At 41.9% G+C, this 113,699-nt stretch overlaps 4 protein-coding genes across 10 annotated transcripts; 2 read left to right on the plus strand and 2 right to left on the minus strand.

The window, feature by feature from the left end:
- Window positions 1-8,306: 8,306 nt before the first annotated feature.
- On the minus strand, window positions 8,307-40,114 carry micu1 (mitochondrial calcium uptake 1). 4 transcript variants are annotated; one of them, XM_029449263.1, is made up of 14 exons: window positions 39,943-40,113; window positions 35,770-35,934; window positions 34,521-34,713; window positions 32,526-32,688; window positions 29,294-29,337; window positions 25,488-25,499; window positions 19,202-19,207; window positions 18,319-18,433; window positions 16,818-16,900; window positions 16,465-16,665; window positions 14,247-14,384; window positions 12,726-12,834; window positions 9,356-9,445; window positions 8,307-9,176 (listed from the first exon to the last, which is right to left on the minus strand). In XM_029449263.1, exons 2-14 carry the CDS (start codon window positions 35,931-35,933, stop codon window positions 9,016-9,018), a joined length of 1,479 nt encoding a protein of 492 aa, XP_029305123.1. In that variant the 5' UTR covers window position 35,934; window positions 39,943-40,113; the 3' UTR covers window positions 8,307-9,015. The 4 variants fall into 4 exon arrangements, with proteins under 4 accessions (XP_029305123.1, XP_029305125.1, XP_029305124.1 ...); XM_029449265.1 differs by lacking the exon at window positions 25,488-25,499 and having other exon boundaries at window positions 39,943-40,114; XM_029449264.1 differs by lacking the exon at window positions 19,202-19,207 and having other exon boundaries at window positions 39,943-40,114.
- A 6,299-nt stretch (window positions 40,115-46,413) lies between these two features.
- On the plus strand, window positions 46,414-96,873 carry mcu (mitochondrial calcium uniporter). Of its 4 annotated transcripts, none has more exons than XM_029449760.1 (9): window positions 46,414-46,576; window positions 69,722-69,835; window positions 87,828-87,891; window positions 90,015-90,185; window positions 90,533-90,637; window positions 90,738-90,898; window positions 91,369-91,572; window positions 92,774-92,890; window positions 93,082-96,873. In XM_029449760.1, exons 1-9 carry the CDS (start codon window positions 46,460-46,462, stop codon window positions 93,160-93,162), a joined length of 1,134 nt encoding a protein of 377 aa, XP_029305620.1. In that variant the 5' UTR covers window positions 46,414-46,459; the 3' UTR covers window positions 93,163-96,873. The 4 variants fall into 4 exon arrangements, with proteins under 4 accessions (XP_029305620.1, XP_029305621.1, XP_029305622.1 ...); XM_029449761.1 differs by having other exon boundaries at window positions 69,725-69,835; XM_029449762.1 differs by lacking the exon at window positions 46,414-46,576 and adding an exon at window positions 46,594-46,742.
- A 1,546-nt stretch (window positions 96,874-98,419) lies between these two features.
- Window positions 98,420-107,202, plus strand: oit3 (oncoprotein induced transcript 3). Its single transcript, XM_029450359.1, is given in 10 exon segments — window positions 98,420-98,521; window positions 100,643-100,917; window positions 100,919-101,018; window positions 101,134-101,244; window positions 102,546-102,668; window positions 102,754-102,876; window positions 103,734-103,894; window positions 104,052-104,464; window positions 105,743-105,842; window positions 106,019-107,202. Coding segments are annotated over 10 exon segments (1,641 nt in total). The 5' UTR covers window positions 98,420-98,445; the 3' UTR covers window positions 106,178-107,202.
- A 171-nt stretch (window positions 107,203-107,373) lies between these two features.
- Window positions 107,374-109,129, minus strand: pla2g12b (phospholipase A2, group XIIB). Its single transcript, XM_029450377.1, has 3 exons — window positions 109,100-109,129; window positions 107,625-107,790; window positions 107,374-107,492 (listed from the first exon to the last, which is right to left on the minus strand). The coding sequence occupies exons 1-3, from the start codon at window positions 109,127-109,129 to the stop codon at window positions 107,374-107,376; spliced, it is 315 nt and encodes a 104-aa protein (XP_029306237.1).
- Window positions 109,130-113,699: the final 4,570 nt, after the last annotated feature.

The following is a 113,699-nucleotide window of genomic DNA, read 5'->3' on the forward strand; positions in this document are numbered from 1 at the left end:
TATATGTGTGATCTGTATGTATATATGATGTATGTCTATAGATATAGAAGAGAGATAGAGATGGAGAGATGGAGGATGAGAGAGAGAGAGAGAGAGAGAGAGAGGGAGATAGGGAGGGAGAGAGAGAGAGAGAGACTAGAGAGGGAGAGGGGAGGGAGGAGAGGAGATAGAGAGAGACAGAGAGGAAGAGAGAGAGAGAGAGATAGAGAGAGAGAGACACATAGAGAGAGAGAGAGAGAGAGGAGAGAGAGAGATAGAGGAGACATAGAGAGATAGAGGACAGAGATAGAGAATTACAGAGAGAGAGACAGACATACAAGAGAGACAGGAAGAGACACACATGAGACACAGAGAGAGATAGAGATAGAGAGAGGAAATGAGAGAGAGACAGAGAGAGACGGTATAGAGATAGAGAGAGAGAGAGAGAGAGAGTAGAAAGAGAGAGACGTAGAGAGAGAGAGATATAGATATAGAGATAGGAGAGAGATAGATAGAGAGAGAGAGATAGAGAGAGAGAGAGAGGGAGATAGAGATAGAGAGAGAGAGAAGATCTCAGAGAGAGATCTAGAGAGATTCGAGATATATGATAGTATAAGTATACTGTAGAGATAGAGAGAGAGATAAGAAGAGAGAAGAAAGAGAGAGGAGAGAGAAGAGAGGGACAGAGAGAGAAGACAAGAAATAGGTAAGAGAGAGAAACATAGAGATATAGAGACTAGAGAGAAGAGAGAGTACACAAATAGAGGGAGAGGATTACATAGAGAGAGACAGAAACAGAGAGATAGATAAGACATATATATAGAATATACACACTATATATATACACACATATATATAATATATATATGTAGGTATATAATGTATATATATATGTAGTATATATGTATATTTATATATATATACATATTATAACTATATATATATATATATATATATATATATAGCCATGTGTAAACATTGTAAACATTTAATTCCAAATGTACCAATCCTTTGGTATCCAGGAATCTTGGGAAGGAGGATATCAACACCTCTGCTTGGGGTCATTAACAAGCGTCTGACGGTGCTGAAAGGTTTCTCTCATCTTCTGAAAAATCAGGGAATTGTCTGTGGTATGGTTGAGCAAAGACATAACCCCTTGGCAAGCATCCCCATCCAGCTGTCTTTGTACATTAACAGCTCGTTGGACATTTGGGAGAAGTGTCCATAGGGCTATTTGGTGATGGTGCAGATCCTCGACAAATCTTTCGTTGGATTGCTTTCAAACGCCAAGAAATGTATCCTGTGCTGCCTGCAGCATCATGGAAGTGTTCCTGAAATAAAACTAAAAAATATTTTGGTCATAGCCCACATAGCCTTTCTTGGTATATGGATCCTTTATGGAACGGAACGGTGTCACTATCCCAAGAGCATACTCTTCTCTTATAGCTTTAGTGGAGATGTGCCCGAGAGGAGATATTCAATTCCTAATCAAAATTTGCACAATGGGCATGCAGTTATTTGGCACAAATGAAACAATATAAAAAAACACACTCATGATTTTCAATCATGCGAGCTACCAGTATGTTAACCATTTGTCTTCTTGTGGCATCTTTTAATGTTTCTATTGTTTGGTATTCCTGTAGTACTTCTTCACCACCAGACTTGCCTCAGTGCAGCTTCAATCAACTAATAAAGAAAACATGATAATACAAAACATAATGATAAACAGCTTTTCTAGAGAAAGTGTTAAGACACTACTCATCTCCAACCGAAGCGGTGACCTGCAGGGGCGGAGCTTAATCGTGTCTCTACAGAGTTGGTCTAACTCTGACATGATTAACACTGTGAAATAACTCCAACAATAAACACCATTTCAATCAGAAAATGTTAAAGTAACACTTCTTGAGTTGAAATCAACTCGGAAATGTTTAACCCTAAAATGTCAACTCTCCAGTTGTTGCTGTGCAGTTTAATGCTTGGATCCATACAGGATGACCACCATACCTGTCAACACTCACGTTTTCCCGGGATTATCCCGTATTTTTACTTCTATCCCGCTGTCCTCCCGTTTAAATATTTTCCAGAAATTATTCCATATTTTTAACCTTTCAAAAATAAAAATAGGCCTAATTTAAAAAGGTGTACAGTGGCCTCCGGTACAGCAGGTGGCAGTATTATGTTTAACTTGAAAAACGTTATCCGCCAGTAAACACACAGAAGAAGAAAACAGGAACAATAACACAGAAGAAGAAAGCATATGATGAGAGTCACAGTGAACGGGAGATAGATGGAGACGCAGCTGTACCTGCCAAACAAGTTCAAACTTTATGCAAGTAACTAGACAAATGGGAGGAGATCTTCCCTTATTTAATAAAAAGCAGAGTCGGGCAAACTCGTGTTTTTTGTAAAGTGTGTCATTCAGATTTTATGATTGCACACGACGGAAAAATCGTCCAAGCACAAGCACGCCAAGAGGCACAAAACATACACTGTCAATGACTTCATTTGTGACAAGAACTGTTTCAGAGGCAAACCAAGTGACCAAAGCTGAGGTAAAGATGTCGATGTAGATGTAGATGTAATGTAGCCTTCAGCTAGCCTTGAGACAGGCAAAGTCTGCAACCTATATTTACAACAAGTCCCTTGCAGATGCTAGGGACTCCCACACTGAATAAAATGTATATATGCAATTAAAATACATACATCTTATAAACATGTCTGTACAAGTAATACATACTTTAAATAAACATGTAGTTCCTGAACCCGTCCCTTATGTGTTTACATTTACATTATATGGGTTAGGGCTGGCTGGCTCAGAGCTGGTAATAAGTTATTTCTCTGGACATTGAGCAAGCACTCTTCTAACTTTAACCAAAGCCACTAGATGGCAGTCTGGTAGTTCTTTGCTCCAATACTGAGCCTCAGTTGAAAATGTGAAACTCACTGTACGCATGTGAACTGACATATCACTTGCCATAGGACTGAAAGGGATATTCCATCAATTTAGCATTGCACTTCCATACTATTGGGAGACATAGCGAGGCAGATTTGCGATGGATTGTTTAAAATGACAGTCGCTGAGTGCCAGACTTTCAGTCCTTTAAAATGGGTCAAGCTCCAAAAGGATGGACCCTACACTTACTATTATCCAAGCGATTGAATGATATCCCTGATGACATCACCCGGATTATTTTCCTTGACCGATCAGAGCATGATGCAGCTTTTTTCACTAACTGGTGTAGTAGTTGCCATGACGAGTAAACTTGTGTAAAATGGTGAGTGGTCTGCTTTTATACAACCCTTTTCCTAGTTTTAGCGACAACTCGTAGCACTTCACAAAACAAGCCAGCATTCACCCACACATTCATACACTGGTGGCAGAGGCCACTATACAAGGTGCGACCTGCTCATCAGGAGGATGCACATTCACACACAGACAAGTACAATCTACTTCCTGAGCCCCAGCTGCAAGTTAAAGGGCTGCATGATCCCTGACAGTCCATTAGCCCCCAAACGCTCTGTTTTGAAATGTCAGGCTTTCCAGTTTACCTTCCCATAATTTTCAGTTTAACTGGCAACTCTGACAATTTTCCCTATAAATACATATTGAAGCCTCTCCAGTTTCACGGAGCAATCTAACACAACATCTTAGAAGTGTTGACAGTCACACAAAGGAGCTCTGGCAGCTTTGTAAACCAGATCAGTCTGATGAATTGATCACCCTTGAGGCTAACCCTTTAATACCGGCCGTATCAAGTAACTCAATGTTCTTTATACAGTTGTTGCTTGTGTTTTATGAATCATGAAAAGCTTTCCAACATTCACTGGAAGAAAATAACACTGGAAACCTCCCATGTTCAGACTCCTCTCCGGGACCAAATTATCTTTTTTTTTCAAACAGCAGTATATTCATTTTGTTTGAGATAAAACTTCACTCATTAACAAACTTCTTTTAAGCTTTGATACTGTCACTCAGTTTTAATTGAGAGCTTTTATTACTGTTCCACAATCTTACCTCCTGAAACCATATCTATTATATATATTCATCACACTAATCATGCACTTTAAATCTCTGTCTCTGTCTCTGTCTCTCTGTCTCTCTGTCACACACACACACACACGATTGTATCAGAAAATGAAATGACTTGGTAGAAAAGTCTCTTGTGTTCACTGTGCACTTACTGCAGTATGTTGGATCTTCAGAGACGACATACAGTATATCTCAAAAGTGAGTACACCCTTTAGATTTTTGCAAATATTCTGTTATATCCTTTCAGGGGATAACATTATCCTACTGAAACTTTGATATAACTTAAAGTAGTCAGTGTGCTGCTTGAATAACAGTATAGATTTATTGTCCTTTGAAAATTACTCAGTACACAGCTGTTAATGTCTAAACAGCTGGCAACAAAAGTGAGTACACCCCATAGTGAACATGTCCTAATTGTGCCCAAAGTGTCAATATTTTTGTGTGACCACCATTGTTATCTAGCACTGCTTTAACTCTCCTGGGCATGGAATTCACCAGAGCTGCACAGGTTGCTTCTGGAATCTTCTTCCACTCCTCCACGACGACATCACGGAGCGCACGGATGTTGGACACCTTGCACTCCTCCACCTTCCTCTTGAGGATGCCCCACATGTGCTCAATTGGGTTTAGGTCTGGAGACATACTTGGCCAGTCCATCACCTTAACCTTCAGCTTCTTCAGCAAGGCCGTTGTCATCTTGGAGGTGTGTTTAGGGTCATTATCATGTTGGAAAACTGCCCTACGGCCCAGTTTCCGAAGAGAGGGGATCATGCTCTGCTGCAGGATGTCACAGTATATCTCAAAAGTGAGTACACCCTTTAGATTTTTGCAAATATTCTGTTATATCCTTTCAGGGGATAACATTATCCTACTGAAACTTTGATATAACTTAAAGTAGTCAGTGTGCTGCTTGAATAACAGTATAGATTTATTGTCCTTTGAAAATTACTCAGTACACAGCTGTTAATGTCTAAACAGCTGGCAACAAAAGTGAGTACACCCCATAGTGAACATGTCCTAATTGTGCCCAAAGTGTCAATATTTTGTGTGACCACCATTGTTATCTAGCACTGCTTTAACCCTCCTGGGCATGGAATTCACCAGAGCTGCACAGGTTGCTTCTGGAATCTTCTTCCACTCCTCCACGACGACATCACGGAGCGCACGGATGTTGGACACCTTGCACTCCTCCACCTTCCTCTTGAGGATGCCCCACATGTGCTCAATTGGGTTTAGGTCTGGAGACATACTTGGCCAGTCCATCACCTTAACCTTCAGCTTCTTCAGCAAGGCCGTTGTCATCTTGGAGGTGTGTTTAGGGTCATTATCATGTTGGAAAACTGCCCTACGGCCCAGTTTCCGAAGAGAGGGGATCATGCTCTGCTGCAGGATGTCACAGTATATATTGGAATTCATGTGTCCCTCAATGAAATGCAGCTCCCCAGTGCCGGCAGCACTCATGCAGCCCCAGACCATGATGCTGCCACCACCATGCTTGACTGTAGGCAAAACACATTTGTCTTGGTACTCCTCACCAGGGTGCCGCCACACACGCCGGACACCATCTGACCCAAACAGGTTTATTTTGGTCTCATCAGACCACAGGACATGGTTCCAGTAACTCATGTTCTTGGATTCATTGTCTTCAGCAAACTGTTTGCGGGCTTTCTTATGCATCGGTTTCAGAAGGGGCTTCTGTCTGGGGCGACGGCCATACAAACCGATTTGATGCAGTGTGCGGCGTATGGTCTGGGCACTGACAGGCTGACATCCCACTTCTGCAACCTCTGCAGCAATGCTGGAAGCACTCGCACGTCTATTTTTGGAAACCAACCTCTGGATATGACGCTGAGCACGTGGACTCAACTTCTTTGGTCGACCCTGGCGAGGCCTGTTCCGAGTGGAACCTGTCCTGGAAAACCGCTGTATGATCTTAGCCACTGTGCTGCAACTCATTTTCATGGTGTTGGCAATCTTCTTATAGCCAAGGCCATCTTTGTGAAGCGCAATAATCCTTTTTTTCAGCCGCTCAGAGAGTTCCTTGCCATGAGGTGCCATGTTGTCCAGCATTCAGAGAGAATTGTGCCCAAAACACCAAATTTAACAGCCCTGCTTATCATTTACACCTGAATCCTTGTAACACTAACGAGTCACATGACACCAGGGCGGGAAAACAACATCATTGGGCACAATTAGGACATGTTCACTATGGGGTGTACTCACTTTTGTTGCCAGCTGTTTAGACATTAACAGCTGTGTACTGAGTAATTTTCAAAGGACAATAAATCTATACTGTTATTCAAGCAGCACACTGACTACTTTATGTTATATCAAAGTTTCAGTAGGATAATGTTATCCCCTGAAAGGATATAACAGAATATTTGCAAAAATCTAAAGGGTGTACTCACTTTTGAGATATACTGTAACTCAAGTTTTAGCAACTTTAAATTACTTCCACTGTAGCCCTCCTTTGAAAACTTTATGGAGAAGCAGGTAAAGGGATCACACTTAAGATTAAGCTGACTGGATGAACTCTGTTCTTACAATGCTATAATAATAAATACTTTTTATTATCTTTGCATTCACTTATAAGACATGACAGATGGCACACGACATGGCCTACTGAAGCCTACACTCGGTGCATTCAGCGTGAAGAAAAAAAGTTTGATTCCTATGCTCACTGGCCGAACAGCAGATGTATTGTGCACACACGTTATGTATCTACACAGGAAATGTTGTGTACATTTCTGTGCCAACACTAAGTTGTTGACTTAGGAGGGAGGTCTGCAGTCACTCCAAATATAGACCCCTTTCCAAAGTCTGACAACAGTTATCCATTGGGTGTTGCTTCAGTGCTCACCAAGCAGGGAAACTTGACAGAGCGTGTGTGCTCAGGGGTTTACACGGCTGAGCTGTTGAGAAGGGGGGGCTGCGGTACTGCTACTGTACAGCTGTTACCGGGCAACTTTTCAGTGCAGATGGAACTGTTGACGAGAGACTCGATGCAGTTGGAGGCCATGTTGCTGGCAGTATGTTGTAATCTATGAAGACACGACGAGTTACAGGAGCCTTTAGGTTTCAAAGCAGAAATAAACTGTTTCTTTTACTTTGCTTACATTATAGCTGAAATCAAATAATCGATTATTAATTGAGAGGAAAAAAATCCCCATTTTATATAGTGGATTAATTGTCATTCATCAGGCACAATCACTGGTTGCAGCTGCGTTTCTTTGTTTAATATCTCTGTAACCTTTCTTGTTTGACGGTTGGTTGGATATAACAAACTATTTGACTGCTTTGTTCCCAATTGTCTAACACTGTACAGACTTAAATGATTAGTCAGTTAATAAAATAAGTAATCAACATATTAATAGACCATGACAGTTTGCTGCAGCCCTAGTTATGATTAATGAACTGCTGGAGGACTTCTGAGAAGGAGTTACCGTCTGTCTCCAAAGAAAACCATGCATCTCCAATTTGATGACTTGAATTTTTCTGAAAAAACAAAAAAAGCATTAGCTGCTCTATTATGGAATATCTTATGATATATACACAACGTTTAAAACCATATTGATTAGTTTAAAGAAAAGGATTTTCACAAATATGAAAACAAGGCTGTTCTGATGTTTTTGGAGACCCATGGTCTTCACAGGAAAAGCATCTTTATGTTTTAAAGTGAGCGTTAAAAGGTTGATACAGTGAAGCTATTCATTTTACGATCACTCGGGATTGTCACACAAGACTAAAACTCTGTGAGGAATACTGATGAGAGATCCTTCAACCTAATCTCCTGCCCACCAATCATCCCTGAGTACTACTTCTGTCCGTCAGTTGCTTTGTGTGCAGGAGAGCCAGCCAGCTCCTTTCAGACCGACGCACAGTGTGTGTACCAAGCGGCTGCAGGATAATATTTTAATGGGCAGCAGAGGCAGAGGGCTGCCCATCCTGTCCATCTCAATTAGACAAAACTGCTGACCGATCTCTTGCGCGCACACACACACACACACACACACACACACACACACACACACACACACATACACCAGCATCTTTTTCTTCCTCTGGCACACACTCAAATGCACTGCATACAATCAGCCGTGCAAGTTTTGCCCCGAAATGTTACGCCCAATTTTATTACACATGAAAAATGACATTCTTTGTGCTCCGTAGATTAGTCTCGCTAATCCCCGATTGCTCTTTTCTCTGAGTCAAAGAGTGAAATTGAGAACATGGCAGGACAACGATCCAATTTACGAGTCAAGCTGAACACAGTCGCTCATAAATAAAGCTTAATCACTTTTACATTATTAAAAACATCTTTAATAGAGCATTTCTTTTAACATCCATCTTATATAAAGTGTTTCAGTGGGAAATAATTAGAAGAATACAGACTTTGAACAGTACATTGTAGGGCAGGATGAGCAACAATGATCTTTTAAGGGACAAAATAGGGATGCAGCAGCTGGAGCTGGCAGACTGAAAGAAAAGGCGCTAACAAGATCACAGCCGTCTGCTTTCTGCCCTGCCAAAGAAATAACTAAGGGTCTGTTGTCGGTATAGAACAGACATACTGCGGCATTTATACCGCTGAAGGTCAAATAATAAGATATAATTGCAGATATAAAAGTGTTGTTTTTAGCGTTCGACTAAGGGTCACACAGTTACCTGCTGACAAGGCATTCATCTATATAGAATGTGGCAAAAAAAACAACTTACAAACCTTGTATATTTTAAAATATACAAATATCCATGATGCCTTGGACAGGCATGAGACAGAAGCCTTTCAGGACACGGTGCGCTGCAGCATGCTTCAGTCACTATATTGATAGTTTGAACTACAGCGACATGCGTTAATGGTTGATGATGCCCCTCAGAGCTGCAGTCCTAATGAGTTCATTGCATTAATTGTCTGTTGGAATTGTCTAGACCAGTTTGGTCTTTGATGCTACTGGTGTTGTTGCTTTATTCACACGTCGTCATCCTCTCCCACGTTGCCTCTCGTCTCTCTATGTCTTTGGTGTGGCAAAGTCCCAGGCGGTATCCTGGGCACACTTACACATGGCGCGCACCAGCCGAGTGAAGCCCATGTCCTTGGGTTTCTCCAGCCCACGCATTAGCCGCTGCTTCATAATGGCTATGAACTCCCTATTACTCAGCTCGCCGTTCCCTGAGGCAGACAGACAGGAGGAGAGGGAGGAGAGAAAGGGCAAGACAAGAGGACAAATGATGAAATAACGGACAGAGTCAGTAAGAGGAGGAGCCTGTGACTTCCATTTGTGAATGATTTCCACCCGTCCGTTGAGGAGTTATTTGCTTTTCATAAAATATAGTTAGCCGGGCACTTACCGTCGCAGTCGAACAGAGCGAACACCACATCACACACGTGGTCCGACAGCTCCACTTTGGCCACGGTGCGGGCCACCTGCTTCATGGTAACTGAGAGACGGAGGGAGGGAATCACAGATAGAGAGCTTCAACATTCGTGGAAGAGAGTAATAGAGGTGCGAGTCACACAAGCCAGCTCATAAATGGGCCCATGTGGAGGACATTGTGTGCGAGTCAAACTGCCTGCGATCGATAGCAGCCACGACTCCCATTCACCGGGGAGACTATCTGATCCAGAGAAAGAAAGGGGCTGAGAGGAGGAGCGGACAGCATCAGGACATCTATCTGAGAATGAGACGGGCTCGGAGGAATGAGGAAAAAGCCTCTGAGGTCATTTCAGAAAAACAAATGATGAAAACCTCCATAGTCTCCAGCAGAATGATTGATTATCAGACAAGTAGAGAAGCAAAGTAAAAGAGAGACAGGAGAATGAGAAGGAGGAGAGGGCGGGGAGGAATAGAATATCTGACAAAATCATCCTGCAAATGGCACGACAAAAAACATAAAAGAAAGAAGAAAAACAGCTGAATCACTTCACCAAGAATCTCATTAGTGGCCTTCTTTTCTACCTTCAACAATGTGCAGTTCCAGATAACACACCCACATATGAGACACTGTACTAAAAGGGTGTGAAATTATCAGATTTGAGAGCGAGATGAAAGACGTATAAAAAAAGAAATTCAGGATGTAAAATACAAGAGAAAAACACAAGAGCTCCTTAAAAGGGATTGTTCAGATCTTTTGAAGCGGTGCTGTTTGAGGTTCTCATCTATATGCTGTGTATTCCCTACAGTAGATGGCAGTCGGCACAGCCCCAGTTTGGAGAAACATACGGGAGTACCGTCACGGAATATAAGCAATACTGCTGTGACGGGGCCGCAGCTAAATGTAACTTCAGCCAACTAAACTTTTAAAACACTGAAGTCACACAAACAAACTAACCAATCGAGACAGAGGTAGACCAACAGTCTGGTGGCTTTAAGGAGAGCATTGAGAGCGGCTTCAGTTCCACGTTGGAAAGAGCGGTGAAAATATTCCAAATATAGCGTACACTTAAACTGATATTGATTTTTCTTTTGGAGGGGCCTTTCTCATAGGGGGCTACAATTGTTTTTGCTGCTGCCCCCGTCCACAGCAGCACACTGCTTAGCTTCTGTATCGGTACTCCTGTCCGTTTCTGCAAACCGGGGGCGTGCCGACCGCCATCTACTGCAAGACCCTGACTGTGGATAAGCGCCTCATTACGGCTGAACAATCAATCAGAATTTAATCAAATCACAAATATTGCGCCTGGAATATGGACTTGAGCAATGTCCAAACTGCAGGAGGCGCAATATTTGTTAAAAGGCAAAATGTGTCATAAAAAAGTATTGTGCTGCTGCAGAGATGTTTGCACCATGATCTGTTTAATATATTTTTCAATGAAAATTAGAATATTGATGCAAAAATGATCATTCCTCCAACATTGTGAATCACGTTGTAATATCCGTCAAAAATAATGGTTCAGCCCTAGACCTCATGCAACCCCACTTCAAAAGATATGAACTATCCCTTTAAGGCTTGAAGACGGTTTCACGGACAACAGGAGCAGAGATCATTTACACACACACACACACACACACACAATAGACCCTGCACTCCCTTAGAGCAGAAGCCGTTTCATCAGTGAGTCAGAACTAATGGATGTGCTGACAGAAAACATACAGAGGCCCAATGAAGGGCTGAATCACTGCAATGAATGACGAAAACATTGACTCATCATTAAACCATTTGCCATATTATAAAAGCTGCTGGTCCTCGCTGCCTCTCACATTAAATCGACTTTCATCGTTACGAGTGTGACAAATAAATTCTGTAGACATTAATGTGTTGAGGAAGATAAAGGAAATAACCTCAGTTTAATGACTGATGTGACATTTAATAATTGGTCTTTGCAGACACATTATTCAGGCGTGAGAATGCTGTCTGCCGAAGTCATAATCCTTCAGACTTTCAAGAAATCACAAATCTAAAACACATCTAGAAAACAAGACAACATTCTTTTCCTGCATTTTTTGACAGCAGATCAGTTTAACACTAACACAAAGGACTGATGGAAAAAGAAGGAGCAGCAACAGTGAGCTGAAGGACTGCACACCTCCAGCTCCTCAGCAAGGTAACCAACTTCTTACAGTATCCTGTGGAAAATGGCTGCTGCGCTGTGCGCCGTGTGAAATCAGATTGCTCATGGCGTGATGGAAAAAGGCAGATTATTGATTTCCTTCTTTATGTAAACGACGTACGTTTGTTGAGCTGCCCTGTAAACAGATACACCAGTCGCTCCTCTGTTGTATTTCTGACTAAGTATCTGCTCAATGACTGTTTGCTGGAGTATTATACTGCACTTACTGTTGCCATGGTAACTACAGGTGTTGCAAAATCAACCAGGACTGAAACCTTGAGGATGACGATGTGAACGTCCCGCTTTAGGGTTCTTCAAGTGTTGGTTAAGCTGTAGTTACCATCCTGGTGCTGACGGGCAGTCCCACCCCCACTCTCCCTCCCCCAGTGATGATGCCACCAAGTGTCAGTGGGCAACAATAAACAGCCTGCAAAGGGATCTGTCCAGAGGTCGAGTTATTACAGATGTTTTTAATAATGATGGAATAAATCTGTAGGCGGTCATTGTGACAGATTAGAACATGAAACGTAACTTTAATTAATTCTCAGCACGTCTCCTCTCCTCCTCCCTTCTCTGGGAGGAGCGGCGGCGCTGCTGGTGCAGAAGGAGCACACGCTGCGGGATTTCCTCCTGGGGAACAGAGTGCTTTCAGGATCGATAAATGAAATCCCACATTCAGAGAGTCTTGCCGAACCTCTGATCACTTCCCCCGGGAGAAATGTTCCTCGTCTCAAAACTTGGCTGAAGTGGAGCTGCTAATTCAGTCTCCGGTTTGGCAGAAAAGTCATCTGCCCGAGGCAAAGACACCAAGACTAATGTTGTAAAATTGCATTGTTCATGTTTGCCTATTTAGGCACAATGCTCAGTGTTTTTGGTGACCTCTGTAGGGAGAACACATTGATCTGTTTTGTGACCGCACGGTCGATGTTCTCTTGACAGACATTTTCGTGTGCTCTCCTGCGGGCCTAAAGGAAGAGTCGGTAGATAAATGGATAGATGGAGGAACAGATGAAAAATGGCTGAGCAAGAGAAGGAGATGTGGGAAGCCAATCTGGCTGGCGGAGTGTTAACAGCTCTGAGTGTCAGAGGATGAAAGTGACAACAGTTGAGTCTTAAGGAGAGTAATTAGGCGAGCAGAATGTCAGAGGAAAAGGGCAAATGTGAGTGTACCTTTATCTATGGAGGCTCCAGCCATGTGGTAGAAACTCAGGGCTGTGTCCACATCGTTCACGTTCTTTAGGAAAGTAAAGAAATTCTCCACCTCCTCAAACGTGATCCCCTGCGCAAGATGGGAAAATACACAAAATGAGAGGAACAGAAACAAATCATTCCTGACATTTAACCTGAGCCTTAAGAGCTCTACACTCATGTGAAAAATGAGCCAAAAATGATAATTACTTCTGCCTCTGCACCATGGCATTTTGGGAGTGTGACACATATGACAACTTCGGGCAGAAGCAGTCGGCACACATGGATGAACAGCGCGGCGCGGACAGACAGAGGAAACAGACGGTCTAAGACACACATGCACATACAAACAGACGCATATTCACACAGCTGTCACTCTGCTGATGAGGCCATTTGCAAAGAAAAGTAAGCAGCTGGTCTCCCGCAGTAAATAACCCTTAACTCATTCACATTACAGGTTATGCCAATGCAGTGAGACTGACAGCTGCATGGAAAAAAGACGGGATAAATAGCGAAAGAGAGAGACGCTTAATGCAGTTCAATTCCTTCGGGAGACACAACTCTGGCAGCACCAGCCTCGTCTTTGTGTCATGCCTGGGAGGAGCAGCAGCTTCCCTGCTTTCTGTTTTCTTTTCTCTGCTAAACACTGCATTTAATCATCAAATGTGTCTCATCATAGCTCATGTGATGCTCGCTATCTTTGGGGGAAAAAAAAAAAAAGTGATAGATTTTCTGCTGCAACACTTCTGGGGATACGATATGCAGGGGCGTCACTTCAGTCAACTGAGTGATGGGGCTTATTACAGGGAAACAGGCGCGAAATAACTGGAAATAGAAAAAGGATATGGGCATATACTGATGTTGGCTCTGAACCCTCTGCATCTTGAATATTTGTACATATCTCCTCCGTTTGGTCTGTCCCAGCTGGAGCCATTTCACTTGCTTAGAGCAAAGCGGTGGCGTTTGGTGAAAGAATGTCTAAGGAAAGGTCACAATTCCTTTTTGCAAGAAACCTACATCTGAAGCAAACTAATAAATAAGTCAAACTGATTAAGGCGTTATTTATTGATAGAAGAGCAACTGAGGAGGAGGACAAAGACTGAAGGCTTTATTAAGAAGCTCAGAGAGAAATGGAGTAATTATGTCCTCCTGGCCTGCTGAGTGCTCGCTGCTCTAGTCACCGCACACAGAGATAGTGGAAGGTAGAAGAGTCGGAGAGAGAGTCAGTGTTGGTCAGGTGGATAACGTCCGGCTCCGAATGGCCTGTCCTCCCCCAGTGATGAATTACCTCTCATCCAGTCCGTCTCACACACACTCGCAATGTCCCAGCACAATCTCCTTTCCCCCTCAGGCACACGCCGTCAGTCACGCATCCTCGCATTCTAGCAAACTACGTGAAAACACCCCACACCACCAAACCACCATACAGAATATAACCAGAGTACAAATCACCTCCCTCAGATTACAATGGAAGTGTGAATAAGTACACACAGAGATATCTACCTGTGCATCCTTAAACATCTTCTTCAAGCCCTTCTGCATCTGCTTGAGTTTACGAGACTGGACGCCACTGTAGGCCAGCAGCATACCCCCAAACTGTCTCTCGCTGATTCTGCCGTTCACAGGATCATTCCTCTCGAACTGCAGAGGGGTGAGAGAGAGAGAGAGACAGATGAAGACTTAGTGCTGTGCAGAGGCACAAACAAATTAATAGGAGGAGTGCATGGGGAGATGGGAAACAGTAAATACTGCTGTCAGGCTTCAAGTTGAATCATGCTTGGAGTTGGCATTGGTGACATAAAATCTGCATGCGCATTTTCTTTTTACAATGTTCCACTGGAGCTTAGTTTAACAGCGGGCCTTGGCTGTGTCAGGTCAATCCAGTCAGATTTATATCTGAGGCTGCTCGACAGCCCCGCGGCTCCCTCCCTCCTCTCTATCTGCAACGGGCCGACCTCTCAAAATGTTAATTTGTCGCACTTGTGAGCAGAAGCTCAGCCAAAAATAAGCCTGAAGTACAGATTTCAGGGGCGACATTAACATTCATGCACCTGCAGAGGATCTACCTTATCTGTCACATTACATGTGGTGATGAGCAGGTAGCGTACAGTGGGGGTTCTCCACTGAAAGCAGCTGCCTGCTGCTGCTGAAAACGACACTATGAGAGGTGGGAGAGTGAACCAAACCAGTGAAGTTCCGGGCAGGACACACTTAAAAGGTAACTTTGGGACAACAATTATTCAAATTGGTGGTGTATTGAGGGAGAACGCTGCAGAGGGCCGCCGCTAAACGAGCTACAACGTAATCATATCGGGAAATTCCGCATAGTCAATGCAGGTCCACTTAAAGTGCTTGTTTTTACCACTGACCGGCTCAGATTGTTATTATAAGTGTGTGACAACACATTGGAAAGGTCCCTACAGAGATCCGGTCTGTTTGTTGTCATGTGACAACGGTGGAAGCGTGAGTTAAAGTTGGAGAGAGTGGTGCTGGTGTTGTACAGAAAGTGTAGCTTAGTGTCATCTTAAAGATGTTCAATGACATGGCTGAAGATTAAGCTGATATCGATGTTGTTGCAATACGAGATTTAACAGAACAGATCAACTTAAAGTAGAAAAACCGTTAGATTCCTCTGTAGGGTCCTTTCACAATGTTGTCAGACACTTATAATAACAATCTGAGCTCAATCTCGTTTACCCTCAATTCTGGAGACATTTCAAAAATAGTTGTACCCATTAGTCACTGAGACACAAACACACGGGAAAACCCAAAGGACCGAAGTGAAGGACAGTAGCTCTGGTTGTTCTGACATTTCCATTATTATGCCTTGACATACTGGCTTGATAAAGACAGCGATTGTGTATTCCTGCGTTTTCAAAACGTATACATTTTGCTCTGACTGACACCAGACAGTATTTCCCGCTTTATTGGGAATTCATAAAGTTATCAAAACAAGAATAAGAGAAAGTGAGCACAACAAAACGCTAAAGCTGGTGAAATATGACCTAGGGTGAGGTGCAGGCTCAGCCAATGAAGACAGAGAGGGGTGAGCATGTGTGACCAAGATTTCAGGAATTGGATTAGATATGTTGATGTCAACCTTATCTGTGGAGTTATGATTTCCCTCTCTGAGCATCATTAAGACCTGAGATAGTGTTTTCTTTCTGGCAGATGCTCTCAGACTCCAGTCCTATTCTTGGAGCCTCAGATGATGGCGCCCATTTATGATTCAGTGTACCAGTCAGGCACTACCCACGCTAATTAAAACGATTAGAATAACCATATGCTCAACAACACTGATCAGTTGCCGTTACTGTAGAGGCAGGGGAGGAGATAGAAGTTGGCTCCTATACTTAACGGTCACAGCTGTGAGAGAGTGACACTGACCAGTGCTGACAGACACACAGAGCTTCTGACATCCTCTACCCTTTCTATTATGCATAACGTTCACAACACTCGCCTCCTAGCTTCTCCTCTGGCTTTTGAACACTTGTTGGTGTATTTGAACATTTACCGGGGGACTGAATGTAACAGAGGATCTTGTAAATATTACTGTCCCTGAGTCAGCTTTCAATTTTCATTGATAGCCCCTGAATAGGTGCAGCAGAGACTAAGATTTAAGATTAGGGAAAAGCCATAACATTCAAATTAATTAATTTCAACTGTACTCAATAGTACAGTAAAGAGGACTCTCTTCCTCCACTCTTTCCTCTCTCAATACCTCTAGTTTGAGCACATCATGCTGCAGTTTCCTCTGAAACTCCAGAAAGCTGCCGATGGTGAGTTTTCCCTTCAGGTCTTCTCCAAAGAAGTACGTGGTGAGAGCAGAGCTGCAGCCGGCTGTCTTCAGAGTGTTTCCTGTGGTGGAGCGGTCGCGGTGTCGCATGCCCATACTGGTCTGAGAGCGGATGATGCTCTGGACCTAGGGATGGAGAGGTCAACCGTGTAAACCAGGAGACAAGCACTTGGAAACATTTACTTTCTGTAATATATATATATATATATATATATATATTTATTAAGTGTGACTGCTGTATGTGTGCAAGACGTACTGCTGCTGTTCTGCAGTCCTACCTGTTCAAACTCCTCCAGATCCACCTCTCCATCGCCGTTCAGATCAAACATCTTGAAAGCAATCTCAAAGTTCCTCTGGGGAGCTGGATACAAAAACACATTCTGAAATCAATACAACACATTTTGGAAACGACACGTCACACTGGGGGAAAGATGAAAGCTGGGTTGATCCAGTGGTGCAACTGGGGGGCCCGTTAGAACAGCCATCAGACTGCACAATGATCACTTCTCAGAGCAGACCGTGCACAATGATCACTTCTCAGAGCAGACCGTGCACGGTCTATATGAGCTCATCTGGAACACAACCTTTGCATTAACGGTACTTGAATTGCAATTTGCAGCACTGTTTTTTACAATTTGTCCACACTTACAAATTACATTTACTAGACTTCTGCTATCAGCGCTCACTTCACTTTAATGTCCACATGACCAGGGGCCGTGAAATTTGTTTTCGGTACAGCAGAATAACGAGGCTCAGCTATAATGATAATGATAAAACAAACACAAAAGGGAAATGGTTGGACAACCGGTGCCTCGATTAAGAGTCTTAGACACAATCTGGCTTAAAGCACCTGTAATTAATGTGAACATATTGACGTTTACTTCCTCACGATACAATCTGGATACTTACAGAAGAAGCATATGGACCTCCGGAGAATTCTTATTGTGAATGCAATACACATTTTTACATATCAGATATATGGGCTATACATTCACATGCTATACTTAAAGTATATATAGACATGTTTTTGCTTTTATTTATCACTATGAAGTAAATGTTGAGTGCACAATGTAATGGCTATAGAGAAATTACACTGTCAGTGGTTTTGATTGGTTCCCTAGAAGCCTCGTTTTCACTATGCAATCCCGTCTGCCTCCGGGTGCGATGTCCCGGGGAAACGAAGGCTCGATATACGGCACACAAAAGAGGATCGCGCCGGAGTTGTGCCTATTCTTCTGAAGGTAATAACACGGAGGCTGACCCAAGATGGAAAACTCTTTTTTGCTCCAACATCGTCACAGCAGAGTAGATCGGTCCACTTGTTCATAAGAAACTATGTTGTTGTGCAGTTTGTTTGTAAACAAATGCAGCGTGTCGTTAGGATCTCTGAGGAAATATATATATAATATATAAATATATGTTATAATACTTTGTACTATTTTTGTGGCCGTTTAAATGGATTTAACCCAACCATAAGGCATGCTGCCCCGTCTGATTAAAAATTAGTTGTCCTTGAAAACGTCCCTCAAGACTTACTCCATATGGACAGATTATAATAAATTGTTGAGCTGGGGATATGACTAAGCATCGGAGAGGAAGGAGTTAGAGCTTAACTGCTGCAGTAAAAAGGCAGAGGGCAGAGAAGACAAAGAAGAGCTCTTCTTAGGATTTGATTTGTGATCAGTATGTAAGATTTTAAGGATGTGGGATTGAATGGGATAGGTGGAATAAGACACTTTAGATGTCTGTGCAGTCTGTAGAGTTCAACGATGTACTTACTGGACAGCACCGTGGTGAGGAAGATGTAGTCGGAGAAGGAGATGAGGCCACATTCTCCCAATGTGAAAAATATGCTGTCCTCATCTGCAAACTTCTCCCTCTCCTGGGCGATCTTCTGCTCATTTGGATCACCCCCAAAAAAGGAAGAAGTTATATTAAAAACATTTCCCATGATTCAGCAAAAGCCTTGCAGTTTTTACAGCTGTCCCAGGTGTGACTTTATGTGTGTGCAAGCAAGTGTGTGTGTCTGACAGTGAAGCTCAATCATAGACTGGCTATGCTCAAAACACAGAAACGTACACACATACTGTACTTACACACACACACACAAATCGTCCTGGTGCATAAGGAGGATTATAGAAAGACGGTTTATCACAATAACAGTCATGCAAATGCTGCATACACATGAAGCCGTACAGGCAAGTGAGGGTGGTAGTGACAAGCAATTAGTCTGTGGTCAATTCAAGTACAAAACATATTATCCACCAGAGGTGGTACTCACAGAGTGAAATTGACACAAAGAGAAGGAAAACATCACGAGAGACTGTAGCACAAACACACACTATTGATCAACCATATCTGTAACACAACCCAAATGTATTAATCATTAAAAACAAAGTGACTTTAGCTCTTTTTTTCACACGCACACACACACACACACACACACGTATACAAACGCACAATTAACATTTTTCTGTTAGCATGTGTATATTCACAGCATTGCATGAAAGAGTGACTAAACCACATGCACACTACACACTCAGTGAAAGAGACTTAAAAGACAGCGCCCGCGGGACGCTCCACCAAACAGAGTGGACAGACGGACAGAGCATGCTTAGGGAGGGGGAGGGGGCTGGGCCACGCTGAGCCCACGTGGAGTTACCTCCGTCTGTAAGAAGTCCAATTCAGAGGAGGAGGAAGGAGGAGAAACAACTGTTAGAGAACGGCCTCTGCTGTCTTTAGCAGGGCCTTGAACGACAAAGACATTCATGTGCATTCATATTGTTGCACACGGACACACACACAGAAAGCATCTTACTCCAAAATGAGATATTTTGGGGGGGGGGGAGGATCCCACTCAAATGAAGAATTCACTTATGACTCAATGTCTCTGCAGTCTGCGAGTGTGATGAAGCTCCACTGACAAGGCTTTTATAACAATCATGTTTTATTTGCATTGTCACCGGAGCGGTTTGCTAAGTGCACATTGCAAATTAAGTGCTAAGAAAAGGGACATAGGCTTACAATAATTGGGAGAAACATATCTGAATACTGACATTTGGTGGCATCCCCCTTTAAAGCGTAACATAACAAAATTCTTTCCCCATGAACCGACTCCCTTCTCATGATGAACAGACAGTAAAATGGCTGCTAAAGACAGCTGATACAAACGTATAGAATGCATCAGTGTCCCCAATGTGTGTCCATCTTGACTCTTGCATGTCAGTGATGCAAATATAGAAAAAAGTGGTTTCTACTGTAACATTTATTATTGATGGTATATACATTTACAGTATAAGGGGAGAAGGGAGTGGGAGAGAGAGAGGGAGGTGAGAGAGAGTTGTTTTTGGAGCAGTGCTAGTGGTGGAGAGACAGAGAGATAACACAAGGCAACATTTTCATTCTCATAAGCATTCAGGTGTTTGCATGTGTGTAAGTGTGACACAAGTATTTACATAAAGGAAGTATGTACATGTAGAAAGAAGAAAGAGTAAAGAGGGAAACTGAGGGTGAACAGGTTGGTATTGGGCCCTGGGTTTGGAACGATGACACACAGAGAAGGCCTTCTAGAGCAGAGGTGAGCTCGACCCGTCCTGATGTCAGCCTTCACAAGAGAAAGACACACACACAACCGCACAAGTGTGTATTTCAACGGGCACACGCATACTCACAGCCCACACAGACAGCTACACAACTACACACAAGAGAGATATAAACACACCGGGCCTAATTATAATGATCAGAAGGAAGGCACAGAGCACATTAGGCATAATAACTCTTCAGTGTCCTGACTCAAGGACAAAAATCACTCCTACAGAATTTCAAAATGGCATTCAAGAAAACCATCCACATATAACTGCCAAGGGAACCAAACAGCATATTCAGCTGATAAAGGGAGATATTTCAGAGTGTGTGTTTATTGGTTAGTATGCCCATGCACAAACACTGAGCTTTTAGTCCACCCTAATGCAGTCGGTTGTCCCCATCAGAAGAGAACACGATTCACTCTTTTAGGATTCCTCTCTACCGCTGCATACTTCACTGCTGAGCTGACAGCATAGCTTTCACTCTTGCCTTCTCCCCCATACACAATGTCATATCATGCTGTACATCTCTCCAACAATTGTATGATGTAACACTGGTGCACTCTTCCAAGCAGTGACACAGAGGTGGCGGTGTGTATATCAAACTGTGCAGCGGGTTTCCCTTAGCTTTTAAGCCTTTAACTATGGAGCTTGTGGCTCTGCTATAAAACCACTTCCCATATTCCCCGTCATCCTCCATCATTCTGTCACCGGTGCAAGCCTCAGCTTCCCACTGCAGTTGTGCACTGTTGGGTGCTCTGGCAACAAGCCATTCAACAGTACAAACAAGCATATACTATTTCAGATAAATGGTAAAAACATATTTTACCTACAAGAGATACCTGTTAGGTTACTTGATTCCCCAGACGCCGTCTCATCAGTTTAGTCTTTCATCAGTTTTGATTGATCTACCCAGAGGACATTAAGCCTATAAAATATGCGGCAGCAAATCACTAAAAGGATCTTAACTTCATTGGAGTCTGTATTTAACACCCATCTTAGATTTTTCCCAAAGCACTGAACTTCAAATGACTGTAAATCTTATTGCTGCAGCACTCCAGTTAATTAAAAGCTAACGCTTCATCTGTCAGCACGTGTCAGTTGAATGTTTATAAGCATGATTTCTTTTTAAATCTCTGCCTCGAGCCTAATCATGTGTTCATTCATGTCTGCATGTGTCAGCTACGCTATGGCCAAGTCCTTGTTCAGCCCACAGGGCTGTGTCCAGATGATGGGCTGAACAACCCAACTAGCCTGTGAGCCGAGGCAGAAGCATCGCTTCTGACAGAGCCGCTGGCTGAACGGCGCCGTTGGTAAAATGTACTGCCGTCATTTACACACAGATTGGGTTTAGGGTTTGGTCAGGGCTAATCTCTCCAGTGCACCAGGGGACGGAGCAGCCCGATAGCTGCCCTGGCCAAATTTAAAGTAGCACGAACTTAGAGAGTCCAACAAATGAGACCCATATATATCAAGCACAGCCAGAGGCATGCATGCAAAGGGGCTGTATCTCTTTCTGCTCATTTCACATCAGTGCCCAAGAAACACTTTCTAAGCACACCATGAAAAACTTGGACTGAAAAAGCTCTTAAGGATTGTCATATTTCATTAGTGAATCCAAAACTGATTGTATGCTTCAACATCTATAATCACCTTAGTTTCTCAACACTCTCAACAAATGATCAAAGCTTTAAGAAATGATCTCCAAATACAGAATATAAACAACTTTACATGATCAAACTTAACTTAGTTGCACTGTGGTGTTCAGTTATATCACAGCTGTGCTGATGAGAAGGCGTACATCTTTTACATCCAGCATCATCACGTTATAATAAAAGAAATCAGGCAGCTGTTGATGTGATTGAGAGGAGACGTACTGAAACACATTATACTGCAGTCTTTAAAAAATAGTCTTGAAATAAATCATGTGCCACCCGTCCATTTTCTGCTAGCTTCACTTCTGTTATTTATGCTGCTCCACCAGCACTTTGTGTGGCCATGCGTTCGGCTTAGGCGCTGAAGGCAGCTTAGACTTGGCCCAGTCTAATACCACTGTAACGGCTGCAGTGCTTTGTTATTGATTAGATGTGTGACCCTGTCCAACACTGCAGCTGCAGACACCCCGATAACAGGGGAGTGGAAAAGAGGGAAGCGGATGTTGAAAGAAGTGGATATAAACCACATAGTTTGTGTTCAAGCTTTAAAATGTTAATTATCACATAAAAGACACGGTGACTTTTCTCAGATAACGTCATATGACTCTTATATGACTCTCTGGACGGCCACGGCCAAAACAAAGAGATGAATTTATGAGTCCAGGCTGAGTCCTGCCACTGACGATGAAAAGCTCAAGCTGCAAAGAGCGGAAATCTGCCCCCACTCTTTTTGTCTATGCATTCATGTGTGTGGCGAGTCTTCTTGAGTGATGCCTATCCCAGAGCGACCTATCATCTTGTGTACAGGTGAGTCTCGCTAGAACTGGGTGTACTGGAGTGCTACACCAGTGGGTATATACTGATGCGTACAGTGTGACAGGCAGCATATAGTGAGTAAAAGAGAGACGGGGGCGAGACAAATGCATTAAAAATGGAACAGTGCCTTTATGTCGCTTTGTGTGATGGGGTAGCTCTTGGGTTACTGGCACTTTGACAGGTTCAATAACAGACGCAGGTTTTCAGAGGGAAAGGGAATTCGGAACGACCTGCTTTGAGGGTTAGGTCAACACGGGTCTCCGTCTGACATTTCTGAACGATGGCTGAAAGCTCTCAGTGTGTTAGTGCACTTGGCCTGTGCTGCAACACATACGACTAGTGCAGTCTCTATCCAAGCCCACAAGAAAACCATACACACGACACGATTCTATAATACTTCGTACTCTGCTTTGAACACCACATAAATCGAGCACATATATCCAAAATCCATCCTTGACCATCAGATGTCAAGAGTGAGTATTTTCTCCTTGTATATGATGATGAATCCTTGGGACCAAACCCCCACAGTCTGTAGAGAGCGGGTGGAGAGAACACTGATGTGTTAGCTTTCCACCTGTAATCCCAGGGGTAACTGCAGAGCAGGTGTACCGTTAATAACTCGTAATTATTCTGGGAGGGCAAATGAGAATAATGGAACCTGATGAGGAGCGCGCAATAAACAAATTTCAGTCGCTGAGGAACGGCAGCTTTCTCACAAGAGAGGAGGACGCAAATTGAACGACCAGGTGTACAGACAACCCAACCTCTTCCACTGAAGATTAGGAGCGGAGAAAGAGACAGAGAAAGATTTAGTGTGTGTGTTTGTGTGTTACGGTTCATAGAGACAAACAATGACAGAGAAGGCAAAGAAAGCCTGTGAGAATTGAAGACAGAAGTGTGAAAAGATGGAGAAAGAGAGTGGTGACAGTCCAAACTGCGGCCCCTGGGAGCTTCCTGTGAAATCGGAAAGAGGGGAACATGACAACAGTTTGTGTGACAAGAGGCTCGTTTCCATTGGCGCACTCCCTCTGAGTGACAGGTGTCCACTCCCAGTCGCAGCAGGTCAAGCGGCAGACGCTTTGGCTTTAGAGGGTCACAGCATGTAGGAACTTTTTGGATACATTTTAGATGTACGGATCAAGTCCTGCCTTCAGTGACTCAAAACCATGCTCTACAGAAATCATGCAGCACTGACATCCGGACAGTCCAGAAGATGGATTTGTGAAGGCTATCAAGCACATCAATACAGCCTCGATGTTAGCTAACAGTCAGAGCCATTTCCTGGGTCTAAAAACCACCCTGTGAGGCCACCATGCGCAGAGAGGGGGCGCCACCACCAGCTACTTTCTCTGTGATACACAGGCAAAGGCAATAGAGCAGTGCATGCTGGGGAAAAAGGCTACAGTGCCAAAGCATGTTGAAAGCTCGAGCTGATATTTCTTAAAAAGGGATGAAGGAAGAAAAGGTGTGTTTATAAAGCAAGACAGAGGGAGTGCAGGGGAACAGCACTGCTAGGATTTGGCATTGACCAATACAAGTTCCTTATCAATGAGTCATCTTAGCTGCTCTTTGTATCTCAGCTTTGCAAGGCGTGATTGTTACTCTTACAATTCGACTATAAATGTATATGAACTATACTTTGGGGCACTGACTGTATATATTTGTGTGAATTATGTAGCAGTACTGCAGTGTTTAATAATCCCTGTAGAGGCAAAGCATAAAGTCTTCACTTTCAATAATTCAGCAGGGAAGGCATGGCAGGCAGCTGCCTCTGACAAGCTATACAAAGGGCACCGGGGAGGTCTCCAACACAATGTCTAATAATACAGAGTTTGCTTACAAGTGCACACATGCACAATAGGGTGCGTGCCTACTTCAGTTTCTGACACTCCCCGTCATTATAAAAAGGTGCACAGGTTGTAACCTGCCCTGGACTTATCCTTGCGTTATCCAGACTGACAGACATTCAGACTTGCCTCAAAGTTAAATAATTGACTAGATAAGCTTATAGGTCAAGGCTCATTTATTTACACGTACCAACATAAATGTGTAGATCAGAAGCATTTGAATCACAAAATGTTTCCTCAGTGCGCTCTGGGGAAACATTTTGGAGCATCGCTGGAAACTAAGAGTTTCAAATGAACAAACTAACACACATTTATGCAAGTGATACAAGCCATTTAAGTGTCCTGGTATATGAAATTAAGTGTATTGCTGTGCTTATATCATGGCCACTTACCACAGGCAATAAGTTGAACCGTACTCAAATCATCAACCATCATGTTTAAAAATGGTTGACAATGAAACAGTGCTGGTGACATATATAATGTTAAAGGTTATCTGCAGGTTATTGTATTTTTGCACTGTGGTTAAAATGTTGACCTGCCAATCAGAAACGAGTACTTTCCATGGCCATGATATAATCTGCCTTATTATTTATTCCATCCTCATATTGTTTGACTTCCGCCATCAGGCTCTGCTCAACACAGACAGCGAATTTACCCTGAGAAAAAAGCTAAACAACATTTTATTACCAGTCTACTGATTTCTTGTTGGAAATGATCCACTGTAATGCACATTGTGGCTGCTGTCGTATACACGGTGGCTGTAAACATAACTGTGACTCTGGTTTCACACTTGCTGAAGCTGAGATGTGGTAAATACAGAAAAACTACTTACTTAGCTGTTCCCCTGGACTAACAACACTGAATAGCTATGCCCTCCGTGTTACTACAGAGCAGTGAGAGAGTGAGTAATACTAAGAAAGAAAACTATTCAGAGACAGAAGAGAAGGGGAACAAAGTATAAATGAGAAGAAGGGAGTAGGTAGAGAATACAAAGTGCAGTTTCTTTTCATTCGGTGCACACATGCTGCTCGGCACACACCCCATACCTGCCAGAAGTCCTGCAGAGAGGGAGGGGCAGAAAAGGGAAGGAGATGATGAGGGAGGGAGACCGAAGAAGAGAGGAGAAGGAGGAGGGGGGATGGGGAGTTTGTGGGTGGAGAATTGGGAGCAGTAGATGGAATGATTGGGGGAGGAGACAGAGGAAAGGTAGGGATTTTGGGAGAAGGGGAGTTGAGGATGATGGTTATTCACGAGGAAGGGAAGAGAGAGAAAATGGAGGGATTACTCATTATGTGAATGAGAGAGGATGGCTGATAAGCACAAAAGAATAATCAACAGTTAACAATGGCAAACGTCAAGTCACATCAACATTAGATTACGACAGCAGAAAGCATGATCAGGGTCGGAGAAGAAAACAGAGGGAGAAATGTATAATGAAACAATTGGTTGAGCAAACAAAGTGCCATTTTAAAAGACTTTTGGAATAACTGTGTTCCCATGGACAGGAAAATAAAAACAAAACAAGCCGGGTGGGTCAATATAGACAGCTGTTAAACAACCCTAGAGCATGTACTGTTTACATACAGTACCTGGAACAAATTAGTGTCAGCAGGAGGGGGTGGGGATCGGGAAAAGTGAGAGTTTTATAACACGTACACTTTGAAAAACACTCTTCCACTTAACTGCGGCCAAACTGCATGTATGTGACGCAGCTCTCAGTTGGCTTGGCTATTTTTAAATAAAACTATGGGAAGCGAGACACTGAGGTCTTTTAAGAGAGCTCTCATGTTACGCTCACACAATGCTGTACACTTCTCTGCCATCGACCTAAGCCTTCACTGCAGTTCATCACCCAACCCCCAGCTGAAATGCTCCCTGTTGTACTTCACCACACCCTCAGTCAACTTCATGATTTACACATCATGGATATAGCGCCTCTATACTTGCCTTAGCCATTTCATCTAGATTTAATTATATACAGCTCTATGTTTCATGTGGACTGCATTTCATGGCAGGAAAAGGTAATGGTTTATTCCTCCGCCAACTAGCTAGGGGGGGGCCCATTAAGCCAGTGAGGAGGAGGCACGTGTCTCTGGGTAAAGAGGGGCTGGGCTGAGCCAGGGAGGGAGGGAGGGGAGCTCTCGGGTCGCTCTGGCCATGGCAGGAAAATCTCAAGGGACAATAAAAGCTAAATACAGTAACTAGCCAAAAAGCCCAAACACGAGGCGGGCAGATAGGGACAACATTTACATAAGCAGACAAGGGCCATAAATGGAGAGTGTTCTATTTTGATTTTAGGTCACCACAGAATTTCACACTTACTTTGGATTAATGTATAGCCTGAGCACTTTGGTTTATATGCTTTCGATATACCGGCGAGTCAAAGTTCTGGGAACTTTCCACAGAAGATCAGGCTTAGTAAAAGCACTACTGTGTTGCAGAAGGCAGTAAAAGGGGAACGTTGTGACAAAGAGTTCTGTCTTTAGCCTCGCTGACTTGGTGCGGTTCATCTGCATGAAAGATGGAGATGAGGTACACACTAACTCATCATCATAGCAGCCTGGGGGCTGATGGATTTTCTAATGAGGTTAGAAACTACAATCGACACACATGATTAGCTAATACTAAATGAATGAGGATGGTTGGCTCCTGGGTGTGAGAGATGCTTTCTCGGGATCAGTGAGAGGGCAGTTATGGTCACAAATCAATATCAAGGAAAGCAGTAATGAAAATAAAGATTGCGGTGATTTATATCGATGGCCTCTATTTTCTGACTGAACAGAGAAGTGTCAGCATTTAGAGCACAGAGACTAGCTCCTGTTCAGGTCAGTCTGTGGCCTAATTAGGGGGCTAGCGTGTCCGAAGTTCACCTGTTGTTATCGTCTCTAAAGAGGTCATTATGCACTGTACTGGCCGACTTTGTACATGTCCCTCTTAATGACTAAGTGTGCAGCTGCTATGATAAAGAGCCAGGCTAGGTTGAAAACCATGTATTTCTTCATTACCCTTTCAATCCTTTTCTGAACTTTAGAGCAAGATATTAGAAAGCATATTTAGAAAGCAAGATAATGTGATCATAGTCTCAATCCCTGTGATTGGAATAATATTGTTTTTTATTCGCTCGACTATCTCTTTATATGTCAACTCTTACAATGCTGTAACCCCAATGACCCTGATGAGCATTTGTTTATTTTTATGACATCGAGTTATCACCTCAATTTATACCTCATTCCAGTTATTCATTTCAGCCTCAAAGATGAATGAATGTGGCAGTTCTTTGATTTATATTGCATTTCTTAAGTTATTCATATGAATTATTATTCAATATATATATATATATATATATATATATATATATATTGAATTATTATTCAATATATATATATATATATATATATATATATATATATATATATATATATATATAGAATTATTATTCAATATATATATATATTGAATTATTATTCAATATATATATATATTGAATTATAATTCAATATATATATATATATATATATATTGAATTATAATTCAATATATATATAATAATAATTCAATATATATATATTGAATAATAATTCAATATATATATATATATATATATATATATATATATATATATATATATATATATATATATATATATATATATATATATATATATATATATATATATATATATATATATATATATATATATATATATATATATATATATATATTGAATAATAATTCTATATATATATATATATATATATATATATTGAATAATAATTCTATATATATATATATATATATATATATTGAATAATAATTCTATATTATATATATGTTATTCACAGTACTATTACATTTAAAAAAGGACCGGGGTTCAGCAAAAGACATGTAGGAGAAACTAAAACAGAGGCTGCATAATATTTGATCAGCAACTTTAGAGAACTTACATGAAGGTAAACACAGAAAGTCTGTGCTGGTTCACAGATATTATCTTTGACTGTTATTTTCACTTCATTTCAGTTCCAACACTATTGTACTGAAGTAAGACCAAACTTTTGAAAACCGTACTTATAATTCCTTCTGTGGCATGAACTGATAAACCCCCCGACTGTATCCTGGGGGATTATAAAGTCTAATCATCAAGTGCAGACTTCATTTCGCTTAAAGTCTTCAGTATGAAATTAGGATCAATATTTAAGAGTTAAGAGACCGACCGATAACTTACTAAAAACAAAAGTATATGTTGACGGACAGCATTTTGAACAATGTTGAGCTTTTACTTAGAACTACTTTACTGAAGGAAAGTCCTCATGTTAACTGCGGGAGGGTGAGTAATAAGTGGAATATTGTTTCTGCAAAGACTCGATAATGTTTTTCAAATTACAAATTTCTGTTTTTTTAGGACACACTAGCACAATTCTTTTTACCTCTGTTGTACTGGGGTAGTTTCAGAAGTTTAGGCGGCCGATATCTTCAAACTTCAGCACATAAAAGTGAAGATACCCTGGGTAACTGGGGTAGGTGAGAAGAAATGTGTTCTTTTGTATTTTGGATAAACGGTTTCTTTAAGCCATTATTGACATTGACCAGTCTGGGGAATAAACCCCCTCTGGTACACTGGGGAAAGAAATAAGGCTCCAATAATATGTTATTAGCACAGCTTTCTGGGGAAATGCAAATCCTATTGAGTTTACAGTATATTTATAAAAATCAACAAACACTTACTTTAAACTTACATTTTTAACCAGGGCGGAAATATTTCTAAGACATAAGTATAAAAACTCTCTGCTGCCGACGTCCATGATTGCTAATGTGACACTTTATTCTCTTTAACAGCCAGACGCCCACTTCTTACCTTTCCATCAAAGCGCTTCACAACAAACTGATCCAGGCCTAGACCTGAAAAACAAACAAACAAACGGAGAGAATACAAACAGACGTACAGATTAGACAAATATTATAACAAACAAGATGCGAAGCAGACTAGTTACACAGGAGGAGCATCAAGATTTATGATGCAGATCAAATGTATTCACTTGGTGTCATTACTGAATCGTTCGTATTTAATGACATGTGCTCAAGATTAATAATGATCATTAACGCATCTCCACTTTGCATATTCTTTAGATTAAACAATCATCAGCATTCGGCTTCGACTCTTCTGATCATTAGTTAGAACAAAGTTCTCAACCAGCATAGCAAGACCGTCCGTGTTTATATTTATGTACATGGTTAGTTGAAGCGTGTATCTCAAGGTGTTTGGTTCATTGCCAACACAAAGAATAATGACTTCAGTCAACACACATGGATCAGCTGGAAATGAGTAGTCTTCACTTTGCACGGGTCTTTTCATTCTGTTATTTCTTTCTATGCATAACGCATCAATTCATTTAGTGGCTGAATACAACTCTGCTCACTGCAAGAATGATAAGAAATTTAATTTTCTCCACTTTTTACTAGACTTAAATCAAATATACTTCAAACATGAGTTATGAATTGTGCATGAAAAAGGCAATTCTACCTCAAAGCTAATGTAATTCAAACTAATAAACCTTGTTGGGATGACTGTTTTCTAAACTCTTGTGAGAGGCGGCAGTTCCAATCTGTTAAATGAAACACGCATTATAAAATAATGTTATGAAAATAGTCCAAGAATCGCAGAGGCTCTTGATATCACGCTGAAAGACTGGGAGCACACTGATCTGCTGAAGCAGTCTCATCAAATCAGATTAACTTTGAGGTCGATGGTTAGAATATAATCTCATTATTAAACTGACCTTGGCTTCATCAGCAATACAGAAAACCTCGTCACCTAAGACCTCTGAAAATAGCCTTGCACCTTCTTCTGCTGAGTCAATAATCCTTTAACCTCAGTTACCGCAAGAAACAGCGCGCACATTTCGAGTCCAACTACCAGGTAAACAAGGTATGTCAAATGCACCCGAAAAAGGCAGCCTTGCTTTGCTCAAATTTGAAAGGACTGTCAAATTCCAGGATGCTATGTGCAACATGTCCTTCTGAAGAGCCAGCCTCTGAAGTGGGACGGTTCACTTGTTCTATCCATCTATTAGGGGTGTGCAATACATGGATATGTTTTGATGCAATCTTGACCCAATATCAAATACCAATATAAGAGAAATGAATTGATTGTTTTAAATTTAAATGTCTGGAAGACAGTATTCAAACTGTTAAATCATATTTTAGATGCTTTTTGTGAGTTGATATAAATGTACCTCATTGTGTTAAATGGGCATGTGACATTGTCTTAAATTGATCGCAGGCCCCGGGATTGAATGGAATTAAAATTGTAACGTGGCAGACTTTGTGATCCCAGAAAATATCGTACCGTTGTCCAAAGAATCGATATAATATTGGATCGCGATGAAACCTTTCATTTACACCCCTACTATCGATGCATCTATATATTTACAGACCCTGTACAAATAGGAGGCTAAAATGATCATACAAGTTTTTTTATCATTACCACCAATCAGACCAATCAGCAACTGAGCGTTTATCATTATTCTTTAATGGACCAGAGAGTCTGTTGGTTAACTTCACTTGGTGGCTTTGAGAAGAGAGTGGCGTGGCTGCCTATAAACTGAATTGTAGCTTCTTTTGGCTTTTCCATCTGCTTTGCTGAACCTTCTCTTATCCAACAAAGCACGGCTCATTATAACTTCCTGTTTGGTAGGGCTAAAAGCAGGATGACGAAAGGAGGAGCTGGGGAATCAAAAAGTGGAGAGGAGCGGTACTGAGTCTAAGAATGGAAGGCCAATGGGGGCCAAGATAGGCTAAGTCTTGAACATGGTTAACAGATGGAAGTGCTGAGGTGAGCAGGAAAGGCAGCGCAGACGTGACGGGCCTCAGCTAAGTCCTTATTAAGTGCTAACTGCACACTTGCCTCCTTTACTGTGGATGAGTGTGCAGGATGTAATAGTCCCACACTGTACATTCAACTGCAAGTCTGTAATGGAGGTTAACATAGTCCCATACAATAAAATCTCTTGCAAATCTAAATTAATTTTATAGTCTTGAATAACCGGATAATGACAGATAAAGACGAGAGAGGAGCTGAATCATGTCTATGCCAAGTTAAGCTCCCTGCGTTCCCGACCCTCCTATGGCTAAAGATCAAATATGTCTCACTGGCTCCATGTGTGACGCCTGAGATCTGCTCTGGTTTGAACCTGTTAATTGATGCGCCAACTGCTGTGTTGTAAATCCCTCAACTCGGCGTGATCGGACGGACCTGTCACTTCCCCCCACTCCCCGCCTCTACTTGTGAAGACAGTCAGTGGGATCGTTATACTATGAACGTGTGCTAGGTGTCCCTGGATGATCCTGGCCCTCCTAATACTGGATGAGATGCAGAATCAGTATAAACCATAGACTGAATATGAAGATGGACGACATGACAGTTCCACAAAAGTGGAGCCAAAACATCTCGATCACTCCCTGGTGGCCCAGCATAGGTCATGAATCCCGCCCCCTCCATGTTAGCGGATGAGACAATGGGCCAAAATAAAAAGTCATGTCAAATACATTTTTTCCCCAATATTTATTGTGTTAATTTTTCTGATAACTGTGGGTTGAATTAGTTATTTGATGCTATAAAAAGGGAGTGAGACTGATGTAGGATTGAGAGCTGCTCTGATTAAAAGTAGTAGCGGAGTCGGAGGCTTAAGAATTGTACGACAGAGAAGATGTAACTAATGCCAACAAGCTGTGGCCATGCTCAGCTTGTGATTGGCTCGTGTGGGTCGGACCTCGATTCTGCGGCTCCAGCCTCCTGACTACTACTGCGCCGACTCTGGCACCAAATGACATCAAAATCTCAAAATGGCAACTGCCGTATCTGTGATACGTTGGCTTCACTTTGTACAGAGTGCAGACGTGTCGACTATCCAGACATACAGTCTATGGTATAACACATGTACTTACAGAATCCACAGAATCAGACTAAAATGACAACAACAACAAAAAGAGTGAAAAACATAGAAACTAAATAGAGCGTGCCAGTGGGTGTAAATAAGTCACTGATCAAAACTAAGCAAAGGCAGTGGAAGGAAAGAGAGGAGACTCACTCTCAGGCTGCTTCTCGTTGGGTGTGATGGAGCGTATGAAGTCCTGGGGCGTCATGTAAACCTCGGCGTCTCCGTGCTCGCCGATGACCTTCAGCGTGGCAAAGTAGCGAAAAATCTTGTCTGGGGTTGAGTAAGCTCTTATCCTGTTCTCATACTCCATCACCTGCCAACCAGACAAGAACCTCAATTAATGATGCAAGAGTTCACACATTAGGCAGGAGCCAGTCTAACATACCTAAACATCAATCAAATCAAAGACCCAGCTATAAGCCAATCCTGTGTGCGGCAACGTAAATGAGCTGAAGTAGAGTTTACCGAGTGTGAAGAGGGTGACCAGAATAAAGAAGCAGGTGGCATCAGGAAAACAAGTCGACAGTTCTGAGGGAGACGTATATTAACCTCCTGACTCAACCATCACATAATCCAAGCAGGAAATAGTGTTATCAGCATCAGTCAGACTGACAGGTTAACATGAAAGGAGACTGCAGAACAATCACAGCCACACAAAACTGTGACAAATGCACATAAGGCTAACAGCATGGCAGCGCTGACGTACCAAACAAGAAAATATTCAGCTCCGTTACACATTAGCCACGCCAACGTTTGCCTTGACAGTGCCATTTGCTTTTCAGCAGAAAGTTTCAAACAGATGCAGCATAACTGGGAAATACTCAGAGCGTTGTTTGTTTGGGAGCGGAGCTCAGCCACACTAACCAACAAAGATTGTTCTTTAATGTGACACTGAATGATTGTGTACACTGCACAAACTCCCTGTGGAAAAAGTCAAATGTTTTACAGCTTCAACTTTTTGAAGCTCAACTTACTTACAAAAAGAAAGACTTTAATCAAACTAGATTCTCTTCTTGAGACTGTAGCTTTGATTGTGTGCTTCTGTGTTGGTTGCCCCTCTTAAGCAGATCTTATTGCTCTACAGGGAAATCAACAGGAGCATGTCCCCCAGAAGAGGCAACCATCAATGTATGGATGAGAGGTTATAGGACAGTCGTGTGGAAATGCTGATGGAAAACCCAGGATACGCTGTCATCTCTCTGGATCTCATGTCCTCAGATTTACAGGCTACTGATCTCAGCATCACCCACACTGATGGAGACTCAAGCTCATTCATTTGAGCTTTCAGCCCTTTAATGCCCCGTCTTCTCTATTACAAAAGTTGCACATATACAACCAGGGGGGTGAAATTCAAGTCACACCCGTTATTTATTCCTTTTTCCCCCCTCAGATTTCTAAAGATTGTTGTGCAACATCAGAGACAAGTGGCAAATCACTGAATTTAAACACGCACATTAGAGTGAAGATTCCCTCTCGCTGCATAATTTTACATTTTAGAGTTATTTGAGCATTATTCAGACAGTCCCAATCATCTTCGGAAAACAATAAAGAAACAACATATGGAGAGACCAAAAACTCAAAACAAATGTTCTGAAGACATGTGTCGAGGGCAGTCTAAGTTTGAAGCAGTGATGCACATAGAGATAGAGATATAGCTGGCACAAACAAGCTATTTTTACCAACACACTAGTGAGTCCTGCGGTGCTGTGATTCACTAAAACGTTTGGCTCCCTAGACGTCTACTGTATATGCTTTCAGCTTTCAGGCTGCTGCTGAGGCAAGAGTGACTTCACAATTGCTACAACCTACACCCATATGTTGCATCCAATGTTCAAACTTCTTCCTCTTTCCTTCTCCCCTGGTCCACAAACGATAAAATACAGATCTACAAACTGTTTATTTGGCATCGTATCAAACGCCCTTTGTTCTTCTTCGACCGGTCCTTAGTCATCTGCTGCCTAATTAACAGTAATAAAACCTCTATGACATCAGCAATGCATGCCGATTACCTTTGTGTGTCTCCGTAAAATATTCTGCCAAAAATATACTGCGGTTTGCATTTTGGACATTGATTCGGAGGGCTTCGAGAGGTGAATTACATACTGGGCTTACTGAACAGCTGAATGTTCATCATTTATTGATTACCTTGCGGTCACGGAATCCAGAGCGTGGCTTCTTTTTTTTCCCCTCTCCACCTTCAATTGCTTCTTTGTCTCCACTGCTGGCCTCCACCGATTTCTCTGACTCCGTCTCAGAATCGGTATCCTTTACGAAGTCCAACCCATCTCCGCCAGGTTGCTCAGCGTGTCGAACGGAAGGCCCCGCCTCTGCATATGCTCTAGTTTTCAAGAAACAGATTAGAAAACAAATTAGCACCTGGGAGACATTTCCATGTCATTTACAAACAAGTTTTTATTGCAATACCTCCACATGTTTTGCTCTGTGACACGGCAGAATCAGGGAAGTGTGTAGCTGACTTTGTTAAGCAGTTAAGTAGCTATGATACTAAGCAGTTAAAAACGGACAGAGGGAATGAGAGATGTGCTGTATAGTGCTGCTTGCACAGAGGTCTACCAAGGCAAACTCTCACTTGACCATCTTTCTGACTAAATTGAAAATTGGAATAATAATAATAAATAGCTGGGACTGTCTGGGGTAGGCTGAATAATTCAGTTTAACGAGACACAAGGAGAATGAAGCCTGGGGTGAAGGCCTGGAACAGTCTCGTCCCATCAGTCTCAAATGCCCTGAGGCACCATCCATCACTCTGCCTCTTGCACAGTCATTCTGTCCCAATAGAGCTCTCACGTCAACGCTCTCTCCACCTTTGCCTTAACTAAACGCCAGCATCCTTAGTAATGGATAGCCTTAAAAATATGTTGTGACACTCTTGGGATGGTGGCTTGGCATGTCAACAGAAATGCAAGTAAGCATTTTCAACGGGGTGGTTTCCCTAACAGTTGTGTGTACTGTTAGGAATCAAATTTGGCATGGGCTCAAAAAAAACTGCTGTCAAATACTGCACCGCAAGCAAATCCTAGTTTATTCCATGTAGATCAAGGACTGCTCATTTAATGGGCACCACACCAGATACAGGAGCTTGCAAGTCACGGTGTGAAGAGAAGCAATTGTCTCGAGAAAGACACAAGACGATGCGCTGCAAAGAGTGGTGCGTTGTTCACGGGGACGACACATGAAATGCTCAAAAGACACATGAAAAATTAAAACCCACTCACACCCACATGTGTGATAATTACAAAGGTTTCATGGCAAGCCAGTGGCAATCAAAGACAAACTGCTCTCTAAAATATTTACACTAATATCAGAAGGCAATCATCATTTTCTCAGTACTACTCACAAGCACACAGCTGTATTAGTCTGGGCCCAGACTTACCTTTTCCAGAGCAGCCCAGTACTAGCAGACACACCAGTTACCCCAGCCAGGGCTGCCAGCATCAGCCTCCTCCGGCCAGACACTCGCACTGCCCCACTGTGATAGCGCCGGGTCAACTGCGTTAGCCCCACCGAAACTGCGGACAATGCCCGCAAGCGGAACATCCTGCAGAGAGAAAAGAATAAGGGTTGTGATGAAACAGTTGACACTCATAGCAAAAGGACTGTACTATACAACATTTACAAGATGTCCTACAATTTTGTTTTAGGGCATTTTGTCCAGCAAGTGTTGCAGTGAAGATCACCTTCTATATTAATGGCAAGGAAGAGGATAAAACAGTTTCAAACTACACAACGGATAAATCACCTGAACGCTACGTAGAAGCGCGCACACAGCTACCACTGTGCGAGGCACATTTCTTTTTTTAGTCATAAGCCATGGAAGTCTTAGGAAAGGATTTGGAGAATGTGACCAAGAAATTAATTAACACTCATCTCAAGAGGCAAAGCTTAGAACAAAAGCAGTTCACTCGTGGGATCTGTCTTCATACTGCACTGCAGGCATAACTGTACCTTCAACAGTCAATGCATAAATGTCCTGGAGCCCTCACACACCTCAATTAATAAACAACAGGACGCAAGGATAAAACTAATTGCCACTAGTGCAGTTAAGCTCCAGAACTTCATTTTCAACCCAAGTGTTGCTTCATTCATCTGTGTCATGGAAAGATGATCAACAATTAAGCAAGGGGCAACTGGTGTGTATCTGTAGCTCCCGTGTGTGCACAAAGGCTGGGACAGAGGAGTTCATCCCACTGAGGCCTGAAGCTGCCACCTGTCGATATCCTATTAACAATTCAGACACGGATTGTCAAACTGATTCGTTAGAAAGACAGACGAAGAAATGACATATGCTAATTGGAGTTTTCGGCAACCCATGGCAATTGGGGCTGAGGGGAACTGCAAGCATGCATGCATCGTTTCTCTGGAGCTGAAGACTGATGTTAAAAGAGCCAAAGATTTTATTGACATCAGGGAGATGAAAAGTCTATCCCGGGCAACTGTACAACTTAAATGCAAGTTGATGACACAAAAAACTCATCTTTAAGCACGTGGCACTGAACATGCTAATTTGTTTTAAATGGATACACTTCCAATATTCAATGAAATCTAGCTCGTGCTCCTATGTGGTCTAAATGCACTCATTTTAAGACGCTTTGGAGTCTGCCAAATGAGTGTAACATAATCTAATTAAGTACCAAACAACATGACAAATTAGTCTCATCTGTAAATGACTAAATGAAAATGATGAGAATTGAGGTAATTATTTCTGAATCATTTCTTAAATGCAGACATGATATGCCAGACAAGCCCAAATTTACAAGAAGCAGAGGGACAAACAAACAAAAACACAAAATTGTGTGACTCCAAGCTGCCAGCTGAGGACATGCCTATTTAGGCTACTATAATTAATGTCTTCCTGGGTCTTTGAGATATGTCAACCGAGATGAAATTAAATCATTTTCAAAAGTGAGAGTTGTCCATGATCTGTGAAATCCCCAGTTGGGGGCCCTGGAGCTTGTACAGAAAATAAATATGGATTTTTATTCTTTTTACAGCTGAGACACACCAATGCTCTTTCTTCTCATCAGCCTGTCAGAAATGTTTGCCAGGGAAGGGGACACTGGGAATGTGAAAGCTAACTTGAATGAAAAGCAGTGGCCACACTACACCCCCACAACTCCCTTATCTGTATCCAACTTGGCCGAGTATTGAAGAGGACATTGTTATTAAAGTATAGCAACCCACAACTTTTGGTGGAGACATCTCTGCAATAAAAAACGTACAAAAGCAGGGACAAGGACAATGGCTTAGGGAGATTTAGGGTCTACCTTATGCTATTACAACAGCAAAAAGCAAACAATAACGAGGCATAGATGCACGTGGGTTGGAGATCTTGATCATCCACTGAGGATTTAAGAAGGTGAAGAGTAACAGTCTATTTTGTAACAGCTGGGCCATGAACAGAAAAAATATCAACAGTGATGTTAAGCTTTCACAGATGGACATAATTTAGTTAATTTTGGTAGATTTGGTCAGACATTTTCAATCTGCTTCTCATCATCCACCTGTTCTTGTCTTTGTTCTACATCCATAAAGTAAGGTACAACATAATAAGTATAACACTTTGCCACATTTGGAACACAATCCAACAATTTCTATAATGATGTGTAGTTGTCAGGGTCTTGATAGTTTGTTTTCTGTCATTGTTATCAAGATAAATTTAGTTATTATACAAAACTGATCAGAATCATACATTAACTTCTACATCAAGTAAGACTATAGTTTACATCCAATGCTGCCTACTAATTACAATAAAGGATGGAAGCTTGTTCAGCATGTGTCTCTCAGGTTGCATCATTTCACAGTGAGCCAAGTGTTTAAAGACATTCATTTTCCTTATTTTAAAACCATCCTGTCCAGCTAGTCCCACAGCACAGTCCAGAATCACATTCAGCATTTTAAAATGAGGTGATATGGTCGCTCTTCTTGGTCATCAACATGTCTCCCACCTCAAGTTCAAGTTTATTGTCATAAACATTCATTTTAAAAAAAGACGTTGAACTGGTGGCTGAACAGTTTTGGACTTCCTAAAATCCACAATTATCTCCTTTGTTAGGGTTCTCAACATTTAGGGAGAGGTTGTTGGATAGGTACCCCTTCCTTTAGGCGTCCTTATTCTTCTCATTCATCAGTCCAACCACTGTGTTGTCACCTGCGACTTTACTGACAGTGATATATTGAGATGCCCACAAGAGAAACATAAGTATTTATGTTGTGTGAACACTGCTTGGTACTTGGATGATCGCATCCTATAAAAACAAAAAAAGGGACAGAAAAGGAGTGGGCAGTGGGACACCTCAACAGCCCGGGGCCCTAAGAATGATCAATTGATCTTAAACAATAGTAAACTTTGCAGTTCCAAGCTGCTAAACTTTGCAGCTTCCCTGTTGCTCAGGGATGTTTCCTGCCTCCATTGGATTATTGCCAGGAGCATAGACGAAGAAAAGTTTTTATGTATACCTTCTACCCTTCTCATTTGAAAAACTTCAGATTGCATAGATCTTTAGGCAAGTCTGTGACTGTGGTTAATTATGACAACTTTCTTAAATTAATCCCTTGGTATTCATCATTCATTCAATGTTTGGGATTATTATCGGAAGATTAATTAAAATGAAATCAAATGCCGTTGACATACAGACAACGGGCGATAATACTCAAAGGGTCATTTTGACAGTGTGGTGACTCACAGGAAAGCCATTTCTGCCCAACTGGAATATCAAGTGTAAAAAAACAGAAGTGGTGAGACTGGGCGTGACGTTGCTGCAGGTCATCAAAAGGGGTAGTAAACACAAACTGTCAAACCAACAGGAGTATTGTGCCTGGTAGCTCAGTTTGGTGACATCCCACTGGGGTCCAGAGACACCCGAGGGTTGAGCTCTGTGGTAATAACGTTCATTATTAGGAGAAGTTTACTTTTAGCAGAAGTTAGCACAGCAGTTGTCACTTACATAACCAACAATATTACGTTAACAAATATCTTCTCAGATGAGCACACAGGACGCAAACATTGCTTTTTCATGTGGGTGTGGCAGACATGATTATAATGATCTCCACCTGTGAGTCGGGGTCTAAGATATCAACATTTACCACGGCACAGTCATCAACAGCTAACGTTAATTGGCAAATATAAGGTTACAGCATACATACAACATAATATTTATAGTAATATTAGTGTTGTGTTTACCATGTCAAAACCAAAACCCCAAAGTTGTTTCCATGAAGCACAAGCACCCCAATGTTTTGTTATGTTTTTAGCCGTAAATTGACCTCGTTGACAACAGCCTGCAGTAATATAACACTATCCTGTTAGCTGTCTGCTAACCCGTAACATGTTCTCAACGCCAGTCCATGTTTGTATCACTTGTTAATGAGACATGCTGAGCTATCGAGTCCAGCAGCACCATCATTATATCGTAGGGCAGCTAACGCTGGCTAGCTAGCAAGCTAAGCGTGAACATTAGCATAAATGTCTACTATTAGCTTATGGAGATGCCATTTCGTCGGTTACACACAGCTTCGTTAGAGAGATAGCAGCGGCTCGGTTACTCACGTTAATGACAACAAACGTCAGTCAGTCCAAAATGCTAATGTCTTCAGCGTATCGTCTTCCCCTCTTGTGTCTGCAGAGATGGAGCGCAGCAGCAGAAACAGCAGTTCCGTGTTCACTAACAACCGTGCTCACAGCGGGGTGGAGCAACATGTACGCAGCCCGCCCCATGCAGTTCAGAGGGGCTCCGTCCCACCACTGCTGGATGCATTTACTGTGTGTGAAGTCCACAAAATCAAATGCTCATAACTCATGGCATCACATATGATATCAACTACATTGCATGCCCCTCTATTTAGCACAGTCTATCACCATACATGAGAGCTAAATACTCAAACTACAAGACATAGATGCCGATAGCATAAAGGGCTCTTACTCTATTACTAAAGGCGTATGAGTATTTGTTTTGTATTTTTCCAGATGAGCTCATTTTTATATGTGGAATATGATAAGTATGCTTTGATTAGAAACCGATGGTATACGTTCACATATAGATTATGTAGTACCTCAATATGGTTTGAATGATTACACCTTGACAGCTGAGGCAATTCTATTTCCCCCAAAAAATAATGAACTGGGAGATTAAGAGTCTTTACTGTATGACTGCATGCCTTGACAGAACTCCAATATAAAAATGTATCAAACTAAATGACTTGCCTCTTCGCAGTGTGCAAGTTCTAATTGTTGCCTTGAATACATATTTACTGCATAATGTGAAAGGTTGAGCTGATGAGTCTACTGGGGATGTGTCACAGAAGACTTGTCACATCCCATGAAAGCACAGGTCAAATTTCTGCTTCATGTGACAGCAAAACAATTTTAATCAGGGTTATGAATAAAGTAAAATGGAATACAATGCAAGACAGCATTGACTGTCCGATTGAGTCCAGACAGCAGCTGGTTCCTTTAAGAAATGCCAGGGATGTCAGAATAGTTTATATCCAGCTCTAGACATAAACACAAAAGTAATCAATTTGTCACTTCTTTTTTTAAATCTTATTCATACTTGCATCTTTAAACTCAAAAGCAGTTTAGGAAAAATTGCTCTGTGTAGAGGTCAAAATGTCTCCAATAGATCTCTGGCCTAATAGTTTTTCATTTAGTGTCATTGACAAAACAATTTGAGAATGCTCAGTTGCTACTGTGAAGTCGTATTCTCAACCTGATATGTATGTAGCCCTTATCTCTTGGCTAGGTGGAATGTGGATATGCCTGTACACACAAATAAATCACAGTTAACACATGCATGGTTACCAGTTAATGCACGTATCTGCAGTTTTAAAGGCAGGAGGAGGCATGTTGGAAAAAGCCATATACCATCTTTGCTCAGTGTGTATGGGACTACTCTTGTAGCATGCTGATTAACGACACATTTCTTTTAATGTCATCCCACTTTGGTAGATTAACTTCTCTTAAGCTACATAATGTAAATACACCCATCCTGCTTTACTTTGCTGTATCAGACCATCAAATATCCGTGACACTTTGTTGTGTGCGATGCATAAAGCCAGGAGGTTTAATGGTTTTAGATTGATTCAAGTTATAAATGAATTAAAACTGAGAAAAATGTTTCTTCTTCAAGGAATCATGATAAATGAAGAATATATGATTTAATGCATTTAGAAATGGGACACTGTCCTGACAAGTGGGGACAGAATCTGAGCATTCTGTCATTATATTGTTTAATCAATAAAACTATTACAATAACAAATGGACCTGTGGTGGAGAAGGTCAGGAGGCATCGGCAGGTTCCTGTAACTGTTTTCTGTGAGCTCATTTGCTATTTTGTAATTGTTTCAATACACATGAGTTACTGTTTTCAATAACGTTTTGGTGAAGAGTAGGTAATCATTGATTTGATATAACAGCGCTATGATATATCTCTGGTTACCTTCTTTATTACAAATGATTATCTATACTAATCTCTTTGTTATTTCCCACCAGCTTTTATTAAAGGTTCAATGTGACCAAATTTAAACTTAAAACATTAAAACAATTAACTAAGATTATCAACGGAATGTAAAGAGGAAACAGTGTTGACATTAGGTCAAATACAACTATGTGTTGTGTTGCAGAGATATTTAATGAAATCAGCATGCTAACTGGCTTGTTCCGCTCCGTCCAGTCTGTAATACCACTTGTTCCACTAGAGGTGATAGTGAGACACTGTAGCTCCAGTCTGCCCTCAGACCAGAGGGAGAAGAAGTACAGCTGTCTTACTCGCTTGTAAATATTACAGCCATGTTCCGTGTCCGTTTTATAGTTTGTTTATTTGATTACATTTAAAGTGGCAGAAATGAGAAAACCACGCGCACCACCTCGCTTCGTCCTCACAGCTACCAGGAGGCTGTTTTGCCGAGTGTATAGCTGTCGGCAGCCCTGGGAAACGGCGGAGCTTCAGTTAGCAGTTATCTTGAGCCCGACCTCTCTGCTCCGCCTGCGGGCTGCTCTCCTGGCTGCGCCTCCACCGGGAAGATGAGACGAATATGAGGGTTGTTTTCTAGTTTCTGCCACTTTGGATTTAGTCCAATAAACAAACTAACTGAACATTACACAAGCTACAGCCCCGGTTAACATTAGTGCTCAGTAAACAGATAGATAAGCACCGTCAAGAAGATAGCAGTGTTTGTGGACCGGCTATCAGAGTTTCAGCAGTTTGGTTGAATTTTGTGTATTCTTGCCCACTGACTGACTGACTGACAGGCATTACACAGAAGTAAATACAATACACAATATCAAGAATACATTGGAATACAATACATATAGCAAACTACTACAACTAAAATATGAACATTAAAGATTGTATGGACCCAGTTTAGAGGTGAAATACTGCCCCATATTTCTTTGGGGCAGGTGGCTCGGAATTACACATTGAACCTTTAAAGTGATTTCCAATACCTCCTCCTCCTCCTCCTCCTCCTCCTCCTCCTCCTCACTCTCTCTCTTCCTCCTTTTTTAATAAGGGAGGCTACTTAACTGTGCCTGCAGCTCTCCAGTGCAGGGTTCATTAATGCGAGCAATTTATCCCAAGAACCGCACAATATGTAATTGTCAACGATTGAAAATCATATTGAATTTAAATAGCTTTACCACAGTAATAACCTCAGTATGACCGAGGTGTTCAATGGCAGTGCATATGTTTCTAAGTCAAAGCCATTCATCTTGCTCACAAACGTTATGTCAATCTTTTATTATTCTCGTAAATATGCTTAACACAATGCAAATCAGTTCTTTAAATTGTCCGAAAGACATACCGGTTTGGATATTGTAACTTATCAGCACCCCAAACGGCCAGCCTTATGCAGGTTAACAGTACACCTATCACATTTAAACGTCATGCATGAATAATTAGCGTGAACAAGTGGAAAGGAATATGTGCCAAATAGCTCATGAGCAGATTGTTTTTAGATTTGTCACCATGTCCGGGGTGTCTGTTCATGGTGTCAGGTTCAATGTCCTTGGCTGTTAGAAGTTAGGAATCTGCTAACTCTCTTGTAAACCTTAAAAGAAAAGACATGCCTTTCTCATACTAAGTTTCCACTCTCTGACCCTGGTACTTCTGACACAATTCGGGTTGAAGGTTATGCATATAAGGTAACTGTTTACCCTGCAGCCTTCAAGTTGCATTGCAACAGTAATCTAAACAACAGCACTGCATGCCGATCACATTCATTCTGCTTTTGTGGCAGTGCAAAGGTGGAGCAGGAGATAAGATGGGCCTGCTGAAGAGCCTCTTCTGCTCAACTGTTTTAGTACATAATGACAGTGTTGCTACCACTGCGACTTGTGTTAGGTTTAAGAGGGTTTGTCACTCTTAAGTGCTATATTAAGAACACAAATGTGAATCCATGGGGGTGTGCTGGGTGTTGTGCACCCAAGAGAAGTCCCAGCTGAGCTGCTTTGTAGAATGAAAACTATGGTGAAACTTGATCCACAAGCAGTATCCTCTGTATAATGGCGAACGATGGCTCAGGTGAAGACCTGCAGACATAAGCAGGCTCCAGTTTCAGTATATTGCTGTGTAGTGTCTTTGAGCCGTCATATGTGTAAGAGTAAGCAGGAAAAGAAAGGCAGCATACACTGCCTAATTAGGTCTGTGTTTACATGATGTAGTATCTGATTGGTGGTGTGATGAAATCGAAATTACAAACCCACGCATGCTTTCTTTGGGCATTACCGTTTTTGTAGACCCATGGGAGGGGCTATTTTATGCTGCTTGGAGACACATTAGTCATGCACAGACACAAGCATGCATACAAACCTCTTCTTTTATTCAATTCATTCATCTCTGACCTTGTGAAATGGTTGTTTTTAGAAGCAGTTATATTTTATATTTCATAAACAATAGTCATGCAGTTGGTACTGTATGTGAACATATTTTGTGTAAAAGTAATTTTGTGTAATTACTTTTATTTTAATACTTTATTTTATTTACTTTTATTTAAATGTTTTAGTTTTTCCATGAATCATGTTAAATATGCTTTAAAAAAAGTAGTAAGATGAATAGATAGTATGTAGATGAGATAAGTCCAATAGCTGTAATCATTTAACATATTCTGTGTCTCACCTTTGTATAGCCTTTTTTAAAGAGCTGATAACACTGATGTAACATTCAAATGCAAAATCTCACATAACGTGAATGACTTCGTTTCATATTTTCGCCTTACTGCAGCTTCTTTCGTTAACGCTGCTGACACACCATGTGCACATATATACTATCCTGTGTACAGTTACTACAGTACTGTAAAGGTTTATGTAAACAAGTGCCTGGTAGTATTTGGCAGCACACAAAGATTCGCTTTGTGAATCGATGCAGCCTCGAGGCCTTGAGCAGGTGCTTGTCCATGGCTGAGAATTTGCATTTAAATTGCATCGCCCACACAGCCTGATGCACTGCACCTGAGGAAGTAAAGAAGGGATGAGTTCTGAAGCATTGATAAATGACTACTGTATTTCACAAACAAATATAAAACAAGCACAATCAACAACAAAACATCTTATCTATTTTCTTATTTGCCAAGTTCTTATTCTCCAAAGCGTGAGCCATGATATGAAGCCATCATATGAAATACTACGAAATGTGTTCGCTCTTGCATATTAACAAATCAAGAGTTACTGTTATCTGGTTTCTCCTTTGACCAACACAGGTGTGGCAGGCGGTATTATATGACAGGCCTTGTCAAAGATTTTGGAGAACATGTTACATTCCACCGTGGGGAGTCTCCTTGACATTCATTAACCAAACAGACCCATTACCACTTCTATTACCTACATCTGCAGTGGTTGAGTGATTCTGGAGAAAATAGAACGCCTCATACTTGACAGCTTACCCTCATGTTCTGCAATCTGGGAACAGAAACTCAGAAATGCTTTAAAATGCTTGTACATTAGGAAGTAGTCCCAATGTTGGTTAAAAGTCGCTGAAGATCAGTGCAATTAGATTTGACCCTGTAGGCTGCTCTTTTGGGACATGGTCACAAGAGTGACGGAAGGACACGCTAATATTAGAAATAGTTATAGAGGAATAGATGGTGGGGCCAGTGACAGCAAGTCTGCCAAGATATAGCCTGGAGACAGTCACACAAGCTACATTTTGTCTCTTTCAAGATAGCTGGAAATCTTTTAAGTGTACGTCAGCTCTGTTCTGTTGTAGTAGTGGGTATGCAAGTGGGATTACAGACAGGTATTGACACTGTCTCCTATCATATACCTTTACACATCTCATGATAATTTAAGGCAATAACAAAGTAAATAAACTTTTACGGCAGTTCTATTTCTAAGGAATTTAGGTCGGTATGCTTTTCTTTCATAACAATTGCTGTAATAATCTAGGAATGACTTAAACAAGTAATTTGAATTTGAAAAAAGAAACTCAATACTGAGTTTATTATTATTTAGTGGTGTGTTTTAATCACTATATTTATTTTACTATTGAAAGTGATTAATGTGGTAACCATTACTGAGGGAAGGTCTGTTTTTGTTTAATCTTCCACTGTGTCACTATAATACCTACGCATACTAATGTGGTGAGGTTCACCTCATTTATCTGGCAGATAATGTTAATAGAGATTGTAGTGGTTGAGACAGGAAGCAATGCTTTCACTCTGTGCTCGAGACCCTTGTCTAGTGAACTGAAAGTGAAATTACACTTATTTATTTGACTTCCAAAAACACCACATTGAGAGCCACTGTCCTATCACACCAGTATGTTGACTGACACCTTTCTAATAAATGTATTATACACATGATTAACACACTTTTGTTGTGACCTTCAATAGAGTAGCTGAGTGATGGGTGTTTTTGTTGTTGCGACAAATGACAAGCAGTCTATGCATGCTTGCTTTGAATTAGCTTTGAATCAGCACAAAAGTGGTTTATCTTTGCATACTGGTGCAACACTGGGCATGTGTACGAAGCCGTAGTCCAGCCCCGCAAACCCGCCCACCCCCCTCCCTCTTCCCTTCGGTGCGTCTCGGTCCGCCCGCAGCAGTCTCCTTCCCGGCGAGGTTTCACTACAGAGATGGCTGCGAAAGTGTGCAGATCAGTACTCCTGTTGTCCCGGAGCAGCGGAGCGGCGGCCGGCAGCCTCCCCGCACTTGTTGTCTCTTCACAGCGACATCATCAGCACATAAGACCGGTAAGTCCCAGGACGTATGTGCACACAGGGAGAGGTGTAGGACCGGGCAGGCAGGCTGGACCGGAGAGAAAGCGGCGGTGGCGGCTGGGCTGGCTAAGGAAGTAAAGCTAACTAGCCTCAAGATTTTCCGTTCATGTCTTTTCTTCAGATTGCGCTTCACGGAAAGGTGAGGCACAAGATGAGTCATGATATGTATCCCAACCCGGTGTCGAGTGGTTGTTTTAATCCACAGTGGGACGTAGAGCTTTGACAGAGGCAATGCAGTTTTTTTGGGGAGCGCTGGTTGAAGCCCATCTACACCCCACTGGCCCCGCCGTTTACTGTAAACCAGCCTCCAGACACTCTGCGTTCACACAATGCCCCATATCTCTCGCGTCCTTCAACTTTTGCAGGCGTATTTTTTTCAGCCAGTGCTGAATACGATCCCATTTAAGGTGTGGGATTGTTTCTGCAGCAGTAGGCTGTTGGGTTTGGTTTGATAACCGACGGAAAGGGGATGGGTGTCCTTTTTTTTTGTGCTGTTGCAATAAGGATGTTTGGTGTGAGCAGCTTCTAGGCTGCAGCTTTGGGAGGGTTTGGTTGTCAATCCATAACCGATGGTTCCCCTCATCTCGCTGCTTCTTCATGGTGTGTGAACTGCAGTGTCTGTCTGTGTGTGGTGGTGCAGCAGCAGAAAGAAACTCAGAATAATGAACGTCTGCCCAGAGCTACACAGGAAAACTATAGTTGTGCTAAGAGAGAGGGAGTGACACAGATACTCACTGTTTATTCATGCACACACACACACATGAGACTTCACAGAAACATGGAAGCCAACACTTGGATGATGTCAGACTCTCCAGCCCAGCCTGCTGTTTCTCCCCTCCCTGCGGGTGTTTCCCCCCTCCCTGCGGGTGTTTCCCCATTCAGCTGGGAGATCCTGGGTTTTCCTGCAAACTGATGCAGGTCCTTTACAAAGCCAGTTATTGCTGATACATGAAGCCACACAAACGCATTACAATAACCGGAAGGTCATTTTGTTTACAGAACTGTCACTACAGTGCAATACAGTTGCACATCTTGTTCCTGTCCCTGTGACCCACTCCCTCTGCTGAAACTCTGAGCCTTTAGCTTCAAGGCAGCTGCTGGAGGGAGGGTGGGAGGGAGGTGAGGCACAGGATGGACTTGAATACGAAAGAATGAGGAAGTCATTGCAGCTCAGGGCACAACGGCCCCTTTGCTGTAGCTAGGAATACTGCTGTGATATTTAGAGTTTTTTACCATCTATTTTTCTTCCTTTATTTTACTTACTCTCTATTTGTCTTATTATCACCTTTCAACCTTTCTTGTCTCCCCCCCTATACAAACACTTGCACACTTACTACAGGCCATGTGGAATACAATGAGGCTCCCCTTCCTGTGAAACAGCCCTGCCTGGAGGTTAAGTAGCTGTCAGAATAGACTGTCTTGTTCCACATCTCACTGTCCCCTGGTGCTGTCGCCCACTGTGAACTATTACAATAGAACACATTTACGCCCCATGGAGAGCTAATATTTTCCCCTCCGTATGCCAATTTAAACCTTAAATTATTTATCAGGGTGAGTTGCAGCTCACTGTGTCTCAGCAGAGTTGGTCCTAATCTGTTTTCATTTTATTTCAGTATGCACAGATTGCAGTTTGGTTTACCTGTCATAGTGTGTCTTCCATCGAAGCGCTGCTGCTGCTGCTCCTAACGCGGGCCTGTCACTGTGTGACAGCCAAGCTTCTGTATTCATTTGTGAGTCCTTCGCTGCAGTGTGGAAACTCTCTGTTACTTGTGTCTATAAAGCTGCAGTGGGGACACATGCATCACAAATTGCCATTAGGCATGTAGTGTTTGTTAGCGGGACATGTATCTCACAATATATGCCGTCTTATCTAGAGCTCAATTTCAAGAAGTTAGCAGACAAACGGCTCTGACTGCTGCTTCACTAACGTGGTGCACAAATGATGGGCTCCAAGACTTGCATTTAACCTGCACCAGATTACTATTGAGTCAGCTGTCATATATGACAGGGGATTTGAGTCATTGCTAATAAACAGTCCTTTTTATAGGGTATAAATCACAGATTTAAATTGGATTCTCTATAGTATAAGCATGGTGAGGTAATATTTCCATATGTTGTGAAAAAAAAAGCTAAAGAGACAAATCATTTTTTTCTTTAGTTATTTATTTCCATTTTATCCGACATGCTCATTAAAGCTGAGCAGTTGGTGGCTGTTGTCTTTGAGGCCAGGGGGTCGAGGCCCGCTTCTAGCTTTTAATCCAATCAGTGTAGGAGTAAACTAATTTATCGCTGCTGCCTTCACAGGCTCAGTACTGAAGTTATCCGGATTAGTGTGATAAGAGAGTGACTGTCAGCTTGTGGCTGTTAGAAAGGTGATAAGATGGTTGATCGATTGATAAACCTGTCCACACAGTTTCATTAATTTAATCCAGCCCTTTATGGACAAACTGGTTCTGAATCCCTTTATTATCTCATAATATAAATATAAATGAGAGTGGAAATAGATGTGTTGTATGGAGGAGCAAACATTTTGACATGAATGGATGAATGGAATGTCAAATTAGCTGTTAATTAATTATTTCATTTTCCACTTGAGTCTGATGATAAACAGATGTACAGATGGCTCTCTTCCGTTTTTTTTTTTAATGGTATTTCCATTCTTAAGCTGGATCAGGTGTTTTGGTATCATAGGTTTATGATGACAACCTATATGTCCTTTCTCAGATCGTATAATGTCATGTCTGGTACCTCTGCTGGAGAATTACCTTAATTATCTTTGCTCAGCACAGCTGCACTGTTCCATCTTTTCATTGATATTGGATTACTATCTGTACACAGAGGCAATTTCAATGGGCATGAAGCGCAATTTAGAAGGATTTCTTTAGTGGGTGAGAAAATTGATCTGAGTTTTCCCACAGGGTCCTCATACACTCTTGCTAGGTTATATTAGGCAAAGTGATACAATAGAATTTCAGTCAGTCAAAAGGTATGATAATGATTTATTTATTTACTGGATAGTCCATTCTTTCCGTATACCATGCCGTGTTCTTGCTGCTGGTCCGTTCATGCTTACATTTTCCACATTAGCATTCAGTATATACAGGTTTGGGTAAAGTGGCATCTATAGCCGCAACACAATAGGAATAAACTGCTATATGAAGTGCTTTTTATGCGTTACAGTAAAAGACATGAAGAACTAATTCAGTGAAGTCATCTCAGCCAAATGGACAAGGAAGAAATGTAGGGAAGGATGCATGACATAAAAGCGAGCGCTGTCAAGTTATCAGCATGATGAAAAAAGATCAGGAAATAGTACTATACAACAGAAATAGTTTAGACATTATTGAATGAGACATCACTCATTTGCACACTGGTTTGGCTAAGTCTGGTCTTGAACCATTCAGTAAGTAATTCAGAAGCATTACAGTGTACCTCTGCCTTGAGAGCCAGTTTCATATCCCCACCAAGAACAAATCCAGTGTTTGAATTAGTTTTAGATAGTGGGCTGCTGAGCAATGAACAGGAAATACAGGAGAGACAGCCAATCTTGTATTGCCAGGCCAGGCCAGGCATGCATGTTGGCTCACTCTGCTTTAGTGTCCAGGTACAGAATGACTGCATTAATGTGATGTATTTGCCCTTCTGGAGGACTTAATTGCCCAGTAAAATCTCAAATTTGTCACAAGCTGTGACCCCTGAGTGTTTGTGTGGGGAATGTTTTCCCAGAAATGAGGCCATGTTGCTGCAGCATCAAATGCTTTGTTTTGTTAATAATGCTGTGTGTCCCTTTTTAATACATTGCTCTCATCTGTTTGTGTGTGGGCGGGGGATCAGGGTAAAAGGTAAAGTGGACTTATACTAAACATATAGCGATTAATCATTGATCATCAAATGAGCAACACAAGCTACTGAAAGATAAAACATTGAAAGATATTTTTAGTGCACTGAATAATACAGTAGCAGTGATGATGTTGTATAATCCACCATTATTGTCATTCCTAATAACAAAAAACAGTGGATAAGTAATAATGTGAGAAAAAACGGTCTTTTGCAAAATATGCAGCAGTGAAGGAAAAGGTTTTAAACATTTGCTATAAACATTTGCTAAAAGGTTTTAAACATTTGCTATCTAGTTGAAACAAAACATTTCTCCTTTAGATAACGCTCCTGGAACAACTTGGCTTGTACCTTAAGCATGCAATCCCATTTTCCTTTCTGAATTCCCACCACTAGTTCCAAAGATGGTACTCGAAACAACCTAGAGACCACTAGGGATGGGAATCGGGATCCGTTCCAGTTGAGAACAGGTTCCAAATTGTCCGATACACCAAAATCATATGCCTCCGAGGTTATCAATTCCTTTTTATCGATGCCGGCATGCTTTCTCTGGAAGTGCATGTTGCAAAAACTCATGCGTCATTACGTCAAACTCTGCGTCTTTCACGAAGAAAGATGACAACAGTGCTGCATTGGTATCAATAAAATCAATTCCGCTCCATCAACATCACGTGTGTATCCAATTCACTCGCGATGTACGCAGCTGATATTTCATTGGCCAGCATGCCTCAACTGTCAAGATATTCACCAAGAATTTCATGGGTGTTTTAAAATTGAGCTGACCTCACAGCAGGGTAGTAATGAGACCCTGGTGACGTTTTGTATTCTGACAATTCATTTGGAACTTGTTTGAAATTGAAAGTCTGGAACTAGTCCGGCTGTATAAATGGGTACATGGAACTCACTTGCAACTCACGTTTGAGTTCCTTTGCTGACATCTCATGGCAGTGTAGTGAACAAGTCATGGATTGTCTCGCCATCGGACAAAATGACAAGTGTGTGTTGTCATCTGATGAATGGCTGATGGCTCTAGTGGCTGTGTTTCTGACAGAGTTCCTGTCAGCTCAAATGGCCATCGCCCCGGCGAGCAGCAGTCATTTTCTAATGTCTGCTATGGTCTGGGAGTTGTATGGCTGACCTAGCAGGCGTTCTGCACTGAAACTGAGAGTGGAGCATTTGTTCTGCTGCACCCTTTTTTTTGACATTTTTCCTACAGAGTTTTCATCATCCTTCTCACTGTTTCCAGTACAATGAGGTTGCCAGGTCTGTGAGATGATTGAGCTAAAGCCTGAGATGGGCCTGAGATAGGAAGTATGACATATTTCTTGGTGAAATAAGCAGTAGAAATATAGTAAAAGTCAACTTTGTTACTGTACTGTAAAATATAGTGATAATCACATTACAACATTAATGGCAAAGCCGCCTCCACTGCAGCTATTTTTACACATGCCCCGTGAACAGCTGTGAATGTTGTCTCTATATGACGGCATCTTTTCAGCTGATTCATGGGCATAGGCAGAAAAACTCTCTTTGCTCTTCCCTCCCTCTGCTATATCTCCAGACATATGCTAGTGCGTATCCTGTTTCCCCTGCGCTTTCTTCTTCACATTTCCCTGTGTTCGCTGAGTCCATCACATTACAGCACCTGCTCCACAGCCAGCACGGTAACCTTTCTCACGCTCAGCAGCTGTTTGCCCTGCGGTTAAAAGAAACTCTCCTGGAAGGTGAATAAGTTCAGTATTAGTATTTTGGATTTGTATTTAGCAAGTGTCGCTGAAACCCAAACTGTCTCCTAGCTTGTATAATAGCACAGTTTTAATTCATTCAATGGCTGAGGCCCCACGACATGTCCATAATCTGTTGTTCATTATACAGATACTGTAGCATTGTAGGAGACTATTGTGATGGACACAGTCCTCATTAGTACTCTAGAAGGGATTTCACCCTTGATGTGGTAAGTGACTGGTGAACTTCTGCTGATGTCGTCGACTAATTAGATGCTTCCTATGTTTCTGTGCTGCCCAGCGTGTCTCCATTCAAGTCTGAAAAAGGACATTAAACTAGGCCAACGTGTGTAATGGGATGATGGATAGAGGCAACGTTAACCCCTCCCATCGTCCTCTGCCAGGAGGGCAGGTGAGGCTGCTGTTGGTACCTGAAGGTCACCAGCAGGACAACCCTTCATGCTATTGGATATGGGATTGTGCTCATTATTGTGACAGCAAAACAAATCTCTGGCAATGCTGGGTCCAAATGATCAGTGTAAATTAGACTGGGCAGATTTGGCTTGTATGAAGGTCAGCTCTGCCCAGATCTGTCAAGGAATATGTGACTGGCTATGTGAATGTAATACCAGATTGAGACATTTTCTGTGGGTCACTCGGTCTAAAGCAGTTTGTCTCTGTCACACAGAGACGAGTATTAATTCTGCAGTTAGGATACTGTAGGTACTACCTGTGTTGTGGTGGGCTTGTATGGACTTGTGGCATGCTTTATTCATTCATTCATTACATTTTACATTTACTCTCCTTCAGGAAGTATTGATTGTTTATACAAGATCATGGTAAATTAATACAAGCAGCAGTGTAGGACAGATGCTGTTAGTGACAATTAAGCTTTTTGATCAATAGGTGTATCATTTTCAACTTGTGAATGCTCATGTCTGCCCGCACCATTACTCAGAGTTAAGACCCTCCTACTTGAATATATGGCCCCCAATTTAAACGTCTCTGCAGATGCAGATAAACATACTTGGGGAGAGCAGGCACATCAAGATTAGATAGACTTTGTATACTAATGAAAGTAAAAACCATCATCAGATTATTGTGCGTCGATATTATCAGCCCCGTTATATAGCTGTATTCTCTGAACCTATTCTGCTCCCACTTATCTACATTACTCTGCTTTATTGAATATGGTATATGGAATCTGACATAACCATAAATTACAATTGTGCTTTTTAGAGCAGAAAACAATCCTATCAGGGCAGGGCAGCAAGAGGAGAATCACGCAGCGAGAGAGGCAGCAGGAGATAAGAAACTGTCTTAGCTGTAATTAGTGAGGCTGCTCCTAATTGGAATCGGTAACATTATGTATGAATGACTCCTGTTATACTGATGGAGTAATGGCTGTGAAGTTGTTCAGAGGAATGTTGGATTCTGTGATGTGAGGATTCCCTCGGCCTCACTCTCACCTCTTTCACTGGGCTGCTTCTCATTTCAGCTTCCCCATCTCACAGCAAGCAGAACTGAAAGGACTATGATTGCATAAGTCTAACTGCGGAACACAGATTGCTTCCAAATTGGTGTTTTACTCAGTAGACCCTTACCCGGTTTTAAATTAGTAGATGTTTTGATAAGCTTCCTGGTAGAACTGCGGCAGCCACCTCCAAGACATAATGAGCCCCATTTTTAGAAGAATGCATCTGAATGAGATCTATCATATATGATGGAGAAGAAGGGGCATTTAAGATCCCTGACTACTGATTTGAGTATAATTGCTCTGTAATTTATTTATGCATGCATATAAGTCACTCAGAAACTCTGTTGGAGGAATAAGTAATACATTACTGGGCATTCAAGGACCATATTCTGCTCCTTTTTTTTTAGGTTAGAGTTGAACCAAAATAGAGTACAACACGTATTGCAGACAAACCTTGACTGCCAAATACAGTGCACAAATGACTAAACAGTTCACTTTCAAAGGGGATCCCCTGCAAACGAGCTCACAAGTAGTCCTTTTGTTCCTGCTGGATCGATGCAAACGGCAAGTGGGATTGACATTTTCAAGTTCGCTACACCTCTTTTGGCCCGCTGATTTGAAAGTTTGGGCCAGCGTCTCCTCTGATGAAGCCAATTGATCTCTGGGGACAGATGAGGATGCTCTGCTGGAAGGAACTCTGCTTGCATTTCAGAGTTTATCTGCGTGCTTAAACATACTGGTGTTAGGTTACCAGGGAAATAAGGGCTTTGCTGGTCATGGTTAAACAGGATGTATGGAGAGCTGTGACATCATCCTTGTGTTGAGGTCATTGTGGCTAGTGGGAGCGTGCCGACATGAGAGACATTCTCCCTTCGTGGCGGCTTAGTGAGGCGATCTGCCAAGCAGGCTGCTGTTTGTTGTTTCTTTTTAGCATCGGCTCACTTTGCTACACTGGGTGGTTGGCAGACATTAGTTTCAGCCGTCATATTAGAGCTTGGTAAACTTGCAGTACTGTACTCCAGGCTTTGTGCCAAGAGCAAGTCAAAGAAGCATGCTTCTCCTTAATGGGACGTGATGTACCCTTTTAAGGGTAAAAGAGTATTTTAGTGGAAGTTGAACCTGTCATCACACACTCTCGCATTTAAAGCTAATCCAAAAGAAGTAGCCTGAAAAAAGTATATTTGTTGATACGGATACAATAACATAACGGTGTATTATCTTTTATTTGGATCTTTTGACCACTAATGGCACTAAGGATTAGTGCGCACAAGAAAAACATTCTTAGCCATTTTAAGTTTCCGTGGTATACACGTTAAAAGGTCAGTTACCAAATATAACTACGGTTCTATGAATTGAGGCTGACCACCAGATGCATTGTGTAGGCATTAAAATGACTCTTTAATAATGTCATGGGTTTTGTATGTTCAATCATGATAATTCAGCTCTCTTACAAGAAAAAACAGGAGGATGGGCCCTAAAAATAACTGAGTATCTCAGAAGGCACACAGAAACACATGTGGTTGCCTGGCAGCTGCTCAGAGACAATCTGTGTCTGAAATTTCATGACAGGAAAGGGATGTCTGCCACCTACAAACAACATGGTACACTGTAGCAACACAGGCTCTGCTATCCTCTCCCTTGTTGTGGCTCCAGAAGCTTCGATGCCACTTTTATGCCGACTCAAAACCTTTCCTGTATTGTCTCTTTATGCTTTTCAACACCAGCCTGCTCTCTGCTTAAAATGAGCCATCTGTGTTTTTTTGAATGATGCTTGTGACAGCCTCATTACACAACCAGAAGTCAAGAACTGAGATTGATCAGAATCTGAGAACATCCAGGGAGTCAATGAGCCCCACAAAGCAAGACTCTCTGTTCGGCCTGACGCCCAGTTTGTTTGCACTGTAATTACCCAGGATGTAGCAGTGCCATGGCAGACACACTTTGAATCCTCGTTCACGCCAACCAGTCATTTTTTAATGGTATTCTATATTTCTGCGTGGATTGGATGTTTTGACCAGATAATCCTTTTGTAGAATATTTTTTTGCAATTGTTGCTAGGCCTGAGAAATATGGGCACATTATCATATCACAATATTAATGTAGTATTACTGTTGACTGACTGTACAGTATATTTATCTTTTTCATTCACATACACTGTGCTGATGATGATTTATTTAGTCACAAGACAGCTATACATTACAGTGTTTCCCCTAGGTTTACTGCTTTGGAGGGGCGCTCACCTTGCGTGTGTGGCGCGGGGAGATTGCGTGCGCGTGCGTGGCACGGTTTCTATTTAGTTCTCCCCTCTCCTTTCTTCCGCTCTGTAGGTGTGTGCGCACGTGTGTGTGTCAGCTGCGAAGCCCCGCCCTTTGTAAAACGGAGCGAAGGAGAGAATGTGAATGCGCAAAGTAAACAGTACAAACTGAAACGTACACATAAATTAGATCAATAGCGTAAGCGTTTAGTTTATTTAATAAAAGAGCACCTGTCAATGTGAAAAGTGAGTTGTGAATGACAGTCCGTTGACAGGGCGCAGCGTCCTGCCAAGACAATGGTAGGGTAAACACTGCATCATGACGGAAATGAGCTATAGCGTGATCCATTTTCTATTACTATAAATGCTATAATATGACTGTACAGTTAATCTAATGAGACTGATCATGTCAATTTGAAATCAAACTATCTAATGGACTGTTGATGGATTTAACTGATTGAACTGTGATCTTCAAATCTGTAATAGGTGGCACTGGATAACGTCCCCTATCATGGTATGGGCATTTCCATACTCTAATATTGATATGCATGTTGTGATATAGTGTAAATTATCTCTACATTTTAATTCAAGTCAATTGAAAAAAAATCCAGGTAAATGACAAAGTATTAAATAAATCTGTAATTTTAATATTGCCATAAAGCAGGCCTGCCCATTGGTTTAAACATTGACCACAATGACACCAGATACAACCAGAGATATTGTATTAAAGGGCCAATCCATCATGGCCTGTTCTGAAACACTGTGCCCTGCCTCATAAAGTGGTGTTCTACCTTCTTCTACGTGACGGTGTAGAGGGGACGATGTGTGAGAGATGCAATCTCGTCTCTGCTCAAAGGCACCTCCAGGAATCTGAACAGTAAAGTAAATTGCTTATGTAAATAGCTCTGCTGCTGTAATCTTTTCTTGATGAGGTCTCTGACATGACAGCCTGACATGGAAGATTTTGAAATTCTTTTGTTCTTTGGATTAAAAGAGCATTTTAACTCTTGACTCTTGGCAGTATCAGGACATCAGTTTAAGAAGGGATATCCAATAATAATAATAACAGTAGCCGCACTAGAAATATGGAAGTGTTTGATTTAAATAATGGCGACTCGTGGTCTCGTTAACGGTCATTGAGAGTGAGTGTTTTTGTTAATGAAAGCCGACAGTCATAATTGTAGTTCTCAGTCATTGAAGGTAATGCCCTGCTGTTTACTTTGTAGGAGCTCATCTTTATGGTGCAACTGCAGTGTTTTATTAATAAGCATGACATTCATGTAAACTAATGCTAATTAGTGCTTTCTGCATGATTGGGAAGGACCGTTCCCTCGAGGTCTGACAGTGTTTTATGTGACTGTTTCTTTAAAGGCACTGAGGTGGAACTCTTTTTGTTCCTCACTTAATAGGCCGAGGCTGTGCTGCAGGTGTGCTACATCTAAGCTAGCGCAGCTCTTTGTTGTATGACACACCTGAAATGAAAAATATCCATCTAGCTTGTGCATGCACACACCCTCCTCACACCCTTTTCTTGTTGTCGATGGAGGAAAGAATCTGTTGACCTCAAAAAACGCCTGTGGTTTTCTCATCCTCATTCCACACACGGAGATCAAAAAGCATCGGACCGCAGAGTGCCACGAGCTTCTGCCAGAGAGGCTTAGATATGACCCTGCTGCCCGCTGTCTTCACGCTGCTTTCTGGCATTGGATGTGCGCGCGTACCCTGCAGGCCTTGCATCAGCTTGAAATGCACACACGCTTCTCACAACTTCACACACATCAAACCTGCTTTCTCTTGTGAGACTGGGGATTGTTTGTCAGCTGCTTGTGTGAACGCTTGTTCAAAGCCTTTGATTTGAAATGAAGCTGTGCGCAAAAAGAAGATAATAGACATTTCCATTTTCACTATACTGTTACTCATCTTTTGCCAGTTAGCAAGTGCCCCATTGTTCTATAAATAGGATTGAGGAGATAGTGGAGAGGAGACTTTCTTGGAGAATGTATTTCCATAGAGACAGACTTCATTGGGCTTTGGCTATGTGATCAGAGAGCCAAGGTGGAGGTTAGGATTCTGTGCTAGTTTAGCAAAAAGTATGTATGTGCATTCCCTATCGTCAGGACAGTGTTGCCATAGCAGTGTGGAAAAGTCAAATGACAACAAGTTTGTTCCTCTCTGCTGGTTTTGGATGTCTGTGTTGACTCCAAATACTGCAGCAGCAGCCTCCCTATTTTGCTTGGGAGACAACATGTAATAGGCTCCTGACAAACATTGTGTTTGTAAAGTTTACATAACTTTGGCTATCTTAAAACCCGCACACATCAGTCAGTCAGATTCACAAACACAGATTTAAATCTTATTTCCATAAACCAGTCTCTGAGAGTAGGAGCATCTGAGGCTGCTGTATCGCATGAGAAACTCATGACCCACTGGCGGCCTGTATGAGTCACAGGCATGTGTCTGCCTCACTATAACAGTGCTCCATTAGGTTGCTCTTAAAGTGATTAAAAGGTGGCCACATGTCCAGCATGTGGCAGCTATATTCAATTATTGTAATGTTTTTGCTTCAATTGTTTCTCTGTTCTTCTAATGTGCGTAACAGAGTGGAACTGTTGTGTCTGGGGTATTGATCTGGGTGGGGCTGATCGGCGTTACTGTTGAATTGGAAGAATAAAAGAAGCTGTGTTTCCACTGAGCATATGAAAGAAACGCAGCTGATACACATCTCTCTGACCCAGTTTTCTGTATCTCTTCTTTGGAGTTTTGCCTGCTGTGTTGCCCATCTGCAGCAGAGCTCCATACATTCCCTGTTATGCGCAGGGAGAAGACAATGATCTGCTTGTCAGAGAAAGGTTACCAACGTATTCCTTCATACCGCCGCTGCATGGAAATCAAATGCCTGCCGCTCAGCCAGACAGTTACCAGGTATCAGCCCGGTTGTTGTTTTCTCAGGGAAAATTGTTGACAGCGAGGAGGCCGAAGAGCTGAGCTTAGCATCAGAGCGGATCAGTGATGCACCTCAAGCTGAGCGTTCAACTCACACTGCCAGAGCCTTTACTGACCCGAGTCCTGAGGGGAATCCTGGGGAAATCCCAACCTCGGCATGAACTGGATGGGAAGGAAAAGTGATGGAAGGAGCAAAAAGCAGGGGAGGTGAGAAGGCAACATGTGGGAGTTGGAGAGAAGATTTAGGGTATCTCCTTTTTTTGATAGGTAATAAGATTTAAGATTTGGAGGGATGAAACCCTCTTTTTAATGGTCACACATGCAGAGCACACAGCACACACAGTGAAATTTGTCTCTACTTTTCACCCATCCTAGTGGATGGGTGAAAAGAGAGGGCAGCTCATAGGACAGCGCCCGGGGAGCAATGGGAGTGAGGGGGGAAGGGGGATGTCTGATGCCTTGTTCAAGGGCACCACGGCAGGGCAGGAGGTGAACTGGGACCTCTCCAAGTAGCAGTCACACTCCATTTTTTTTTTAGTTCTGGTCGGTGACTTGAACCAGCAACCCTACGGTTCACAGTTCAAGCCCCTACTGACTGAGCCACTGCCGGACAGTGGCAACAATAGCAACGCAATCGAGGGGCTTTTTGACTTTCAGCCTTAGGCAACGTTTCTTAAGTTATCCAGGTATTTTACACCGGCATCAGGAAGAGAAATTCTCCTTGCCTGGAATCAAGACCACACAGTGCGTGTGCAGTTGACTAACAGAGGTAGATTTTAAAGCGAGAATAAAAGTAAATGCAGGTTCTTGGAGCTTTTCAAAAGTCCTGGTGCTGCTGTTGCCTGGGTAACACTTTTTCCAACAGAGAATTGAAGGTTATCCATCTCATTGTCTCCTGTTCTCAGCTGGTTATGCAAAAATGGCCTCTCCATTCTTTACATCATCTCATCTAGCAGAATAAAGTACAACGTTTCTCTGTGAAGACATGCACTCAGTAAAAAGCCTTCTTCACAACTCGGCTATTGGGTGACTGCACTGCCCTGCACTCTTCACTTCCTTCCATCCAGTCGCCTTTTTGGAATAACTGTAACGCTACAATGCACAGGCAGTGGCAGTGTGCATTCCATTCCTGAATTATTGAATTGCCAATAAGGCTTTCCTTAAAATGTATACTTCATTGATGCAAAACTGACTTTGAAACATTATTTTGTCAAATATACTTTGACTCTTGTTTAGAATTTAAAAAAATCTTATTTGGCAATTGTCTCAAAAACCCACAGGGAAAAATGCACTAGGTCTCATTTATGCAGTCTGTTGCTTTATTGCCATTTAGTTCATAAATCTCTGCTGCGAACCCTGCGTCCAAGAGACATATTCCTACACACCAAAATACATTTTGCATGTCTTAAGGAAGTGGGAGTGTCCAAATGGGAGCAGTCTGCTTTCTCACATAGCGTCATATAAACAGACTGGAATTCATTGATCAGAATAATGGTTACTGTGCATCCTAGATTCTGTAATTAAAACCGAATTTGATGGGAGGGAGGTGTGTGTCAAGATTTCGATTGTGACACCTGTACTAGCAACCGTGATCAGGACCTGTGATGTGAGCATGGCAGTTAAGTGCATGACAGGAAGGCACAGTAAAAGCTTGTTCGCCTCGATGAGCATTGGAAGTTTGAGGTTCACTCAAACTGAATAAGAAAGAGAGTAATCGAACGTGATTGATCGGTCAGCGCCCTTAGTGATGCTTGACAATAGATTCCTTGCAGTGGTTTGCTGATGGAAAACTTTTGATATGAAGGATCAGTACAGCGTGTTCCCTTTGCATTAATAATATCTAACGTATAGCTCTTAAGCAGGGCCATAATATTGCAAGTCAGCACTGTTACTTCCTGATATGTGCAGTGGAAGTGATAGACAAGCTCACCTCACAATGCCTACAGCTTAAGTGTGCTATAATAGGCTAGTTTGAGAAGGACATAGTGTAGGTCAGAAGACAAGTCCTTCAGTCAAGTGGAGTGGTTGCGAGTTATCGGTAATCCTGTCCACCCCTCAAAATCAGTTAAATCTTTGAAATGCAAATGTGATTCTTAATCAGCCGATAAACATACTAATACCTCATTTAAATAGGTTGTAACTGTAGTAGGGTACTCCAAATATTTACAATCTATTTACACAGTTGTATTAACATTTGACTGTTTATCTTTCTATGTGGTCGCATGAGGTGTTGCTGTTTGGATAGATAGGCAAAAATGGGAAAAAATCATTGCCTCCTTTCAAACTACTGACCACTTCCTATGCCTCTTGTACATAAACACTTGCCCTTATGGGATACAGCTAACCATATCCTCAGTTCCACCAGAGACAAATGACAGGCCCATGAACATTTGATTGATGTGGTCGACTAGAGTTACAGTACAGTCTCAACTTGTAGCTGCAGTGTTGGGAAGCCAGGAGTCTCCAGGCTCTTCATCAAGAGGTCAAACAAAAGTAGGGTTACTGGAGATGTGCTGGTGGTTGTATAGCCTGAGTTAGTCTTACCAGCATATACACAGTGTGCAGACATTATACGGTTGCCCTTTGTGCTCCTGCACCAGTTGACTCTTGTAAGCAAACTAATTCCCATTCTGAGACCTAAAAACCCTCCATAGCTTTTTAGCTGGCAGAGAATAGAATGTAGAATTGGAGCTACTTAGCTTGGGAACCGGGCGCCAATACTGAGTGTAAGCCATATTTTACTTAATATATACCACAGTTGGCTGTGTCACTCGATTTTATACTTAAATTTATCAAAAGTGAACGTTAGTATTGTGCCCTTTTCTGTTTCAATCTTATAATATAACACTGTTATTCATATAACATTGTAAGTAGGTGGTTCTTGCTATTTGTGGATTTCACTGATGCTAAGAATGAGTGCTTTGTAATGACTACACACACAGAAACCTGCAGACATGCAGAGACACCCACTCAGACAGAATTTCTTCCAGCACAGTTCCTCTTCTCCTGTCCTCCATGATGCTTGCTCCCTCCGTCTCTCTCTCTCTCACATGTGCCTTTGCTTCCTCCCCCTCACGCCCACGCTTCTACTCTCTGTGCTGCTGATCATCAGCTTTATCTCCACTGCTCTGTAGGACTTGTACAGTATATGCCTTTTGTATCAGATAAAGCAAACCGCACAGACAACCTTTTTGGTTTCCCCTCTATCTATTGGCTCTAACCTTGTCACCGCAGTCTGCTTCTAAAGCTTTAAGCTTTACTCTACTGTACTTACTTTAAGTCCTTTTTGTCCTTCCTAACTTCTTTAGTAATGTTTGCTCTGACATTTCCAGGCCATTCCAACATTTCCAGCAATGTTATGTTGTTGCTCCATCTGCCCTTCTAAGCTTTATTTGGGTAACACCTGGGGCAATAAATCAGAAAACTATTTTTGTGGTTGATTTAGGACTTTTTCCTAGCATGTCTCAGCCAGTGCTGCCCTCTTTTTCTTTGCTATAGTCTCCCCCTGCTTTCCTTTCTTTGTCTGTTCTCCCCCTTCTTATAGTCTTGAGACACCTGGGGATGAAGCTGCTTTGTTGCCGTATTCCATTATGAATGAAGGCAGTTTTCAGCCCGCCCATTCATCTCTGCTGCAGTAGGAGACACTTAGCTGTCAGCCTCACTCTCTCCACACTCCGCCTTCATGACCCTGTTTGCGTATGTGTGCGTGTATCCCACATGAACAGTGAATAAATGGCGGAGACAGTATTATGTGGTTGCATCACGTTTCTCTGGTGATAAATGGTGAAGGCGGGCACTGACTGTACAGCCCTCTCACCTTCTGTATGGTTTATATTGGTCTGCAGGAACCATAGCTCCGGTAATTCCTTTGTCAAGCCTTGCAGCAAAGCTCACGCAAACACAAACTTGTACATCTGGATGCATACACACAAATATCTACATGTCCTTGAGAGAAGAGGTACTGTTTGGGTCACTGGGATTCTGACTGTGTCTATGATGTGGTTAGTTTAAGTCCTTCACATCCCCTCAGCTAACCTGGACATGTTATTGCTATCTACCCTTAAACTCCTGTCTTTATATGTATGCCTATCATCAGGGAACATTCAGTGAAGCCCTGTAACTGGATCATTTCTCCTTACCTATAAAATACTTTCATTGGATTGGACAGTGGTCACTCAGCCTCCCCACCTCTCTTTACCCTGCATGTGCAGGCACTTGGTAACAGGGTGTGCTTAATGTGTTGGAAATTTCATTTAACTTTCCTCTTATCCTTTCCTATCTCACTCTCTTCATCTCTGCTCTCGGTGGCCAGTGATTGCCTGCAGCCTACCCACTTTCTCCTTCTCTCCCCACATCTCCCCAGGGCTGACTGCCTTTCTCCTACTAGTGAGGGAGATGCAGACAGGGTGAATAAGGCCAGACAACTGAGAACTGAGAAATGAGAAAAGGGAATAGGCAGATCTAGCTAGAGTGCACACCTTGATTCCAACTTGGCCACTTTACACCCTATGCAATTTGGTTTCAGAAAAAAACATTTAACTGAAACGGCATGATGCTACTATAAAGAAAACCTAGATAAAGGGAGGTTGTGGGAGCACTCTTCCTCAACCTGTAAAAGGCTTTTGACATTGTAAACCATCAAATACTACTCAACAAATTGGCTCACTATGACCTTTCCATAACTACAAAAAACTGGCTCAAATTATACCTACAACAGTGTGTGTGGATAGGCAATAAAGTCTCTAAAATCCTGCACCATGGGAGTCCCACAAGGCTCGATTTTAGGACCACTGCTCTTCATATATACATCAATGATCTCACATCCGTTTACAATGATGTTGAAATCTTGATGTATACAGATGACACCTCGTCATACAACCATGGAAAACCATTCATAAATACAACCATTTATTATTACTAATTATCGTTACTAGTTTATTTTTCTATCTAACTGCCCAGGAACTATGGGCGTAATAAAATGGCAATTTTACATTACATTACATTATTCCTTGTTTTATATAAGTGTTTTAATGTTATTTGTGCATTTTAACGGTTCAAATAAAGAAACATTACATCGGAATGTGAATCATTTAAATTGTACACATTTTTCTTTGTCATTTTGGTGCAGAGTCATTGAAAAGTAGAGTCGAGACTTCAAAGAGATAGCATAAGGCAACAGACTCTAAACGCCATTCATTTTATACTCTGCGTGCAATATTAAATAGCTGCGTACATTTTAACATACAAGAGGAAAAGAGGATATGATCCAGGTAAAAATGGCCATCACATCTGTTCCGGCTCTTTGCTCTATAGGATGCTTTCCATTTACCATCTGCCGTACTGGTTAACTCACTTAACTGGGAACAAATGGCATTCCCATTTTTTACTTATTCCCAATTATCTCTCAGCAGCTTACACACACACACACACACACACACACACACACACACACACACACACACACACACACACACACACACACACACACACACACTGCGCTATAATGGTTGTGTGTTGTTGAATTAGTATTATCTTTAGACTTTTGTATCGTCTGGCTATTTGTAAAGTAGGTATTAGGTGCTTGATATTCCCCACTCGCTTCCCTCTCTTGTATATTAAGAGTTGATGCCTTTTTATTTATTAGAATTTCATCCTCCAGTGACTGGATGAGCGGAGTTGTCAAGGGTATACAAGAAATTATCAACTGTTTTCATGCAGGGAATTATATTCTAAATGACATTGTTAAGGCTACTTGACTCTTGGGTAGACAGTGTTTAACACAAAGGCGTTCTGACGCCGCCTTTGCAGAGCCCACACACGGTCCTATTCTATTGCACAATCTTCCACGAAGGCAAACTTAACTTAGCATCTGTGACATTTGAACCATGAACCATTAGCCAATCTGAGCTGTGAGGTATCTTGCATTAGGAGTCTTGTGGCTGCTTGCTGATGAGTCGTTTCCAGTAATTGGGGATCATGTCAGTTCTGCCAGGGAAATGTGCAGAGGTGACAAAATGCTGGAGTCTGGTCCTGGCTCGGAGCTCATGTAAACATTCCAGTATGTGTTGCTGCGGATCAGGCTGCTCTCAGGTGTCAAACATATCACACTGACAACATGTGAAGCATGATGAGTTAGGAGGTGGTATGATGAGAGTTACTTGAAAAGACTGCAAGACGTGCACCACGCAGAGTTTAGTTTTTACGTCTGGGGGTGAGATTGGTCCCCGAGCAACAGCAAGCTCATAACACACTATGACATGATTCAATAAGTAAATCAATACGTGGCAGCCAGTAGTTCCTTATTTTCTCACTGTGACAAGAAGTATGAAGCACATTCTGAGTGTGTCACACGGGAGGTAGATATTATATTGCCATATAATCTAAAATGGAAAGAAAATGCCTCTCTGTGTATATTTTGAAGTTGTGTTGTCTCTGAAAAAATATTTTTTTCCTAGCAGTGTCTTCAACATGATATTTTTGTATTATATAAGAGAGTTACTCAAAAAAAGCACAGAGGCATTGTTCCAGAGTCAGGCTGTCCGCTTTACTTTTAAACCTGCTCCTGTTTATGGACTTAAAGTATGCCTCTGTCTTTTTTTGGAGTAATTCTACTTTAATATATTTTAATTATCAGTGGCATTTTCGCCTTGTTTTTATTTTTGTAATTGAAAAAGACAGAATTTCCAATTAAAAATCGTCATCTTTCAATGGATGAGCACTATATTGTCCTTGGCTTCTAAAACAAATGTCAATACTTGTGTTGCCCATCTTTGTTGACATGCTAGCCTGGTTCCAGGTCTGTTAATCTTTGCTTCGATTCTTTTCATTGATTTGAAGGAACCAAAACTGACAATTGGCAATGGCAGTTCCAGTTCTTCTTTCCCTCCACTTCTCTGTATTGAGTATCCGTCTACACTGAGCCATGTTGACTATATAACGCTGTACACTCTGTACATGCCATAAAATATCAAGATGATTACTTTTTGTAATTAAAAAATATATAGTGCTAATTATGGACACCAGTTTATTGTCCTTATTGTCCTTATTAGGATCTACATGCTGTCTCACCCTAGTCAGTAGTAAATGCTGACTGGATAACAGTATGGGATGTTTTCCTGTCTGTTCCATTCTCTGCAAGCAGAGAATAAGTCTCCTCACCTGTGTGTAGCTTATTATGTTTTATCCACAAAGCAAAGACGCTGTCAGTAGGGACTTAACCAGCTGGAGCCTTGTGTATCAGGAGAATAAGGTGTTATGTTGAGTGTATACATTCTGTATGATTCTACTCCAGTGTTATGTTTGGTATCTACAGAGAGCAGCTGTTGTCCTCTTTGGCAATCTAATCAACAGAAATAGACGGGGCGTCCCCTCGCTGGGCTGCAGGCCTGGTGGTGCAGAGAGGTCACAGCAACTTCTTTCAGAAACAGCTCTAATATGTAGGCTGGAACATATGGTGGTATGTTTTTTATTCACATCTTGAATTACGTTAGTGCCTGTGGGAATTAATCATTGCTTGTAAAGCATCATTTTGTAGATCCAGCTTTAAAAATAAATTTGTGTACATTTTGAGGACATTTTGCGATGTGCAAAGCAAAGGTCGTAGGATCTGCCGACCTTTCCATTCAAACAGAAGGGATTTATTTGTTCAGAACAGGGAGCACAGGTTTGTACTGTCTTTATTTTGGTTAGTGGTCAAGCATTAATAATAATAATAATAATGATAAACTTTTGTTCTATTTGAATATTGTTTTTATATACCATGTAATCCCTAAAAAGGATAGAGGGTTAGGGTTATTGTAGAGGATTTGATACATGTATGAATTACTAGATATCGTGATGTGATTTCCTATTATTGTTGTGGTGTTTATTTCGTACACCTTTTTTAGGCTCACAGTTATTGCACAATGAGTAAAAGCTGTAGTATTTTTTGAACCAGAAGCTTATTGACCCATACCTATTATTGTGTTGCCGCAGCTTGAATTCACTGCCAGAATAAAAATGAGTCAGTTTGGTTGCTTGGCAGAGACTTAGCATCAGTAAATATCCCTCATCACCGCTTCAACAAATGCTGTTCCTCCTCCACAGTAACAGATTGGAGGATACTCTCTTGGCAGTTTGTGTACACTTCTTATAGTCTCTGTAGTCTTGAATAAAGACCACTCCTATGAGTTGATGCTCTATGCCTGACTTGGTATAGATAAGGAGGAGGCAATAATCCGGTTGCAACATACTATCTCAGTACCAAGGTCCATTGCCTATCTTAATGTTGAGGACACTCTGTTTGAAAGCTCCAGTGTGTGTTGAAAAGTCCATGTCAAACACACTAATGAACAAAGGGAAGCGTGTTTCAATAACTGCCTTTAAAAATTGTTCCAAGAAATAATTCTGCTTGTTTGCAGAGCTGGAGGAAAAAATGTCAGCTGGTTATCACAGCAGCTCCCCGAGGGTAGCTAATGTTCAAGCTTGAATGGCGCTGAACCTTTACAGGCCTGCATGCTGAGAATCACACTTTAGTCTTCTATGGAATATATTAATCTGAGACAAACTACAGACACAATTTACCAAAGTGTTCCTTGTGTAAATATATATTTATAACAGTTGGTGTTACCACTGGCAAAAACTCAAAGGGCTATAATACAAGCGCTGTCCTTCCTTGTCAGAATGTAATTTACTAAGAGAGTCGTTAAGAAGGAGGCAATTGTGTGTGTAATAACATGTAGAGAGAGGAGGTATTAGGCAGACATCCATTCCTCGATTGGAGCTCTGATAGCGGAAAGGACACAGCAAAAAAGTCATTAAACAGATTACTGTTATACATTCACGTGTCAGCCTCCTTATTATAGGCTGTTTCAGTGATTACTATTGGTTAATTAATGTATAGCTTACATTTACTGGCAGCATGGTGGCTTAGTGGTTAGCCCTTCACCTCACAGCTGCCTAATGGGGATTCTCTGTGTGAATGTTCTCCCCGTGTCTGTGTGTGGGTTTCCTGCCAAAAACATGCAGAGTTGTTGACTAGATTGTGAATTTAAGGTTAATGTGAGTGTTGTGTAAATGGATGCATTTTTATAACGCTTTTCCAATCACTCAACGCGCTTTAATTCACACAGTCAGTGGCTACCATACAAGGTGCAGATAACCATTCACACACACTCACACACCATTGGCCATGCGTTAGGGGTTCAGTATCTTGCCCAAGGACACTTCGACATGCTGACTGCATTGGGGATCAAACCACCGACCCTCCCACCACTGGACAACCACTCTACCTTCTGATCCACAGCCGCTGTGTGTAAGTGTGTCCCCTGTGATAGACCAGCCTGGGTGTACCAAACTTCTTTCGCCAAATGCATGCTGGGATAAGCTTCAGCCTCCTTTTAGCCCTGAACAGGACAAGCAGTGTAGAGAATGGATTGATGGATGCACAATAAAGCTCAAAGGCTTATTTCCATTGTGCTCCTCTAGTATAACACTTGACCCACCACAAGACAAAGCAACACAACAAGACACCAAGTGCAGCCAATAACCTCAACATATCGGCTAAATAGCAATAGCTACGTTAACATGCTCTTATTATCTGGACCCTAAAAAGTTAAACATTTAAAATGGAAATTGAATATGGAAGGATAGCTTATCTTTAAAAAAACAATTTATGAAGCAATTCACTCACTTTATTTGAAGGAATAACTGGACACTTTGGGGAATATACATATTGGCTTCCACGCTGAGTTTTAGGTTTGCAGATTGATGGCACTCTCCTGCTACATATGAAACTACTGCCAGCACCTAACCTTTTATGAGAAACACAAATTTCAATTATGTATGTGATTTTACATAAAACCTCTCCTTGCACAAATGTTATATTGAAAAATTCAATATTTGCATGTTTTATAGTTTTATAGTTGGCACCTGCTGTCTTCCACACATTGCAAAGCACGTCCTATTTGAGTCCTGAGTGAATCAGGTCCTAACATTTTTGACAGTGTCGCCTCTCGGATGTACTAGTGCTGATGGTGGATAGTTGTAATCAGGTCTGACCTTTCCGGTTGTTATTGCTCACCTTATAATGCCGAGAGCAGGTTTGTGGAGTGTTAAGCACTGAGCGGTTTGTATCGTAAAAAAAAAAAACAGAAATCCACGGACATGGGTCTAATATGAGTGGTTTATGGGGTACACTAGTTGTTGTTCATGCTCAGTCAAGGTGCTCTCAGTGTTTATAATGGGAGAGTATCCCATTTTATCTCCATCTTACTTTTCCTCAGGGCTGGGGGGCAGGAAACATGCACGGACTTGAAGGTGAAAGTATTTTAGTCATACGGTGACTTTCTGCCATACGCCTGCCTACACAAATCTCTCCCTCTTCCTCACAAATGCTCACATCCATAGACATCAAAGCAACCATATTTTTTATTTTACTCTAGTATGATAACGCTCGGCTTGTAGGCAACCTAATCGATAGATGCAGATTTATAATTTGCTGCTAATCGTATATATATCGTCAGCTATTTCATCTCTGATTGACAGTGGCAGCAACAGAGGCTTCCTCCCCTAGTGAACACAAAACGTTTCACAGGATGGCTGTACACCATGCACGCACAGCTCCGACCACACGGTGAGCGTGATTGGCAGCAACAAGGAAATTGCGCTGGCCTGTGACGGGAATAGAAGAATAAAAGTACCACTGTCACGCCTCATTCTTTTAAGCCTCTTTCTGAGCTCATCTTAAAGTACTGTAGGGCCTGATGGTGGCTGTTGTAAAAAATAGCATGAGGTTTGCTATTTTCCATTTGTATTGTGATTATCCCAAACACTTTGTTTCCACTTTGCGCTCACAATGATGCTCCACAACTTTTTATTTCTGTCTGTTCGTGTCTTTTCTTCAGCAGGAGATACTGTCTTCTACTTTCACCCGTCAGACTGTCAGGAGAGCACATGGCCTACGGTCTGCAGCCCACTCCACAATCTTCACCCAGCCTCCCACTGCCCTGTCTCCACAGGTTAGTCTGTCTGCATGCATTATTGAAAATAACATGTCATCTTTGACATTATTGAATTCTGTGTCATACAGTGAATCCACATTTATGAGAGCTAGTTGTGTGTCTGGCTCATTGATGTGGATTAATATATTGCAGCTAGCATTAGCACCGTCAGCACCTTATGTAACTATACTGCAGTTTTTAAAGTAATTTGGAAAGATCAGTCAGAATATTGTATCATTATGATATCTGATCAATATTGGCTGTTGCATCACTTTGCTTTAAGAAGCTGCCAACTACTCTAACATTTTCTGTAATGGATAATTTTATAGTATGTTTTATAGTTCCCCTTGTGACCGTTTTTAAATGCTGAAAGCCTGAATCTCTGTGCTAAAACCCAAATTCAGCACAAAATATGTTCTGTTGGCAGCCTCAGTGGAGATGCATTATTGTATTGAATCAACTAATAAAACACGTGTCATTAAAATACCAATAAACCTTCACCATCAATCCTTCCCTGCTGTGACTAGGATTAATCTGTTAATTCTATTATTTTTAGTTAACTGGTGATTGGCGTTCACAGCATATATATATATATATATATATATGTATATGTAATATTTGGTGAGGTCGCTGGACGGCAGCCTTTTAATAAAGCCATTACCAGAAGTAATCTATTCAAACATATTCAAAAATCGCACAGTTCAAAGCAGCCTCACCGGGGTGTTGACACGAAGCGGCATGTGCTGCTACATGAATAACCTAATACGGTCTGCAAATCTACACTGTGACAAGTATGAATTTAAATTATACCAGCAAGTTTTTAAAATTCAATGTGTCGTGCAACAATCGAGGACCAGCTGTTTCAGTGCCATGTGGTTTTGGTGTGAAAGCAAACCACTGGGTCATTTAACCACAGCACTGCAGTGTGTGTGTGACAGTATTAATATTGCAAATAATGATTGGTGCAACACAGGGGGAGTTGCTTTTTATTTTATTTTTATATCAGCACAGTCGTCACATAAGTTATTATATACTTAACTGTCATGCAGATGTTTAATGCACCTGCCTCTGCCTGGCGCTCACAGGGCTTTCAAATCGAATTTTGTTATCTGACTAAATAATGGATGAGTGTGTGTTATGTTGTGTGCATTTCTCTTTCTGGGCCCAGTGGCGTGACATCAATGCCCAATGAATTTCTTCCTCAGCTATACATTTGATTGACTATTGCCATCTGCTTTTGGATCACATGGCGGTGCAATTCCAGCTAGAGTTTGATTGACATTGTCTTCCGTCTGCAATGTTGTGTTGCAGTAAAGGAGCGGCATCACACTGGTGAAAGTTTTCCACACAGTGTCAATGTAGTTTGAAGGTTTGTGTGGTACATATAAAATGTGCAACAGAGCACAGTGATATTGACAAATCATGCAGGTCATCTATAGATCTCACCTGGAATCTATAGTACTTGTGAAGGTGACACACGCAGCAGAAACAATACAATATTTTTGAATAACTTTGGATTCTATGCTAAATTGAGTTGTTATTGAGTTTCCTTTTGTTCATTTCTGACCTTGACTAATTTGTCATATAATGATATTATTAGAATGTGCAGGGAAATGCAGGTGTGGCATACTCTAAAGAGGATGTGCTAAAAGGCTTATGAGCAACAATGAATAATTAGAGCAATAATATACTTGGTTCCTACATGGGATCACTTGAGGGTGAGTACAACACCGTCGTACTGTTCTCATGACCACCAGTCATACATCTGGCAGAGGGACGTCTCTGCGTTGACACTTTGTTCTTCGTCTCTTCTCCAACTTGGCGTGGTCAGAACTCAACTCTTTATACTTGGTATTCCTGTGAGTCCAGATAGAATCTAATAAAGCAGACGCATTATGTTAAAAAGATCAGCTCAAGGTTAAGGGTGTATATTTTTCACCGGGAAATGCGCTCGGCCCACCAACAAGCTTGCACGGGATGACAATGTTATGATGAGAACGGGATATTTGTTCCTTGAGTGCTTGCAATCCTTTGGCTGGGGATAGCAGTGCATTATCTCATCTCATTTTCTTTCTGTGCGTGTGTGTGTGTATGTGTGTGTCTGTGTGTGTGTGTATGTTTGTGTGGTTACATGCATGGGAGTGAGTGAGTGTTGGTGTATGAAATGGAGAAGGTTGTGCTGGGAGAAATGAGAAGCGGCTTCCCTCGGACTGTGTTTAGACAAGGCATTGGGGGAAGGCCGGTGAATGAGAACAGAGGAAATGTATACATTACTTACGCTGCTGGGAACTCAAAACACCAGCCGTGGGTTATCCTAGCAAGGCCTTGTTCACAACGGGGTGAAACAACAGAGCTAAGAGGAATCTACTCCCGAGTGTCCCTCTCCTGGTCTCGCTGCCACATAGCCTCCAGAGGGAGAGTTGTTTGTTCAGGGGGCAAGGGGAGGGAGGAGACAAGGGAGTCTCAGCAGGGAGTGTTTACCCTGCCAGGACTTGTTGTCTCTGCTAGGTAGGGCTAAGGATGATATATTCATAACTGCAGTAGAGGGAGGGTACAAAACCGTGACTCAGAAAGTCAGAAAGTCAGGATGCATTAACGTGTTAGCCTTGCAAACATTATCTCTAACCAACACGTGCTGCACCTTCTGTCATTTGTGTACTGCTTTCTTCGATTATTGCATTTTTTTGTGTCTTTTATCATTTCATTGACATCCCTCTGCATTGCTGCAGTACAGGCACTTGGCTATGCCAGCACTCCCTCCCTCCCTCCTCCCTCTATTGCTCCTTGGCATCCTTCAGTTTAGCTGCAGCTTCCATGAGGCCTGATGGGTCACGGCTGCACACACACACACACACACACACACACACACACACACACACACACACACATACACAGGTTCACGCATGGATCTCTCGACCCATCTGCGTCTCAGCTCCTACAGTTGGGAGCCGAGGCAATTTAGAGAAGTTGTCAAATGTCACACCGATGCATGAATGGAGAAATCTGAAAATGAGGAGGAAACAAGTTTTTGGCTTCCCCCCCTGCTGAAATGAGCCAGTTTATGCCATACATGTTGCTCAATGTGTAATAGTACGCAAGAATACATTGCAGGGCACATTTGTGGATGGTTTGAAGATAAGATGGACTGAAGAGGAGTGGTATCAGGGGTAGGGCAGGGGAGGTGGTGTTGCAACCGCAGCCTGCAGAGCTCTTGAGCAACTCACACTTTAAACCTGTTCCCTGACTCATGTCTTCACCAAGCCTGTCTATGTTTAAAGGATCTCTCCTGTTCTTGTCTTAATAATAGTAATCTTCCTCCTGAAGGCAGGGAAGCCATTGATCAGGGGGAAAAAAGAGCCAATAACATTGTTCAGTCGGATGAAATGTTTTTGCTCTGTCTGCTTTCTTTGTAGGGTGATTATGTCAGTATCACATTTTCCATTCTCTGGCAAGTGGCTTTAGTTTAACAGCAGAATGAGCTACATTTGCCTACTTGCATCGGCGTGGCGAGGACGGGGTTGGGAAATGGCCAATTAATGAAAACGGTGGATGCTGTTTTCTCCAGGAGGCAGGTGTGTTATGAAGAGAGCCATGAATATCGCTCGGTATGAATTGCGTGCGTGCGTGTGCGTATGTTTCCATCGCTTTCTCTCCTTTTTATGGCATCGAGTCAGCAAGAGTAGTGCCATGCCATCCATCTACTCTGATTGACTATAAACTGTGTGTAGTCGCGAGTCCAAACTTGTAACTCCTCGCTCAGCCAGTCGGAGAAAGAAAGGGATTTTGTTTAGAGTGTTATCACAAAGAAATTGGCGTCAACGTTAATTTAAAAACTTGATTTCATTTTTAGTTGTATAATGTCACCAAGTAGAAAAGTAATAAAGGCTTTGCTCAAGTTGTCCATGCTCTCAGTAGTTCTGTAGCCACTTTAAACAATAATTGTTCCTTCTTAGGGTCATATAACGCCATGCCTTTTCCCAGTTTTCATTCATTTAGACCAAATCAACCACAGGTTTCCTTTCACTCTCCTGTGAGTGGAAAGGCAGGAGTGGATTGAGAAACGTGAGTGAAAGATGATGTGTGCAATTTGATTAAAAAACATACTCCTTCTCTGAGGCATAACTCTTAAAACACAGACTTGATGCATCTTTTATTAAATTCAGTGTGAGTTGCACTTCCCGAAGGTATCATTATTGCCATCAATCGAGAATAAATGTCCATAAATCCATAAATCCGTTTAGAAATCATAGAAAAAAAGGATCTCGTAAAACTTCACGTTTTTATGTTTTCTTCAGTATCAGAGTAATTCAGTGATAGTTGTCGGGACATCATGGGAAGATTATAAAGAGGAACTGCTAATAGGTAGTTCCCTACTTTTAATGGTGACAATTTTACTGACTCTATGGTAACATTATACTTCCTGTTTACATCCCCAAAAGTGATTGGTGATTGGCGAGTGCCATTCCTATACAGGGGGCGTGGTTCTCTCGATTTTGTCTTTCAAACCACTGATTTCGACTGACGGCCCTTTCTCTGGGCTTAGCTGCCCTTTTTAAAATAAGACTGTAGACCTAAATGGCTTTTCTTATAACTGCCCTATCACATACAAACACATACTTATAAATCACTACATCTGGCCTGCACAACACTTCCTAATCTTCCTAATCCCAGAAATGTTTTCATCAGAAACTATCCTAAATCTTCTTTTATATGATTTACAATTGAAAGTGACAGTAGAGATGTACCAATCACTCTAAATGATTTCCCTACAGCCCTCTCTATTTGACCTCACTGGCAGTGTTGTGTCCAATTAATATACAGTAGGGAGCCCATATGTAAAAGTGTACGGTTTATGTCAAAGGCCCAAGTAAGGGCTAATATTCGAAGATGTTAAACTATCAAAAGTCCTGACTCTACCAGAGGGGCAGGAGGATGAAGACCGAGTTTATTATTATGATTCATGGTTGGCAGGGAAAGGGAAAAAAGGCAAGCAGAAATAAATGAGGAATAACACAGCTGTCACATTTATTTTACAAAATTGCACCACTCCTGTTAACACATTTTCTGAAGTTCACCCACGACAAATATGTACAATGTAATCCTCCATTCTGTCCAAACGCACTTGCAGACGTGTTTAGCTTTAATTAACTCAGCAGTTAATTGGGATGTTTCTCCGTCCATTATGGTATAATTATCTGTTTTGTGCGGCAATACAAAGTGAGCCGACACATGGCAGACGTTATCAGATTTCAAGAGCTGTCATTCATCCGCTGGTTAAGTAAAGAGCAAAACGCTCAACCAGTCTAATATTGTGTGTGTGTGTGTGTGTGTGTGTGTGTGTGTGTGTGTGTGTGTGTGTGTGTGTGTGTGTGTGTGTGTGTGTGTGTGTGTGTGTGTGTGTGTGTCAAATAAAATAAGCTGTTTCCTGTTATCTGTTTAAACGAAGCCTTTGGTGTTCACACGTTATAGTTTCATTGGCTGTAACCGGGCTTCAATTCAGCGAGTCATTATTACTGTATAAACTTTTATGTGTGTCTTAAAAAAACAAGCAGGATTTCATGAAACACTCTTAACCGCTGGATGGACTTTGTCTTCCCCTCGGGTGCTCTTACACTTTGATATAGTCAATCTCGGATGTTCTGTAGGGATGAGGGGAAATCCATTCAGCTAAAGCACCTAATGACGAGTATCCATGAAAATATATCTTATCTCAGTCTCAACAAATGTAAGCCTTCTATTAGATTATTTGCATCTTAACTTCATGTTTTTAACTTTAGAACGTTTGCTTTTTCATTTTACTTTACCTAGTCCCTTGTTTTGTACTTTATATGGTAATAAACAGCATATAACACACACAGCTGCTTTATTAATGCACTTTTCTATTGACCACATTCTATTGGATTTAATTATTTAATATATTGTTAAAGGACAAACATCATCCACAATCATATTAACATAAGAATCTCCTGGCGACCTCCAGAGGCGTGCACTTGAAGCAGGTAATTCATCTAATGTAAATGTGACACCCAGACACTGATGTAGGCAGCTATTTAGCAGAAACCTGAATATAAATAACTTCCCTTTGGTATCTTTGAGTTGAAAATGTTCTTATAAGCATAATCTCATAGTCAGAATTAGGTATCTATGTTTGGCTCCAGTTTACCTGCATTGCTGGCTTGATTATTTATGTGTGTGTGTGTGTGTGTGTGTGTGTGTGTGTGTGTGTGTGTGTGTGTGTGCAAATGAAGACACTGCTTGAATGTCTGCAAAATGATGAGTCTACAGAAAAGCCTTGGCCTTTAAATTTGAGAAGCTGATGAGACGAGATGACATTTACAGCTGACATTTTAGACAGCAAGAAATATTTGCCGTATTTAACTCTGGAGATATTAGTTTGACATCCTATCATCTTCGGTTGAAGACACAAAATACAACAAACAACAAAATAACCCCAAAAATTGAATCCAAACGTGTATTTTTAAACGTTAAAATGTTGACATCAGAGAACTTTCTTCGTTCCATTAAACACCAGTGATCAAGCCGGCGCCATGCTGTGTCTGGCAGCTTGCCAGAGGTGACGCCGTATGGCACTGAGATCACTCTGAAGCTGTTAAGTGTCTAATTTGTAATATTGGTAGCCCTCAGAGGTTAACTTAACATACATATTAATAACATCTGGTACACAAAAAGTAATTTGTTTTGCGCCAAGGTTCCTGAATTACTTGAATTATATTGGAACCAGAAGCTAGTTAGTCCGTCGTGGGAGACAACATGATGGGGATACTTTATGACCTTGCCTGAGCTCATTCGCCAACATCCAAGCTACACTGACTCCTGCAGTGAGGGAAATGGGCAGGAACAATAGCAGTGGGGGGGGTCCAGCGATAGCGCAGGCCCTTGTGAAAGATGGAGAATTAAATCACATTCAAACCGGAGAGAATCGAGGAGGAAAGGCGCCGCATTGGACCGCATTCTGATGATGAGGATTAAGATATTGTGAATGGGAGCACGAGGACAGAGAGATATGGTGACAGCGTTTTTGTCTGCGCATTAGGGAGGCGGATGAGCTCACTTCAGTTTTAGGTCATGATGTCATTCAGGGGAGATGAAAGGGCAGAGATGAGAGAGGATGGGGACGATCTTTAACAAAGTCGTCTTCAGCCATGCAGTCTGATCCGGCATTAATATCCACTGAATTAATGAGACGCTGCACAGTGTTTTAGTTCTTTCTCTTGCCCCTTGTGTGGTCTGTGAGTCAGGGGTGTGTGTTTGCCATGACTCCCAGAGCTTGTGGAGGAAGAGGCCGGCACGTCACACGCAGCAGGCAGCAGGGTATGAGATGCCGACCCAGGACCCGTTGAGATCTAAAAACCACGCTGTCTGCTTATTCGACTGCTGTGACTTCCATTCCCCCGACCCTCCAGGTGGTAGAATGATAGACGGTTCACAGACGCTGGCCCGTTTTCTGTAAACTGTCCAAAGTCTGTGAGAGCGGACTGCTCCCACACACGGCCCCTTTCGGCACAGGACCTGTGAATACTTGATGCTTGTTGTGAATGGCCTGCAGTGAAGCTCTTCTTGTTATTATGACTATGAGACAAATAGGAGCCAACAGGAAATACAATCCCAGATCTTTCTAAGAAAACAGTATCTCTGAAAGTCTCTGTAAATAATGCTGACTATTGGTGGAAGACTGTTCAGTCATTTCAATACCGACATTATTTAATATGGAGCAGGGCTGTGGTTAAAGACATTGTACCTTCTGCTGAGGAGTAAAGCCAACTCACACTGGAGACTGGCACATCAACAGGGTTGCCAGGTCTGTGTGACAAAACTAGCTCAATGGACAAGAAATAACAGCCCAGAAATCAGCCAAATATCAGCATGCCCACGCCAAACCATACAGTATACACTGCTTTTAAAGTCCAACAGCATTGATGTCATTGCCAATTGTATTATAAAAGTAACACCATAGTATTTAGTTTTCCCTAAACAGTTATTTCCCCAAGGAAATAAAATCGCCGATTGTATATTATCATAAATAAAATATAACTTGTTAACCATTCACTGACGCACACACAAGCTTTTCTTCCCTTTTCCCTCTCCCTCCCTGCCTGGACAACATGAATGTACTGTTTTTACTTCATATGAATTTACTGCAGTTAATGCAATACTTTATTTCCGCTAATGGGGAAAAATGTAAACAAGAGACGTATTTGAACCCCTGACTTCTGTGGCATAACTGTGTGAATATTATGCTTTGCACAGATGTAAAATGGCCAAAATGTTTTATCTCCTCTTAATAAAGTGACATCTCGTCATTGTGTGCCACCCTCCTCTTTATCAAGTAACGTTTTTCAGCTGTACAGACTACCGCTGTTTCATATGTCATATAAATATAGATGTGAAATACTTTCCGTTCCATTTTCAAACTAGCAGCCGCCGGTTCAGTTCTGTATTTTATTCTCTGTGAAGGGAAACTTTCTTTGCAGTTTTCATTTAAGAAACATAGATGTAAAACACCGACTGTCCGCCACAGAAACAGTGCTCAGCTCAGGTCAAAGGAGCAGCTGCAGACTGCATGCAGGAGGCCTGTGCTTGTCTACAGTCTCTCTCTATGCATAGCAGAGGGTTGAGCAGTGGAAGTACTCCAGTAATGAATATATCCTGCGGAGACAAATCCGTCCCGAGATTCTCGAGAATTGTATTTAGTATTTTTGTTTCAAGCTTAGCTAGAAACTCATCATCATGCTTGAGGAGGAGCTGTGTGTTACTCCGCTCTGTATGAGTCGGTCGTCGTGCTGCAGCTTCCCTTCAGCAGTGCCTGCTCCAGTCTGTGTCGGGAGTGGCATTCATTAGCCCAGTTTTAGCTCTGGCATGTCCGCACGCCATGTGTCCATGTGGACCGCTGCAAAGTAAATCTCTGACAGACTTGCTGACACTGGCAGCGAGTTACAATTCTGTGGATTCAGTTTTCATCTCTAGTCCTCTCCCTGGACCATCCACTGTTGAGGCCAGCTCATGCTGCAGATTGATAGTTGGACACTGAGCTTGCTCGGATGAAGCACTGATATATTGGGCAACTTTAGCAATGCTTTCACAGACTTTGTATCTTTTATAGTCCCAGTTGTGTTCAATGCATAGAGGGGCCATTGGACAGACACAGACACAGGAAGAGCACTTTCAAAGTTCCTCAAAAGGAGCATTCCCAGGCCCCACTCCATAAATAATAGCTTGAGGAGGAATTTATGTGGGTCTGTGAGAAACCGTTTGCTGCCCTGAATGTCACCTCACATGTTCTCAGAGAGCAGAGACACAAGTATCAAGGGAGTATTGGTAAAACATGCGCTCTGCTAGCTACTTTTCTGGTTGCTGCTGTCGTAGTTGGGGTTATCACAACTGCCCCACATGGTCTTGTGGTTCTCAGGGTGGGATGTATGAATGTATGAAAGGAGATTACTACAAGTGATATCATTAGGCTATCAGTGGTCTGCCCTGCAAGTCAAACAATATTGCAAATTGAACTTCACATCAAGGACAAAAAAAGAAACGAATCCCCCCAAATCAAGATCAATAGCCACATGGCTGCCTTAAAATTTCAATTTGACATTCTCACAGTTATGTTTTGTGTCAGCTGACATTTAATTAGTCAGTCCCTCAACTTCACAAGCCCAGTGACAAGCTGTGTGCCTCTTGTACCTTTTCAAATACTCCACATTATCTGTAAAGGTGAACACTGTTGATTGCCATTCTTAAAAGCTTTTATAAAGGAGTATGGGAATGGTGTAGTATAGCAAAGCTAGATTTTGGGCTGTTACCAGCTGTTATTCCATTATAGAATAATCTTTTGATTACTTTTCAGATGAATTAGTCTAGAACTATGGTTTTCAAACTTTGAAATGCCCTCCCCAGGAGAGTTGAAGTTGTGGTGAAAGGGACAGGCACATGCTGGTATTGTCAGAATGATCATGTTTTAAAGTTGTCTTTTGTATCAAAGTAATCCAATGATAGTTGTCTGTATATGAAAGGGTACCTTGCAAAAAGGATCTGCTAATTACTAATTTGGCATATTTTAATAGTGACATCTTTGAATATCCTTTGTGGGGTTGACCTACATAATATGTACATAAATTACTTAAGACAATTAAGCAATAATCAAACTCCTTTTCTGTCAATTTGACTAATCAATCAATAGTTTCAGCATTAAAAGGGTATGGTGTGCAGATCACAGAGAAACCTGAAATATGACCTCAACAGAAAGATGTTGAAACTTGTTTTGCAAACAGAATTTCTTTTTTTTTACTGATTTACCACGATTAGATGAAGGTTCAAAGTTAGTGTTTATGGCTCTTTGACGAAAAATAACTTGGAGGTCACATCATGAAAGCAAGGCAAGAGATGAAGCAGGCAGCAGAGGGAAAAGTGGAGCATCTTGCACCCTTCAGCATCCCAGATGAGAGATAAATCGGTAATGACCCAGTACTGATGCGTGTGCTCTGAACATGATATTTTATTCAATGTGGGCTTTATCAACAGTGTTCATGAACTTTGAATCCTGGAGGAGAATGGTTTTTCAAAAGAAATCCTTGAAGAAAAAGTGGTCCCTTTCTTAAAAGACCGGTTATATGTCATTCCACACATGCCATGTATGTGTCAGACCTAGAAATCATGCCGATTTATCAAATTATCCCGAAGCCAAACTTTTCTATAAATCTCTGTAGAATATTGCTGTTTCTCCGTCGCCTAAAGCCGCTTCAGCAGAACCAAGTCACAGAGGACCACTGCAACGTCGACATAACAAATGGAAGGTACTTTACTCCTGAATTCAAAACTAGTGTTTTATCTTCCACGATAATTAAAGCATCCAAAAACAACAGGGAACAAAATGCATCTCTGCTCTCAGAGGGGTGATTGCAAAGAGGATAGCTCTAATGGTGGGAGGCTTCTCGGGACACGAGTGGTGGTGGGAGAAGAAAGAGAGCGAGGATGGTAGGAAGTGAACCATGCTTATTCAGCGCTATTGATTGTTGTGATATGTGTGATGTGATGGAGCTCCGGGCACCTTTTCTCACTCTCGAGGCTTAATCGGGGTTGTTCGGACCACCAGTCAGATCGGGGCCAGTTTAGTGAGTGAGTGTTGAATAGTTCAAGGCTGGATTTGCTTGCATTCCTTAGAGGAGGGTCTCAATTACTTTCAAAGGGAAAAACTGCTAAAGCGAGAAGGAGAAAAGGAAAAGAAGAAAGGCATGCAGAAGCGCCTTCATCTCGTCTGCTACACTAGGTGAGGGTCTGAGTGTTGCGTGACCTGCACTAAAATGAACACTGACAAAAGCAGCTAGTGCCATCTGGTGTATGGTGCAGGCTGACCACACACACATACTGTATCTGCATTATGCATGCAAACACCATTTTCAATTTGCCGCCTGGACCCGAGAAAGTCAGAAAACAAGGATTCTGCCCCTTGGCCGGATTGAGTTCAGCAGAGCCGTCGATCACGATGGCCGTGCGCTGGCTGTCCTCTAAGCTCCTATGCGAAAGCCTGCACCGCTGTTTAATAATGCATCAGCTTCCAGTGTTGTTGGTCCCAGGGAGGGAGGGGTGAGGTGAGCGTGAGGGTCCAACTGGCCCTTCTGAAGTAACCCACGTGGCATTGAAATGGATTCATTCACAGCTGAGCTCTTATCCAATGGATTAAGCAAGCCATGAGCTGCCATTAATTAATCAAAGCATGTCCAGGGTCTGTAAGGCAATATATTGAAATAGAGCGAAAGATTAAGATGGAATTATTTATATCTTGCTCTGGTGTGGGGTTTTGATGTTTTGAAATGGCCCTAATCAGGCGAAGGTTGTTTTCAATTCTGCATTGCGGTGGAGAGGTCAGATTGCGAGAGGCTTATTGTGGTGCACACGGTGCTTTGTCACCGTTTCCGCTCTCAAATGTGTGAAGGGAGATTACTTAACACCGTGCCATTCAAAAATGAGACTGCAGATTTCATATCTGCTAATGGCTTTTACCAGACGAGGAACACAGCGGAGAGAAAAGGCAGCGTTTTCCTTCGTTACATAAGCTCGTCGGCACTGAGACGGGGAAAATGACTTGAATGATTACACTGTACTCAAATCCACTTTCTTCTGTAGCAATTGCTGAGTGCCAGCCTTATCTAGATGTATATGTGCTTTTGTCTATTTCCGAGGGGGGGGGCGGAGAATGTGGGTGTGTGCGTGCAGTGGATTATGAGTGCCTTTGAACGGGAGCAGCTGTGCTTTTCAACTTGTTAACCCCACAGTGGGGAAGTGTGGGCTGCAAGGAGCTGAGTGGGCAGGACCTCGCCCCCGGAGCAGAGCGGAGTGGAGGGAGGAGGTGGCATGCGGCACAGCAGTGAGATAGAAGAGTGGACACATCAGCCGTACTGCAGCGCCACAATATGACCTTTTACATATCAACTGTATAACAGAAGAAAAACCACTTTGCTATTAATTACCATTTATGAACAAATGTTGTCTGACACGGATATCACTTTGAGTTACAAATTGTGATCGACATTTGTACAATTTTACATTTTACACACTAAAAATGATTCAACCAAAAACTAATCAAAAGATTAATTGTTTCTTAAAACAAAAAAAGCATTTAGGCAGGGATGAATTAAGAGTGTCCCTGCTAAGATTGTGTGTATTTGAGGAAATATATTTTAACAAATGGTGCTTTTAATATAATTTAGTTGATATTTAATTATTTCTGAAATAAAAGAAAATGTATGCACATCACTGGAAATTAATTTGTTAAACCGTCACAGTCGGCAGTCTCTTAATGTGCTATAAAAGAGCAATACAGCTAGAAACACAAGGATCCAAAAGAACTCATCTCACTGGGAAAGCTTCATAAACACAAATTCCATTCAGCGGCAGAGATAGTAGACGCGCTGTATTTCCAATTTAATAGCTCATAAATCTCATTCGCATACACTAACTATCCACATGGAAACTGTCCTTAAAGTTGAGTTGAGCTGATTATTGGTGATGTACTGTAAACCCTGTTCCTCTAGGTTCAGTAAGGGGCTACATTTATTGATTCTTTTATTGATTTATTTTTGACTGCTTTTTTGGTACACCTCTTGGATGAAGGTAGGCTGCTTTTATTATCTGGCCCCTGTCTTTGATTCATATTGAGCAATCCCAGTTTTCATTCTATATACAGTGACCACCCACCTTAACCATGTCATAGCAGCATGATGGAGCACTCCTACTCTCCATGACCCGAGCCTTTATCAAATGATGGGCCATTTGGAAATTGATCCCAGCTCCGGTGATTGTAAATCCATCCTTACATTATGACTGCTACCAGTGAAAGAAATTGAAAAGATTTAAGCATGAAAAGATTATTCAGATACATGTGAGCCTTGAATGGGTGCAATGGTATGTGCTCTATTGAAATGGGTAAGGTATCCATGAGTGATTGTCCGCATTATCTGACCCGTAGGCGTGGCCCAGGACATTACCACATAGATAGATGCAATCATTCTAGAGAAATAACAGAGGTTTGCACTCCCCCTGAAGGCCAGCGTGAAATGGGAATTATGTCCGCGACATATTTCCTCGGCGCTGGCGTCTGTAACACACAGACACATTTTATACCATGTTCAGCACCCAGATTTTCCCTGTGGTGTGTCTGGAGATAAAAGGATGTGTTCTGAAGAAGAGGGGATTTTCAAAAAAACGTCATTTTGTGTTCAGATTCAGCCCCTGACATAACAACACAACGAAAAGAAGCGGCAGTCCACAGATGTACTGCTTTGAACAACCTTGGGTACTTCTGCATGTGCCAGTGGGGGACGTGGAAAGATTGTTCAGAAGCTCAATTCATTTGTATAAATAGAAATTCTGATTTGATTGAGAAATACTAAGAAGATATCTATTCTCTTATCACAATATTGATAATAATATCAATATATTGCGCAGCCCTAATCATTTATAGTCGGCTAACACCTGAACACTATGTATGTGTTGCAGTAAAAGGAAGTGAAATAGTTAGCTTAAAGTAATAAATAAACCGTTTAAATAGTTAGCTATATAAGGGATAAATGGTTAAAATGTCCTGCTTCAGTAGTTGCAAAGTTGACCAAACATTGGCAGTTCATAAGTATGAAAACACTATTGTAGGCTAAGATTTCCACTATCTGTAATTAACATCCAGTTAAAGATCAGTGACAGGTTGACTCAGTGAAGGTGTACTCCAGGCAGGTGTCACAACAAAGAGTGGGAACCATGTACTGTATGCACAGTGGGGTGTTTGTGAAGCCAAATAGAAAATTCTAGCATAATAAGGAGACGAACAGCTCAAATAACTCAGTTTCTGTTCCGTTTTTCTTTGGCTGAACAACACTGGCAGTAGTTTTGGTCCACACTCCGAGCAGCTCTGCGAACAGGAGGAGCCTGATAAGTCGTGCACATTTCTCCACATACATAAACTGGACTGAAATGAGAGCAAGGCGTTCATAATGTTGCTGGAATTCAACACCGCAAAGAGAAGCGTTTGCACATGGGGGGGGGAGATATTGATAGCAAGCAGAGCTGCAGCACTTTCACTCTCTACGGTTGTGTGTTGATTCCCTCCTCCGGGTTTCTACATACTGTATGATCTATCGGCTCCCTGCTTGCTGTGCATGTACCACACTGAGAGTGAGGAGTGTTTTTATTTATTTTTAATTGAAGGATATTGCGCACATGTGGTATGATGAGATGCAGAGGAAGTTAAAGCGCAGTGCAGATGAGAATTGAGAGTAGATCAAAACCTGCACTTCAGGATCCAGTGTGAGTAAGGGAGGGAGGGAGGGAGGGAGGTTGAAAGTGAGGGGCAACCCCCCTTTCTAGACGAGGGATTCCTTTACTGCAGTGATCAGCAGTTCCACCCTCCAACCCCTCCTCCACTCCCGGCAAGTCTACTGCTCCTCTCCTCCCTCTCTTTCTCTCTGTCGCTTTTTATCACACCCCCCGCCTTCCACTGTTTGCCTTCATCCCTATTTCTTGCCACCACCTCCGCTTCACACACACGGTGCAGTCACGTTTCAGTGGGGAGGGCATGTCTACAGCAGGGTACAGTATATGCAGAACATGGTTAGAAATGAGAGTACACTCGTGACTCACACACCGCTTTACTCCAGCCTTCATTTATCTCTATTGCTCCCTTGCTGCTGCTCCATTTATCCTTGGATCCTTTCTCCTCCTCCAGCTCATCTGTCCATCTTCCCGGCCGATGCCCGTTTCTTTCTCTCCCTCTCTTACCCGTGTGACATTGATTCCAAGGTTGCTGTGCTGTTGACTGCTGCTACACTGCTAAATATTTCAGGCAGCGTTTCAGTGGCTGTGTGCCGAGGGAGAGGGGAGGTGGGGGGCTTCGCTCTGTCCTTCAGCAACTACCGCTGATAAACAGGCTGGTGAACAGACGGGTGGACACACACACACACACACACGCGCACGAGCAAACACACATTACATTCACACGTACATGTCACTCTACAAATGGATGTACACGCACGGCAGACATATGTGTGAGGCTGCCCTGTTCAGGGGTGTGTGTGGGTCGGTGAAATCTTGCCTCCTGGTTTCAAACAGCTGAAGTTAATGAATGAGCGAAGCAGTGCAGACTGTGCAGTTATTCCAGACGGGCCAAAAACGCCTTTCTCAGCATGTCGTCTGATCAGCAGCCTAATCGCTGTTTGGGCTCTGCTTGGTGCCACGGGACGGCAGTCAGCATTCTCATTTAGGACACACACACACACACACACACACACACACACACACACACACACACACACACACACACACACACACACATTGCTGTCATCTTTGGCCTTGTGTTTTCAAAGACAAGAGTTTTACAGTGATGATGCGTAGACGCACACATTCATACACCCCCTCTGATCCCCGTGGTGATGTTCACTTTACTTAGTAGAACTGCATCACTGCTGCAGTGCTGGCAGATAATTTCCATAAACGCTTTCAGACTTTGTCAACTTTTTTGTTCTCCATTCCTCTGCGTTCGCAGATGTTGAAAAATAGAAAAGAAAGTTGAGTTTTCAAGAAGTATTTTTATTTTGTTCTCTCTCTTGCGAGTCTAGCAAGAAGGCGAACTAGAAGAGTGAACGCTCAGCGAGGCCTCCATCTGTGGACCCTCACTGAGCCTCTGCATGGTGGATAGTGTTGCATTGCATGCCTGGTGAGGTTAATCTCTATAAAAAAACAGATGCAGAAGTCGAGACGCAGAGCTCACAACAGAATACTAATTACTAATTCATGTCAGTCGTAATCAGCTATTGACAATTCACAACGATGCTCATGGTGGCAAATGGCACTGGTGAGTCACATTCCCAGCTGGGACTTTTAATCCGGCAGCTGTGTTTGTCATGCATGTTGGGTTTACAGGTCGTCCACTGCTGGCCCTGTCGCCTCACAAAAATAGTTTAGATGTTGCGGTGTTTGTCTTAACCTGCATGGAGTAAGACACTGGCTGCCTGTATTGTAAGACGATACAAAAAGTGGTCTGGAAATTCTATAGAAATCTGACCCAGACCTGTGAAACATGAGCTACTATATTCCTCAGGTTTCATGCTGTGTCACTGGGGCCTCTCATGTCTCATACAGTGGAAAGAAATAATCCATCATGAGCACTTGAGCTTCCTCTGTTGTTGCCTGTATCACAGGATATCTGTACACCTGTGTAATGATAGAATCAGGCCTCGAGTCAAACCTTGATCTTGCTCCTCTGAAGTCGACGGTTTGCAGGCTGTCTAGTGTATTAATTCTATGATGGGTAGACTGGTAGTCATAGTACTTAGCTAACGAAAGCATCTGTTCGCAGTGACAGGATGTACACATCACTGCACGCATTACTGCGCGTACACCTGCTCTCCCCTGAGATATCTTTTCACTGTGAGTGTGAAGTCATAAAAGAGACGTTTGTGAAGACCTTTGAATCTCGGCTCAGTGACGGATAATCTGTACGTAGAGCGAGTGCATCAGACTGCTGGATGCAGAGTGCCATGCAGTCAGGTCTGCTTTAAAGCCTTGGCGGTGTGAAAGATGCCCCGTGCCTCCAGAAATTGAAAGGTTAATAAATGTGTGATTCAGTGGTTAATGCTCTGCACTCATAGAAGAAGTTACTCTATATGCATATCTAGTTGACATATTCATTTACACTGTCACAAACCAAAACCAATTGGAAGAGAAACTGAGCCTTTTTCCGTGCTGCTGTAAAAGCGGATTTTGTTTGTGCGTGTGCACATAATTAATAATTAATTCAGAAGAATTCTGGTTTCACCCCCTGGCACTCTTTCTTGCTTGATTTCCGATGTCTCATCCTCACCCCCGATCGCTCTGTGTAAGTGCGAGGAGATCTGACAGCCTTAAAAGGCTCCATCGCTTCTAGGCAGAAAACGTGACGAGCTCTGTAATTCGAAACATGTGCAAAAGAGTAGCAGCAGGAAAAAAGAAAAACGAGGGTTTCCCCAAGCTCTGCTGCTCCGTTCATATTCCTCCCTCCCTCCCTCCCTCCCTCACTCACTCCAGTCTGTGACATTGTTGCTATTCAGGCTGCATTTGGCTGACTTCTTTCTGCGTCTCCCACTGTGGGGGTTTCCTCCAATTGGTTGTGAGTGTGAGTGTGAGTGTGAGTGTGAGTGTGAGTGTGAGTGTGAGTGTGAGTGTGAGTGTGAGTGTGAGTGTGAGTGTGTGTGGTAATGCGTCATCCCATTGTAAAATATTTCCGTGAGCGAGTAGCTGCAGTTGGATCTGCGCTTCTTGGGTGTGGCTTCAGCCTGGATATCGGAGCTTTCTTGAAACTGGAACAGAGGAAGCCATTTTGTAACATAATACTCAGTCGGTCTTGCAAATGAATAAAAAACTAAACAGAGAAGAGTAGGGTACTGTCACAACACCGGCTCACAGCACACTTAAATGAACGGATTTTGTACATACAAGTGGAATAACCAGGCTTCTCTCTTTCTGTCTGCAGGTTTGGAGGGGCGCCCCCTCATGGCACGGCCAGAGACTGCTGTGTTCCTCCGCTGTTCCAGAGGGTAAGTCTTCGCCTTCTTCCAGTTAGTTCACTTAGTTCAGTTAGTTTATTTCTGTTCACACGAGCTCTATCAAGGGTTTCCCAACTCCACCCTCCGCTCCTCGCCCGAGATAAATGAGCTCAGCTCGTAAAGGAATTCTGCATTGATTAGACTACGACCCGAGGCTCATTTGGAATTAACAGACAGTAGTCATTAATAGGAAATCTGTCTCGGGGAAGCATCTGCTCGTCTGTGTGAGAGGCGGGAGAGCGTGAACAGAGGGAGGAAGAGAGAGATGGGGGACTGAGAGGAGAAAGCAGCGGCATTGCAGAACATGCTGTTTTTTTTAGTGGCCCTTGATAACTGTAGGATAGGAGCAGAGATAGGATCCTCACACTTTCAGCAATGTGCCTGTGGTGACACGGAGGAGAAAGGGAACAGGTGCAGCGATGATGGTCGGGGCAAGGTTTCAAATTGTTCACCCTAATGAAGGAGTGGGTGTGAAATGAAATGTCTGCACCTCCTGCGTCTCTGAACATGGTCAAGAGACACTCTTGAAACGGAGCCTGTGCCAGCCGATGATCCTTCACTGCTGGGTGCGAGCCCGAGCAGACATCTGCTGATTCACTGCGGTGGGGACGGAGGCAGAGGTTGTTGGATGCAGCAGCAGCAACAAGGCAGCTTAAATCACCTCCACCTCCTCACACACAGCCCTCTGCGTTGATTCATGGCTCTGTCATTAGGGGCCACTCAGCATGGTAAAGGATGAAGCTGTGCGCGCTCATTATAACCACAGTTTGGTTACGGACCAACAGAGCTGGATCGAGTAATCTAGAAAAATAAAGTCCCACTGAGCAGAAGCAGTTTAGGACAAATAGTACAATACTTATGATCGTGCTACAAAATAGCAAATACAGACTGAAGCACACACTATACACTGACACACACTCCACACTGATTCATTCCAGTCTTCTTATTCGTTTGCTGCTATGAGAAGCCCAAACATTTCAAGGAAGGAATGAATGGTGATGTGAATCTCAAGGTCTTTCTGATAGTCAGATGGCACAGGCATCATTTAGAGGTATTTTAGCCTTTCAATGGGAAGGAATATCAATAGTTGGCATCAACGAATCAACATAACAGCTCTGAGAGGGAGAGGTTAGCAATATTATGCTGTAGTGATCTTCAGGACCTGAGAGTTGAGAGTGCGCTTGTTTTTTGGCAAAAACAGCAGTCAGTGTGTTTCTGGGTCTAAAGTGTGAGTACACTGATGAATGAGATTTAGTCATCTGTTAAATCAGAATTGATGTAGGACTCTTGAATTAGTTGTTTGTTTACAGCAGTGGCATCCCGTCAGCTAGAAGACAGATCGATTAATCGTCAGCTATTTAATGAATCGCATTAATTCAGGTTCAATATCTAGAATATCTTTGAGTTTTGGACAAAACAAGACATTTGACGACGTCATCTTGGGCTTTGGGAAACACTGATTGACATTTTTCACCATTTTCTGACATTTTCTAGACCAAACAACTGATAAACAAAATAATCTAATATCAGTCACAGAAGAGTATACTAACTTTGAATTGTCATAAAGTTACTACAGTATACTATTTTGTAAACCAAAGCTGATGTTCCAAGTATGTTTTCATGAAGTGCAAGAAATAACATTTGCTTGATGACAGAAAGAAAGATAATGAAGTGTTTGTTTGTTCTTATTTTAAAGAAATGTTGTCTTAAAGTCAGCATAAAGCCCCCAGAATATCAGACTCTGCTCAATTATGGCACAAATCTAAATCTAAATGACGATTATATAGTAAATAATCGTACCATTATTTAACATGACTACTCGTTTACTTTAGAAACATACATTTATTGAACTTTTAATGTGGGATTTTCTTGAATTTTGAATATAACTGAAAAAAGTAATTAAAGCCAATAAAGCCTCCTTATGAATTAATATGTGTGGTATCCAGAATAAGTTATCACTTCAGCATGAGTAAGTCATTCACAAGTCTGTACATGTTTATAAGCAGAGAACATGAAAGATCATTTCCATGGTTCTCTGAAAACCTTCGTGTGTCATTTTTGCATTTTCTGCTTGCGTGAAATGTGTCACTCTCTTGCCTGCCGCCCCCTCACAGAGGTGACAGTGGTGTATCAGAACGGGCTGCCGGTGATCTCAGTCAGTTTGCCGTCCAGGCGAGAGCGCTGTCAGTTCACCCTCAAGCCTCTCAGCGACAGTGTGGGAGTTTTCCTGCAACAGCTCCAGGCAGAGGACCGAGGCATCGACCGGGTAGCCATCTACTCCACGGGTATGTTCACACACACACACACACACACACACACACACACACACACATACACACACACACACACACACACACACACACACACACACACACACACACACACACACACACACACACACACAAGTGCTGTACGCACACACGCCACCGCTGCATCCATTTACCCCAGCAGGTTATACATGTATACACTGGTACTTGAAATCTTACTCTTAAGTGTGTAAGTGCTTCTGCTTTTACCTCTCATGATAATCGGACAGCCTGATTATAAAGAGACATCGAGGGTGTTTGAAGTGGCTACCCATCAGCGCTCCTCTTTTACCGCCCCCCCTCTTCACATTTGTCTCTCTCTCTAGATGGAGCGAGGGTCGCCTCCTCCACAGGCATAGACATCCTGCTGCTGGATGATTTCAAACTCGTCATAAATGACACCACGCACCTCGTGCGGCCACCAAGGAGAGGTGAGGACTGGCAAAGAAAAGTGCTGCTTATTTCAAGAGGAAGAAACGGTTTATTGTATTAAAATGTTTATTTATTTGCATATGTGTGTGTGTGCTTCAGATCTACTGCCTCACGAGGAGGGGGAAAGGCTGAATGACGTCAAGTTTCTAGTGCAGCAGCTCTACACCACCCTACGCATCGAGGAGCACCAACTCGGCAAGGAACGCGAGCTGATTGGACGACTGGAGGACCTCAACTCTGAACTCCGCCCCTTAGAGAAGGTCTGACTCGCATGTTTGTTGGTTATGCAAGTTAACTTCTGCTCGTTAACTTCGGCTCAATGCTAGACCCACAAATCAAGGTTTTTAACCAGCCAACCAAGAACCCTTGCAATTAAACAGTTTGCATGGTGTTGCTTCCTCCTGCATGGCAGCCAAGGGGAGCTGCAGTTGCTCAGAATTTTGACGTGTATAATCCTCTTATCTGCAGAATCATTTTTTTTATTGTATCATTAGTTTAAGATATCAGGCCTGGGTTCCAATCAGGCATTAAGGATTTACTGATTAAAGTCTGAGCAGTTGAGCCAACTTAATTATGGACACGGGTCTTATCACAGCTGCTCTCGGCCTCCATTCTTTCTTGTGCTGAAAATCCATAATGCTTTCTTCCTCACTAGATTCTCGTACATTTCCACTTCTTTCGTTCTATTTGAAGAGGCTGACTGCTTGCTTTCACTTTGACTTCTGTGCAGGTGAGGGTGGAGCTGAATAAGAAGGCAGAGCGGCGTACCACCTGGGTGCTGTGGGGCGGCATGGCGTACATGGCCACCCAGTTTGGCATCCTGGCCAGGCTCACCTGGTGGGAGTACTCCTGGGATATCATGGAGCCCGTCACTTACTTTATCACTTATGGCACGGCCATGGCCATGTACGCCTACTTCGTGCTTACACGCCAGGTAAGTCGCCACGCAACACAAGTAGAAACAACATTTGCATATTTATTGCTTGAAGTGAAATTTTGGGGTAGAAATTAAATGATTATTTAATTGACCAAAAATGTATCAACAACAAATTTGATAGTCAATTAATCATTTAAAGGGATAGTTTGGAACTTTTTGAAGTAGGTTGTTTGAGGTACTTATTTATTGTCAGTGTACACAATGAATGGACTGATGAATTCGACACACCCCCAGTTTGGAGAAGCAGACAGGAGTACCAGCTCAGAGTCAAAGCGATGTGCTGCTGTGAATGGGGGCAGCAGAAAATGTATTTTAGCCACCTAAGAAAAGGCCCACCTGAAATCTTCAATATTAGTTTACACTATATTCAGAATATGTTTTACTGATGTACCTTGCTGTAAGACAGCCGGAAGGGGACCTGAAGCCGTTATCCATCTCTTCAAAGCCATTTTACCTCGCAGGACACGGGACTAGCTGGTCTCCTTCCACCTTATTCAGTTAGTCTGTTTGAGTTATTGTGTGACTTTAGTGTGTTTAAAGGGTAGCCCATCACTACTAACCTTAAACAACCAAAACGTAAAAAAAAATCTGAACTATCCCTTTAAGTCATTTATTAAAGTAAAAGGCCTAACCTTTTGTGGCTCAAGCTTTCCAAATAGGTTTTTTTTTGCTGCTCTAGTCTGTTTGGCATTATTATAAATTGATTATCTTTTGCCTTGTTAACCGAAGATGTAAGCAATTTGTGATTTTCACTGTTTTCTGGCTTTATGTATACTAAACAATTAGCTGATTCAAAAAGTTATCCTCATTAATCATACTAATAACCTTCACTTTAGTGGTGCTATTTCTCTTCCAAATAATGTGACACCATTGATTCATTTAGGGAAATAGTTTTTAACATTATGCAGAAACTCTTTTAGCAACCAGAGAACAAGCATTGCAGTAATTAAATCCTCTCTTTGCAACACTCTGCATTAAATTGTAATAGTTTTAGCTATTTAAAAAGCTGGTCTGGTTGCCCTTCAGAATTGAATTGAACGTTCATAAATATACACCGTCTTTAAACTCCAAGGACATGGAGTCCATTAGATGTTGGAGTTTTCACTGGTGTGATTCGACCTTTGAAAGAGAAAGCCAAGCACGGACGACATCACCCGATACAAACTGCTCTGTGTCTGTGTCTCCCCATAACCTGCAGGAGTATGTTTACCCCGACGCTAGAGACAGACAGTATCTGCTGTTCTTCCACAAGGGGGTGAAAAGGACACGCTTCGACATCGAGAAGTACAACCAGCTGAAGGATGATATCGCTGAGGTACAGCAGCTTGGTGAAAGATGGATGTCTTGTGATGTAAAATGAGCGCTGCAGTCACACTGGGGATTCTCTCGTTTTACAGCTCAATACTTTGATTTGTAACGGCTGTAAATAGACCTATTTTCATCCCATTCCGTACACACTTTCTTCTCATATTTTTTACCCTGCCTCTCCCCGTGCACCCTCTCCAGGTGGAGTTGGATCTTAAGCGTCTTCGGGACCCGCTCCAGCTCCAGCTCCCAGTTCAGCAGCTCACCGCCAGTAAAAATTGATGGGAAGAGTGACTCCCTCCTCTCTCAGCTCCTGCAACCTCCTTTCCCTCTTCCCTTTTCCCTTTTCCCTCCAACAGCCTTCTCCCTTCCCTTTTACCCCCAACTCTCTCCTCAGACTCCTCCCTCCCCCATCCCTCCCACACCCAATAATCCCATCCCTTTCTTGACTGTGGGAGTTAGTTTTTTCTCTTTTTTCTTCTTCTTTTTTTCCTTTTTTTTTTCCTTTTTCCTTTCCTGACTGAAAACTCCAGTTGGAATTGCAAGTGAAAAACCGCTAAACAAGACGAAAGAAGGATGGCGAGAGTACCGGGAACTGAAAAACTCTCCCAGCCGAAGGATGGTGAGGATGGTGAGGATGTTGAAAAGGACAATGATGATAAAGGAATAAAACTTTCAAGGAATAAAACTGGGCACTATGGATACGCCTCAAGTCTCCAGAGGGACAGCCTGTAGGGAACTTCAGGGGGCAAACAGGAATTACCACACCTCTAGAGACTCCAGAACAGAGGACATGCAGAGGGGAAGTCATTGCTGAGTGTGTGTGTGTGTGTGTGTGTGTATGTATGGGACTTTCAGGGTACACTGGGACACCGACCCTGGCCACTCCCAGGGTCGACACAGCAGTGTAGTCCTGCTTCCTCTCGCAGTCAAACTGTCAACACACACACCTACTCTTGGTTGGGGCAGGCTCCAGAGAGAGTCTCTATCCCACACGTTAAAGTTTACAAGGAAGTCCTAACTGCAGTCGCACCATCAGGGGGACCTCTGTCTTCCTGTGGATGAACTCTGCTGCCTCTCCCTCCCTGGGCCACGCCTTCTCCAGGTGACGGACAGCTGTCCCTCCCAGTGTGACCTTTGTCAGGAGCCTGTCTCCACTCGCAGGATATAGGCATGACGACGCCTCGTTTCCTCTTCCTGTTGACGTCCTGTAGCGGCCCGGTTCTGCGCAAGTATGAGAGTACTACCGACAACAACATCACTGTGTGTTCTTTTATTCCAAAAAAAATATTTTGGCACTTTTTATTTTGAAAGCCATAGTATATTTGTTATGAAAAGAATATATATATGTATACAATCAAATAAACAGATGACCAGAGGCTAGTTTTTTTCAGTGGGGGGAGGAGCTCTCTTACAAACACCACTTCATCAGAAACTAATTTACATCCTCTGAAGATCTCCTGCCATGAAGGATCCCCCGCTAACAGTCCAGCGTGCGCGCACACAAAGAGCATTATAATGTATGCATTCACTATCTTGAAGTAACTATTTCATATCTTGTCATGACAAACACACAATGTATTTCACAGTAACTACGTCCTGGTTGGGCGTAAGGCTCCTGTGCATGGCCACCAAAGGGGGGGGAACTATGTTGAAACCAAATCAGGGTGAAAATGACTTTGATTGGAATTGATTTTGAGCAACGCAGAATTGTCTCAGATAAACCCACAGGCATGTTTATTTATCTGATGAACTGAGTAGCTTTAAAAACGAGTAAAGCCTCATTATACAACAGGAGCAGAGTAAATTGCCTGCAGTTCGATATTTTTCTTTTCTTTCTAATATATATATCATTTCTACTTTTCCAATCGAAAGTATTGTTCTTGGAGGTGTAAAATGACCATTTCCAGATGTTCAGTGACCTGGCCTTTAGCTTAGCAGCATGTGATGTGCATTTCAACACTTTTCTATGATTCTCCCTCATGAAGCTTATAAACAAAATAACAGAAGGCTACATCTAAAAAAGAAGTGTCATGGCGTTGATTCACAGAAGCTTTTTTTTGTTTCCTCCTCCCACTGTTGCTGTAACGCCCCCCTGCTCCCTCGATGGCAAGGCAGGGTAGACTGCATGCTGTGGTATGCCCTCAGTAGAAATTTGTGAATGTGTAGGAGCATTATTGCAATTTTGTACTTAATTGGACACTTTTCGTTGCCACATCTAGCTGAAGTCTCATCCCGCCTGATAGGTTAAATCAGAAGCCATATGTTTATTTTGTCCATTTTATTTCGGGATGGTCACTGAATAAACGTTTGTTGGCTTCACGTAGTTTTGTGTTCAGGGTGATGATTGGAGGCTCTCTCCCCGGGCCCTGTTCATGTCTCCGAAAACAGATCTGAAAGCCAGTTGTTTTCACTCTGAACTGCTGTAGATCGCCTCTGCAGAGGGGAAGCCCCATCACATGGCCCCCTGAACATAGACTCTAGATCAAGATCCTGCTTGTGTGTCTCGTGTGGACGGTTGGCTGAATCCTACTGAAGAGATCCATGTGTTTAACTGCAGATTTTCTATTAAAATGCATGATTTTAGGTAAAATCAAGAGTTAGCCATCCGGATCTCACGGCAGGATTTGGTCTAATCTGTGTCTTGGTTTGTGTGTGTGTGTTTCATCTCCAAGGGAAATGGTGCCTTTTGGATGATTAATGATTTAAAAGGTATAAACACCAATGTAGTAATTTGGTAAACAGCAATGATAAGATCATTGAGAAAGTTAATCTGACACTTTCACATAAAGGAGGGATACATTTTGAATGTTTGGGAGTGGAAATCAATCCTGCTGTGTGTCTGTGAACGCGTGTGCTGGTAAGTGAGTGCACTAGGGGCAAAGTTCAGATCCATGTATTCATGAATCCTTTGCCCCGTATCACTGACTGTCAATAGTGGTGGAATTGCGCCCTCATCCCACTTCATAGCAGTCATGAAACACACACACACACACACGCGCACACACACACTCACACTCATACACACACTCACACTCATACACAGTGACAACGGTGTTTCCTTGGAGATGTACGGAGGCAGGTGAGAGAGCCTCTGTCTGCAGTACAATCCTCCCCTCTGCTGTTTCAACACTTCTCTCCATCATCACCTCCTCGTTTTTATCACGCCATCCACCGTTTATTGCCTTTTTTTGTTTTTCTCGTTTATTTTTTTTAAAAAGCAAAATATATCAAATATAGGGAAACTTTATTATAAAGAGGGTGTTGCATGAATGTATGTTTACATGGGAAATTATGTGAAAATAAAAAAGACGATTTATCAACAAAAAAAAACTGCAAAGATAATTTAAGAACGTTGTTTGTAGAGATTCCTAGATATAAAGGGCAGTGGACAGGGCTGCGTCTTTAGAATCTGCCCTGCCAAATCTGACTTAAATCCCAGCCAACCAACTGCTCAGACCCCCCCATCAAACCCCATTCCCATCTTCACCTTATTTACTCCCATTAACCCTTCCCTCAGTGTGCATTTATACTCCCCAGTAAAAGGAAAAACACCCTCCATCCTCGGTGCACCTATAAAGGAGTAGACCTCTTGACCTCAGTTACTAACGTCAGGCATTTCGGGGAACACCTCCCGTCCTCGTCCCTCTCTCCTGTCATTTCCATCCACCCTCAGTCTTTTTCCTCCAAAGCGACATTATTATTCTATGTTTTGAATGTGTACTATGTTTTGAATATCTTGTTTGTGTGCACTAACAATAAGATATGTTTAAAATGCCTAAAGAGTGACGCAGAATATGGGATTGAAATGATCTTGTACTCCATTCTGACCTCGTATTTTATTTCGTTTTTCTTGTCTGTTTTTCTTCTGTTGACATATGATGCTGTAATGTTGGCAAAAAAGAAAAATGTAAAATCCTGTATCATTTATGAAATATGTATAAAAGAGAAATGTAATTCAATTATCAATAAAATCCTTATCCAGTTTTTGGAGCCAGTGGTCCAGTTGACGTTTTTGTTGTTCTCACTGGAAGTGAAGTGATTAATGGACATATTACAGAAATAAAATAAAAAAAGCCACTTTTCAAGGTCTTGACTACCTCCTCCAGATCTCCTTGGCCTCCTGCTCTTCCTGTACAGGACATCCTATGAGATAGACCTGAGGGGATAAACTGTTTGTATACAATAGTTACATGAAAGATGGTTATGATGGTCTGTTAAAACTGCATTTAAGTCAAAAGTTCTGAAAGTTTATTAAAAAAAAGGCAATGCAAAAATAAAAATATGGGATATTTCCTTTTACATTTTGTGAAACATAAATTAAAAATGAGTAAATATTCTTTGACATATTGGTTTTAAAGATTAGAGAGTGTGCTTTGCTAGCTAAATGCTAATGTAAGCATGCTATCATGCTAATGCTAATCTTTACCAATGTTTGCCATCTTAGTTAAGCATGTTAGCATGTTGCTAAATCACACTTAATAACACAAAGTCCAGCTGGGGCTGATGAGAAAGTCATTAGTTTTGCAGGTAATTGTTCATGAACTAACGTATTAGACATATTTTGACCTGATGATCGCACTGAAAAGTCAGGGCATCACCATGGTCACCAAAAGCCCAAAAGGACAACCTCCTGGTGGTGCTAGAGGAAAAGTACAGGGATCACCAAAATTATCAAGCTTCAACCTCTGGCTACCATAAATGTCTGTACAAAAAAAAATCCATCCATTGACATTGCAATCCGTATGGCTCGCCTCAAGCGTGGTGAAACAAAACCTGCCCGTATCTTTCAACCCGATACTGCAACACATTTCACTGCAGTGAAATCACTAAAACAAACCTAAACATTGTAAATATAATTTGAAGTATTTACAAAAGAGGAACGACATGCTCCACCTCATTTCTGCCAGCAGTCTTCTGGATTAATGGCTCCATTGACTTAATTACATTAAGAAACAAAAACTGCAAGCGTCAGATTAGTTTAGGCGCTTGCTAAATGAAAAGGGCCATGGTTTTGACATCTGCTGGCTAGTACTGGAGGTCAAGTAATGAGCAAGATGAGAACATATTCACTGGCACAGTGTGTCCTCGGACTACTCTTTGCTAAATCCTGAATGTGCAAACCTCGCCGTCGCCTTGAAGTGAAAGATTCCTCAGCACGACGCTAAACAGATTAATCAAATTGGTTTAAAGCTTCTGCAGATTATATCATTGCTCGTTCTTCCACGCCCTCTAAATCAGGATGGAAGAGACAGAAAATATATTAAGACATGTTAAAAAAGCAGCATGACAGCAAAAAAAAAGAAAGATATAATGTTTGGTGTAGTTTAAGGTCATATGTGCAAGGATGGAGGGAGGAGAGTGTGAGGACTGAACAGTCTGAAACAATGGGAGGATGGTCTTGTCACTGGATTTAGGGGGTTTAAGGTCAAGGGGTCAAGGTGAGAGAGACAGACATGACAAAATGACACATGCAGATAAGAGGCGCCTATTAAAGACAGGCTTCCGCTCAGGATGATCCAGAAGAGCTACACACACATGCACACTCACACGATCATTTTGCCAATGGTGAGAAAACACATCATGATTTTTTGGGTGATTACCATTCTGCTGCTGGAGGTTGTTGCGGCTGCAGGTGTAGGTGAGTGTAACATCTCTTATGTATTGACTTTAAAAACAGGCAGGTATCTGCATATTAAGATTTTATTCAAATTATTGTACAGGATTGAGATGAAGTTTTTTCGCTATAGATTACAGGATTAGGCTGGATTTATTCTATATATTTCCTATTGACAACAAATCTCTTGAAAAGACCAAAACCAACAATGTGTTAGTCATCATCCAATACTTTAAAATGTCCCGAACCAGCCCGGCAATCAGCCCCAAGCCTATTTATTTCTACTGAAGATGTAAATCTTTAAAAACGTGTATTTTTCTGCTTTCTTTAAAAAAATGCTTGGTAATTTTCTAGAACAGCTAAACATTGAAGCTTTGAGGTAATGATACTCAAAGTTAGGAAAATAGTGTTTTTCTCTGGGACTGTTTTCTGCAGTGGATTCGCACACGATAGCAGCAAGTTGGTGTATGTGGAATTTTCAATGAAGGAAGGTGTCATCAACATCAACATCAACATCATCCACTGTGTGGCTCATTGATGTGTTTTTAATGATGTGTTTACAATTCTTGCTGCACAGAGGAATAAGATATATCAGGCTTCACACAGGGAGCACAAGTGTCAGTCTGATCAATTCATAGTCTTCTCATGAGACTTGTAGAAAGTAAGAAAAATAACAGAATATTGCCAGCTTTAGCCTTTAAAAAAAAAAAGAACAATAAATTGTTCACTCTGGGTCTTCATCTGTTCAGATAAGAGGAGTCTGACTGAGTCAGGCTTGGCTTCACATTCACTTAAAAGCCATATTAAGTTATTTGAGCCCCATCTGGATGGAAGATTTAACACTTCAATTAGCATACACCCGCATGAGTCAGCTATGTCCTGTGCCCCTTGTGTGCTGCTCGAGCTGGAACACAGTCGGTCAGTCGTACATCTCCAAAACTAGTCGTTAATGCTGTCAGTGGGCCCAGGACTGTGGATTGATCCCTCTGCTTGCATTGGAGCAGCGACTAGTGACAGAATGGTCTGTAAATTTGTTGACGGAGGGTGAGAATGATGCATGGGGACATCATTTATGTTCACAAAATGAATCCTGTCTCACATAAATACTTCTTCATAGCTTCCAGGAGCTAAGATGTCAGTCAGTATGTTTTTGTGTTTACTTGGAAAAGCAGCAGATATGAGGAAAGAAACAATAACTGTAAACTGGTCATCATTGGCCTCCATCAGATGTCACACGGAAAGCACTTTTCGTACGAGGTACGGAAAGAAAGCGTAAACATGGATATTTTATGTAGAGCAATTCAACTAAATGCATAGCCTGGAGTTTGGTTATAGTGGTGGTTACTGCTCCAGTAAAGTGTTATGTGCTCGTTGTCAGCTTTCACGTTTCCTGGCTCCTGGCCTGTCACTAAAGATGCTTTACTGCTGTTACCGCTGTTTCTTCGACCCTGCTGATTATCAGTGATTAACACAGACTCTCTCTCTCTCTTGCTCACTTTAACCTCACGTCTTCTTCTTTTCCTTTTGTTTTATGTCTACCTCTTAATTACACTGTTGAGAGGGCATGAAGAGAGGGAGAGACTATTGATTTGTTTTTGCTGCACTTTGTTTACTCTGCTCATTCAGTTGTTCTCCTGATTCTGCAAAGCTAGCTGAAGTGAAAGAAGTCACCACTGACAGGACTGGATGGCTTGTTGGCTTTTAGTTCAATTAGAATTGACCCTGTGTTACAGTTTATCTTGACGGTCCAAAGGTCTGCTTCATGATAACAAGTTTGCTCAAGTGACCAGTATAGATCGGATGTAGTGCAGACATTTGAACTTTTCTAAAGGGTCACTTGCCCTGAAATAATATGAAAAATATCAGCGTGGCTATACAAGAATAAAGTAATAGTAAAGCAAAAATAAATGTGTTTTCTTTTTTATAATATGGGTGAACTATTGATGGAGGTAGAATTTTTATATTTTTATGTAAAAGTATTGATACGACAGTATACAGTACTCCAATTGTTTTCAAATAAAAGTAGCAAAATATGTGACTCTGTGACTCATTCTCCTTATCTTATCAAAACACACATTTACATCATGTTCATCTTTTTCCCCCCACGCATGTGCAACTAAGTCTTGTTCAACTTTGCCACCTCAGCCCTGGACCCATGCTCTGCCTACATCAGCCTGAATGAACCCTGGAGGAACACAGATTACCACGTCAACCAGTCGTCCGGTGTGCCCCTGTGTGACAGCCACGTGTCTGGAGAATGGTACCGCTTCACCGGCATGGCCGGGGATGCCATGCCCACCTTCTGCGTTTCAGAGAACCACTGCGGCACCCATGCTCCCATATGGCTCAACGGCAGCCACCCTCAACCCCACGAGGGCATCGTCACCCTACCGGTGTGTGCCAGCTTCAACGACAACTGCTTGCCAGTGGAACGCCAGCGTGGATGTGAAGGCCTGTACTGGAGGATACTTTGTCTATCGCCTGCCCAGACCTTCAGTCTGCTTCCATGTTTACTGTGGTCGTGAGTGAGCATGTGTGATATGTAAAAAAGTCATTTTTTTATCCGATAGGTTACTTTTTATTTTCTTCTCTATTGTTGTGTAAATATGTTTTTGTGTGTGTGTTTGTGTGCACAGATTTCTATGATATCTGTGATGAGGTGGACTGTGCTGGTCCCAAATGTCCTGAGTCTGACTGTCGCTGTGCACCTGGAACTGTCCTGGGACCAGATGGACAAACATGCCTGGGTGAGACAGACGGAGAGGGAGGAAGAGAGGGAGCAGATTAGTTTTGTAACAGACATGGAAGACAGATAGGCTGGAAATTGTTTCTGCAAAACAATAACAAGAGAAGTCCCCCTTTGTATTGACATTGTTTTTTATGCTATTCTTAACATTGAAATGTCCATGTTTACTTGACTTAATGTAATATTCAGAATATGGGGCACAGTCTGCAAAGACAACAAAATCCAATATGATCAAGAGGTTTAATTCTCTCAGAATTAGAATTACATTTTATTAAACATTTTAATAGCTGTAATGTTTTGTCTTCAGAGATACTTCACATTCATTCATTTTGAAAGGGATATAATGCTAAACAAATTTGAGTGTGAAAGTTCAACCTTGACCTTAAAAACTACTTTTTAATTGAAGCTCCACCTAGATTGTCTTGACAGCTGCCAGCAACCCATTACCCCATTCATAAATTACTGTTTCAACAGCTTATTCATTTATCTTATATTTTCAACTATCCATCCATACATTTAGCTATTCATTTTGACATTTATCCATTACTTTTAGCTATTTTTCTTCTCTGCTTATTCACTTTTTTAATCAAATCATAAATTCTGTTTTATCAAATAACCTACTGCGCAATCTTTCCACGAACCCCCTGAGGTTCAAGTACCCGTAGTGAGGAAAGACTGCTCGAGTGTAGCACAGCCCTGTGACTGCTGTCTCAGCCAATTCATCTAGTTTAAGTTTTTTTTTACATATTCTAAATGAGGAGATTGACAGAATGTGTGCAAAACCTAATGAATAAAGCAATAAAGAGACAAAAAGATAGAAATGTGTGTGTGTGTGTGTGTGTGTGTGTGTGTGTGTGTGTGTGTGTGTGTGTGTGTGTGTGTGTGTTTGGTACACGGGTCGGTACACTTAATGATGGGTGACAGGCATGCAGTGGGAACCTAGCCAGCAGGAAAACTCCTATTATCTTATTATTCACCCATCAACCAAATCTGCCTTTCCTGTCTCAGAAAGGACTTCTTCATTTCTCCATCCTCGCTCACTCTCATTCCTCACTCCCTTGCACTCTCACTTTAGTCCCTCCTTTTATTTCACCCATCATTATTTCTTTGCCAGTCCTCTAAATATTACAGTATCAACTCAGTTTTAAAGTCCTTCAAAGTCAATTTATCATCTTCCTCCCAGGAACACTAAGTGAATTGCTTCAAGGTGATAAACTCCACCCATCTGGTACTCAGCCGATTAAAACTGGACTCATCTGATAATAATATCTGACCCGGCTGTGGTGTGTGTCCATTGTTCAGATGTAAATGAATGTGAGAAAGGCAACGGGGGCTGTGCAGAGGTGTGTGTGAACACCAAAGCCTCCAGGCGCTGCGAGTGTGGGCCGGGCCGTGTGCTGGACGAGGATGGACACAACTGCAGAGGTACGTCCATGTTGTGACATTCATATGACACACCAGTCAGCAAACCCAGGAAACCACATGTTGTCCTTTATCTTCCCTCATGCAGAGATAGCCGGCTGTCACGTTGACAATGGAGGCTGCAGCCATGGCTGTTCCTCGCTGTCGGACTCCTATCAGTGCCACTGTCCCAGGGGGCTGGAGCTGGGAGAGGATAAACGCACGTGTCAGGGTGTGCATCAGTGTGTGTGTGTGTGTGTGTGTGTGTGTGTGTGTGTGTGTGTGTGTGTATAAGAAAAGTAGATATTGAGTTACATAATCAATCAGACAGCAAGGCAAGCTGAAACAGAGCTGCATGCTTATATTCAGGGGAGACACTTCTGCTGAATACAGTATAACATTTTAACCGATAGAGTTCTCTGAAATGTTATGCTTAGATATGCAAAGGAGGCATTATGTAACGCTAACTTTTGGTGAATTTAGGTAGTAAGATAAACACCTGAATGTGTTTTTAGCTTTCGTTCCACGATGATTTTGCCCGTAGTGTCTCCTTGTAATCTGAAAAGATGTTCTAGATAGTAGAGGTTTGACCAAAATGCATTTCCTCAGGCTATAACTGAATGTCTAACATTTCAGTGCAGGGATATATATCTGTCAGGGAGGATCCTTAACTATATACGCAGTGGATAATAATTTACAGAGCAGGCGAAAAGATTTGTTGCTTTCAGACTATTTATCTCAGTGTCTTTTACGATAGCACAGCACAGCTAATTATTACCTTTCATATGGCTAAATGTATATATATATATATATTTTTTTTTTTATTAACTGATAGCAGCGTATTATATAATATGTCCAAGGGGACATCCTCAGATCAAAACTTCTTCAATTTAGGGTTGCAAGCAGTGATTACTTTTCATTATCAATTAATGAATGTGGATTTCTTTCTCAATAATCTATCTCTCTTTATGTGTGTATTTATCTACTTAGCCAACAAATAGATTGTATGTAATGTTTTTCATTTCTGTGTTCTGTCTATTTTATTGGACCATAATAATTATGTTTTTGTCTATGTTTGGTGTCCTGCAGTGCCAGTCCAGTGTGATTCCAGCTCTATCGTTGTGTCAGTCCCTAAGGACCTTGTCGGAGGACTGGAGCTCTCCCTGTCCAACTCGTCTTGTCGAGGTGTCTCCAACGGCACACACATAAACCTCAGCTTCAGCCTCAAGACCTGCGGTACAGTGGTGGAGGTCAGAGGCATTGTGTTGAAATGTTTTTGACTGAATGTGTTCAGGGTTTAGTCTCTATAACTATATTAAAGAGTTGTGTCTTAAACGTAGTTTGTGTGCGGTTGTCACCGACTGAAAAAGCTATTAAAGCGCTTGTAAACTGAATGTTGACCCTCAGGTGACAGATGACAAGATTGTGGGTACCAACCTGGTGACAGGCCTCCCGAGGAGCAGCCCAGGCAGCAGCAGGGACTTGATAGTCCGCACCAGCAAGTTAGTGCTCCCAGTCACCTGCGAGTTCCCCCGGGAATACCAAGTGTCGGACGGGTACCAGGCCAGTCAGCGCAGCTCGGCCCTGGAGCTGGCTAGCCACAGTGAGGGAGTCTTCCCCTTCTTCCTGGAGCTCTTCAAGAGTGCGGAGTTCTCGGAGCCCTACCAAACCCCGCCGCAGCTCCGCCTGCACGACTCCCTGTTCTTCGGGGTGGAGCCAAAGGAGAGGGTGCAGGGCCTGTCTGCACTGGTGGAGAGCTGCTTCGCCACACCAGGGCCCAAAGCTGACGAGGCCCTCAAGTATTACCTCATCAAAGACGGGTGAATAGCGTGGAAGTTTAACATTTTAGTTTTAATCTTGTGCTGCAGGATGTAAAACACTTACTGCAAAGGCCTTGAGCCAGAAAATAACACTGCTGGAATAATATAACTTTTTTTTTTTTAAATGAATAGGTTTCTGTTTCGCTACCTTCTAATGCTGAAACATGTAGGAAAGGATTCAAGCTGTTCCAAGTTCATGATCAACATAATGTTTTCTGAGAAAAAGAAATCCTCTGCTACACAGAGCGTGATGTGTTTTACCTAAATTTATATTAACTGTGGCTGACAAGAAATAAAGGCGGTATTTATAGAAGCTCTACACTATAGCATCAGAAAAGCCAAAGGAAAAAGCTGTGATACTTATAAAGTGGTATAGAAATGACCAACTGTCACCAAGGAAACTGCATGGTATTGTATATACATGGATAGACACTAGAAGTAAGTCATTTTCTTTTTGTAATTCGGTTGAACTGAACCTTTAAAGTGTCTTGCTCATGCACACAATGAAAACTGCAATATTCAGCCCTTTTAATAAACGTATAGAGGAGTTAAACATGCGGCCCGCGGGCCAAAACCGGCCCGCCAGAGGGTCTAATCCGGCCCGCGGGATGACTTTGCAAAGTGTAAAAATTAGTTGTTTTGATCATAAAGTAAAATACTGTTCCAGATGCCTGTGACGAAATGTTTTGTGCCTTTGTAGATACACTGTGATCTGTAAGTTGTAACGCACATGTGTAAATGATAAACTGAGGCATAATATTGTTGAAAATAAGACATGTCAGGTTGTTCATAATGTTTTGTACAAAGATAGTTAATTAAATTAGAACATTTTCAGAATGTACTTAAACTAAAACGAAGGGGAAAATTCGGAGCTGTCGTTATTTATAGATTCTTATGCTGTGATGTTACTGGTCCGGCCCACTTGAGATCAAATTGGCCTTTATGTGGCCCCTGAACTATAATGAGTTTGACACCCCTGGTTTAGAGGATCAGCTGCTGTGTTTCCACAAAGCCTTAGCTGCTTCACAGTTACAGGACTTGAAACCTTCACTCCACAAGGAAATGTCAAATAAAAAAAAGCCACGAGCCTCTTACTCTGATTAATGTGGAAATAAAACAATAATATTTTGAGTAGAAAAATCAAAACCCGACACAGCCTTATCATCCGGGGAACACTCACTTTTGGCAAACCATTTCTCCACCGCTGCACCAGCAGAGCAGGGCTGCTATCTCTTTTCCTGTGTTTCAGTATTTCTCCCTCTTTGGCTTCTTATTCAGGTGTATCTCTGATGATACGGTGACACAGTACTCATCAAAGGATCAGCTCTCTAAGCACTACCAGGTCCCTGTCTTCAAGTTCATTGGCAAGGACAACAGAGTGAGTAATAAAAGAAAGTGTGCTGCGAGCCAGCTGGCAAGTGTGTGTGGGCTCTGTCTGTGCAGCACTATTCTGTAAGGACTGTGTTCATGGGCTGAAACAGTGTCCATTGTTTACACTGAGGTGATGTTCTTCTCTATCTGTACTCTAAACAAGCTTGTCTCTTGTGTCTACAGCAAGTGTTCCTCCACTGCCAGGTGTTGGTATGCAGGGCGGGAGACTCGGACTGCGCTCGGCGATGTCGAGGGCGTGTTCGCCGAGAGGTTCGGACCGGTAAACCTCAGCAGCAGCACACACTGAGCGGAGGCCCCATCTTCATCCTGCCTGACCAGTGATGCTGACATAAAGCCATTAACTCAAACAGGAAGAAAAACACCATGAGAACATACTACTACAAACCAACTCTACATACAAAATGCATTGCAGAGTAACATGTAGATTAAAGGAGATGAACTGATCATTTCAGTTTATTTGGTATTTAAATAGACATATACATCATATACATGCAGATGTAGAGTATATACACTTTATTTCTAGTTCCAGTGTCAGTCTCAGTGCTGTAGATCACTTGAACTCTGCTTAACACATCCAAGTTTGTGTGTGTCACTGCCACTTTGCCTGGCAGCACAATTTACTGACGTTAAAGTGAATGACATTTCTATTAGAAATCATTCGCAGGGGCCACAGTTCATTTGTAACAACTCCAGCATGAAGGATGTTTTTCTAGGTCACACTTTCAGGCATTCCTCAAGCTTGATTACAGCTTAAAGACTTAATGGATTTATAGAAGTGGTTCGTACATCACACCATCACTGACTTAAAAGATACATGTGGAACACCCATATTCTGACTTATTTGCTCAAAATAATCGATGGCTGTTGGTTGTTGTTGTCACACATCACAGTGTGGCGGGAAAGAGATATCAGTGTGCCGAGCCAGGAAATAACGCATACACTTCATCACTGACAATTCATTTTGAGTTAATCGCCTCAGTTGAACTGCAATTAGTCGTGTAGTCATTCATAAAGGAAGAACAAATAACATTTACTTGACACTGAACTTCAGCTTTGAGCAGACTATCTTGATAAATAGCAGCACACAACATCGCTTCATAGTTAATAAATCATGTCTTTCTATCTAGAGGAAATTAATCCAACTACAATATCCTTCCCATCAGGCACTTTGTTTGGAGTCATCGTAGTAATTTATGGTAATGGAGTCATAGAGGCCTAAAAATGGCCTACATTGAAATGGAGTATGGAGAGCAATATGAATACTCAGTTAATTAAGATTCTGAAAGTCATATCCAGATACCTAATGTATGTATGTACTGCCTATGAATAAATCCTGAGAAACTGTTCATTTGCATTGTCCATTTATGTTTTTGAACCCAGGCTGTGAGTCTCTTGTGAAGTATCTCCTCTTGGACAAAAAGAAGCCTATAAATACACAGCATAATCTGTTTAAATACACCATGACTCTGTTATTTATCTGTGAAAGGATCCAGGGATTTTGTCCACAGTGTTCAGTGTCACAGTTCATCTCTCTCCTCTCCCTCGCAGACACACGCTGCCCTCTGGCTGTTCATGTAAGGCCTACAACTAAGAGTCCCCACAGTGCTGTGCAGAGCGTCTGCCATCGATTCACAGCCTGAGAAGAAAAGACAGAGAAATAGAGGAAGGAGTGAGGCAGAGTTTATTATTCTTCCTCAAAAACTCACAATGTGTGTGAGATGTTCCCCGGTTGTCACTTTCATACCAGAAATATCTGCAAATATCTCACCTTGCACTTTCGACACGAAGCCCAGACTCTTCTTGAGGTCGGAGCAGATGCCTTTCAGACACATGTGAAACTCTGCCTCGCAGTCGTTCTTGCTTGCGCCGCAAGTGTCATAGCACACGTCGAGCTGGTCACAGCACTTTGTCATAGCAGGGATCCCCAGGTCGAGCTGTTAAAAGCAATTTTGTGTCAGTGCAGTTTACTTATACAGAGCATGACATTTCCAGCCCTTTGTGGTTGTGGTTAGCTCCTTTACATGAGTTTAATGGAATTGGCTACTTTACCCACAGGGTTAGGGTTAGGGTTAGGGTTAGGGTTAGGGTTAGGGTTAGGGTTAGGGTTAGGGTTCAATTGAATTGAATTGAATTCTTGAAGAAAACTTTGTTGTTCTTGCATGCGTCCATGGTGAACGAAGAATCAACAAACAGAGAAAAGTCTTTAAAATATCCACTTACAAACTCACCTTACAACTCATGCAGTATAATGCAAGTCTCACTTATTCATTTGTATGCTCTCTACTTGCCAACTGCATGCATTTTTGCTAAAAACCTTACCGTTCAAAACACTTTGAAATGGTCCAGATTCCAAGGACGAGTAGCACGCCTGTGCAAGTGTGAGACTGCTTATGCGAGCATGAGTTGGCTGAGAGTTTGTAAACTGATGTTTTTATATAGTTTTGCTGCTCGTCCGCCATTTACTTCAATTCATCAAGACCTTTCTCCGTTTTTTGATTCTTTGTTCACCGTGGAGGCATGTCATAAAGGGTAACTTTTCCTCCAAGAATGCGAGTTAACACGGCACGAGTAATGGATATACAAATGATCCTTTTGTATAGTATAAAGTATTCCTTTAATGAAGAGGTTCTGGACTGTTGGTGCTATGAACAGGCCACCTACAGCGTCATTCACCTGGAATCCCACCAGAGAGGAGCTGCAGCCGTTGGGCTCTGGGAGCTGGTAGCCGGGGCGAGGTTGTGGAGGTTTTCCTACGAAAAGAAGGCACATTAACATACTAATGTCATCATGTACTCTAGTCAAGAATCCACACTATATCTCTGTTCTTGGGTGTGTGTCGTTTCATAAGATAAGATGTAACTTTTGTTTGAGAACATCTGCGTTGATTGTGTAACTGTAGGTACATCTACCTCCCAGACTGATAACCAGGATGTATTCAGGCTTCATTATCAGTAGTCTGAGGGTCTCGCATGTTGTAAATAGGAAGTTGATAAAGTGACAGCAGGGGGACTGATTTGACACTTAAAGTGTGCTGAGCAAACACATACACAGTAACAGAAGGATTATGGGATGTGGACAACATGATAATCGTTTGAAAATCAATACAAAAAGTGTTTTGGCTTTTTTGAAAACAGCAACAACAACTCAGACTATCTAGCTTTCTCTTTCGTTCCACCTCCAGGCTACTAACATACTTCTTCTCAGTAACATAACACTATGTTAATTCAAGAGTTTCCTTCTTACCATATCTGCAGCGGTACTGACACACACCATCACGTCCCCCCGTCAGCTCCACCAGGGAGTCAAAGTATCCGTGTATAGTCTGGAAACTATTTCTAATCGAGTTGAAGCTCCAGCTGTTATCGTCTTCATCCACCGAGGGTTTGTTCGGGGACTGATTTGTCTGGATGGGTCTGATTTCATTCTCCTCCTCCGCCTCAGAGGGAGAAGATTGCTCCTGGGTTACAGCTTCACCAGTAAGAGCTTCCATAGCAGGGGCGTCTCCAGCAGGCCTATCACTGTCTGTCTCCGGCTCTTCGGCTGTTGCGCCATCTGCTATAGGGACATTCACTTCTGGTTCGTCAGCTGCTGGATTGTCCACTTCTGGTTCGTCAGCTGCTGGATTGTCCACTTCTGGTTCGTCAGCTGCTGGATTGTCCACTTCTGGTTCGGCAGATGCTGCGTTATCTGCTTCTAGTATTTTATCCACTAGATTGTCACCAACAAAGGAATTTGTGTCAGGTTCGTCTTGCGCAGGTGATCCATCTACTTGGGTATCTGCAGGAACTACATCTTCTTCAGCTGCATCTATAGAGGCAGCTGCTACAACCACCTCAATAGCAGAGACCACAGCAGGGGCCTCCTCCTCTTCCTTTTCTTGAACCTGGTAGTGGCCTAAAGTGGCACACATGCCCATGGACACGCAGAGGAGGAGAACCAGAGTCTGAAGATGCATGGTGTTGAGCTGGTGACAATCCAAGTAGAGGAAGCTGTCCACAAGGCGAGGTGGTGTTAACAGGAGGAGAAGAGCTTAGACAGTGAGGGACAAAAAAACACTCTGCTCCTAATGGCTCTGCCAGCCAGAGAGCAGACTTTGACCTATGATCAGCTTGTAGCAGACAGCAAGGCACTCGCTCATGTTGGGGGCAAAGGTCATCCCATATCAATCCAAAGAAAGCTTCTATAATTCCTGTAATCCTGTCATTCTCTGTGATTCTTAAACACATGTAATGTAAGCACAGTTTTATCCACAATGCTATAATTGGATTTTAATGACTCAAAAGTCAAATGGAACTGGAGCACGGAGGAAAAACCTCTTGTTATTCTTCTTTAACTCTTTGAACAGCATTTAAAATAATAAATAATATTGTTTTACATATGTATACAAACATATAAATACACAACCACACACAAAAAAAACTAAAACTGGGAGCAGTCGTTTATTCACCACATCCACATCTTTACCATGTTGTTATATAATATATATACTGTATATATATTATATATTTATATATATAATCTATATATATAGATTATATATAAAACTATGTATAACAGCACTGGAATAATAATAATCTGCGTATATAGAAACTAGGGATTGAAGTCATCTGTTTTATAATAAAAGCAAAGGTAAGTATCTCCTGATGGAGAAGAATCAGCACCATCTCCTGGTGGGGAATGTAATTGTTTCTTTTTTTTCTTTTTTCCCCCCTTTGATTTGATTTGATTTACTCAAGGTCAGTCAGACTCCAAGGCAGACCTGGGCATTGTCCTCACGCGGGCCGGATGTGGCCCGCGTGAATCATAAATTATAACATGTATGAAAAAGTATATATATTATTTTAACAGCACCCTTTTCAAAATAAAAGCAACACCATTATATTGCGTGCATGGTGTAAATAACTTTCTAACTGTGTTGCTATTATTTTGAAAAGGGTGCTGTGACAGACAGTTTGTTGCACTTTTGGAGGAAAATGAGACTGAACATCGTGACATAGGCTACCACGCCGCTGTCAGGTGGCCCTGGACAAAGAGTGTGGGACCTGAGAGAAGAGATTCAAGACTTCTGTGTGAAGAAAGGAAAAGTACGTCCCACAGCTTTCAGATGCAGACTGGATGGCAGACCTTGGTTTTGCTGTAGATGTGACCGCACTAATGAATTAACTAAATGTCAAACTGCAATGCAAGGGCCTTTTTGTGCATGAAATGTACAGCGCAGTGAAGGCTTTCATGATAAAGTTGCAGCTTCTCTCAAGCCAAATGGAGGACAACATTCTCACCCACTTGCCAACACTGAAGGAAGCCACACCATCAGCTGATCACCTCCACAGGTACTCATCCATGTTAGAAGCACTGCATGGTGAGTTTTGGAGGCGATTTCAAGACTTTAAAACAGTTGAGAATGAAATGCACATGATGTTTCCCCATTTACATGCAATGTGGATGATGCACCCAGTGATGTTCAGCTCATTGACCTGCAGTCTGACACACTTCTGTCAGAGCACTTTAGGTCAGTCTCACTGCCTGAGTTTTACTCTTCCCTGAAAGAGGAGAACTTTCCACACATGAGGAGACATGCTCAGAAGATTCTGGTCCTCTTTGGATCTACCTACATATGTGAATAGACATTCTCAGTGATGAAGTTCAACAGATCCAGGTACAGATCCTCCATCACTGATGATCACCTGTCAGCTGTCCTGCACATATCCACCTCAGACATTCAACCAGATTTCAGTGCACTTGTTCAAGCCCAAGACAGACTGGATGTTTCTCACTGAACAAGTAAAGTGAACTGAAAAACATCAAAAGCACTTATTGCTTTTTGTATGAAGTTGATTACTTGCTTATCTTTACATACTGTAAAACACATTTTCAGTATTGGTTTGTGAAGAATACTGATGTAATGATTGTTTTTACTGTTTATTACTTCTTTAGGAGTATTTTCCTTTTTGACCCACTCCACAATTTCATATATTTATTGGAAGAGAATATCCTTATTCTTTTGATTACCAGTAGCAGCTACTCAAAATATATAATGTGCTGCTTTTTACAATGGGAGAAAATGAATATTGAGCAGAATTAAGTTCAATTTATTGTTGATTCGGCCCTCCAACACAGCTCGGGTTTCTCATGTGGCCCCTTGTAAAAAGTAATTGCCCACCCCTGTGTTAAGGTGTGCCTAGATAATATGCAAGAACGCCTTTATTGAAGTCCAAGGACCTTCCAGTCCACTATCTGATTGTTGAAAGTTGTAGCCGCTTGTTCGATTGAGACCAAGTCCAGATATTCCTTAAAGCAGTTCTGTACTGAAACAGTTGGGTTTCCGCACTTTCCAATGTATGAGACTTGTCCTCCTCACCGATAGACATGGTAGTCCAATCAGACGTTGCATCACTTGGGAATTAATTCCCTCTACCCTACTACACTACAGGGCATATTGGAATATTTACATATAAAATAGAATTTAAGAAATGTATAATCTCAGCCCAAAATCTTTTCACAGCCAAGCAACCATACATCTGAAATATTTCAATTTATTTTCTTTAATCTTTGTGGAGTTATATAAGACCTAAATAATATTTTTGGACATGAGGGGAGGGATAGTTAAAAAAAAAAAAACGTCTATAGAGTTCTTTAGCTACCTCACATGAATGGAGGATCAGGGGATTATCAATATTTGTATTACATTTCTGGTAATACCAGCAGGAGGCTAGATACATATACTTAAAGCTACAACTACCTTCTCCTTCGTGTTTTGTGTATGCCTATGATAGTGTGTATCTTCCATTATAGGATGGATAATATGATTATCAAGCCACCCATATTTCCAGGAATGGTGACTGTTTTCAGATGTATTCCATGTTTTCCATCTTTCCAAAAGAACATTTATTTAGAGATAAATAAAGATAATCTAATTCTGACGTCACAAACTACACGTCTACACTGAGTTCTGATAAAGGTCACACAGGCTGACACATCACACTGGATGAGCACAGAGACAATCCAAACATCATTTCATTCATTTGATATAGTCTCTGCTGCCCTCTGGTGTTTAAAGAGTAAAGTGCTCCTGATGGAAGAAGTACTCATATCCTTTACTTGAGTAAAAGCAGAAATACTGTAGTCTAAAGTCTTTTTTTAAATGTTCCTATTGTTTGTTTTCTCTTTAAGTAGAAAAGAGGTCAGATGTTTCTTGACCTCTCCTGTCTCATTTCTTAGAAGTAGTATTTCTTAGTAGCATAGTACTGCATCATATTACATGAGCATATCATACGTTGTTTTTTAAAGTAGTAACTAGTAACTAGAGCTGTCAGATAAATGAGTTGAGTAAGTACGATACTAGACTTGTGGAGTAGAAGTAGAAGTAGCATAAAATGAAAATACTCAAGTAAAGTAAAACTATGTCAAAATTGTTCTTAAGTACGGTACTTGAGTAAATGTACTTGGTTACATTCCACCACTGTCAACATCTGAGGTCTGTTTTATAGATACCAGTTGTGATTTATATTATGAGGTTTCATTATTCACTCTGTACACACGAACACTTACTATGTTGTCCTGTAGCCAGAAATGAGAGAAGGACTTACTGTCCTCCTAATCCTCTGCGGTATCATGTTCATGTGCAGCTCCATACAGAAGAAATCACAAAAGATGGACGAGACAATATCCAGGTATTTTCTTCTGCTCTGAAACCTGCGAGTAGTTCCAGGCTGAATCGTGACGTCCTCTAACTAAAGACAACTGCTCAAAGCTGTTTTAAAGTACAATCTTTGAGGCACTTGTACGAGTTGTTCTTTTTATTCTACTTCTATACTTCTACCTCACCACATTTCAGAGGGAGATA

Source organism: Cottoperca gobio, chromosome 15, assembly GCF_900634415.1.
Source record: "Cottoperca gobio chromosome 15, fCotGob3.1, whole genome shotgun sequence".
NCBI lineage: Eukaryota > Metazoa > Chordata > Actinopteri > Perciformes > Bovichtidae > Cottoperca > Cottoperca gobio.

What these genes read in the sequence shown, in the direction of transcription:
- pla2g12b (XM_029450377.1), bottom strand. Translation starts at nt 109,129, where the DNA reads ATGGTGTGTGTCAGTACCGCTGCAGATATG. An exon ending in TCAGTACCGCTGCAGATATG is followed by an intron (nt 107,791 to 109,099) that starts GTAAGAAGGAAA and finishes TGCTTTTAACAG; the next exon opens with CTCGACCTGGGGATCCCTGC. An exon ending in CTTCGTGTCGAAAGTGCAAG is followed by an intron (nt 107,493 to 107,624) that starts GTGAGATATTTG and finishes TTTTCTTCTCAG; the next exon opens with GCTGTGAATCGATGGCAGAC.
- mcu (XM_029449759.1), top strand. Translation starts at nt 66,115, where the DNA reads ATGATTCTACTCCAGTGTTATGTTTGGTATCTACAGAGAGCAGCTGTT. An exon ending in CGTGCGGCCACCAAGGAGAG is followed by an intron (nt 90,638 to 90,737) that starts GTGAGGACTGGC and finishes TGTGTGCTTCAG; the next exon opens with ATCTACTGCCTCACGAGGAG. An exon ending in TGAAGGATGATATCGCTGAG is followed by an intron (nt 92,891 to 93,081) that starts GTACAGCAGCTT and finishes CACCCTCTCCAG; the next exon opens with GTGGAGTTGGATCTTAAGCG.
- micu1 (XM_029449263.1), bottom strand. Translation starts at nt 35,933, where the DNA reads ATGTTCCGCTTGCGGGCATTGTCCGCAGTTTCGGTGGGGCTAACGCAG. An exon ending in AGATGTTTAAGGATGCACAG is followed by an intron (nt 12,835 to 14,246) that starts GTAGATATCTCT and finishes CATCTTGCGCAG; the next exon opens with GGGATCACGTTTGAGGAGGT. An exon ending in TGGAGCCTCCATAGATAAAG is followed by an intron (nt 9,446 to 12,725) that starts GTACACTCACAT and finishes TCCGTCTCTCAG; the next exon opens with TTACCATGAAGCAGGTGGCC.